The 139,529-nt window shown below is 43.4% G+C and overlaps 12 protein-coding genes and 1 pseudogene across 23 annotated transcripts in view; 6 read left to right on the top strand and 7 right to left on the bottom strand.

Moving 5' to 3' along the window:
* Window positions 1-8,000, top strand: part of LOC123996569 (ephrin type-B receptor 5-like) — a 74,028-nt gene extending 66,028 nt beyond the window's left edge. For 2 of the 3 annotated variants that reach the window (XM_046300015.1, XM_046300012.1), the window contains 11 exons: window positions 44-168; window positions 249-411; window positions 514-628; window positions 880-935; window positions 1,496-1,612; window positions 1,775-2,022; window positions 2,215-2,433; window positions 3,446-3,595; window positions 6,038-6,222; window positions 6,401-6,556; window positions 6,671-8,000. In XM_046300015.1, the coding sequence (XP_046155971.1) occupies window positions 44-168; window positions 249-411; window positions 514-628; window positions 880-935; window positions 1,496-1,612; window positions 1,775-2,022; window positions 2,215-2,433; window positions 3,446-3,595; window positions 6,038-6,222; window positions 6,401-6,556; window positions 6,671-6,776 (1,640 nt within the window). In that variant the 3' untranslated portion in view covers window positions 6,777-8,000. The remainder of the gene's footprint in view (window positions 1-43; window positions 169-248; window positions 412-513; window positions 629-879; window positions 936-1,495; window positions 1,613-1,774; window positions 2,023-2,214; window positions 2,434-3,445; window positions 3,596-6,037; window positions 6,223-6,400; window positions 6,557-6,670) is intronic. The other variant, XM_046300013.1, reaches the window with a different exon arrangement.
* A 10,950-nt stretch (window positions 8,001-18,950) lies between these two features.
* LOC123997520 (transient receptor potential cation channel subfamily V member 6-like) lies at window positions 18,951-29,502 on the top strand. The gene is made up of 16 exons (XM_046301852.1): window positions 18,951-19,082; window positions 21,286-21,446; window positions 24,210-24,430; window positions 24,535-24,675; window positions 24,761-24,859; window positions 24,954-25,129; window positions 25,222-25,374; window positions 25,454-25,533; window positions 27,168-27,303; window positions 27,414-27,500; window positions 27,602-27,678; window positions 27,794-27,959; window positions 28,100-28,166; window positions 28,353-28,621; window positions 28,823-28,929; window positions 29,066-29,502. Exons 2-16 carry the CDS (start codon window positions 21,316-21,318, stop codon window positions 29,331-29,333), a joined length of 2,178 nt encoding a protein of 725 aa, XP_046157808.1. The 5' UTR covers window positions 18,951-19,082; window positions 21,286-21,315; the 3' UTR covers window positions 29,334-29,502.
* Window positions 29,503-35,258: 5,756 nt separating this feature from the next.
* Window positions 35,259-43,274, bottom strand: LOC123998122 (CD209 antigen-like protein E). 2 transcript variants are annotated; one of them, XM_046303055.1, is made up of 8 exons: window positions 42,955-43,274; window positions 42,631-42,732; window positions 41,540-41,617; window positions 37,117-37,221; window positions 36,816-36,944; window positions 36,445-36,596; window positions 36,178-36,275; window positions 35,259-36,048 (listed from the first exon to the last, which is right to left on the bottom strand). In XM_046303055.1, the coding sequence occupies exons 1-8, from the start codon at window positions 43,031-43,033 to the stop codon at window positions 35,922-35,924; spliced, it is 870 nt and encodes a 289-aa protein (XP_046159011.1). In that variant the 5' UTR covers window positions 43,034-43,274; the 3' UTR covers window positions 35,259-35,921. The 2 variants fall into 2 exon arrangements, with proteins under 2 accessions (XP_046159011.1, XP_046159012.1); XM_046303056.1 differs by lacking the exon at window positions 41,540-41,617 and having other exon boundaries at window positions 42,955-43,272.
* Window positions 43,275-43,575: 301 nt separating this feature from the next.
* On the bottom strand, window positions 43,576-48,931 carry LOC123998123 (gamma-aminobutyric acid receptor-associated protein-like 1). The gene is made up of 5 exons (XM_046303057.1): window positions 48,719-48,931; window positions 45,858-45,947; window positions 44,669-44,747; window positions 44,314-44,432; window positions 43,576-44,041 (listed from the first exon to the last, which is right to left on the bottom strand). The coding sequence occupies exons 2-5, from the start codon at window positions 45,945-45,947 to the stop codon at window positions 43,976-43,978; spliced, it is 354 nt and encodes a 117-aa protein (XP_046159013.1). The 5' UTR covers window positions 48,719-48,931; the 3' UTR covers window positions 43,576-43,975.
* A 1,542-nt stretch (window positions 48,932-50,473) lies between these two features.
* Window positions 50,474-62,076, bottom strand: LOC123998121 (biorientation of chromosomes in cell division protein 1-like 1). Of its 2 annotated transcripts, none has more exons than XM_046303053.1 (14): window positions 58,973-62,076; window positions 56,852-56,894; window positions 56,127-56,176; window positions 54,033-54,433; window positions 53,697-53,857; window positions 53,401-53,553; window positions 53,147-53,276; window positions 52,930-53,004; window positions 52,744-52,833; window positions 52,465-52,607; window positions 52,161-52,304; window positions 51,974-52,044; window positions 51,758-51,862; window positions 50,474-51,555 (listed from the first exon to the last, which is right to left on the bottom strand). In XM_046303053.1, the coding sequence occupies exons 1-14, from the start codon at window positions 61,899-61,901 to the stop codon at window positions 51,413-51,415; spliced, it is 4,638 nt and encodes a 1,545-aa protein (XP_046159009.1). In that variant the 5' UTR covers window positions 61,902-62,076; the 3' UTR covers window positions 50,474-51,412. The 2 variants fall into 2 exon arrangements, with proteins under 2 accessions (XP_046159009.1, XP_046159010.1); XM_046303054.1 differs by having other exon boundaries at window positions 59,759-62,075.
* On the bottom strand, window positions 61,922-65,470 carry LOC123997338 (RNA-binding protein 25-like). Its single transcript, XM_046301475.1, has 3 exons — window positions 64,949-65,470; window positions 62,109-63,291; window positions 61,922-61,948 (listed from the first exon to the last, which is right to left on the bottom strand). Exons 2-3 carry the CDS (start codon window positions 63,267-63,269, stop codon window positions 61,922-61,924), a joined length of 1,188 nt encoding a protein of 395 aa, XP_046157431.1. The 5' UTR covers window positions 63,270-63,291; window positions 64,949-65,470.
* A 2,810-nt stretch (window positions 65,471-68,280) lies between these two features.
* On the top strand, window positions 68,281-75,900 carry LOC123998120 (cation-dependent mannose-6-phosphate receptor-like). The gene is made up of 7 exons (XM_046303052.1): window positions 68,281-68,621; window positions 69,934-70,112; window positions 70,477-70,643; window positions 71,443-71,552; window positions 71,736-71,866; window positions 72,262-72,388; window positions 73,502-75,900. Exons 1-7 carry the CDS (start codon window positions 68,616-68,618, stop codon window positions 73,622-73,624), a joined length of 843 nt encoding a protein of 280 aa, XP_046159008.1. The 5' UTR covers window positions 68,281-68,615; the 3' UTR covers window positions 73,625-75,900.
* A 10,283-nt stretch (window positions 75,901-86,183) lies between these two features.
* On the top strand, window positions 86,184-94,749 carry LOC123998119 (polyhomeotic-like protein 1). The gene is made up of 15 exons (XM_046303050.1): window positions 86,184-86,373; window positions 86,982-87,103; window positions 87,508-87,621; window positions 88,422-88,487; window positions 88,615-88,758; window positions 88,844-89,008; window positions 89,141-89,222; window positions 89,358-90,067; window positions 90,256-90,397; window positions 90,618-90,796; window positions 90,938-91,004; window positions 91,342-91,429; window positions 91,584-91,755; window positions 92,857-93,097; window positions 93,512-94,749. The coding sequence occupies exons 2-15, from the start codon at window positions 86,987-86,989 to the stop codon at window positions 93,661-93,663; spliced, it is 2,439 nt and encodes an 812-aa protein (XP_046159006.1). The 5' UTR covers window positions 86,184-86,373; window positions 86,982-86,986; the 3' UTR covers window positions 93,664-94,749.
* Window positions 94,750-99,058: 4,309 nt separating this feature from the next.
* Window positions 99,059-107,928, bottom strand: styk1b (serine/threonine/tyrosine kinase 1b). The gene is made up of 10 exons (XM_046302700.1): window positions 107,533-107,928; window positions 104,374-104,429; window positions 103,975-104,160; window positions 103,321-103,689; window positions 102,579-102,760; window positions 102,375-102,455; window positions 101,265-101,473; window positions 101,133-101,173; window positions 100,863-100,959; window positions 99,059-99,564 (listed from the first exon to the last, which is right to left on the bottom strand). The coding sequence occupies exons 2-10, from the start codon at window positions 104,426-104,428 to the stop codon at window positions 99,372-99,374; spliced, it is 1,413 nt and encodes a 470-aa protein (XP_046158656.1). The 5' UTR covers window position 104,429; window positions 107,533-107,928; the 3' UTR covers window positions 99,059-99,371.
* A 255-nt stretch (window positions 107,929-108,183) lies between these two features.
* On the bottom strand, window positions 108,184-111,635 carry LOC123996575 (glutathione S-transferase kappa 1-like). 6 transcript variants are annotated; one of them, XM_046300025.1, is made up of 9 exons: window positions 111,261-111,635; window positions 111,092-111,142; window positions 110,703-110,774; window positions 110,331-110,395; window positions 110,043-110,171; window positions 109,723-109,868; window positions 109,353-109,469; window positions 109,084-109,177; window positions 108,184-108,280 (listed from the first exon to the last, which is right to left on the bottom strand). In XM_046300025.1, the coding sequence occupies exons 3-9, from the start codon at window positions 110,738-110,740 to the stop codon at window positions 108,237-108,239; spliced, it is 633 nt and encodes a 210-aa protein (XP_046155981.1). In that variant the 5' UTR covers window positions 110,741-110,774; window positions 111,092-111,142; window positions 111,261-111,635; the 3' UTR covers window positions 108,184-108,236. The 6 variants fall into 6 exon arrangements, with proteins under 6 accessions (XP_046155981.1, XP_046155980.1, XP_046155978.1 ...); XM_046300024.1 differs by having other exon boundaries at window positions 111,118-111,142; XM_046300022.1 differs by having other exon boundaries at window positions 110,331-110,412; window positions 111,261-111,633.
* A 7,891-nt stretch (window positions 111,636-119,526) lies between these two features.
* Window positions 119,527-125,537, bottom strand: LOC123997337 (rap1 GTPase-activating protein 2-like). The gene is made up of 19 exons (XM_046301474.1): window positions 125,152-125,537; window positions 124,971-125,003; window positions 124,712-124,805; window positions 124,234-124,269; window positions 124,073-124,120; window positions 123,615-123,812; window positions 123,395-123,492; window positions 123,221-123,299; window positions 123,064-123,117; window positions 122,801-122,884; window positions 122,603-122,703; window positions 122,298-122,427; window positions 122,062-122,196; window positions 121,840-121,911; window positions 121,668-121,754; window positions 120,201-120,356; window positions 120,025-120,111; window positions 119,891-119,916; window positions 119,527-119,782 (listed from the first exon to the last, which is right to left on the bottom strand). The coding sequence occupies exons 1-19, from the start codon at window positions 125,220-125,222 to the stop codon at window positions 119,683-119,685; spliced, it is 1,689 nt and encodes a 562-aa protein (XP_046157430.1). The 5' UTR covers window positions 125,223-125,537; the 3' UTR covers window positions 119,527-119,682.
* Window positions 125,538-128,567: 3,030 nt separating this feature from the next.
* On the top strand, window positions 128,568-131,036 carry LOC123997336 (annotated as a pseudogene).
* A 4,720-nt stretch (window positions 131,037-135,756) lies between these two features.
* The window catches only part of LOC123998118 (caspase-2-like), a 10,511-nt gene continuing 6,738 nt past the window's right edge, over window positions 135,757-139,529 (top strand). Inside the window, exons 1-3 of one of the 3 annotated variants that reach the window (XM_046303049.1) lie at window positions 135,757-135,822; window positions 136,548-136,701; window positions 137,007-137,168. In XM_046303049.1, the coding sequence (XP_046159005.1) occupies window positions 136,549-136,701; window positions 137,007-137,168 (315 nt within the window). In that variant the 5' untranslated portion in view covers window positions 135,757-135,822; window position 136,548. Of the gene's footprint in view, window positions 135,823-136,005; window positions 136,026-136,544; window positions 136,702-137,006; window positions 137,169-139,529 lie in introns of those variants that run through there. The other 2 variants (XM_046303048.1, XM_046303047.1) reach the window with 2 other exon arrangements.

The raw sequence follows: 139,529 nt of genomic DNA, 5'->3' as shown, positions 1-139,529 counted from the left end.
CAAAACTCATACATCTCTCTCACCGTCTCTCTCTCTCTCCCAGTACCCTCTCCGGTCCCTAGCCTGCACCAGTTGAGTCGAGCCCCAGACTCCATCACCCTGTCCTGGCCACAGCCTGACAGACCCAATGGAGACATACTGGAGTACCAGCTCAGATACTACGACAAGGTACAGGCTACACACATGCATGTAGACACAAGTACATACACCCAGAGACTGAGCCACCCCCCCCCCTCTCTCTCTCCCAGGGTTCAGATGAGGACAGTGCAGTGAGTGTGTTCAGTGAGACCAACACAGTGACCGTCAACTCTCTGGCTCCTGGCTCCATCTACGCCTTCCAGATCAGGGCCCGTAACGAGAGGGGCTATGGCCCCTACAGTCATACTATCTACTTCACTACATTGGCTCTGGGTAACTCACACACAAATGCACGCACCACACACACACTCACATACACACACAGTCAAACACACCCTCTAAATCGCTCTCTGCTTCTCACTTTTTCTTTCTCAGAGGGGAGTTCTAAGCAGATCCAGAATCGGCTCCCTCTATTGGTTGGTTCTGTGATGGGCGGAGCAGCCTTCCTCCTGGTCGTTGTGGCGATAGTGGTCGTTTTTGTGTTCCGCAGGTGAGTGGGTCCTTAAATCCCATTCACACATACATGATCATGTCACACACACACACACACACACACACACACACACACACACACACACACACACACACACACACACACACACACACACACACACACACACACACACACACACACACACACACACACACACACACACACACACACACACACACACACGCGCACACACACACACACACACACAGTGCAATGTTCTGAAACACTGGTTTGTTGTCTTTACTCAGTAAGAGGAGGGAGAGCCCCTACAGTGACAGACTCCAGAGGTACATCAGCCACAAAGGTGAGTCAGGGTGTATGATGGCTATTATTACCATTCTGTCTGTCATATTCTCAGCTGCACATACAGTATATGCTACTTCTATGGTGTAGTTGACATGTTGGTGCAGAGGATGCCTCTGCACTGTGTTATAGAGGAGAATGGAAGTAGTGACCGTGTCTAATGCCCATTACCATCATAACCCCAAGGGCTTGTGGGAGAAAGAGGGGGAGAGGGGAGGGAAAGACAGAGAAGAAGAGAGAGTGACAGCATGAGACATCTGTAGAGAGACAGAGAGAAAAAGACGTGGGCAATGGAAGGGAGAGGGATAAGGAGGGAGAAAGATGAGAAGAGGAAGAAATACATGTTCTGCTTGTACAAACACAGTATGTTTTTATTGAGGGTGTCATTATCCCTCTGGGCTCAGTGTTCTGCCATCACACAGCATGTCACGCAGCATGGCTTGACCCAAACATGTCCAAGTCTAGGGCCAAATACTGTACATCAACACACTTCACAGGCCCTATTTTGTAGTTGTACTGGTTCACTACAGCCATCCCTGCTCTGTGTGTTCCTTCTGTCAGGGGGGGTGAAGTACTACGTAGACCCTTCCACCTATGAGGACCCCAGTGAGGCGGTCAAGGAGTTTGCCCGTGAGATCGACCCCTCTCACCTTAAGATAGAAGAAGTGATTGGTGCAGGTAGGAGTCCTGGTTTGATCCATGCTTACAGGGATAGTTCTGTAAAAAAGCTTGTCAGGTGTTTTCATAGCTAATAAATTGGGCCAGGAGTCAAGCTGGGTCCAAACTAAACTCATAATATCTCTCTCTCTCTCTCTCCCACCCTTCCCCCACCCCCTCCAGCCCAGTTTGGGGAGGTGTCTCGGGGGCGCTACCGGCCCCTGGGTCGTAGGGAGGTGCTGGTGGCGGTGAAGACGCTACGCTGGGGCGTGACAGACAGAGAGAAGGCAGTGTTTATGACGGAGGCGGGGGTGCTGGGACAGTTTGACCACCCCAACGTGCTGAAGCTGGAGGGGGTGGTCACCCACAACCCACCAGAGAGGATCATCACTGAGTTCATGGAGAATGGACCACTAGATGCCTTCCTCAGGGTGAGAGCTACAACAGCTACACCATGTTAGACAAAGAACTACAACTCCCATCTACACAACGTTAGACTACATTGTACTCCCATGTACACAATAACTAACTCCTCAGGGTGAGACTGAGAAAACACTACATTATATTACAATAACTGACAATAATCTATCTCTCTCTATCTCTCCATCTCTCTCACTCCCCAGGAGAATGAGGACCAGTTCAGTGTTCTCCAGCTGGTAGGGATGGTGAGGGGTGTTGGGGCTGGGATGAGGTACCTCTCTGAGAGGAACTTTGTCCACCGGGACCTGGCTGCCAGGAACGTGCTGGTCAACTCTAACCTGGTGTGTAAGGTGTCTGACTTTGGGCTGTCGCGCCTCATGAGGGGTCTGGACCATAACATGCCCACCTACACTGCCTCACTGGTACATGCTGCTGGGAAATTTTAATTTTCCTGTTGATATGCTTCTGTGTTTGTTTAATGATGATTAGTCTTGTATTTCCACTCTAAAAGACTACTTGTGTTAATAGAAGATCACAACATTCACAGTCCTCAACCACTCATCCCTCTCTCTCCTCTCTCAACCACTCATCCCCATCGCTCTCCTCTCTCAACCACTCATCCCCATCACTCTCCTCTCTCAACCACTCATCCCCATTGCTCTCCTCTCTCAACCACTCATCCCCATCGCTCTCCTCTCTCAACCACTCATCTCTCTCTCTCCTCTCTCAACCACTCATCTCTCTCTCTCCTCTCTCAACCACTCATCTCTCTCTCTCCTCTCTCAACCACTCATCTCTCTCTCTCCTCTCTCAACCACTCATCTCTCTCTCTCCTCTCTCAACCACTCATCCCCATCGCTCTCCTCTCTCAACCACTCATCTCTCTCTCTCCTCTCTCAACCACTCATCCCCATCGCTCTCCTCTCTCAACCACTCATCTCTCTCTCTCCTCTCTCAACCACTCATCCCCATCGCTCTCCTCTCTCAACCACTCATCCCCATTGCTCTCCTCTCTCAACCACTCATCCCCATCGCTCTCCTCTCTCAACCACTCATCCCCATTGCTCTCCTCTCTCAACCACTCATCCCCATCGCTCTCCTCTCTCAACCACACATCCCCATCGCTCTCCTCTCTCAACCACTCATCCCCATCGCTCTCCTCTCTCAACCACTCATCCCCATCGCTCTCCTCTCTCAACCACTCATCCCCATCACTCTCCTCTCTCAACCACTCATCCCCATTGCTCTCCTCTCTCAACCACTCATCCCCATTGCTCTCCTCTCTCAACCACTCATCCCCATCGCTCTCCTCTCTCAACCACTCATCCCCATTGCTCTCCTCTCTCAACCACTCATCCCCATCGCTCTGCTCTCTCAACCACTCATCCCCATCGCTCTCCTCTCTCAACCACTCATCCCTCTCTCTCCTCTCAGGGCAGTAAGATTCCTGTCAGGTGGACAGCCCCGGAGGCCTTCCAGCATCGCAAGTTCAGCTCAGCTAGTGATGTCTGGAGCTTCGGAGTGCTCATGTGGGAAGTGATGTCATATGGCGAGCGGCCATACTGGGACATGAGCAATCAGGAAGTGAGTTGTGGGAGGGTTAAGCGAGAGCCAAACAGAGACTAAACACACTGACAGCTGAACAGAATGGTTAATCATCTCTAAGTCCCTCTGTACTGATGGGACCTCTCTATATAGGGCAGCTTGTTAACATCCAGATGGTTACTAATACCCTTCCTCCTTCTTTCTTTCTCTCTCTCTCTCTCTCTCTCTCTCTCTCTCTCTCTCTCTCTCTCTCTCTCTCTCTCTCTCTCTCTCTCTCTCTCCCTCTCTCCTCCCCTCTCTCTGCCCCCTCTCTCTCCCTCTCTCTCTGCCTCTCTCTCTCTCTCTCTCTCTCTCTCTCCCTCCCTCTCTCTCCCCCTCTGTCTGCCTCTCTCTCCCCCTCTCTCTCCCCCTCTCTCTCTCTCTCCCCTCTCTCTCTCTCTCTCTCTCTTTGCTCTTCCTCCCTTCACCACTCTCTCTCCCTTTGCCTCTCTCCCTCTCCCTGCCCCTGTTCCTCTTCTCCCCTCCCGTACCTTCTCTCTCTCCATTTGCCTCTCTCCCTCTCCCTGCCCCTGTTCCTCTTCTCCCCTCCCCTACCTTCTCTCTCTCCATTTGCCTCTCTCCCTCTCCCTGCCCCTGTTCCTCTTCTCCCCTCCCTTATCTTCTCTCTCTCCCTTTGCCTCTCTCCCTCTCCCTGCCCCTGTTCCTCTTCTCCCCTCCCCTACCTTCTCTCTCTCCATTTGCCTCTCTCCCTCTCCCTGCCCCTGTTCCTCTTCTCCCCTCCCCTACCTTCTCTCTCTCCATTTGCCTCTCTCCCTCTCCCTGCCCCTGTTCCTCTTCTCCCCTCCCCTACCTTCTCTCTCTCCCTTTGCCTCTCTCCCTCTCCCTGCCCCTGTTCCTCTTATCCCCTCCCCTACCTTCTCTCTCTCCATTTGCCTCTCTCCCTCTCCCTGCCCCTGTTCCTCTTCTCCCCTCCCCTACCTTCTCTCTCTCCATCCATTTGCCTCTCTCCCTCTCCCTGCCCCTGTTCCTCTTCTCCCCTCCCGTACCTTCTCTCTCTCCCTTTGCCTCTCTCCCTCTCCCTGCCCCTGTTCCTCTTCTCCCCTCCCCTACCTTCTCTCTCTCCATTTGCCTCTCTCCCTGCCCCTGTTCCTCTTCTCCCCTCCCCTACCTTCTCTCTCTCCATTTGCCTCTCTCCCTCTCCCTGCCCCTGTTCCTCTTCACCCCTCCCCTACCTTCTCTCTCTCCATTTGCCTCTCTCCCTCTCCCTGCCCCTGTTCCTCTTCACCCCTCCCCTACCTTCTCTCTCTCCATTTGCCTCTCTCCCTCTCCCTGCCCCTGTACCTCTTCTCCCCTCCCCTACCTTCTCTCTCTCCCTTTGCCTCTCTCCCTCTCTCTCTCCCTGCCCCTGTTCCTCTTCTCCCCTCCCCTACCTTCTCTCTCTCCATTTGCCTCTCTCCCTCTCCCTGCCCCTGTACCTCTTCTCCCCTCCCCTACCTTCTCTCTCTCCCCTTTGCCTCTCTCCCTCTCTCTCTCCCTGCCCCTGTTCCTCTTCTCCCTCCCCTACCTTCTCTCTCTCCCTTTGCCTCTCTCCCTCTCCCTGCCCCTGTTCCTCTTCTCCCCTCCCCTACCTCCTCTCTCTCCATTTGCCTCTCTCCCTCTCCCTGCCCCTGTTCCTCTTCTCCCCCCCCTACCTTCTCTCTCTCCCTTTGCCTCTCTCCCTCTCCCTGCCCCTGTTCCTCTTCTCCCCTCCCCTACCTTCTCTCTCTCCATTTGCCTCTCTCCCTCTCCCTGCCCCTGTACCTCTTCTCCCTCCCCTACCTTCTCTCTCTCCCTTTGCCTCTCTCCCTCTCTCTCTCCCTGCCCCTGTTCCTCTTCTCCCCTCCCCTACCTTCTCTCTCTCCATTTGCCTCTCTCCCTCTCCCTCTCCCTGCCCCTGTACCTCTTCTCCCCTCCCCTACCTTCTCTCTCTCCCTTTGCCTCTCTCCCTCTCTCTCTCCTCCCTGCCCCTGTTCCTCTTCTCCCCTCCCCTACCTTCTCTCTCTCCCTTTGCCTCTCTCCCTCTCTCTCTCCCTGCCCCTGTTCCTCTTCTCCCCTCCCCTACCTTCTCTCTCTCCCTTTGCCTCTCTCCCTCTCTCTCTCCCCTGCCCCTGTACCTCTTCTCCCCTCCCCTACCTTCTCTCTCTCCCTTTGCCTCTCTCCCTCTCTCTCTCCCTGCCCCTGTTCCTCTTCTCCCCTCCCCTACCTTCTCTCTCTCCCTTTGCCTCTCTCCCTCTCTCTCTCCCTGCCCCTGTTCCTCTTCTCCCCTCCCCTACCTTCTCTCTCTCCCTTTGCCTCTCTCCCTCTCTCTCTCCCTGCCCCTGTTCCTCTTCTCCCCTCCCCTACCTTCTCTCTCTCCCTTTGCCTCTCTCCCTCTCTCTCTCCCTGCCCCTGTACCTCTTCTCCCCTCCCCTACCTTCTCTCTCTTCCCTCCCTATAATACAGGTAATGAAGGCGGTAGCAGACCAGTACCGTCTCCCAGCCCCCCATAACTGTCCTCCAGCGCTCCACTCCCTGATGCTGCAGTGTTGGCAGGCTGAGAGGGGCGACCGGCTAGGCTTCGACTCCCTCCTCTCCTCCCTGGACAGGCTCATACGACACCCTGCCTCCCTCAAGGCAGAGCATCCCCGGTGAGACTACACTTCCCATCTGCATTTTCTTCCATATTTTACACAGCAGATGTAATGGATCACATTCACAAACAGTGATCTTAGGAGAGCACGTATTATGTTATCAGGTAAATGTATTGAATCATTGCTATGTTAGGCCAATCATTTTCGATCTTGATCTTTCCCTCTCCAACTCAAGCTCCACCCAGCCACTGCTAAGCCCCACCCCCACAGACCTGTCGTCGGTGGCGACGGTCAGTGAGTGGCTGACAGCGTTGAGGATGGACAGGTATAAGGACCAGTTTGAGAGGGCACATCTGGACACACTGGACCGAGTCAGCAGGCTAACCATGGAGTGAGTCCTGGGCTTCCATTTCAATATCAATAAAGTTATTTTCATAAAATGCTAATCATGCTTTTATAAGCAATGGATACTTTTCTGAACACTTTCCTTCTCTCCTTCCCTCAGGGATGTGCAGAACCTGGGGGTGAACCTGTTGGGACACCAGAGGAAGATCACCAATGCAGCCCAGCAGCTCAAAACTCACCTCACCCAGGGTCAGGTGGAGGTCTAGAACCCACCTATCACCTGAGAGCTTCACAGGAAGTAACAGAGAGGTGCACTATTGGAACTGTAGTTCAAGGCAATGTAAGATCTGGGAGGAGAGTTGCTGAGGAGGAACAGGAAGATTTGAAGGGGAAAAGTCTTAAAAAATGTGTTTTATTTCACTTGTTTGCTGTTGTTACCAACTCTCTCTTTGCCAGTCTCTACTTCTCTCTTCCTCATCTCTTTCTATCACTCCTCCCACGTTGTCTCACTACTGTCCCTCCCTCTTTCACTCGTGTCACCACCCTCAATAAATCTCCCGTCACAAGCAATTGCATAGACAATCAAAACTGATTTTACTGATTAATGTTGACATCATGAACACTGTTCATGATTATTTGTTAAGCTACATCACATCATCTGTACTGAAATCAGAAAATGGCAACCCTTGTTGACTAAACATTAGACAATGGTTTTTCCCATCAGTCACTAGCCTGGTCACTTTTATGGGGATTATTCCATTAGACTCAAGAAATGGGGTTGTAGTTTACGTCGTGACAGAATGGAGTCACCCACCATTGAGCAGCACCCCCCTCTGTGTATATTTCACAGTTCACACTCCTTTTTTATAGATGGGTCACTGGGTCATTTGAGCATTGTGAATGTGAAATGGTTTAACTGGACTATGTGTGATCTGATTGCCCATCGAAGTAAGGAAGGCGATGTTATGCTTCGTGGGAATTCTGGGTCTGTTTGTGTTAATGTTCATGTGTGTATGTTGTATGAGGAGCGTGTGTGTGTGCGTGCGTGAAGAAATCCCCATCAACTGAGGAGGGTCACCATTCTGTGTCGCTCCTCCTTGAACTATCCGCCGTCCGGCTAGCAAAATCACACCGTTTTCCTTTAACAATAAATCCATAGCACTTAGAGTACAATAAAACATATCAACATTTGTAACATGACAGTTTAATTCACACAGTAACATTCATTTCATCCATCTTCACACCTCCAATGGTGTCCACACTACCAGGGTTCTGGGGGAACGTCCCTCCCTGGAGAAAGCCTCAGATAAGGTGTGTTCGACCCCTTTGACAACCCACAGATTGTCAGCCTTCAAACAGTGTCATAAATCAGGATTGTGTGTGTGTGTGTGTGTCTGTGTATGCACTTAAGTAAGTGTGTTTATTTTTGTGTTCACCACTATTCCACTATTGTGCAAATTTGTAAAATAAAGAATATGATTTTATTTAAATCACTGCATTAAGCCTGTTATGTGTCTTGTGCATAAAAATGGTTTAATCACCAGGGGACAGTAGCAATTTTAGCATGTAAATCTTGGTGATGCAAACTCGAAAACAAATTGCCAGCAAAGCCACGACACAACACTATGCAATAAATGAATTGCACTATAAGGGTGAAAACAGTGCCCACAAACTATTGGGGCTCTGTTTCTTTTCAGCACCATGCAGGGAATCCTTACGACTGCTACACCTGGCTATCAGAGGAGCCTTGTCTGGCAGCGAAACAGTTCATTCAGCCACATTCACTGCCTTTTTTTAAAACATAGCTGTTATGGTTGACTTGCTTAAACAAATGTGGTTTCTACTGACAATTGAGATGTAGAAACTATGGCATAAGAGAGTGGTGAGCGGATAAGGGGCTATCCGTAATTTTGATTAAGACGTTAATGAGCAAGCTAAGACGGACGTAGTCAATATAACTATTTGTTTAGCACTTTTAAAATGTACAGCGACAGAATTCAGAACATGGGCCATTCTTACAGTATTCTCCCTGTACACCAAGTCAGAACCGTAGGATAAATAAATGGGGCATATAAGCAGACAATGAAAGCTCTTACAATATTTGATGAAGACATTTCTCTAAAACAGGCTATAAGCTACATGTGCACCACCAAGTCAGAACAGTAGGTTAAGTTATGAGTGTAAAAGCGACCCCATTATTAGGGTGAGTCACATGGGCTACAAAGCATTACATGGGCTTGCTCCTACCTATCTCTCTGATTTGGTCCTGCCGTACATACCTACACGTACGCTACGGTCACAAGACACAGGCCTCCTAATTGTCCCTAGAATTTCTAAGCAAACAGCTGGAGGCAGGGCTTTCTCCTATAGAGCTCCATTCTTATGGAACAGTCTGCCTACCCATGTCAGAGACGCAAACTCGGTCTCAACCTTTAAGTCTTTACTGAAGACTCATCTCTTCAGTGGGTCATATGATTGAGTGTAGTCTGGCCCAGGAGTGGGAAGGTGAACGGAAAGGCTCTGGAGCAACGAACCTCCCTTGCTGTCTCTGCCTGGCCGGTTCCCCTCTTTCCACTGGGATTCTCTGCCTCTAACCCTATTACAGGGGCTGGGTCACTGGCTTACTGGGGCTCTCTCATGCCGTCCCTGGAAGGGGTGCGTCACCTGAGTGGGTTGATTCACTGATGTGGTCATCCTGTCTGGGTTGGCGCCCCCTCTTGGGTTGTGCCATGGCGGAGATCTTTGTGGGCTATACTCAGCCTTGTCTCAGGATGGTAAGTTGGTGGTTGAAGATATCCATCTAGTGGTGTGGGGGCTGTGCTTTGGCAAAGTGGGTGGGGTTATATCCTTCCTGTTTGGCCCTGTCCGGGGGTGTCCTCAGATGGGGCCACAGTGTCTCCTGACCCCTCCTGTCTCAGCCTCCAGTATTTATGCTGCAGTAGTTTATGTGTCGGGGGGCTAGGGTCAGTTTGTTATATCTGGAGTACTTCTCCTGTCCTATTCGGTGTCCTGTGTGAATCTAAGTGTGCATTCTCTAATTCTCTCCTTCTCTCCTTCTCTCTTTCTTTCTCTCTCTCGGAGGACCTGAGCCCTAGGACCATGCCCCAGGACTACCTGACATGATGACTCATTGCTGTCCCCAGTCTACCTGACCGTGCTGCTGCTCCAGTTTCAACTGTTCTGTCTTATTATTATTTATGAACATTTGAACATCTTGGCCATGTTCTGTTATAATCTCCACCTGGCACAGCCAGAAGAGGACTGGCCACCCCACATAGCCTGGTTCCTCTCTATGTTTCTTCCTAGGTTTTGGCCTTTCTATGGAGTTTTTCCTAGCCACCGTGCTTCTACACCTGCATTGCTTGCTGTTTGGGGTTTTAGGCTGGATTTCTGTACAGCACTTTGAGATATCAGCTGATGTACGAAGGGCTATATAAATAAATTTGATTTGATTTGGCTACTAACAACTCACTACACAACATACACTTAGTATTACTTTCTTAGCTACAGTATACACATCTCCCTGGCATATTACATCAGATATGCAGCAGCATACATTTCTGGACTCTGTTGTGCTGTGCTCACTTGAATAGGAAGGTGGCATGGCGATCCTTCTTGTGGGCAAATTCTTTCATGAAGCTTTGTCATCAAAGTCCGGCATTCTTTGGATTTACGGTGATTTTTGGGAATTCGGAAAAAAACAAGATCGAATCATGACGTCAGTGATCTTCAGGTCGGAGCACTAGAAAGAGGCCAGAGTTCCCAACTTGGAATTCCTAGTTAGATGACTGCTCCAAATGTATTTTTTTGAGTTCCCAGTTGTGTTGAACTCACGGAAGTGTGATATTTTCCAGTTCCGAGGTCCCAGTTGTTTTGAACGTGGCAGAAGTCATGCTGGATTGACAGAAATGGTATCCCTGAGCTCATCTGACTCTGGAGAAGTAGATAAAGAAAGACTTCGGTTATACATTGCACTTACAGCTGAAATCCTAACTCTAAACCGTAAACCTATTTGACATAAAACAGAAAAGTATCCACACTATAACCTTTCCATCAAACAGAATGAACTTCATGTTCCTCCATGTCTGATAGGAATAGACAGATCAGCACATTTCACCTGAATCTGTTGGAGATCTGTTGACTTCAGCATTAGAGAGAGGACAAGACACCTGTCTCCCGGATCTGGTGGCATCAGATATGTTCTGACCTGAGGGCCTCTTACACAACCACCATGTCCATTTCACCTGATCATCAAATTAAGATCCAATATCTGAATATAAATTACTAAACTAGAGACTTAAAGTAAAAAAGAAAAACTCCTCTCAGTCTCAACCCCTTGTTCTTGTTCTGCAAAATATTCCCAAGGTTATCATGTGTAGGGGAGACCAGAGTTGGTTGTCGCACTTCTTACTCTCATGTCTATTTCTCAGCACCAGTATATCTTACAAGACTCTTTTCAATATTAGGATAAAGACTAAGATCTTGGATTAAAATGAGGAAAGTTTTTACTCTTTTTAACTCCAACATGGAGTTATAAATCATCAAACACACTGTCCACTTGTGACAACCAGCCCAATCGCTGGGTTAGTTGTCATCAATGTTCACTAGTAACTTATTCCTTTTGTATCAGGAAATGAAGAAAAATAACAAACAGCCTTAGAAATAGCTAAGCCTTTCTTTAATAGAACAAAATACAGCATTTTATGCCTTGAGAATAACATGTTTTGTACATTTGTGTATGTATGCGTGCATGTGTGTGTATGCATGTATGTGTATGTATGTGTGTATGTGCGTGTGTGGGTGCGTGACAGGAAAGATATGTGTGTCAGAGAGAGGCAACACTCAACTGTAGCTCAGTTGGTAGAGCATGGCGCTTGTAACGCCAGGGTAGTGGGTTCGATCCCCGCGACCACCCATACGTAGAATGTATGCACACATGACTGTAAGTCGCTTTGGATAAAAGCGTCTGCTAAATGGCATATATTACTAATGCTAGTTAAGATATTACTTACCACATGGCTTGACCTAGGAACTCAGAAATTGGTTTGAAACATAGCTCTCACTTTTCTCTGTTCAACAAACATAATTATTTATGGATACTCCCATAATTTAAACATTTACAAAGAAAATAACAATATATATTACTTTTTTACTTTCATCTATGAAAAACACATACATTCCCCTCACCTCAATGTTTTGTCGTGCTGACATGAATTGGCATGACATGACCAACCCCTGGTCTCCCCTACTGAGCCAGTCCGAAACCACACACACACACACACACACACACACACACACACACACACACACACACACACACACACACACACACACACACACACACACACACACACACACAACACACTGCAATGGAACCTTGTTATTGTGCCTAAATAAAGACATTCTGACAATTGAAACCACTGGTCTATATGGCAGCTCTCCGGTGTCTCGCTGTAAATATCTATTATCTAGACAACACAAGATGACTGGCTCAGTCAGAACCATTACCCAGGCCTGTCTGATATAAACCCTTCATTGAAACCCTTTAACACGCTGTGGGTAACCAACATGTTACTCATGACCTGTACATGGTACACACAAACACCTGAATACACACACCAAACCATGGCATTTGGAAAGTGTTTTGGGTGTCTGGGTTGTTATGTATAATAGATGGTCATCAAATATGTGGACATAAAAATACTGTATGACATTCAGTTTAGAATATGTGCTTTACTGTATAAGAGGTTTGGATGGTAAGAAACCAAATGTACCATCTTTTTTAGCAGACAATGTCACGAAAACGATGTGCACGCTTCACATGGGGCAGAAGTCTGTGTCTTGTTGTGATTCTGGATGGCCAGATAGCTAGCAAAAATGACAAATTGAAATGTTTATACCGTAACATTAGATATTTTAACATCAAAGTTAAGAAACTGCTTGTCTCAACCTTGAATCCGTGTCATTTTGATTATGCTGTCGTATTATACTTAGATAACTGTTTACCCATAGCTTTTTCGCCGGTTAGCTGACGTTAGCTGTCTGGCTAGCGAGAGAAGGTCATCTCGATCTAATTCGCTAGTCTTAGATATTCTAAATGTATTATTGTTGGCCCGCCTATGTCCTTACAATTTACCGCAGACTAGCTGGGGAGACAACCCTACCAAACGGTGCAAAGTAGCCAATCCTATGGCGAGATTGACACCTACTTGGTGTAATCTCCAGGTTAGCATAAATATTCAAATGCAGAAGAATATTATAGCTGTTATATGGACGGATAGAGCTCACGAGTCCTCAGTACAGCTCAAAACACCCGTCATTCATGTTTTGAGCCCCACATTTTTAGCAAAAAATAAATACAAATAAATGTTTTATTTTGGGGGGCTTGCCTGTTTTGCATGTTATTTTGGCATTAATGTGTCACATATTTTATTTTTGATTGTATTTCACCTTTATTTAACCAGGTAGGCCAGTTGAGAACAAGTTCTCATTTACAACTGCGATCTGGCCAAGATAAAGCAAAGCAGTGCGACAAAAACAACAGAGTTAGTTTGCAAATAATGTGAAAAATTATATATATATCATTGAGTTAATAAAGCTGCATACAAACATGGTCTATTTTTTGTTTTCTTGAGTAAGACAGCTCCAAAATCCAAGTGTTTCAGCCTGGCTCAGTGCTCTCTGTGGTGGTGGGGCAAGCCATCAGAAAATACGGAATGTTGCGCCGTGATTGGCTCAGTGTTCTGTCACTCATGAGGACACTACGTCACCGCGAAGTCTTAAGGGTAGACTTAGAAAATTCTAGCTTCTTGGGTGCTGCCATTGAGTTACATTAGAAGTGCCCATCCAAGAAGGCTCAAGGTCATTGGCTACCGGTAAGATGACGTCAAATCACGTTATATGTACAGTAGCTTTGATTGGACTGATCATGTCAACATCATACTTTCGAAATCTTAGCTAGAAGTTATCATCATGAATCAAGTCGACAATCTACTGGCTAATCCTTTTTATAGGAAGAGAAATAATGAAGAGGAATTATAGATAAAACGTATCGGTGCTCATCGGCCATTGGGCATAAACATTACACAACAAGTTGGAAATCTCAAATTCAACAATGAATGGTTTGGAAGGAATCAGTGACAGTGGCTGTGTGGTCCCAAATCTGAGCTTAAAGGGCTCTTTTCCAAGTTTAAAATGATTATCATTCAACATCGGCCATGCTGTCAATGAAGCATGATTTGTGCCGGGCACAAAACAACTGTTAACTCGGAACTGCAAAAAACTTGACTTCAGTGAGTTCAAGACATCTGGGAAGTCAGGAATAAACGAGCTCTGACTGGGAAAATACGTTTTGAACGGTCATCCAACTCGGAATTGTAAGTTCGGCCTCTTTCTAGAGCTACAACCTGAAGATCAATGACGTCATCATAATTCAACCTTGTTTTTTTGAAGCTCCCAGTTGTTTTGAAAGCACCATAAATCCAGAGAATGGCAGACCTTGATGACAAAATTTGCCCACGAAGGACCACCGCGCCCCCTTCCTGTTCAAGTGAGCACAGCACACCAAGGTGAGTACATAAATTATGTAATATGCCAGGGAGATATGTATACTGTAGCTATGAAAGTAATACTAATTGTATGTTGTGTAGTGAGCTGTTAGTAGCTCATGTGCCTCACTCTAACAATTTGGTCGATTTACCCCTCTTAATTTTGCCTGCTGTTCTGACTTGGTGGTGCACCTGTAGCCTATAAAATGTTTTATAGAAATATATTCATCGAATTTGAAAGAGCTTTCATTGTCTGCTTATATGCCCCATTTATTTATCCTACGGTTCTGACTTGGTGTACAGGGAGAACACAATAAGAACGGCCCATGTTCTGAATTCTGTCGCTGTACATTTCAAACGTGCTAAACAAATAGTTATATTGACTACGTCCATTCTAGCTCGCTCATTAATCTCTTAATAGAAATGACAGATTGCCTCTTATCTGCTTGTTGTCCTCTTATGCCATAGTTTGTACATCTCAATTGTCATTAGAAACCACATTTGTTTAAGCCAGTCAGCCATATCAGCTATGTTTTTTAAAGGCAGTAAATGAGGCTGAATGAACCATTTCGCTGCCAGACAAGGCTCCTCTGATAGCCAGGTGTAGCGGTGGTAAGATGTTGGGACTGCTGTTGGGACAGCTTTTGTGGGCACCGTTTGTCACCGTTATAGTGCAATTAATGTATTGTTTAGTGTTGTGTTGTGTAGTGACTTTTCTGGCATGCATCCCACTTTACAGTTGTTTTATCCCACCAAAATGTACATGCTAAAATAGCCACTGCAATAGCTCAAGCCATGCAACTCTTGCTGTGTTTGTCCCATTCTATTCAATCAGCGTGACTCTTCTACATTGTAACCAGTAGTGGAAAAAGTACCCAATTGTCATACTTGAGTAAAAGTCTAAATACCTTTATAGAAAATTACTCAAGTAAAAGTTAAAGTCACCTAGTAAAATAGTACTTGAGAAAAAGTCTACAAGTATTTTGTTTTAAATATACTTAAGTATCAAAAGTTAAAGTATAAATCACTTCAAATTTCTTATATTAAGCAAACCAGGCAGCATCATTTAAAAACTAAATTAAATTACAGATAGCTAGGGGCATACTCCAATACTCAGACATCATTTACAAACTAAATTAAATTACGGATAGCTAGGGGCATACTCCAACACTCAGACATCATTTACAAACTAAATTAAATTACGGATAGCTAGGGGCATACTCCAACACTCAATCATTTACAAACTAAATTAAATTACGGATAGCTAGGGGCATACTCTAACACTCAGACATCATTTACAAACTAAATTAAATTACGGATAGCTAGGGGCATACTCCAACACTCAGACATAATTTACAAACTAAATTAAATTACGGATAGCTAGGGGCATACTCCAACACTCAGACATCATTTAAAAACTAAATTAAATTACGGATAGCTAGGGGCATACTCCAACACTCAGACATCATTTAAAAACAAAATTAAATTACGGATTGCTAGGGGCATACTCCAACACTCAGACATCATTTACAAACAAAGCATGTGTTTTTAGTGAGTCCGCCAGATCAGAGGCAGGGATGTTCTCTTGAAATAAATTATGTCCTGCTAAGCATTAAAAATGTAACAAGTATTTTGGGTGTCAGGGAAAATTTATGGAGTAAAAAGTACATTATTTTCTTTAGGAATGTGGTTAAGTAAAAGTAAAAGTAGTCAAAAATATAAATAGTTAAGTAAAGTAAAGACACCCCCAAGAATGACTTAAGTAGTACTTTAAAGTATTTTTACTTAACACCACTGATTGTAACAGTGTTTTCTCGATTATTCACTACTTGTTCTCATTTCTATAATACATCAAATGCTCTCGGACCTCAGATAAGGTTGTTTCACTCTACAGTATATTTATGTTTTCTCGATTCTGTCATGTTCCTGGTTCCCTGTGGTTCATTTGTGGTGAGTTCCATCCTGTGACCTATGTTTGGCTGATCTGGGGGGGTTTGTATTTATTTTTTTACCCACCTACACTCCCCCACAGTTGGGGGCTAAACATTTTTTTCTTATTAAAATGTCTCTTTATCATTCAAAGTATTTTAGAATAAAAAATATATTTTGGGGGGCATGTAGGCATGTTTTATTTTATTTGTTTATTTTTTATTTAACTTTTATTTAACTAGGCAAGTCAGTTAAGAACAAATGTAAAACCATTGACAGCCATTAAATTTGAGATTCTTCAAAGTAGCCACCCAAAGTCCTTGGCGTTAGTAGCCTATAATCAGTTGGAATCCCAGGTCTGCATCTTACATCATGGTTCCCTGTTTTCAAAAACTGAATCTGCTTTATTTAGGATGCTTAAGACAGAAGCGTATACTATCTTAAACAAAACAAATGATTTGAACAACAGCACAGAAAGTGTGGTTTCTAATAAAACTATTTTCTAATTAATGTGCCTACAACAGGATTCAACCTCATATCCTCACATCCATGAATGTTCCATAGTTCCCTACTCTACTTGATAAGCTACCGATCAGGTGAACATTTTGGTACAAAATCCTAACTATATTTGCAAGTACGGTGTCCAGAAGAGGTCAGTGTTTGAAAGCAGCTTGGAATCAACAAAAGAGCCCAAACCACGGAGAAATCAGTGGGATCTCGCATTTCTACAACACACGGGTTGAAAAAATACGTGACCAAACAAAGCTTCGGGTGTCTTTGATAAAGTACTTCTGATAAAGTGATACAAGCATCGGTACACCGCTTTGAAGGTAGCTGCTTAGCGATTTTGATGCATTCCTCAGAGCTCCGGTTTTAAAGGTAACATCACTACTTACCAGTGCCACCCATGACTGTGTTTGCTAGTGACCGAGACGTGCCTGTTGCATTCAATCATTTTCAGTTTTGTGGCCTTCACCAAGTGAGATTCTAAGTGAATATGTTGTCATTGTTAAAGAAAATAGATGACCTATTTCATAAGGCCTTATTTTGAGGGCCTAGTTTTACCCTAATACAGTGGCCTGAAACTCACATTATGCTGTCTTGCAAAGTGATGTGTAATTCCTATTGAAATCCAGCCAGAGTGGGGATATACAACAATTGGAATAGTTTAGTCACCCCCAACCTGCATTCAGAATGACTGACAGAGCTAGAGTTGGGAAGACTAAGATATGAGACTACCTTAAACATCTAAACTGGGACAACCCTTTCAGTAACGGGTGCAATAAGTCCAAGTAACAGATTGGAATAGTTTAGTCACCCACAACCTGCATTCAGAATGACTGACAGTGCTAGGGTTGGGAAGACTAAGATATGAGACTGCCTTAAACATCTAAACTGGGACAACCCTTTCAGTAACGGGTGCAATAAGTCCAAGTAACAGATTGGAATAGTTTAGTCACCCACAACCTGCATTCAGAATGACTGACAGTGCTAGAGTTGGGAAGACTAAGATATGAGACTACCTTAAACATCTAAACTGGGACAACCCTTTCAGTAACGGGTGCAATAAGTCCAAGTAACAGATTGGAATAGTTTAGTCACCCACAACCTGCATTCAGAATGACTGACAGTGCTAGGGTTGGGAAGACTAAGATATGAGACTACCTTAAACATCTAAACTGGGACAACCCTTTCAGTAACGGGTGCAATAAGTCCAAGTAACAGATTGGAATAGTTTAGAAAAATGTATATTATTTATATTTCAGTAGCATAAGATGAATTCATCAATCAATGTACATAAAAAACATACATTTTGAAAAAAGCTATTAAATAGAGCATGCTGGAAAATATGATAATGACAGGCGTGGTTATATTTCTGGTTATTAACACCAACACTGGGGTTATTTTACGCCACTGAGTGTTAATGTAACTCTCTACAGTGTTAATGTAACTCTCTACAGTGTGAATGTAACTCTCTACAGTGTTAATGTAACTCTCTACAGTGTTAATGTAACTCTCTACAGTGTGAATGTAACTCTCTACAGTGTGAATGTAACTCTCTACAGTGTGAATGTAACTCTCTACAGTGTTAATGTAACTCTCTACAGTGTTAATGTAACTTTTGAATCAACCCTGGAAATGTTACGCTGAAAAATCAACACTAGTTAACACTGGCCAATTTGCTGTGTGCTATGAAAGGGACACATCTGCAGGTTTCCATACAATTCAAGAACCTTTTAGAATTCCGAAGAACTGTAGATGCCATGTCCAGAACCCCACACTTAACTCAAAGGTTCTTTATCGGGCAAGAGTTCTCTAAGGAACCTTAAGAGCTAAAGAAGAACCATTTAAGAACATTTATTTGTTTCAGTGTAGATTGAACTAGATCACAGCCAGTCAAAAGTAGTTTCTATAGACCTGACAGGTAAGGTGTCTATAGGATCGTACAGCGGAATCAGCAGATACTTGTCCAGGTAGACAAGCTCACCTCAATATGAGCTTTTTGATTACACACCAGCATTAAGACAATTGAAAGGTAGACGACTTTCGAACCAGTTATCTGAACGGTTCACTGAGAATAAAGACCAAAAAGTGTTGACTGTCATGATGTTGACATTTTTACATGGGGGCTATGCAGGGGCTGAAAATGAGCCATGGGGGAGACCTATGGACCGTGGACCAGTGTCAGGACATCTGCCAGGTAAACTGAGTGTGACGGTCAAGCGCAAGGCCAGAGCGTTCAAGATGTTTTAGCAAAATGTCAAGCAGCCTTAGTATACTGCAGAAAATGATTCCAATAAAAATATGGATCTTCCCAAAAGATAATGCTCAAGTTATGACTACTACTCCTTTCCACCATTTGGCCCCTCCCTCCCTCCTCCTCCTCCCTCCCTCCTCCTCCTCCCTCCTTCCTCTCTCCTCTCTCTGACATCCATCCTCCTCTTGACCTCCTCCCCTCCTCTTGACCTCCTCTCCATATATATAGATCCCCACCTGAGAATCCTTCTCTTTCTCAAGTCAGCTTGATGTTGCATGTTCCCTTAGTACCTGACGGTCAATAAGGAGTAAAGGACTAACTGTTTTCTTCTGTAAAAGGTAAGTGAGTCACTCCACCAATTCGGTGCCTTTTGAGAAGTATAACTTGATTTTAAAAAAGTGATTTCACAAAATGTTAACATTGTCATAATATTTTTTTTTGCCATCTCAAGTGGTAAAATAAAATAAAAAATACTATAATAAGTGCCAAATAAAGTAACATAGTTGACAAAGTAACAGGGTTGATGATTTCATCTTAAATCAGCCATGAATCAATTCCCTTGTGACAGTCAGAAGTGAAGCTTGTTGTTTGCATCAGGGAGTGGCAATTGAATACAAGCTTCACAATAAAAGTGTAATTGTTAAAACATTTCTAGCCTGTCTACCTAGGGGTAATAGTGTTGGCGTGTTGAGCTTGACCCACTTAGTTTTCCACCACAACACAACATAAAATAGCCAAAAAGAGTAGAACCAGCTCACCTGCTTTTATACTATGATTTGACTATTAGATGTGAAATGTTTCTTCTTCAGAAAAAAAAACATTTTAAAAGGAACAGTTTACAATTTTGAATTGAGAGTTCAGTTCACACGTCAGGGTGGACCTTAAAATGAGGGACAGACATGAAAGAAATAAGCATTTTCAAAAATGTCTTTGGCGAAAACTTAAGAGAAATGTTTGGGTTAAGTGGGTAGCAATCTTCCTAGAAGTCACATAGGGGCACAGAGGGACATGTCAAAATACGGAATTTGGGCACTTTAGCAATACTTTATTCATATAAAAAAACAGATTTATTGAATTCTCCATGTGGTATGTATTAAAGCGATAAAAGAAGGAGAGAATGGCCTTTCTAAGGCTGTGTCCCAGATGGCACCCTATTCCCTGTTAAAGAGCACCACTTTAGACCAGGGGCCATAGGGCTCTGGTCAGGAGTCGTGTACTATATAGACTACGGGGTGACATTTGGGACACAATCTTGGATACGTGAGCGGTTGTTTTCTCGAAGTGTATCAGTTCATTTTGTGTATTGCTCAGTTGGTAGTACAGCTCAGTTGGTAGTACAGCTCAGTTGGTAGTACAGCTCAGTTGGTAGTACAGCTCAGTTGGTAGTACAGCTCAGTTGGTAGTACAGCTCAGTTGGTAGTACAGCTCAATTGGTAGTACAGCTCAGTTGGTAGTACAGCTCAGTTGGTAGTACAGCTCAGTTGGTAGTACAGCTCAATTGGTAGTACAGCTCAGTTGGTAGTACAGCTCAGTTGGTAGTACAGCTCAATTGGTAGTACAGCTCAGTTGGTAGTACAGCTCAGTTGGTAGTACAGCTCAGTTGGTAGTACAGCTCAGTTGGTAGTACAGCTCAGTTGGTAGTACAGCTCAGTTGGTAGTACAGCTCAGTTGGTAGTACAGCTCAGTTAGTAGTACAGCTCAGTTGGTAGTACAGCTCAGTTGGTAGTACAGCTCAGTTGGTAGTACAGCTCAGTTGGTAGTACAGCTCAATTGGTAGTACAGCTCAATTGGTAGTACAGCTCAGTTGGTAGTACAGCTCAATTGGTAGTACAGCTCAATTGGTAGTACAGCTCAATTGGTAGTACAGCTCAGTTGGTAGTACAGATCAATTGGTAGTACAGCTCAATTGGTAGTACAGCTCAATTGGTAGTACAGCTCAGTTGGTAGTACAGCTCAATTGGTAGTACATGGTACTTGCGATGTCAGGGTTGTTGTGGGTTTGATTCCCATGGGGGGAATTCAGTACAAAATGTATGCATTGACTACTTTAATTCACTCTGGATAAGAGAGTCTGCTAAAACAAATAAAACGTAACAAATGTTTTTTAAATGTCAAAGGCACTACATTTAATATAACAGGGTCTTAAAATGCAATATTGGTGCACAATTTCTACTTGAAATATTGAAGGGATGCAAAAGGCTCTTTTTGTGGAACAATAAGTGTTAACCTTTTACGTTTTACAGAACTGTTTAGAATAGGATAGAATAGAGAAAAACAATGTTATTGTGGACATCTTCCTTTGCCTGGATTAATGGGGAAATATGGACCTCTGTTTCAGGTTCACCTCTGGTCTGTGGAATGGTGCAAACCTGAGTGATCTGTCAGTTAGTTTGCTGACAGCTCACACATTCTAGATTTGATTTGAGTCCCTAGTACATAAGGAGAAGGATGTATTTCTTTATGCGTTAAGTCTGGTGGTTGAACATCTCTGTTTCTGACAATAAATTTCTCTCACACACATGCACGTCTCTCTCCTCCCAGCCATTTCAAATAGACTCACCATCTGAGAGGATGGCCCCGCCCTTGGCAAGATCTGCTCCAAGTGAGCTCAACCATTGGTGGAGACAGTTTAGGTTCCGCCTCCAGAACAGGAAGGGGTGGAAAGAGATGCTGGATGAAACTTTTTTGCTGCAGAACAAAAGGTGAGTATCCTGTTGGTGAAAAATAACAGTGACTGTCCGGTATTGGTTGATATTATATTATTACAAGTGGGAAACTCTGAAAATATGAATTGTAGCCTGGAAGCAACGAGTTGTTTGTGTTCAAAAGCTTTGAACTCACTTAGAACGCTGATTGGCTAAACCCAAATTGGCTAAACCCAAATCGACAATCTGGGAGGTATTCCCTTCATATTAAAAATGACAGCCATAGGAATCAATGGTGGGATGAAAATTTATTTTTTCTGGATGGTTTGTCCACGGGTTTTGCCTGCCATATCAGTTCTGTTATACTCACAGCCATTATTGTAACAGTTTTAGAAACTTTAGAGTGTTTTCTATCCAAATCGACCAATTATATGCATATCCTAGCTTCTGGGCCTGAGTAACAGGCAGTTTACTTTGGCCATGCTTGTCATCCAGACATCAAAATACTGCCCCTAGTTCAAAGAGGTTATTAATCATTTGTATTTTTTTAAATTATGTTTTGTTGTTGTACTTAACTGCCAAAAATACTGCTATCGGGGTCATTTCCTTAGTAGGCCACTTGGCAAATCAATGTTGTTTCTACTTAATTTCAACCCAAGAAATCTATCTATGTGATCTATTTTGAATCAACATGGAAAACTTATTGGATTTGGAAAAATTAATCAACATAAGAGCATTTTGTCTTGGCTGAGATCCCGCTATTGGGATCGATATGACAACAGTCAGTGAAAGTGCAGGGCGCGAAATTCAAAACAACAGAACTCCCATAATTAAAATTCCTCAAACATAGAAGTATTTCACACCATTTTAAAGATACACTTCTTGTTAATCCCACCACAGTGTCCGATTTCAAATAGGCTTTATGGCAAAAGCACCACAAACGATTATGTTAGGTCAGAGCCAAGTCACAGAAAAACACAGCCATTTTTCCAGCCAAAGAGAGGAGTCACAAAAATCAGAAATAGAGATAAAATGAATCACTAACCTTTGATGATCTTCATCAGATGACACTCATAGGTCTTCATGTTACACAATACATGTATGTGTCACGCCCTGACCTTAGAGAGACGTTTTATTTGTCTATTTGGTTAGGTCAGGATGTGATGTGGGGTGGGCATTCTATGTCTTGTTTTCTATGTTTCTTCATTTCTATGTTTTGGCTGGGTATGGTTCTCAATTAGGGACAGCTGTCTATCGTTGTCTCTGATTTGGAATCATACTTAGGTAGCCCTTTTTCCCTCCTTTCAGTGTGGGTAGTTGACTTGTGTTAGTGGCACTTAGCCCTCGTAAGCTTCACGGTTGTTTATTTTGTTTTGTTGGCATCATTCCATAATAAAGGAAAATGTACGCTCACCACGCTGCACTTTGGTCCACTTCTTCCTCCACCGACGACTGCCGTGACAGTATGTTTTGTTCGATAAAGTTCATATTTATATAAAAAAATCTCAGTATACATTGACGCGTTATGTTCAGTAGTTCCAAAAACATCCGGTGATTTTGCAGAGAGCCACATCAATTTACTGAAATACTCATAATAAATGTTGATGAAAATACAAGTGTTATGCATGGAACTTTAGATACACTTCTCCTTAATGCAACCGCTGTGTCAGATTTCAAAAAGGCTTTACGGAAAAAGCAAACCATGCAATAATCTGAGTATGACGCTCAGAGACCAAACAAGCCAAAAAGATATCCGCCATATTGTGCAGTCAACAGAAGTCATAAATAACATTCTAAATATTCACTTACCTTTGATCTTCATCAGAATGCGCTCCCAGGAATCCCAGTTCCACAATAAATGTTTGTTTTGTTCAATAATGTCCATCATTTATGTCCAAATAGCTACTTTTGTTAGCGCGTTTTGTAAACAAATCCAAACTCACAAAGCGCGTTCACTAGGAATGTCAAAAAGCTACGTTACAGTCCGTAGAAACATGTTTTTAACAAATCTTCAATAATGTTCCAACCGGAGAATTCCTTTGTCTGCAGAAAAGCAATGGAACGCGAGCTACCTCTCACGTGAACGAGTGTCACGAGCTTGTGGCACACTGCCAGACCGCTGACTCAAAGAGCCCTTATGAGCCCCTCCTTTACAGTAGAAGCATCAAACAAGGTTCTGAAGACTGATGACATCTAGTGGAAGCCTTGGGAAGTGCAACATGACCAATATCCCACTATATCTTCAATAGGGAATGAGTTGAAAAACGACCAACCTCAGATTTCCCACTTCCTGGTTGGATTTTTTTCTCAGGTTTTTGCCTGCCATATGAGTTATGTTATACTAACAGACATAATTAAAACAGTTTTAGAAACTTCAGAGTGTTTTCTATCCAAATGTACTAATAATATGCATATCTTAGCTTCTGGGACTGAGTAGCAGGCAGTTTACTCTGGGCACCTCTGGGTACCTTATTCATCCAAGCTACTCAATACTGCCCCCAGCCATAAGAAGTAAACCTAAATCCAATGACAAGGCCACATTTTTTTTGTTAATTTCCTGTTGAATTCACAATAGCTGACAACTCAACCAAATGTAAATCAAAGTTAGACTTTGAACTGATGTCTGTGCCCAGTGGAATGTGACATCAGAGCTCAGCATGTGGGAGAAGTCTGCGCTCAGAAATGATAAAGTTTCCCACTAGTAATTACCAGCTGGAGGAGCATTCAAGTGAATTTTTCCCAGTCATATGCTGATAATTACAATATGTTATGAATGCAGCATTTGAATTTGAACTTGCAAACACACTATCTCTCCCATAGGACAAATGGCGTCCCTCTCTTTTTTGCCGCCAAAGAGAACAGTGCAGGTTGCATTAAGAAACTTCTGGACAGTTTGTCCACTAACATCTTTGAGAGAGGAGCTCTGGGGGAGACAGCGCTGCATGTGGCAGTTCTGAATGATAACATGGAAGCTGCTTTAGCTCTGATGGACGGAGCACCTGAACTCATCAATGAGCCCATGACCTCTGACCTCTTCTTTGGTACATAAACTCTCACACACAAATACACTATAATATCATAAAACTCACACAGATATTTAATCACACAATCATATATTCTCTCTCTCTTACTCGCTCTCAATCAGGCATGACACCTCTCCACATTGCCGTGGTGAATCAGAACTTTAACCTGGTCCGCAGTCTGATTGGTAAAGGGGCGGATGTGGCCACGCCCAGAGTCACAGGCCTGTACTTCAGGAAGAGAAGAGGAGGGCTGCTTTACTATGGTAAGATGATTGTTTGTGGTCTGTAAGGAGTAGAAAAATGCATTTTGGGAAATGTGGTTATTTGATTCCGTTTGCTTTACTTTAGGTGAGCACATCCTGGCATTTGCGGCCTGTGTGGGGAATCAGGACATAATTTCCATGGTGATCAACGCAGGAGCCAGCACCAGGGCCCAGGACTCCATTGGTATGAAACATTCCTCTTTCTTCTCCTCGTCCTGCCCCTCTCCTCTCTCTTCTCCCTTTTTCAGCAGTTTAATATCTCCTTCTCTCCCCCCTAGGTAACACAGTGCTCCACATCCTGGTCCTGCAGCCCAATAAGACTATAGCATGCTTGGTGTTGGATCTGCTGTTGGCACGTGACGTTGAGCTGGACCAGGCTGTGCCACTGGACATGGTGCCCAACTACCATGGCTTAACACCCTTCAAACTGGCTGCCAAGGAGGGCAACCTTGTGGTGAGGATGGATAGAGGGATAGAACGAAGGGGACAGTGGGAGACATGGGAACAGTAAAAAATACAAAATAAAACTAAATCTGCCCCTCCCAGGCCTTCCAGCACCTGGTCAACCGGAGGCGAATCAACCAGTGGAACCTGGGACCCTTGACCTCTAACCTCTATGACCTCACAGAGATCGATTCCTTGGTCGCCGACGACGACTGCTCTGTGCTTGAGCTCATCGTGGGCAGCCAGAGGAGAGAGGTACAGTACATTACAAAACACAAACATGATACATTGTAATTTACAGTACAGGGAAACTGATGATGATCTCCTACTTCAGGCAAGGAGGATACTGGAAGTGACTCCTGTTAGGCAATTGGTCAGTCTCAAGTGGAACCTCTATGGAAAACACTACTTTAGGTAACAACACATACAATGAGGGAAAAAACGTATTTGATCCCCTGCTGATTTTGTACGTTTGCCCACTGACAAAGAAATGATCCGTCTATAGTTTAATGGTAGGTTTATTTGAACAGTGAGAGACAGAATATCAACAAAAATATCCAGAAAAACGCATGTCAAAAATGTTATAAATTAATTTGCATTTTAAGGAGGGAAAAAAGTATTTGACCCCCTCTCAATCAGAAAGATTTCTGGCTCCCAGGTGTCTTTTATAAGGTAACGAGCTGGGATTAGGAGCACACTCTTACAGGGAGTGCTCCTAATATTTGTTTGTTACCTGTATAAAAGACACCTGTCCACAGAAGCAATCAATCAGATTTCAAACACTGGATGTCAGGGACAAGATTGTAGACCTACACAAGGCTGTGATGGGCTACAACACCATCGCCAAGCAGCTTGGTGAGAAAGTGACAACAGTGGTGTGATTATTCGTAAATGGAAGAAACACAAAAGAACTGTCTATCTCCCTCGGCCTGGGGCTCCACGCAAGATCTCACCTCGTGGAGTTGCAATGATCATGAGAACGGTGAGGAATCAGCCCAGAACTACACGGGAGGATCTTGTCAATGATCCCAAGGCAGCCGGGACCATAGTCATCAAGAAAACAATTGGTAACACACTACACCGTGAAGGACTGAAATCCTGCAGCGCCCGCAAGGTCCCCCTGCTCAAGAAAGCACATATAAACGCCCGTCTGAAGTTTGCCAATGAACATCTGAATGATTCAAAGGACAACTGGGTGAAAGTGTTGTGGTCAGATGAGACCAAAATGGAGCTCTTTGGCATCAACTCAACTTGCCATGTTTGGAGGAGGAGGAATGCTGCCTATGACCCCAAGAACACCATCCCCACCGTCAAACATGGAGGTGGAAACATTATTTTCTGCTAAGGGGACAGGACAACTTCACCGCATCAAAGGGCCATGTACCATCAAATCTTGGGGGAAAACCTCCTTCCCTCAGCCAGGGTGTTCAAAATGGGTCGTGGATGGGTATTCCAGCATGACAATGACCCAAAACACAAGGCCAAGGCAAAAAAGGAGTGGCTCAAGAAGAAGCACATTAAGGTCCTGGAGTGGCCTAGCCAGTCTCCAGACCATAATCCCGTAGAAAAGGGGAGCTGAAGGTTCGAGTTGCCAAACGTCAGCCTCGAAACCTTAATGACTTGGAGAAGATCAGCAAAGAGGAGTGGGACAAAATCCCTCCTGAGATGTGTGCAAACCTGGTGGCCAACTACAAGAAACGTCTGACCTCTGTGATTGCCAACAAGGGTTTTGCCACCAAGTACTAAGTCATGTTTTGCAGAGGGGTCAAATACTTATTTCCCTCATTAAAATGCAAATCAATTTATAATATTTTTGACATGCGTTTTTTGGGATTTGTTTGTTGATATTCTGTCTCTCACTGTTCAAATAAACCTACCATTAAAATTATAGACTGATCGTTTCTTTGTCAGTGGGCAAACATACAAAATCAGCAGGGGATCAAATACTTTTCCCCTCACTGTACAGTGATCATGTTCTGATGTTGTGTTGGAGATGCTGCCATTTGTTTATATCTAATGTTGTGATGTTATTATTGTGTTGTGTACAGGTTGTTGCTGCTGCTGTACCTCCTGTACATTGGGACCTTCACACTGTGTTGTGTGTATCGCCCCCTAAAGGACGCTCCAGAGAATTACACTGTATCTAACATGGACAAAACCATCCGCGTGCAGAAAACTCTGAAGGTGGGGGAGACATGAAGGCATCTTCATATGACAGCCTGTGTGCAAACCTCAATCAGAGGTGTTCATATGAACCCTTTGTGATCCACGTGCCCTGTTCTCTGTCCCTGTAGGAGAGTTATGTGACCTATGGGGACAACTTGCGTCTGGCAGGAGAGATGATCAGTGTCCTGGGGGCCCTGGTTATTCTGCTACTGGAGGTAAAACATACATCACCCAATAGTTGTCACTTATATTTACACTGTAGATTAGATCACATTATTGGCTGTCAATATAATCTGTTTTATTCCCAATCCCTAAGATCCCAGATATGCTGAGAGTGGGGGCCAAGCATTACTTTGGACAAACGGCCCTGGGGGGGCCCTTCCATGTCATTCTGTAAGTCAACCTTGGTGCCTATGTAGTATTTATTACCTACCTGGTGATGTTGTTGTGTTTTGTCATGTCTATGTAGCATTTATAACCTGTGTAACAACCTATGTTTCCTCCCCAGTATTGCCTATGCGTTCCTGGTGGTGCTGCTGTGTGTGTTCAGGGTCAGTGGGGTGCAGGGGGAAACAGTTGTCATGGCTGTGTGTCTGGTGCTGGGCTGGAGCAATGTCATGTTCTTCGCCCGAGGCTTTCAGATGCTGGGGCCTTACGTCATCATGATACAAAAGGTATGTAAGGGAAGCAGACACACACACGTGAATGCACACACACACACAAGCATTAGCATGACGTTACTGTAGAATATATGGTTTTGCTGTTTTGATTCCCATATTAAACTGTTGTGGTGTTTTGTCTCATTTCCTCCTAGATTATATTTGGAGACCTGACCAAGTTCATGTGGCTGAGCTTCATCGTGCTCATAGGGTTTTCTACCTGTAAGTACATTCTGTAAAAGAGAAACTCAAAAACATTATTAATAGTACAAATGTATTAAACCAAATATAATTCCTATTTTTATTTGCCGGTTATTCTTCCTCCCTCCCTCCCTCGCTCCCTCCCTCGCTCCCTCCCTCGCTCCCTCCCTCGCTCCCTCGCTCCCTCCCTCCCTCCCTCCCTCCCAGCTCTGTGGATGGTGTATATGACTCAGGACCCAGACTCTCTACCTGCGTACCGCTCCTTCCCCATCACGCTGTTCTCCCAGTTTGAGCTGAGTGTGGGTCTGATAGACCTGCCAGTGGACCACACCATCACAACGCCCCCTATTGTCCATGTGCTGCACTGCACCTTCTCTGTGGTCTCCTACATATTGCTGCTCAACCTGCTCACAGCCATGATGAGTGATACACAATGGAGAGTTGCCCAGGAGAGGGACGAGCTCTGGAGGACACAGGTGTGCCACACACACACACATTTTGACACACACACATGCACACACACACTCAGGCACACACACATAGTCTCTCCTACATCAAATAAAATGTGTACATACTCCATAAAAATAGCTTAAAACCATGATGAAAGTGTATACAGCATCCCAATCAGTGCCATTCTAATGATCCTTACATCTTTTGTCCCTGCTCACTGTGTGTAGGTGGTGGCCACTACCCTGATGTTGGAGAGGAGGTTGCCCCGCTGCCTGTGGCCCCGGCTGGGGGTGTGTGGACTGCTCTATGGCCTGGGGGAGCGTTGGTACCTCCGGTAAGACAACAACACGTCATCTAACTGGCCTATTACTGTACTCTCTGTCTTAGGTGTGGTGGTGTTAACAGTGTTTCCCCATCCCGTCATATACAGGCTTTGTATTATAATGGCTATCTTAATGTCTCCATTGCAGAGTTGAGGATCGCAACGACCCACTAGTGCAAAAGATGCGTCGCTACGTGCAAGCCTTCTCTAAGGATGAGGACCAGAGCAAGGAGCGGGAGGAGATGGAGAACACTGACATGTCAAAAGGACCTGGAAGCCCTCTGATCAGACCCAAACACAGGGTTGGGATAGATGGCAACAGGAAGTCCCTGGCACGCTGGCAGATGATTCGCCACAGCGCTCTGGGTTTAGATGTGGAACAGGAAGAGCCTGAGGATGACCAGGAAGTAAGATAGATCTGAGGTTTAAGACAACAAAACAGATCGTTATGTTGTTATTATATAGTATACGAGGGACACACACACATTTTGAAACACACTCAGAAACACACATATTGTCTCTCCTACAGTGCCTTGCGAAAGTATTCGGCCCCCTTGAACTTTGCGACCTTTTGCCACATTTCAGGCTTCAAACATAAAGATATAAAACTGTATTTTTTTGTGAAGAATCAACAACAAGTGGGACACAATCATGAAGTGGAAGGACATTTATTGGATATTTCAAACTTTTTTTACAAATCAAAAACTGAAAAATTGGGCGTGCAAAATGATTCAGCCCCTTTACTTTCAGTGCAGCAAACTCTCTCCAGATGTTCAGTGAGGATCTCTGAATGATCCGATGTTGACCTAAATGACTAATGATGATAAATACAATCCACCTGTGTGTAATCAAGTCTCCGTATAAATGCACCTGCACTGTGATAGTCTCAGAGGTCCGTTCAAAGCGCAGAGAGCATCATGAAGAACAAGGAACACACCAGGCAGGTCCGAGATACTGTTGTGAAGAAGTTTAAAGACGGATTTGGATACAAAAAGATTTCCCAAGCTTTAAACATCCCAAGGAGCACTGTGCAAGCGATAATATTGAAATGGAAGGAGTATCAGACCACTGCAAATCTACCTAGACTTGGCCGTCCCTCTAAACTTTCAGCTCATACAAGGAGAAGACTGATCATAGATGCAGCCAAGAGGCCCATGATCACTCTGGATGAACTGCAGAGATCTACAGCTGAGGTGGGAGACTGTCCATAGGACAACAATCAGTCATATATTGCACAAATCTGGCTTTTATGGAAGAGTGGCAAGAAGAAAGCCATTTCTTAAAGATATCCATAAAAAGTGTAATTTAAAGTTTGCCACAAGCCACCTGGGAGACACACCAAACATCTGGTCAGATGAAACCAAAATTGAACTTTTTGGCAACAATGCAAAACTTTATGTTTGGCGTAAAAGCAACACAGCTCATCACCCTGAACACACCATCCCCACTGTCAAACATGGTGGTGGCAGCACCATGCTTTTCTTCAGCAGGGACAGGGAAGATGGTTAAAATTGATGGGAAGATGGATGGAACCAAATACAGGACCATTCTGGAGGAAAACCTGATGGAGTCTGCAAAAGACCTGAGACTAGGACGGAGATTTGTCTTCCAACAAGACAATGATCCAAAACATAAAGCAAAATCTACAATGGAATGGTTAAAAAATAAACATATCCAGGTGTTAGAATGGCCAAGTCAAAGTCCAGACCTGAATCCAATCGAGAATCTGTGGAAAGAACTGAAAACTGCTGTTCACAAATGCTCTCCATCCACCCTCACTGAGCTCGAGCTGTTTTGCAAAACTGATAGAGACATACCCCTAGCGACTTACAGCTGTAATCGCAGCAAAAGGTGGCGCTACAAAGTATTAACTTAAGGGGGCTGAATAATTTTGCACGCCCAATTTTTCAGTTTTTGATTTGTTAAAAAAGTTTGAAATATCCAATAAATGTCCTTCCACTTCATGATTGTGTCCCACTTGTTGTTGATTCTTCACAAAAAAATACAGTTTTATACCTTTATGTTTGAAGCCTGAAATGTGTCAAAAGGTTGCAATGTTCAAGGGGGCCGAATACTTTCGCAAGGCACTGTACATACCTGAAAACCATGATGAAAGTGTATACAGCATCCTAATCAATGCCCCTCCCCCCATATTCTCCATGGTAAGTGGTTCCTTCCTAGGTGAACTACTGAGCAAAGATATGTGTGAAGACAGTATCATGAGTGAAGGAGGAGAGAGTGTCAAGTGACACACAGCGTTTCATCTGATTTTAGCTGCCGGTGATGGGCAGGACTGTTTGTAAATTAATTTGATCAAGCTATGTTGATTCCTTCTTGATGAATAAATAAAGCAAGAAGTAAAGAAGTGCACCTTCAGAGGGGTTGCTGATGACACTGACGAAGGCTGAAACGTTTGTCTATCTACCCACCCCTTGAATGAAATAAATACTAAAAATGTACCTCGAATCTCTTTTTTGAGTGCGGACCAGCTAAACAATTTAGGAATTCTATTACATTTTGCTACCGGCACCTGTTCTGAGTGCAGTGGTCACAATAAGTTTCTCTGTCATATTAGCCACCTTGCAATTTAATAAAGTTTATTTTAGCTTGCCAGCTAGATCATCGTAACTAGCTACCTTGTCATTTCAGGCTATCAATTAAGTTAGAAATGCTTGTCTAACTGACTTAGCAGGCATGCCAGCTGGCAAGGTTGCTAGACTTTATATAATACAAAAATTGCTTTAATTCTTGTCTTATGATAGAATACACACCACATGGCCAAAATTATATGGCACCCCTTCAAATGAGTGGATTCATCGATTTTCAGCCACACTCTTTGCTGACAGATTTATAAAAATCGAGCACACAGCCATACAATCTCCATAGACACAAATTGGCAGTAGAAGGGACCGTACTTGAAAGCTCAGTGACATTCAAAGTGGCACCGTCAGAGGATGCCATCTTTTCCATCAAATGTCTGCCCTGCAAGAGCTGCCAGGTCAATTGCAAGTGGAGTTTTTGTGAAGTGGGAACATCTAGGGGCAACAATGGCTCACGTGTCACCATCTGACAGTGAATCACGTGTCACCATCTGACAGTCCGACGGACGAATCTGGGTTTAGCGGTTGCCAGGAGAACTCTACTTGCTCAAAAGCAAAGTGCCAACTGTAAAGTTTGGTGGAGGAGGAATAATGGTCTGGGGCTGTTTTTCATGGTTCGGGCTAGGCCCCTTAGTTCCAGTGAAGGGAAATCTTAACGCTACAGCATACAATGACATTCTAGATGATTCTGTGCTTCCAACTTTGTAGCAACAGTTTGGGGAAGGCCCTTTCCTGTTTCAGCATGACAATGCCCCGTGCACAAAGTGAGGTTCATACAGAAATGGTTTGTTGAGATCAGTGTGGAAGAACTTGACTGACCTGCACAGAACCCTGACCTCAACACCATCGAACACCTTTGGGATGAATTGGAACGCCGACTGTGAGCCAGGCCTAATTGCCCAACAACAGTGCACGACCTCACTAAAGCTCTTGTGGCTGAATGGAAGTCCCTGCAGCAATGTTCCAACGGTCAGTGGAAAACCTTCCCAGACGAATGGAGACTAGCTTGTTTGATTGCCTTGCGAAGGGAATAGTTACACTGTTTGTATTCTTTCATGTTTCCAGTCACCTTGCCCTGATTAAAAGCAGTGGTTTGCTCTTTCAGTTTCACGTGAATGCTGCCATCAACCACGGTTTCTGGTTGGGGAAGGTTTTAATTGATGCTGTGGGTACAACATCACCGATGCACTTGCTAATAATCTCGCTTTCCGAATCAGCGCATTCATCAATGTTATTGTCCAACACTATGCGGAACATATCCCAGTCCACGTGATCGAAGCAATCTTGAAGCGTGGAATCCGATTGTTCGGACCAGCGTTGAACAGACCTGAGCACGGGCGCTTCCTGTTTTAGTTTCTGTCTATAGGCTGGGAGCAACAAAATGGAGTCGTGGTCAGATTTTCCAAAAGGAGGGCGGGGAAGGGCTTTATATGCTTCGCGGAAGTTAGAATAACAATGATCTGGGGTTTTGCCAGCCCGGGTCGCGCATTCGATATGTTGATAAAATTTAGGGAGCCTTGTTTTCAGATTAGCCTTGTTAAAATCCCCAGCTACATAAATGCAGCCTCGGGATATGTGGTTTCCAGTTTACATAGAGTCAAATGAAGTTCTTTCAGGGCCGTCGATGTGTCTGATTGGGGCGGGATATATACGACTGGGATTATGATCGAAGAGAATTCTCTTGGTAGATAATGCGGTCGGCATTTGATTGTAAGGAATTCTAGGTCAGGTGAACAAAAGGACTTGAGTTCCTGTATGTTGTTATGATCACACCACGTCTCGTAATCATAAGCGTTTCGTTAAGCATACACCACCCCCGCCCTTGTTCTTACCAGAGAGGTGGTTGTTTCTGTCGGCGTGATGCGTGAAGACGCCGGGTGGCTGTACCGACTCTGATGATGTATCCCAAGTGAGCCATGTTTCCGTGAAACCCTTGCTCAGATTTCGTTTACCTTGTTGTCAAAAGACTGGACATTGGCGAGTAGTATGCTAGGGAGCGGTGCACGCTGTGCCCGTCTATGGAGCCTGACCAGAGGACCACTCCATCTGCCCCTTCTGTGGCGCCGTTGTTTTGGGTCGCTGGCTGGGATCCGATCCATTGTTCTGGGTGGTGGTACGAACAGAGGATCCGCTTCGGGAAAGTCGTATTCCTGGTCGTAATGTTGGTGAGTTGACGTTGCTCTTATATCCAATAGTTCCTCCTGACTGTATGTAATAAAACCTCATATTTCCTGGGGTACCAATGTAAGAAATAACACACAAAAAAGCAAAATAGTGCATAGTTTCCTAGGAACGCGAAGCGATGCGGCCATTGTAGTCGGCGCCGGAAGTACTCATGTGGGAACTCCTTCAAGACAGTCGGAAAATCATTCCAAGTGAAGCTGGTTGAGAGAATGCCAATAGTGTGCAAAGCTGTCATCAAGACAAAGGGTGGCTACTCTGAAGAATATAAAATACATTTTGATTTGTTTTAACACTTTTTAGGTCACTACATGATTCCATATCTGTTATCTCATAGTGTTGATGTCTTCACTACTATCATACAATGTAGAAATTTTTCAAAATAAAGAAAAACCCTTGAACGAGTAGATGTGTACAAACTTTTGACTGGTACTATTTACAGTTGAAGTCGGAAGTTTACATACAGTACACTTCGGTTGGAGTCATTAAGACTAATTTTTCAACCACTCCACACATTTCTTGTTAACAAACTATAGTTTTGGCAAGTCGGTTAGGACATCTACTTTGTGCATGACACAAATAATTTTTCCAACAATTGTTTACAGACAGATTATTTCACTTATAATTCACTGTATCACAATTCCAATGGGTCAGAAGTTTACAAACACTAAGTTGACTGTGACGTTAAACAGCTTGGAAAATTCCCTAAAATGATGTCATGTCTTTAGAAGCCATGGGACCACGCTGCCGGCATACCGCTCAGGAAGGAGACGCGTTCTATCTCCTAGAGATGAACGTACTTTGGTACGAAAAGTGCAAATCAATTCCAGAACAACAGCAAAGGACCTGGTGAAGATGCTGGAGGAAACAGGTACAAAAGTATCTATATCCACAGTAAAACGAGTAGTATCACGAGTAGTATTGAAGTATCATCTCAAGACATCAGTCAGAAAGTTAAAGCTTGGTCACAAATGGGTCTTCCAAATGGACAATGACACCAAGCATACTTCCAAAGTTGTGGAAAATGGCTTTAGGACAACAAAGTCAAGGTATTGGAGTGGCCATCACAATGCACTGACCTCAATCCCATAGAAAATTTGTGGGCAGAACTGAAAAAGCGTGTGCGAGCAAGGAGGCCTACAAATGTTTGACCTAAATTAAACAATTTAAAGGCAATGCTACCAAATACTCATTGAATGTATGTAAACTTCTGACCCACTGGGAATGTGATGAAATAAATTAATGCTGAAATAAATCTCTCTCTACTATTTCACATACATAAAATAGTGGTGATCCTCACTGACCTAAGACAGGGAATTTTTACTAGGATTAAATGTCAGGAATTGTGAAAAACTGAGTTTAAATGTATGTAGCTAAAGTGTATGTAAACTTCCGACTTCAGCTGTATATGCAGTATTACATGTCAAAAACAAAATATTTGTACATGGTATGACTGGGTTGAAATGTAGACTAGATTCATTTTAAATGTTCTTGGACCATGTACTTTATCATTCCAAGTAAAGTACATGAACACGTTTTATGAAAGATTTGACGAGACAGTATAATAACAGATTCTTTATTACAGGGACAAGTTATATTAAACTTTTGTTTCTTTCAGGATTGTGAATCAATACTTAAAACATAATGATTGGTTAATGCACATAATCATGTAGGTCATTATCACATTCAAAGGCATTAAGAAAACATATAGAAAACATCTCAGCAAAACAAGCAAATAAGTGCAATATTGCGTGTTAATCTTTAACATTAGTGCAAATTCTAACTGAAACTGTAAGGCCGACTTGATTGTTCTTCACAAGGCATAACTAACTGTAATGTGATTTTATTTACCATCATTGGTTATACCTGGATGTCTAATGAATGAATTATAACATAGACTTAGGTCATACAGTGTATAATCAAGGTTTAAAAGGCTGTTGATAGAGATGTGTAATCATGGGATAAAAGGCTATGGAATAGGACTGAATGATAGAAGTCTAAAGAGAATCCGTATTGTCAGGTTTCTTAGTTGGAATATGGCAGTGGCCACTAAACCCTGCTGACCTACATGGTGTACAACACTTAAATGATTCAGCTAATCAAGGTGATTCATTGACTAGCTAAATCATGTGTCTTACTGCTGGGATGGAACAAAAGCCTGTACATCGTATAGCTCTCCAGGACCAGGGTTGGTGACTGCTGGCAGATGGTGAAGTATGTCCTTTAGCGCCCCCTCTGGCAGATGTAGAAGCTGTACTGGTCACATGATGTGGAGCTCCAGCTTCTCTCAGGAGGATCCCTTCCTGTCAGTAACCCACAATCCCCTTGTCTGTTGGATCCTGACCAGTAACTACCAATGAGAGGAAAGGGAACAACTCAGTACTGTCCATACTAAAACATTACACTTATTTTCATTTCTGTATAACAAAGTCTGTTTGCCATCTTGAAGGCCAATAAACATCATCATCGGTTGTCTCACCTCTGTCCCAGTGCAGTGTTGTTGACCCAAACCCAGTTCCTGGTTCTCTGTCTCAGGCCGATCCAGTACATCAGGTTCCCCTTCTTCGTTAGAAAGGTCTGGGAGAATGCACAGTTTTTATTGGACTATTAGTAACCTTCGTCAATCCAACTGTTATGTATGGTTGTCATACAATCACTGGTGCGTTGCTATCATCATTGTATGGTCACTGGTATACAAAGACGAGAAACAAGAGGTAGAGAGGAGTAACAATTGTAGTAGAACCACCTGCACTGTTCTGTTTGTTATGACAGCCAGATCTGCCCCTCTCTTCTTACACTCGTCCCTGCTCTCGTCCCAGTTCATTCTGTCTCTGGAGAGGAAGTAGCAGGAGCTCTCAAAGTGCAGCCAGCCTTCATCACACATGTGGCAGGCCGGGACTGGAGGAAAGGAGGGAAATTACTCTTCAAGTACAACATGCAGTTCAATTAATACATGTAGGTTCAATTATTATTATTATTAGCATGGTATGAAGTCAAAGAGAAAACATTGTAGTGGTACAATACATCTCAAAGCATTAGATCGATACATCGACAATATGTAGAGCGATATAGTTGAATAGGTTACATTAGACTAACACACCACAGTAGTGGACTCACCCTGGCTCTGTTGTTGGAAGTATTGTGCTTGGCATGTCTGCAGGCTGCACACCTCAGTGGACTGGAACCTCTCCTCTTTAGCCTCAATCCCTTTTTCAGTCCCATGACAGACCTGAGGCTGGGATGGAACTAGAGGATAATGAAGAAAAAAAAGAGAATGGAATCCTATTACACATTTGTTTAGTTATTGTCTTGCATAGAAGGCTATCTAAACCAACATGCTAGATATTCTATCAAATTAAAAACGAGTCTTGCCTGTTTCTAAATCACTATTCTAGAATAGAATGTCTATGATACTCACATTTGACACAGAGGATGATGATGACGAGCAGTAGAACCAGACAGATGACAGACAGTAGTAAACACATTGCGCGGTACAGACCAACGTTCCCCAGGACCTGCAGGTCTAGACAAGGAAAGAATAGTCTTAAGGGACATCCACACCAAAGACGATAGCTATAACGATAACAACATTATACAGTGAGTGTACAAAACATTAGGAACACCTTCCTAATATTGATTTGGACCCCCCTTTTCCCCTTAGAACAGCCTGAATTCATCGAGACGTGGACTCTACTAGGTGTTGAACGCGTTCCACTGGGATGCAACGCTTCCCACAGTTGTGTCAAGTTGGCTGGATGTCCTTTGGGTGCTGGACCTTTCATGATACACACAGGAAATGGTTGAGTGTGAAAAACCCAGCAGCGTTGCAGTTGTTGACACACTCAAACTGGGGCGCCTGGCACCTACTACCATCCCCCGTTGAAAGGCACTTAAATATTTTGTCTTGCTCATTCACCCTCTGAATGGCACACATACACAATTCATATCTCAATTGTCTCAAGGCTTTAAAGCAGACAGACGTTTTTCACTGTTTCGCTGTGGTTTTAGTCATCAATCTAGAAAGAGGTCAATATTTTATTAATGTAGTAATGTTTCCCACCTAGAAAGCTATGACCTTTGGCTTTCACCTGGAATTGTTTATTTATGTCTGAAAAGTAACACTTCAACCCATATGATCTAATACACAATACAAGTATAATACAAATATGATTTATTTATTTTTTTGTGAATGAATAAGCCTTTTTATACTTCAGAAAATGTCCATATATAGTTATAATCGGATGTAGGAATAGCTACCCAAAATATTTCATCTTCTTTATTACATTAATGATAGTCAAAATCTGTTAAATGTGTGAACGTATAAATCAACATTTGGGCCATTTAAACAGCTTGCATCCCTCCTATAGACAAGGGGAGAAGGGCCATGTAAAGGGCTCGATTTTCTCATTCTGAACACATGAAATGTGTCTATCTGCCTCTGACATGAAATGTTTGACTTCCTCACAAACTTGTGAGTGTGTAGGTCGCAATCTTTATCGTAGAGCTATGAAAGTTATATATTTAGATCTGCCTGCTCGAGACAAATTCAGTAATAGCTTTGCCATGTCTGTGCCATGAAGCAGTCAAGACTGTTTTTCTAAGGACCGCCTATTTGACCTAACGTTGCAGTGAAGTGATATAAATGGATGTAATGATGGAGCCAACCACCAGAGGGAAGCAAATACAAGTTTATTCGACAAAGGATGTTGACGTGGTCCTAGGAAACTCTGGATGGCTGTCTTCTGGTAAACATTCATATTTTTAAAGTAATTCCAGTGCCTGATTTGGAAAGAGCAGGTGTTCCTAATGTTGTGTACACTGTGTATAAAAATGAATATATAATGTCAATAACCTCTAAAAAGCCTTGCATTTGAATGCCTGTTTCATTCTGAAATAATAATAATCTAGCCTAGGCCTGATTAGGCTATTATACCATTTTGATCAGTAATGGGTCTTTTCTTGACAGTTCACAAGATTCCGAAAGGCACATTAGCAGGACAGTGAGAGTGTGTATTTTGTCAGGATGTATTGCTATTAACAAATACAGTACCAGTCAAAGGTTTGGACACAACTATTTATTCAAGGTTTTTTCTGTATTTTGTACTATTTTCTACATTGTAGAATAATAGTGAAGACATCAAAATGATGAAATAACATATATGGATGTCACGCCTTGGTCTTAGTATTTTGTGTTTTCTTTATTTATTTGGTCAGGCCAGGGTGTGACATGGGTTATTGTGGTGTGTTTTTTGTCTTGGGGTTTTGTGGGGTGACTAATTAGTCTATGGCTGCCTGAGGCGGTTCTCAATCAGAGTCAGGTGATTTATCGTTGTCTCTGATTGGGAACCATATTTAGTAAGTCGCTCTGGATAAGAGCGTCTGCTAAATGACTGAAATGTTAAATGTTAGGCAGCCATATTCTGTGAGTGTTTTTGTGGGTGATTGTTCCTGTCTCTGTGTTAGTTGTTCACCAGACAGGCTGTATAGGTTTTCACGTTCCGTTTGTTGTTTTGTATATATTTATAGTTATTTCATGTATCGTTCAGTTTCATTAAAGAACATGAGTAACCACCACGCTGCATTTTGGTCCTCTCCTTCGACAGACGAACACCGTTACAATGGAATCATGTAGTAAACAAAAAAAGTGTTTACAAAAAGCCACCCTTTGCCTTAATGACAGCTCTGCACACTTTTGGCATTCTCTCAACCAACTTCATGAGGAATGCTTTTCCAACAGTCTTGAAGGAGTTCCCACATATGCTGAGCACTTGTTGGCTGTTGTTCCTTCACTCTGCGGTCCAACTAATCCCAAATCATCTCAATTGGGTTGAGGCCGGGTTATTGTGGAGATCAGGTCATCTGATGAGGCACTCCATCACTCTCCTTGGTCAAATGCCCTTACACAACGTGGAGGTGTGTTTTGGGTCATTGTCCTGTTGAAAAACAAATGATAGTCCCACTAAGCTCAAATCAGATGGGATATTGCTGAAGAATGCTGTGGTAGCCATGCTGGTTAAGTGTTCCTTGAATTATAAATAAATCACAGACAGTGTCACCAGCAACGCACCCCCACACCATCACACCTCCTCCTCCATACTTCACAGTGGGAACCACACATGCGGAGATCATCAGTTCACCTACTCTGTGTCTCACAAAGACACAGCGGTTGGAACCAAAAATCTCAAATTTGGACTCATCAGACCAAAGGACAGATTTCCAACGGTCTAATGTCCATTGCTCGTGTTTCTTGGCTCAAGCAAGTCTCTTCTTCTAATTGGTGTCCTTTAGTAGTGGTTTCTTTGCTGCAATTTGACCATGAAGGCCTGATTCATGCAGTCTCCTCTGAACAGTTGATGTTGAGATGTGTCTGTTGAACTCTGTGAAGCATTTATTTGGGCTGCAATCTGAGGTGCAATTAACTCTAATGAACTTATCCTCTGCAGCAGAGGTAACTCTGGTCTTCCTTTCCTGTGGCAGTCCTCATGAGAGCCAACTCCATGAGAGCCAACTACCAACTCCATAGGGCTTGCGACAGAACTTAAAGGAACTTTCGAAGTTCTTGAAGTAATGATGGGCTGTTATTTTTCTTTGCTTATTTGAGCTCTTCTTGCCATAATATGGACTTGGTTGTATACAATCCTTACCTTACCTTTTCACAACACAACTGATTGGTTCAAACGCATTCAGAAGGAAAGAAATTCCACAAATTAACTTTTAACAAGGCACACCTGTTAATTGAAATACATTCCAGGTGACTACCTCATGAAGCTGGTTGAGAGAATGCCAAGAGTGTGCAAAGCTGTGGCTACTTTGAAAAATCTCAAATATATTTAGATTTTTTTTAACCTTTTTTTGGTTACTAAATGATTCCATGTGTTATTTCATAGTTGATGTCTTCACTATTATTCTACAATGTAGAAAATAGTACAAATAAAGAAAATCCCTTGAATGAGTAGGTGTGTCCAAACTTTTGACTGGTACTGTACCATCGGAAAATATGGCCTTATGCAGATATGGCTGTTTGTCATGTATCATCATTCTCCCAAGTCGTTCTATATCAGCTGTGGTGAAAAAAGTACTCAATTATCATACTTGAGTAAAAATAAAGATACCTTAATAGAAAATGACTAAACTAAAAGTGAAAGTCACCCAGTAAAATATTACTTGAGTAAAAGTCTAAAAGTATTTGGTTTTAAATATACTTTAGTATCAAAAGTATATGGAATTGCTCAAATATACTTAAGTATAAAAAGTAAAAGTTTTAATAATGTCTAATCGCTTATATTATGCAAATCAGACGGCACCATTTTTATTACATTTTTTATTTACGGATAGCCAGAGGCACACCAACACTCAGACATCAATTTACAAATGAAGCATTTGTGTTTAGGTAGTCCGCCATATCAGAGGCAGTTGGGATGACCAGGGATGTTCCCTTGATAAATGCATGAATTTGACCATTTTCCTGTCAAAATGTAACGAGTACTTTTGGGTGTCAGGGAAAATGTATAAAGTAAAAAAGTACATTATTTTCTTTAGGCAAGTTTACTGTGCCCTCCTCTCGGAGCAGCCTCACGCAACTAGAACCAAGAGCGCGTTTTTGATTGGTTGTTAGGTACTGGGTAAATATTGCTCTGAAAGTGACCCCGTTATCCACACATTTTGTAGTTATAGGTGTAATGTGAACGCTCCTGTTCACTTGAATTAGAACGATTTCAATTGTTTGATATTATAGTTCATTATAGGTATCGTTCTTGGACGGCCCTGGCTTTGTTATATGGCCGGCACCATCAGACATTTTATAAGCAATCACTACGAGCAACAATTGAAATCCCGCTTACCTTTCTCTTGCTGTTCCTTCACTTCAACCGATAACTTTGTGTCTGTATCGTCTGGTAATTTGGCAGTCCCTCCACTTCCTCCAATACGGCAAAATTGTATATACATTACTGTCGTTCCTGACCCACAGACTGCGACTGTAAAGTACTGTGAATGCTAAATGCACTGTGGTTTAAAAAAAAAATCCCTTTCAGTCTCTATAGCAACGTGCCCTTTTCAGATTTATAACTAATTCCTGTGATACAATACTCAGTCTGTCCCAAAATCATTTGGATGCTGCTGCTACTTTCTGTCTCTCTATCTCTGCGTGTCTAGAGACAGCGTTCTGAATAACTGTCTGGAGAGATATCAAGTCCTTGGAGTGATGTCCATTCAGCCTGGCTGTGTTTTTCAACAATAGATTGGGTCTCTGCTTGGAGGTCTGCTATTATCATGTCTCAGCCTTGAAACAGGTCCTTTCTCTCCAGATGGGTTTCGTTATGTTACAAGAAAGATAATATTCTCCCCTAAAACTAGACATTTTCACCACATTATTTCATGTTTCCATGTCAGAAATATAGAAATCCTGTTATATGGACATTTTGGAACATTGACATTCTGTTTTTGTTATAACAACTTCACCTGACCTGTAACATGTGCTATATAAGGGTTGCCAATGAATGACCTCAAAAGTTGCAAACTGCAAGTTGCACACCACACACAACATTAATAGTAGGCTAGACCAAGGAAATGTGTCGGTAATCAAAATTCGGAACTGGGAAAATTACTTTCACTGTCGCACTGACTATTTTTCTCTCTCTCACACACATAGACTGAATGAGTGGTTCTCTATTCCTCTTTTTCCTCTCTTGCGCAAAAGTAGAAATAATGTTTATTATTTTAATAGGACATTTTTAGACATCCATTTATTTAGGATTAGTTCAGACATATGTAATAATAATGTAATAATCTTATAATTATAATATTTGGGGTTTAGGCTGAGTGTCTGTAAATCACTTTGTGACATCTGCTTCTGTAAAAATGGATTAATAAAATATATTTCATTGATTAAATTTGATGAATAATATAATAACAGTGTTGTAGCCACTTGTACCTGGTCTGTCTTTGGCACAGGGCTGGCCAGGAGAAGCTTCAGCATAAATGTCTTCCGATGGACTCTTCAGTTTGGAATAGACTGTAGATTCAGCTTCCTCGACTGATAGACATGCAGACACACAAATAGGTTACGTGGAAGCTTAGGACCAAATTAATCTTCTCAGAACACAACAAAAAATAGCATATAGCCTAAGACGCTTTTTAAAAGGATTGACCCTAATACCGTAATAGAAATGAAAATATGCCGATGTATTCCGAGAAAAGTGGTGCAAATTTACCCCAGTAGCTGAAGTTTGGTGATGAAGATGTTCTCTTTCTTTACCTGAGGTCTCCAGCATTCTCTGACTCTCATCCACTTCCACGACTCTTTCCTTCTCTCGGGGGGGTTCTTGCATCTCCATGATTCTCTCGTTTTCTGTCTGGGTCTAGAACTTTCTATTTCCCTGGAAAGCCTATAAGCCTGTTCAGCCAAAACTCCAGAAAGTTACTTGTGTAGCAAGTCTCCCACACACAAACCAAATATGTCTATTTAAATTATCTCCCTTAGTCTCTATAGCTAATGTCACTTGAATACAACATAAACAATGTACTAAAGTTATCACTCCTTTCAATTACAAGTTACACTTCCTCACTGATTTCTCTTTGGCTCACTCACTCTTTTTTTATTAAGGATGTTTCGTCATTCCCACTCGCCATTACTGAGTGTCAGCAATTTATTTGAATTGTGATTTATGGGAAATGTGATAGACAAAATGAATCACACAGTATATCCAAATGAAACATCTTAGAACTTCTGCAAAAGACAAATGTCTTACATTCACAACCTTTAAAAATAGAGGATGAGATGGGGACAGGTTGTGATATGACAATACACACTCGCACACAGTCTTGCTTGAATAAAACATTATTTTTTTAAATGACATACTGCAGAACTAGCAAACCATGCATTTCAGATTTTATTTTCCACAAAAGTCCATGATATTAATTTACACAAAAAAAATACTATTTGCATTAAATACAGATGGCTGGCTGAGAAAGAAAGATAGAAATTAAAAGAGCTTTCCCCTTAACACTCTTCTTTTATTGAAATATATTTTTCACTCCCCCTATTTCCAATTACCCCATTATTTTTCAAATGTAGAATGCCTTACCATGGTTGAGAGCATACTGACACAGAATATGATCACCCCAAAAATACTGACAAAACTTATACAAACCCTACCCACCAAACTCTCCTCCCCACCGCCATCTCCTAAATACTTAAAGAATAATAGTGCTGAAACATTACAAAGAGTTCTCTCCCATCTCCTGTCTCTCTCTCTCTTTCCTCCTTTTGTCCCATCTCAGGCACCGTAGACGCTCTCGTTACTGTAGGTCATGTATAGGAACAGGTCCTCTTCATGGTGCTCCTGTGAGGGACCGGGAAGGACAGGGACAGGGAGGGAAATAAGGATTTAAAATGGCAAAAGCAGAACTGCTGACAATAACTGAAGTATGTACACTGAATAAAACATGATACTTTAATTCTAATGGTTTACAACATGCTCAAAACCCACGCAACAAAATCTCAATGTAATTGAGTTGTGTCACTGACCGTGAGGAAATGCCTGGCATCTGGATCTCGCGTTAGGGGGTCATGGGGGTAGGATAAAAGGTTGTGTCAGTGTGCGTGTGTGTTTACCTCATAGACGGCGGAGAGAGGAGAACTGGATGGGGGAAGGGAGTTGTTGACGAAAAAGAAGAGAGCCTCCTCAGGTCTCATAGACACACGTTGTCGGATCAGGAAGCACAGTTGACCCACTGAGAGAGAAAAATAGAGAGATGGTCAGACAGGGACTTACAGAACAAAACTAAACACATTACCTAGACTTTCATTTCAAAAGAAGAGGAAGAGTGGCGCTATAGTGTAGAAAATAAGGAAGCAGGAGAGAAGGAAGAGAGGCACGGGGAGAGGGAAGAGGATAAGAACAAGGTAATGAGTTGGAAGAGAGGAAATAATTGTGAGAAAGACAGACATCTCATCTCGTCAGTTTCACCTGTGAGGTCAGAGGGCACAAGGTACTTCTTCTTGTCCAGGTCAGGAGCTCTCGACCTGGTAGCCCTCTCCACAATGATCTGGTTTAGGAGGGAACACAGTACTTGGTCAGTAATTACACACTGCACCGTCATGTCCCATTCAATTGGAGCCAAGAAACTTGGCATGCAAGGCTAACATCCATGTATTGAACCCTATCTGACCTTAATAACACCTTACTAGCTTCCTTTCCTTTAATCCTATGCCAGGATCACTTATCTGCTGATAAAGGGATGGATAGGGTTTTTAGGGCCCGCAACTGGAAAATGCTAGCTGACATTGGCCGGCAACTTGTGTTTCCTCCGGAGATCGCAACCACCACCCTAAGACCTGACATGGTGCTCTGGTCCCGTTCACTCAATAAGGCCTTCATCATTGAGCTCACAGTACCCTGGGAAAACTCAGTAGATGAGGCTTATGAGCGAAAACATCTGCGCTATGCTGATCTAGCTGCCGAAGCACAGCATCATGGCTGGAACACAGAAGTCCGACCAGTGGAGGTGTGCTGCAGAGGTTTTGTGGCAACATCTACAACCAGACTGCTTAGAGACTATTATTTATTATTATTATTATATATAGAACTGGGAATTAAGGGCCAGAGCCAGCGTTCGGCAATCAAAGCTGTATCAGAGGCGGCAGAAGGCAGCAGTCAGTGGCTCTGGATGAAGAGGAAAGACCCCAGCTGGGCCCCGAAGTGAGAGGGCCAGGAGGTATGCGGTCAACAATGATTGACTCAGGGAGGAGGACGCCCCTGCCATGCATAGTCCCATGGGATGTTGGCTATCAACAACAAGGCAACTCCTATGACTAATTGGGAATGGGACGCAAGCGTAGGATTGATCACCCTGTCGCTGGCCGCCTTTGAGGAGGGTGTATAGTGTGAAAGGCCGAAACACCCTAGGAACCAAGGGTACACTACTGACGATGCGCTCCCCAAATTTCACCACGCTCACTGTTCATTAACTCTTGGAAGTGCTTGCACAAAGGATAGTAACATCTCATCCTGTGTTCTTGGAATCTTAGACCCTGAAAATTAATTCACAATCATGAGTGTGATGTCCTTTCAGATCAGTGACCAATGGTCATAAGAGAAAGGAGTTAAGGAAAGGAAGCTATTCAACACTACTGGCATTTATTCTGTTCACACTCACCGGTATCTTGTCAGGATGCTTGGCTCGCACCCTCTCACCCTCTGCCCTCCTCACCTCCAGTGGTACAGAGCGCTGGTACTGACTGTCCATCTACAGAGACACACAGGGATGGGTCAACAGTGGTTAACATTTGATAATGCATCATATATGGATGCACCGTTATCATTGCAACACCACTGTATACAGTGGGGCAAAAAAATATTTAGTCAGCCACCAATTGTGCAAGTTCTCCCACTTAAAAAGACGAGAGAGGCCTGTAATTTTCACCATAGGTACACTTCAACTATGACAGACAAAATGAAGAAAAAAAATCCAGAAAATCACATTGTAGGATTTTTAATGAATTTATTTGCAAATTATGTTGGAAAATAAGTATTTGGTCACCTACAAACAAGCAAGATTTCTGGCTCTCACAGACCTGTAACATCTTCTTTAAGAGGCTCCTCTGTCCTCCACTCGCTACCTGTATTAATAGCACCTGTTTGAACTTGTTATCAGTATAAAAGACACCTGTCCACAACCTCAAACAGTCACACTCCAAACTCCACTATGGCCAAGACCAAAGAGCTGTCAAAGGACACCAGAAACAAAATTGCAGACCTGCACCAGTCTGGGAAGACTGAATCTGCAATAGGTAAGCAGCTTGGTTTGAAGAAATCAACTGTGGGAGCAATTATTAGGAAATGGAAGACATACAAGACCACTGATAATCTCCCTCGATCTGGGGCTCCACGCAAGATCTCACCGCGTGGGGTCAAAAGGATCACAAGAACAGTGAGCAAAAATCCCAGAACCACACGGGGGGACCTAGTGAATGACCTGCAGAGAGCTGGGACCAAAGTAACAAAGCCTACCATCAGTAACACACTACGCCGCCAGGGACTCAAATCCTGCAGTGCCAGACGTGTCCCTCTGCTTAAGCCAGTACATGTCCAGGCCCGTCTGAAGTTTGCTAGAGAGCATTTGGGTGATCCAGAAGAAGATTGGGAGAATGTCATATGGTCAGATGAAACCAAAATATAACTTTTTGGCAAAAATTCAACTTGTCGTGTTTGGAGGACAAAGAATGCTGAGTTGCATCCAAAGAACACCATACCTACTGTGAAGTATGGGGGTGGAAACATCATGCTTTGGGGCTGTTTTTCTGCAAAGGGACCAGGACGACTGACCGTGTAAAGGAACGAATGAATGGGGCCATGAATCGTGAGATTTTGAGTGAAAACCTCCTTCCATCAGCAAGGGCATTGAAGATTAAACGTGTCTGGGTCTTTCAGCATGACAATGATCCCAAACACACCGCCTGGGCAACGAAGGAGTGGCTTCGTAAGAAGCATTTCAAGGTCCTGGAGTTGTCTAGCCAGTCTCCAGATCTCAACCCCATAGAAAATCTTTGGAGGGAGTTGAAAGTCCTTGTTGCCCAGCAACAGCCCCAAAACATCACTGCTCTAGAGGAGATCTGCATGGAGGAATGGGACAAAATACCAGCAACAGTGTGTGAAAACCTTGTGAAGACTTACAGAAAACGTTTGACCTCTGTCATTGCCAACAGAGGGTATATAACAAAGTATTGAGATAAACTTTTGTTATTGACCAAATACTTATTTTCCTCCATAATTTGCAAATAAATTGATTAAAAATCCTACAATGTGATTTTCTGGATTTTCTTTTCTCATTTTGTCTGTCATAGTTGAAGTGTACCTATGATGAAAATTACAGGCCTCTCTCATCTTTTTTAAGTGGGAGAACTTGCACAATTGGTGGCAGACTAAATACTTTTTTGCCCCACTGTATGTATCCTGCTGTTACTTGCAGTTGTGCAAATAATAATGCATGATAAAATATGTTAAGTGATACTCTTCAAACAACCTCTATTCTTATGTGTATAGTTAATTTAAAAGTAAAATATAGCCTAACTAGCTGACTATGTGTGAAGCCTGGAGCCACTTATCAGCTGTACCTTGATATCAAGGTACCAAGACCATGATGACATAATGGATCAGGTACACAAAAACAAACTTGTCAAGGAGAGTCAGATAGGCTACTGTATGCTGTCTTGACAACTCAATCATTTTAAATCATGTATTGCATGTAGAGGGGCCTACAATGTTTAAACGTTTTTTACATTTTAATTTAAACTTTATAAATGTGATATGCATATATAGTCTTATATTTGCACTTGTTGGTCAACTAAATATTGAGATTAGATATGAAAATGTACAACATAGCCTACATTGCGTGAACACACTGTCTTAATATATAATAATATATGCCATTTAGCAGACGCTTTTATCCAAAGCGACTTACAATCATGTGTGCATACATTCTACGTATGGGTGGTCCCGGGGATCGAACCCACTACCCTGGCGTTACAAGCGCCATGCTCTACCAACTGAGCTACAGAAGGACTGCTTTCTAGTGGATACATTAATTAGCTACACAGCTTATTTACAAACATCGTGTGATCGCCAAGGTAACGTTAGCTAAAATGTATTATCTTAATAGCTACAGGTTGAATTCTGCATAGCCCTGTTTATATCACAGCCAACTCCAGTAGCCTACTGTTGTGGTTTTTCAGACAATGGCAAGGTAGCCACGTCATTATTTACAGTTTTGGGCTTGGTCAGCTGAGTAGGCGAAGGGTAACGTCAGCTGCCTCCAGTAGCTAGTTTACGTTGCAAGCGGATGTTATGGCGAATCCTTATCGCTGAATGAAAAACCTATTCACATGACATCCAAAAGAGAGCCAATCCTAGCCAACAAATCGATCAAAGCCAATGAGCTATTTCTGATATTGTGCAAGATTGAGGAATATGTTGCACGATCTCGAAGCGAAGACAATGAATAAACAGCCAGACACTCACCTTCTTTGGAAAAACGTAATAAAAACAAATACAAGTGAAAATTCCACACCGATCTTTCCCGCCGACTCTTCACGTAACCAACGTTTTCATATAATGAGCACGACGAACAATTATTTTGGATTAAATTATTTAAACGAAATATATTCTTAAATAGCCGACTGTTCTAACTAGCTAGCGACTTCTTGCCCCAGAAACAACAACAAATACCGTCACGCCCAATTTGAGTTATTTAGACCAATGAACGTCCTTTGCGCTGACGGACAAAGTTTTTAACCACTGGGGCAGAGTAGAGGGGCGCCGTTTAAGTTTGTTTACAATGCTCCCATTGGAGTAATGGTGCTGTTTCCCGCCCTCCAACTCGGTTTTTGCTTGAATTACGTTTTAGTCAACCAATTAAATTGTTGGAAAACTGGGCCAGGAGCGGTTTCTTCTACGTGCCAGACGTTGCATACGTGCCAGACGTTACATACCATTTGTCCTGTAAAAAGTACGCTTTAAGTCAGGGCTGTAAACATAGTTGTGTTCAGTCTAAGTCCTTTGACCAGGGTCTGCTATTGATTTTAGGCCTAAAGTGTATGGCGTAGCCAAGTTCTCCTGCTGTTCACTATTTGCTATAAAAAACAAAAGTCAGAAAATGAATAAGTATTTCACATAGGCCATTTATTTCCAAAGCATACTTCTCAGTCTCCTCGACACAGACAGAACAGCTTATTTTTATAATTGCACCTATTTTGCCATAAAATGATGTAGTGTAGGCTACATACACAGTCCTGGAAATGTATTGCACTTACAGCCCTTTCAACATTCTTAACAATGTGCATGCAAACTCTCTCTTTATCTCATAGTCTTCTGTATCTCAAAAGGGGATTACGTATCCTCGCCTGGCTACTCAAACTCCTTGTTCCAGTCAAACGCTACGCCATGCCCACAGACATTAGTTTCTTCTACAGATCTGAATACCTCCCTGACGATTTCTAGAAAGCAAACTAACATTGAGTGGCTGCTGCCAACACACTGACTCAACTCCAGCCATTTTAATAATGGGAATTGATGGGAAATGATGTAAAATCACTAGCCACTTTAAACAATGCTACCTAATATAATGTTTACATACCCTACATTATTCATCTCATATGTATACGTATATACTGTACTCTATATCATCTACTGCATCCTTATGTAATACATGTATCACTAGCCACTTTAACTATGCCACTTTGTTTACATACTCATCTCATATGTATATACTGCACTCAATACCATCTACTGTATCTTGCCTATGCCGCTCTGTACCATCACTCATTCATATATCTTATGTACATATTCTTTATCCCCTTACACTTGTGTCTATAAGGTAGTCATTTTGGAATTGTTAGCTAGATTACTTGTTGGTTATTACTGTATTGTCGGAACTAGAAGCACAAGCATTTCGCTACACTCGCACTAACATCTGCTAACCATGTGTATGTGACAAATAAAATTTGATTTGATTTCTAACCGTTCTGATTGGTCCCAGAAACCGATGGGTTGGGCCAGATCCAGAGCACACGTCGGTAAAGGGGCATTTAAAACATTTGTCGTTTGCTTTGATACTCTGATTGGTTAAAGATGATCAAATCACTGATTACTTTGTTTTGTACAACACCCCTCAATTAGACGTCACCACAAACGACTTCAACGATGGCAGTCTTATCCTGAAGTATGTAGTGAACATAGAGCAGAGGAACTATTCAATTTGAGCCGTCAACCAATAAGTACCCACCATAAGACATTTATTAAATCTTTTTAATATACACAAATAATACATTGCCCTGAATATATAGAAACATTTTGTTCAAAGACAATAACCTCTATTGCAAAACACTGCCATGGTGTAACATACCATGTCTTATTTTTGTTGTTGTATTTTTTTACCCCTTTTTCATGATATCCCATTGGTAGTTACAGTCTTCTCCTATCGCTGCAACTCCTGTATGGACTCGGGAGAGGTGAAGGTCGAGAGCCATGCGTCTTCTGAAACCCCCCGACCTGCCACAAGGAGGCATTAGAGCGCGATGGGACAAGGACATCCCGGCCAGCCAAACCCTCCCGTAACCCAGAGGACGCTGGGCCAATTGTGTGCCGCCTCATGGGTTTCCCGGTCGCGGCCGGCTGCAACACAGCCTGGGATCGAACCCAGGTGTATCATGAGGCCTCTAGCACTGCGATGCAGCGTCTTAGACCGCTGCGCCACTCGGGAGGCCCCATGTCTTTAAAGTCCCCAAATAAAGCAGTTATGGAGAAACTGCTGTCCTTCTCCGGGGCCACAGGACCTCAATCCACAATGTTCTTAGATGGCTGATTTCCAATACATCCTGTAACAGTCCATCGACATTCATTGCCAGGGTTCGATTTACAAGGCTACCCTAGACACTCCCAGGCACCTCCAAAAGCCTTTCAATAATTTACGTTGACACTCCTGTAAGTGTTAAAGGTATTAATGTCAGTCCAGTGCCTCTCTCTAAGGCACCCCCATCTCAGGCACCCCCTCTAAAGCCATTCATCCCCTTGCCATTCATCCCCAATAAGCAGGGTGAGGCCGGGAAGGACAACTCCAGTCTGAAACACTATGTTTCATCCACTGTCCAAATCCACAGGTCCCCAGTAACACAGTGACTAGGATTCCACTAGTGCAGTCAGGCAGTGGTTGGCTTGTCATACTGCAGCCGTGGCTGTGGTAATTTTTAGAGCGTCCAGCAGGTTGCGCTGTCGGACCCTGAGGCTGGCTATGGTTTCCAAGTGGGACTCAGGAGTCCATCCTCTGTGTCTGTCTGACAGCCTGGTCCCCTCCACCCAACCTGAGGAATGACAGTTAAAGGTAGAGGGAGAGAGCGAGAGAGGGAAACAGGGAGGGGGAGAGGAAAGAAGGGTGAGAAGGGAAAGAGTTAACAAAAAGCAACTAAAAAAGCAACACATTTGTAGCACTCAAAAACACTGAGGTATGGAGATGTTGTGTATTCCCACACCCAATCAGAAAGTGGGTGGTTCTGTCTTCCTTACCGTCGCTGCTCTGCTGGTGGACGAGAATGACCTCAGCCTTCTCCAGGGACAGCTCATCTGGTTGGTGGGCAACGAAGGCTCGGACGCACTGCATCTGTGTGAAGTCTGAGTGGGAGAGAGGGTCAGAGGTCAAATACAACAGGGCCATGAGGGTCAAGATGTCCCCATTGTCTGGCCATGCTAGGCTGGATGGCAGTATAGCTATTTTCAACCCACCTTGTGCTGTAGAGTAGTCAATAACAGGATGGGGCCTGGAAACAGCTGAGATCCAACGCAGTTTATCACCTCTGAAAGATCACAAGAAAACACACTTTTTACACACACCTGTGGATTAAACTACTCTCATTCTTTGTAACACACACACAGGCACACACTCACACACACACAACCCTCTCTGTCTTACTGTGTGTCGGTGCTAAGTAGCAGGGCTTTCTTGTTAAGGTGGAGGCGGAAAAGGTTCTTCTCTAGAGAGTGCAGTTTGACCCGACAGTTCTCAGCTCGCAGTTCTGACACCGGAGCATGGTCTATCACCGTGAACCTGCCCCCTCTAGAGCGAGGGAGGAGAAGAGGAGAGGAGTGGAGAGTAAATAATGCCTAATGATGAGAACATTGAAAAACTTGTTAATAAAAAGTGATATCAGTCTAGATTTCCAAATGCTTGGTTTGCTTTGGTTGTTGTGTGAGTGCGTTTGTCTTAGGGGACTCACTCTTTGTGCAGCGACAGCAGCAGATAGTCATTGAAGAGGTGAAGGTAGACACTCCTCTCTGTCTCCTTCAGAGAGAAATCCATCATCTCAGTCACCGGTCCCTCTCTCACCAGCCTACGAGACTGACTGACCAGGGGGAGAGTCTACAACACACACACATAGGTTAAACTCGGTTAAAGCTTGCTGCTGTACTTGTATTGCAACTTGTTATTGTGATCAGTTCAACACAGATATGTTCAGCAAAGCAGGGGATCATGGGATATGTAGTTTATTACTCGCCCTGCATTCAAAGTCCACTCTGGCACTGAGAGAGACCAGCGACTCAATGCTCTTCATCTGAGTAATACTGTCATTGCTCTCCTGGATCAACTGAAGGACAGAGGGAGAGAAGAGAGATGGTTAACAGTTATCTCTTGGCTACATCATGTAACAGTGCACCACCAGAAGGAGGGGGGTGTAACATACCCTCTCCAGTAGCTTCATAGCTTTGATGGCCTGGACCTCCTCCTCTGTGCCTTGGGCTGTTCTCTTCACAATGTTCTGAGGCAAAAATACAGAGAGAAAATGGGGAGAATGAGAGAGATTGAGAAGGGGAGAGTGAGACCGAGTCGAAGAGAGGATTATAAGGAGTCGCATACTTAGATTGTGCACTTAAAACATACACACAGTCACACAAACACACCTGCACAAGGAGTTTGATTCGTGTGATCCTCTGGAAGGGGAGGATGAGGAAGGAGCGAAGAGGAAGGCGCTGACACACTGGACTGCGTTCCAACTTCTCCACTACCCGCCTGAACCCTTGGTTCTCATCCCTGCAAGGCAGACAGAGAGAAAGAAGGTGCTGTTTGTAAGTCAACGTAAACACATAAATGTGCAGTAATACAAAGAGTGTCACAAAGAGTCTGTCCAGCAAGTGAACCCTGGGGGAGGACTCACATGAGTCTCTGGTAAGTGGCATCCTGATATGATTGGTTGGTGAGGTAGGGCACGTAGACCTTCTTGAAGCGTTGACAGTGGCGAGCGATGATGTCACACACGGTGAAGTGCATCATATCAGATTCTACCCTCTCTTCCAGCTTCGACAGAAAACTACGAGAACAACAAATACAGAGAAGGACTATGTGCTAAACGTTGACAGAAACAAGATAAAGAGGGGCATAGAGAGGCCCGTGACATTCAGCCTGTGGGTTTGCTAGTTTGAGGAACAAACAAATAAGTCCTAGTCCTCTCACCTGTGGCTGATGGCTCGGACATCAGCCAGCCTGGAGAACAGCCAGCTCCTGTCCTGAGTAGTCAACAGCTCCCCGAGCTGCTTAGACTTGACAAAGTGATCCACCACAATATCCAGACTACGACAGTACGACGCTTCTGAAGTTACAACCTCAAACTGCACCTGACAGGAAGAAGAAAGGAAGAGGAGGGGGGGGGGGATTACAGGCACTGTACCAAATACCCAGAGGACCCATAGATCCAGGCTCTAAAAAAAAATCAACATTAGCTACTAGGCCCCTGGCAAATGTCATCATCGACATCGCTGGTTGAAGGGTCAACTGTTTGTTTTTGTTTACCTCCTGCAGGCGTCTCTGGTCGTTAGTCAGCTCCCCAAACGCAGCACTGTTCCTGACCTCAGGGATCTCCTGCCACAGGCTGGGGGACTGGGTGAGGGAGGTGGAGAGGCGGGGAGAGGAAGGCCTGGCCGATGGGGCCTGGGGCGGCTGTGGTATGGGTAGGAACTTGGCACTGGTGCCACTGGAGGTAGATCCAGAGTGGGACAGAGAGTGGGGGTGGATGACTGGGGGGAGACAGGGTAAGGGCCTGCGTGCCGGAGGGTGCGAGGGGGCCAGAGAGGAGGGTACGGGGGACAGGGGGACAGGGAGCTCCTCGTAGATGGAGAGGGCGTCAGAGCAAGACTGACTGAGGATCTCCCTGTTCTGAGCCGTCTCACTGTACTGCTGGTAGAGCTGGGAATCTGAGAGAGGACGAAGGGAGGAAAGGAGGGAGAGGGAAGAGAGAGAAAGGAGTAGAGGTGGAGGGGAAGCAAATAGAGGTGACGAGAGAGATGAGTAGAGTAAGAGAGAGAGAAGTTAGACAGGGACAGAATGGGAATAGATGAAAAGGTAGAGGTATAGAGAGACATAAAACTGGGTTAGCCAGAGTGTATGTTTTGCAATTTACACTTCTTGGAATGCCATGATGTAGCAGCAACAGTTGGTTTTAATTGGCGTTAAGAGATATGAATACCTGCACAAACCTGCCTGTGGCCCTGGAGCGCACACACACACACACACACCTGCCCCATTTCATACAATTTCACCATGACTCACAGACCTGTAAACCTGCTGCCATGTTGGTATGTTTAAACGATTGGGTCAGAAAGTAGAACTGAAAATGAAATCCTACAGTTTATAGGTTCCGTGGAAGAAATCCTACAACATGTTTGAGCTGGAAAACAATCTGGGAAAATACAGAAAGGGATCAAGCACACACTGTATACATGATTAAGCCATTCACAGGAAGAAGTCTGTCTTGGGACTCATAGTACACTGCTATACAGTCATATCTAGTCTCAGATTCAATCTGTCTGTGGACACGTTTGTTTAACAGTACCTTCACTGGCAGATTATATCTGTCTGTGGAAATATCTTGTTTGATTTTAGTGACTTTTTCATTTCAAATTATAAGGAGCGTAGTCAACCTAGAAATGCATGTGCCTTCACAGATTCCATACCTACATAGCCATAAACACAGGACTAGCTCTCTCTGCTCATTGTAGCATAAAAGGTGCTATTTGAACTAACATTACTATCATATTATTACATATAAAATACATTTCAGAGAAGTGGATGTGTGAAAGTGGTTGTGAGTGCCTCAGGGATGAAGGAGTGAAAAGAGAGGCAGAGCAGTAGAGGCAGAGCAGTAGAGGTAGAGGTAGAGGCAGAGCAATAGAGACAGAGCAGTAGAGGTAGAGCAGTAGAAGCAGAGCAGTAGAGGTAGAGCAGTAGAGGTATAGCAGTAGAGACAGAACAGTAGAGAGAACAGTAGAGGTAGAGCAGTAGAGGTAGAACAGTAGAAGTAGAGCAGTAGAGACAGAACAGTAGAGAGAACAGTAGAGGTAGAGCAGTAGAGGTAGAACAGTAGAAGTAGAGCAGTAGAGGTAGAACAGTAGAGGTAGAACAGTAGAGGTAGAACAGTAGAGGTAGAGCAGTAGAAGTATAGCAGTAGAAGTAGAGCAGTAGAGACAGAACAGTAGAGAGAACAGTAGAGGTAGAACAGTAGCAGGCAGAGCAGTAGAGGTAGAGCAGTAGAGGTAGAGCAGTAGAGGTAGAGCAGTAGAGGTAGAGCAGTAGAAGCAGAGCAGTAGAAGCAGAGCAGTAGAGGTAGAGCAGTAGAAGTAGAGCAGTAGAAGTAGAGCAGTAGAAGTAGAGCAGTAGAGGTAGAGCAGTAGAGGCAGAGCAGTAGACGTAGCGCAGTAGACGTAGCACAGTAGAGGCAGAGCAGTAGAGGCAGAGCAGTAGAGGCAGAGCAGTAGACGTAGCACAGTAGAGGCAGAGCAGTAGAGGCAGAGCAGTAGAGGCAGAGCAGTAGAGGCAGAGCAGTAGAGGCAGAGCAGGAGAGGCAGAGCAGTAGAGGCAGAGCAGTAGAGGCAGAGCAGAGATACTCACTGTAAAATTTGGAGTTCCTCCTATCCATTCTGATGGTATCCATGACATTCCTGGACAGAGGGAGAGACAGAAGTCAGGACAGGGAACCGTCCACACTTCATCTACAGAAGTAGTGTGGTATATTTTGTGACGACCCTCCCACTCTGTCTGCCGTATTCTTTCTCTTTGCTCTTGGTTTCCTTGTTTTCGGCGAGTGGAGCAGAGCGGGTTGTCAGCGACATGGGACACACCTGGGCCCGGGTGTGTCCTGGGATAAATACACCTCTTCCCTATTCATTGAGAAAACTTTCTCCATGCAGACACACTGTTAGATTTTGGTTGTAGCATTTCTTGTGGTTGTTTTGTTTGTTTGCTTTGGCCCCTTTCAACTCCCCTCATCACATTTATGCACGGAACCACTCACTTACACTACTGATTACACACACCATTGTTAATTGTATTTACGTTACCGCAGTTAATAAATGTATTTTTGTTATCCCTAATCTCCACGTTGTCTCCCTTTTTGTTACAGACTTTGAGCCGGTTCGTGAACATTTTAACTCAGGCACTAACTAACAGAGCCTAATGTTAGGGTTAAATGGCAGGCAACAAATCTAACTGTACTTATTGCATGCATGACATGAAAAGACGGACTCTATACATAAAATAAAATATGAGCATGTAATAAAACAGTCACTGTGGTAGCCTAGTGCACTAACATAACATGTGCCCCCTCTTCTACTCACCTCAGGTCCACGTCTCCCCAGTTGACGCTCACCTCCTCCTCATCTGGAAGCAGAACATATTGGTTCCAGTGTCGTCCAGAGAGGTAGAGCAACATAACCCAATAATGTAATGTACTGTGGCTGAGAACAGCTCAGCCCAATATGGCCTACAGAACAGGCAGAGCTGTTTGGGGTTGTTTGCAGAACTCCCCTGGCTGTGCTCAACTCTAGGTGCTGTTCTCTAAACAGAACTACTGAACTGACAACAGAGCTGGGATAGAATGGCTAGAAGAGTCATGGAGGAAGAATGAGTTCTGGTTCCAGACAGTCTAACCCTGCCTATTTATTGCGAGATTCTGGGATTGCCACACTGTCTCCACCTACACTATCCTCCTCCCTTTCCCCCACCCCCTTCCCCCATTTCAGTGACTCAGCTGATGACAGTTTCTTGTAAGTCTCCGCATAAAATCACTTCAATGAACTGATGATGAAATTCACACCAAGATTATAAGGAAATTTAAACAGAATTCCACAGTTGTGGTAAGGTTGGGTTAGTTAGCATCAGAGGTTGGATCTCATTAAGATTTTTGTGAGATCCCACATGAAAAAATACTAGTTTACTATAGAATATTACAATACTTACTATAGAATGTTGTAGTATACTGTAGAATACTATGGTAAATACTACAGTAATGTCCACAAAAACACTCGTTAGCAAAAACACTCCAGTAAATACTACAGTATATTACAATTGGCAAAAACACTACATTAATTACTTTTGTATATACTATAGTATAATTGTAAATACTACAGTATACTACAGTAAATATTCCAGTATTCTGCAAAAACCCTACAGTGAATACTTAAGCAAAAAGGCGAGATGTGGTGTGGTATATGGCTAATATACCATGGCTAAGGACTGTTCTTATGCAGGACGCATTGAGGAGTGCCTGGATACAGTCCTTAGTCGTGGTACATTGGCCATATACCACAAACCCCTGAGGTACCTTATTGCTATTATAAACTGGTTACCAACTTAATTAGAACAGTACAAAGTACTTTTTTGTCATACAAGTGTTAGTCTGTTATACCACGTCTTTCAGACAATCAGCGTTCAGGGCTCGAAACACCTGGTTTATAATATAGTATTTATACCATAGTATACTATAGTATTTCTTCATGTGAGTATCAATAACTAAGAATGAACAGTTGTATAACTGTCTTCAAATGAAAAAGTTTGAACTCTTCGGTCTGGTGTTCTAAAAGGTTTGGTTAGGTTGACAAATCTAGATGATTGAGATGATCATGAAATTAGTTGTGTAATAAGATCATAATTAGGATGTTCTAATGTTAATCTGTGTGAGGTGTTGAGTATTAAGATCATAATTAGGATGTTCTAATGTTAATCTGTCTGAGGTGTTGAGTATTAAGATCATAATTAGGATGTTCTAATGTTAATCTGTGTGAGGTGTTGAGTATTAAGATCATGATTAGGATGTTCTAATGTTAATCTGTGTGAGGTGTTGAGTATTAAGATCATAATTAGGATGTTCTAATGTTAATCTGTGTGAGGTGTTGAGTATTAAGATCATGATTAGGATGTTCTAATGTTAATCTGCGTTAAGTGTTGAGTATTAATATCATGATTAGGATGTTCTAATGTTAATCTGCGTTAGGTGTTGAGTATTAAGATCATGATTAGGATGTTCTAATGTTAATCTGCGTTAGGTGTTGAGTATTAAGATCATGATTAGGATGTTCTAATGTTAATCTGTGTGAGGTGTTGAGTATTAAGATCATGATTAGGATGTTCTAATGTTAATCTGTGTGAGGTGTTGAGTATTAAGATCATAATTAGGATGTTCTAATGTTAATCTGTGTGAGGTGTTGAGTATTAAGATCATGATTAGGATGTTCTAATGTTAATCTGTGTTAGGTGTTGAGTATTAAGATCATGATTAGGATGTTCTAATGTTAATATGTGTTAGGTGTTGAGTATTAAGATCATAATTAGGATGTTCTAATGTTAATCTGTGTGAGGTGTTGAGTATTAAGATCATAATTAGGATGTTCTAATGTTAATCTGTGTGAGGTGCTGCTTTTCTCTTGATTTATTCCTCCTTCTCTTTCTGTCTGTCTCACCTGACACCTGGAATATTCTTGTTCTGCGATCCCTCGCATCTCCTCTTCCTTCTCCTTCCTTGTTTCTTCTTTCTGTTGTCTTGTGGAACCCCCGCCTCCTATACCGAACATCAGTGCCCAAATCTTGGAAGCTACAAGTGCTCTTCATCCCCCCTCCTCCCTTTTTTTTACTATTTTCCTTGCCATTCCTCATCCTCTCATCTTCCCCTCCTACCCTCTTCTCCTCCTCCCTTTCCACTTTCCTCTCCTCAGTTGCCTCTCCCACTTTACCCCTGTCCTCGGTCCCATCTTCTATGCTCCTTTCCTGCTTCCTCTCTACCACACTATTCTCTTCCCCCTCTCCCACAGTCCTCTCTTTCTCCCCTTCTTCCTCTGTCTTTTCCTCTATGGTGGTGATAGGTTGTTCTGAATCAGGGTTGTATATAAGGCTGGGGCAGCTGGTTGGTTTGTACAGGGTGTTGCTCACAGAGAGAAACAGATCTTCCTCTTTCTGGGCATTCACTTCTTTCTCTGCATCCAGTATATGAACCTCGTCCCCAACTTCGACCCCTTTCTCCATCTCACCCTCATCCTCTGTCACCATCTCTACCTGGATATGTATATGACTGTCTGTTTGTCTGTCCGCACACACATTGTTACCCTCCACCTCCTCTCCCTGTGTGTCTGTAGGTGTGTCACCATGAGTATTGTGTAGGGTCAGGGCAGCATGCATGTCTATGGGTTTGCCATCACCAAGCATAGTTGTGAAAGCCTCAGCATGCACGTCTGTTAGTTTCTCCCCTGTACCTCTCTCATCCTCCAGCTTCCCTGGCTCTGCCTCCAGTTCAGCCAGCCTCTCCTCCACCGACTTCCTCCCACGCTTCTTCCTCTTCTGAACCGTGGCGTAGACGGGTGAGGCTCCTCCCCCCTCTAGCGTCTCATCCTTTTCTTCCTCTAGCTCCTCTTCTACCCTCTCGGTCCCTCTCGTAGTCTGGCTGACCTCTTGACCTCCCTGTGACTCTGGCTGGGGGTTGCCAAGGGCTGGTTCCTCCGAGCTTCCAAGGATCTCGCTCAATACGTTCTTGGCCCACTTCATGTGTGAGGCCTGGGAGTGGCGCTTGGCCTCCTCTTCTGTGCTCCAGGCTCCCCTTATACAGATTTGGATGTCCACAGCTTCCTCTGGGCTCATCACTACAGGGTTATTCTGGTCAGAGGTGGCTTGGTCAACTACAGGGATCCCATGGTGGTGGTACTCTCCACTGGGATGTGAAGATGGACCGATCTGTGGTTCTATCCTCCTCCTGTCTGTTGGGTCCCTCTCTCTTGTTTCTGTGTACTCTTCATGTCTTTCTCTCCACTCTTTGAGGAGTTTTTCGGTCTCAGAGTTCCTCCTTCGCTCTATCTCAGCGTATGGGTTCTCCTCCATGACCTTCAGTCGTTCTCCGCTCTCTCGTTCTAGGGTGGTGTGACTGACGTCCACTATGGAGCTCTCTTCTGTGTCTGTTCTCTTCCCCTTTGGGACCTGGATCTCATCCCTCACTATTTTTCTCTCATCCTCTGCCCCTTGGTCTCCATCTCTAGAAGGGTTCTCATGAGGGAGGTGTGTGATGTCACCACTGTCCCTATGACCATATCCAGGATTTTGATTGGTCCGCTCTGATTCCATGTCACCCAGGACTGCTGTCTGATTGGGTTTTGACCTGGGCAGTGTTTGTCCAATCACACAGAATACATAGGTGGGTTGCTTCTTCCCGTTTCCGTCATTCACCTCTCCCACCACTGCATCATCTTTTTGCCCTGTCCTCTCTTCTGCTCTTTCTCTCTCTCTTTCATGTCTTCTCCCTCCACCTCTCTTCACCTCTCCCTCGCTCCCCTGAAAGCTAACAGGTTGCCTGGTAACATGATTAGTGAACCCAACTTCCACGAATTCCTTGCAGTCCTCAAACTCCTCTTCTCCACCACTGGACACAGTGATAAAGCCGTCCTCAGAGGAAGGGATTCTATCCCTCTCTCCTTCCCACTCTGCATATCTATCACTTCTTCCTTCTTCCTCTCTGTCACCCTCTGTGTTATCTGTCACATTCTCTCTCTCCGTCTCCCTCTGCCAGCGTTCCTCTCTCTCTCCATCGCTGTAAGTCTGGTGTTCCTCTCCTCTGCTATAACTCCTCCAGGCTTCTGTCTCATCGTCTTCATCTACATTTAACCCTCTCTCCAAATACCTCTCCCTCCCTCCCTCCCTCTCAGCTTCTCTCTCTTCGTCTATGGACTTTCTTTGTTCCACCGACCTGTCCTCTTGTCCTTCTCCCTCTGTCTTCCTCTCTTTATCTCTGCCTGTCCTTTGTTCCACGGATCTGTCCTCTTCTTCACTTCTCTCTCTCCATCTGTTAGTGTGCCTATCTCTTTCTCGCTCTATAACATCATCCTCTAAAGAGGAGTCTTTGTTATATCTGACCTTCTGTGGTTCTAACCACATCTTCCTCTGCTCAGGGCGCTTTGGTATCGTCTCTTCCTTTCCTTCTTCTCTCCCCCTCACTCTATCTGGTCTCTCTCTTTCACTACACTCTCTCTGCCCCCTGTCCACATCTCCCTCTGACTCCTTCTCTTCATGACTTTCTCTTCCTCTTCTCCATTTTCTTTCCCTCTCTGTGTCACTACTCCATTCTCCACTGCTCTGGACTCGTGGTGGCACCCTTGGGGCTGTCTCGCTCAGCGAACGACTAGCTCCATCTGCTTCTCCCTCCCTTTTGAGATCTGTCTCACTCGGCGATCGGCTAGCTCCATCTGCTCCTCCCTCCCTTTTGAGATCTGTCTCGCTCAGCGAATGACTACCTCCGTCTGCTCCTCCCTCCCTTTTGGGATCTGTCTCTCTGTCCCTCTTCTCCCTGCACCTCCTCTCTTCATCCTCCCCCTTGTAATATCTCTCCCTCTTTCTGAATCTCTCTCCATCCATCCGCTTCCCTCGCTCTCCTGTTACATTGGGCTGTGTTTTTTCCCCATCTTTTTCCGGATCCCTCCTTTCCCTTGGTCCGTTCTCTTGCCTGCCCCCTTCTCTCACCCCATCACTCTCTCTCTCCACTTCCCTCACTTTTCTCCTGTCCCTCTCTCTGTATCTGTCCCTCTCTTCATCAATGTCCCTGCCCCTGCCCCCGTCCCTCACTCTCTGTCTATAAGCATCTTTACTTCCATCCCTCTCTCTGTACATCTCCCCCCCTCTCCATTTCTGTCTCTCTTTCTCCCTCACTCTATCCCATGCTGCGTTCCCCTCAGTGTCCCCCTCACTTTTACTGTGCAGATGTTTCAGTTCTCTTCTGTTGTCATCTCTCACTCTCTCTTTCCTCTTCTCTCCATCACTGTCTCCCTCACTCCTGGTGTCCCTCTGTCCCTCGGTATTTCCTTCCCTCCTTCCATCCCTGCCCTCTCTATCTGAATAGTTCTGTGAATCTCCCTCTCTTCCTCTAACTTCCCTTTCTCCCTGCCAGAGTTTTGGCCTCTCTCGCTCTCCATCCATATACCTCTCTCTTTTGCTCCATAGGCCATTGCCCTTTGAGTCCCTCGCTCTTCTCCTCTCTCTGAAATCTGGCTCCGCTTCCCTCGCTCTCTCCCTCTGTCTCACTGTCTTATCCTCCATGGGCTTTCCTCCATTCTTCTCTCTGTCCTCCTGTGCCCTGATTCTCTCCTTCTCCCTCTCCCTCTCTCTGTGGCTTTGGAAGTCCCTCTCTGCATCTCGATACCGCTGTATCTTTGCTGCTGTCTCTCGTTCTCTCTCCCAGTCGTCCATCTCTGTTCCCTTCGGTCTCTCCAATTGTCTCATTCCTTCTTTCCCCACATCTTCCTCCACAAATGCACTCATTCTTCTGTCTCTCTCTTCGCTATGTTTTATAATTGTAGGAAACGTGTCTCCTTTCCTTCTCTCCTTTTCTCTGTCTCTGTGGTTCCTGATCTCTAGATTTGAAGTAGGTCTTCCATTGGCACGTCTCTCTCCCGCTCCCCCCCTTTCTCTCTCTCTCCATTCCCTTTCCTCCTCCCTCCCTCTGGATATGGGGGAACAGTCCTTCTCTCTGTTCCTCTCTCTTGGTCCGGGTTCCATCTCTTTTATTTTATTTCTTGTCTTGTCCTTAAATCTCTCCATTTCTCTTTCTCTCCTCCATTCCTCCTCTCGGATCCTCTCCCTCTCTCTGTCTGTCCGGACCACAGTTCCAGGTCGGGGACTTGTTTCACGGCAGATCTGGCTGATTGGCTGAGGGTTCAAGTAGGAAGCGCTTTGATTGGATGGATCAGATGTGTCAAAGGGAGTCAGACTGGGGCGTTTGGTCCCCATGGTAACATACTTTTTTCAGAACCTGAAAGATGGTAATATTCTCTCATTAATTTATAATTCATCACAATCTGGACATTCTGCAAGGATACTGCCACAACCAATATAGTCACTTGAAGTAGCAACACTTTCAATCACGAAATGGAGATAAAATAATATTCAGATCAATGAAAATGGAAGGGTAACAACAGCATTACATGCTGACCAGACCGGACAAGTCTCGTGCGCGAGTAACGCAAAATACATTTAGAGATCCATGTTTTTCAATTATTGCACCCACACTGCTCACGCGCGCCAACGAGCGTCTGCGATGCTAAAATAGAACTCCTTTCTATTTCTGACGCAGATCAGGCTGAAAGTCCTGCCTCTCCCATCTCCTCATTGGTTATACCCACGTGGGTGATTGAAAGACAAACTGTTTTGCCGGTTGTTGTGGTAATACTATGAAAGTGTAGATGGATCCCCATATAAGTTCAAAGATGAAAAATCCTGGGAGGAGGAGAGATGACTAGAAACGATTCGGCTGGCCGTTTTATGTGTGGATTAATTGTCGGAGTAGAGGACCTTGTGCATTTTAGGTAAAATAACACCTCAATGTTTATATCCCAGGACAAATTAGCTAGCAACAGCAAGCTAGCTAAATAGGACAAATTAGCTAGCAAGTGCAAGCTAACTAGCTAAATTGCCATACATGTTTAATGCTTTTCGACCTGTCCCCAAATTAAGTTAGCTTGCACTTGTTTGATATTTTAACCTGCGTGTCGTGATCGCGTTTGGTGTAGGGGGACAAAATAAATGTATGCACGATAGCGCACGTCGCAACAGGTTTTGGTTCCGTGTTAGGCCTATTGTGGCCTCTGAACACTGAAGCTGAATAGTGGCCTAGTGTCTTTACCAGCCCTGACCAATGCTTCACTATTCATTCATTCAAATTGGAAGTAGAAAAAAAAATAATTACAAAAAGGTGAAAACACTGTAACTATAATACAACACAAGTCCAATGTGTTATAACTGTGGGTGTTATGATAAGAATCACAGGCAACAATGTGTTTATGCGATCAGTTTGAGACCACAGCATCACATCACCTTTAGTCAGACAACACTTAATAGCCAACCCTGTAATTCAATACACTTGAACTCAATGGGTTCTACTGCTAACTGCTTGAGTTAATTTAAAGAGAAAATCTACTCAAAAACTATATTTTCCCTTTAAGCTTGGAGCGCCAAGTATCTATACAACAACAGAGCCAACAGCAAAGTGTTGTAGATAATGACAGTTACAGCCCCGCAGATTGTGACACCTGGGAACACTGATTTACTGAACGCAGCACAGTTCACGTCTGCATAGCAAAGTCCACATAACATCTCTCAGCACACGTCTGCATAGCACAGTCCACATAACATCTCTCAGCACACGTCTGCATAGCACAGTCCACATAACATCTCTCAGCACACGTCTGCATAGCACAGTCCACATAACAACGCTCAGCACACGTCTGCATAGCACAGTCCACATAACATCGCTCAGCACACCAACTAACCCTAAAACAGGACTCTTACACACAATGAAAATACATGTAACACATAAACCACTAGACAAATTAGCCATGAATCAATGTTAGAACTGTAGAATGACTGGTAGATCAGCAGAGAAACACCGTAAAGAGATCTAAGGGACTCACCTGAGTTTAGTACGCTAGAGATGTCCAGTCTCCCTTCTCTCTGCAGCTCTCAGTTAGTTTAGTAGTGTGAACGAACAAGGATTGCACAACACAAGCTATCCTTCTTCTCCAGATCTGATGGGGGGGGGTTAGTTCTATTTCAACTTTAATCCAATCCTGACCCTCTGTCTCTCTCAGCATCTGTTTTCTTCCCAATCTGTCTGTCAACCTCTCCCCTCTGCTCTTCTCTCGCTCTTGCTGTTTCACCCCTCCTCCTCCTCCTCCTCCCTCCTTCCTTGCTCAAATTCCCAAACAAGTCTGAACAGATTGACACTTATCTTCCCCTTCCTATTTTTCTCTCTGTCTTGTCTTCACAGCCGCTGTTAATGAACAGAAGAATCTGGACAAACTAAATGAAAGCCCGCGGACTTCATCCCACAAATCAATCTGTTCTCCTTCCTCCAACACTGACGTGATCAGTTACTGTTGATCCCGAGATGAAGCTCGCTGACTCACTATCTCTCTCTATCCTGCTCCATTCCTCTCTCAATAAATACAGGAAGTACACCTCCTGGGTGACTCTCCCTTGTCTGTGATTGGTTGATGCAGGATAGTCGGGTGTGTCTGCATAGCACACTTAAGGTAGGTAGGGGTTGTAGATTCTAGAATCATAGAAGGGGGAGGGGAGGCAAAGAGGAGTGAGAACACACTCACACTGCAACTCAACAAACAAACCACCAACACAGCCGACAGCAGGCTTATAAAAACGTCCCTAACATCCCTGGAGAAGTAGTAAATTGGGAAAGGAAAGCTAGTTCTTCAGATCACAGTAACAGGATTGGGCAATGACAGAAAAGGAAGAGGGAATTATATATATGTCAGCTGTACTGTCAGTGCTGCTAGGGCCAGGAGTATACCCAGACCACGTGACTTGATTAGGAAACCTTGGGGCCGGAGTCATTACAAATATCAATGATTTAAGTATGTAAACAGTCTTTTTATTATCCATGAGAAATTACTGGAATCTATAAGATCACTAATCATGTAAATCCATAAGTTAACGTGTCAGATAGATGTATGGTATTGCTCCTTTCCGCTTGTATTTTCTGGGCTGGGGTGAGGGTGGGGTGTCAGAGTGGAGGGAAGCTACACCCCCCCCTGGATGGGAGACAGCAATCAATGGCAATTGAATGATGAAAATATTCATCAAGTCTGTTGCAAAATATTTGTGGAGAAGAAACTGTATTTTCACATCTGTCCGTTCCACCTGTAGATAATCCTATTGTAACCTCATCCCAGGATCAAACATACCTGGAGTGCATGCACTCTGTTTAAACCAATAAATGAAGTGGTGGGCTACCTCTAATCCTTTCACGTAAATGCATGAAGGAGGATGCCAATTAGGTTAGTGACAATCAAGACAGAGAAAACAGGTTTGGACTATATCTCCATCACCACTCCACACAGTGATCAGTGAAGAAACATTGTTGATCCTCAAACATACTTTTGTCTATATCATTGTGAGCTTGATGTAGTTATTTCACTGTCAGCTGAGTTGAGTTTCCTCTGAAGAGTGGGAAGAATGGTCATCATGATGAATTTAGTGACACATTCAGCCATGGTAGACATCCATGAGACTTCCCCCAACATCTCTCCTGTTTTAAACTGTGTGTTTGGTATCAGACCTCTGCTCTGCGTGATGATGCACATGACTGGTCCATTCAGGCCTTGAACATATTATTTATAAAATGCCTGACTTGTAAGTAAATAAAGACGGACAAAATGATTGTATTTTATATTCTATATCAACTATATCATCCTATACACCCCTACACACACACTATTTTTTAAGCTTCTGCTACTCTCTGTTTATTATCTATGCATAGTCACTTGAACTCTACCTACATGTACATATTACCTCGAATAACCGGTGCCCCCGCACATTGACTCTGTACAAATACCCCCGTATATAACCTCGCTACTGTTATTTTACTGCTGCTCTTCAATTATTTGTTACTTTAATTTTTTACTTAGCAATTTTTTACTTAACAGTTATTTATCTTAAAACTGCATTGTTGGTTAAGGGCTTGTAAGTAAGTATTTGTAAGGTGTATGTTCGGCACATTTGACAAATAAAATTTGATTTGAAGCTCTGCATTGCTGAAGCCATTAATGTTGTTTCACAGATTTACACTGGCTAAAGTAATGGGAAAACATGAGACAATGGCGAGGGTTTCAATTCAAAACATCACTTGCTGTGTGATGTTTGTTCGTTCTTGCCACCCTTACCAAGCACTTCCCAACTACAAATTCCCAAATCAGCTGACAGGGTTGTGAAGCCGTTGAAGGAGGGATATGACCACTATTGTGCTGCTTCACAGCAAACGAAATGGAGGAATCCGGGAGAAAGAGAGCGTGTTTGTTTGAAATGGAAAAGCGTTGCGGTAGCTTTGATAAAGAAGAACAGCAAGACAAAACAGCTGCTTCACAAAGCGGGAGGCACTGTTGAGTGCTACATCCAGAGGGGGTTGTGAGATTGTGACAGCCGGTAACTGATGTCTTGAGATGTTGCTTCAATATATCCACATCATTTTCCTTTCCTCATGATGCCATCTATTTTGTGAAGTGCACTAGTCCCTCCTGCAGCAAAGCATCCCCACAACATGATGCTGCCACCCCCGTGCTTCACGGTTGGGATGGTGTTCTTCGGCTTGCAAACCTCCCCCTTTTTCCTCCAAACACAATGATGGTCATTATGGCCAAACAGTTATATTTTTGTTTCATCAGACCAGAGGACATTTCTCGAAAAAGTACGATCTTTGTCCCCATGTGCAGTTGCAAACTGTAGTCTGGCTTTTTTATGGCGGTTTTGGAGCGGTGGCTTCTTTCTTGCTGAGCAGCCTTACAGGTTATGTTGTTATGTTTTACTGTGGCTATAGATACTTTTGTACCTGTTTTGCTCCAGCATCTTCACAAGGTCCTTTGCTGTTGTTCTGGGATTGATTTTCACTTTTCCCACCAAAGTACGTTCATCTCTAGAAGACAGAGCGCATCTCCTTCCTGAACGGTATGACAACTTTGTGGTCCCCTGGTGTTTTATACTTGGTTACTATTGTTTGTACAGATGAACGTGATACCTTGTTCGATTTTTTTTTTTAAATCTCACTATTTAGGAGTGCAAAAGCAATTGAGTTATTGCACACACACTTCACAGAGTAGGTGTTCCCTAACATAAATATGCAGATGTATACTAGAACGCGCCAATAGGAAATCGCTAGCGCGTGCTTGCTCTGCCCTCTACGACTCATTTGATACCATTTGAAACGACAAGCTGTGGTCTATCTTGGTTTAGTTACATCTTTGCTACAGTCACATGCGTTTCCTTGTTTAGTTCCACTTCCGCATCTCACATAAAGTAACGCTAGACGCTGTATAATGATTTTATAGCATAAATCGTTTACTTTAAAGTAAATTTTATAGCGGACTGTTAACGAACATGATTTCGTAATTGTGCGTGATCGAAATTGATTACCAGGTGTTATTCTGTTGCATTTGCAAGACAAAACAGGGGACAGTGTCCAGTTTAGGTAGCTTAGCTTTCTTTTGCTAGCTACTTGATCAGCTAGGTTGTAGCCATTTCAACCTAACCCAACCAACACTTCGGAATAACTGGCTACATCTTTTCGGAATGAAGGTATGTCTAAAAGTTGTTTGTGTTACAGTATCAGCCGCGGCTAGGGATGGATTCAGGATGCGTAACGTTCTAAAACGTTTCAAAAGTTGCATGACAGTTGCTTTGTTAATTACAGCTGTATCGTCTATTTCGCAATGATTTACGGCATCTACCACGGTGTTCAGTTTTTCTTCGACAGTTTTGCCTTGAGCGCTCACGGAACGTTGCAGAAGCCATCCTGAATGTACCTTAAGTCATGGGTGTGCAAGTCAAGATGGCGGGATAGTTTCATTTCCTCCTGCAAACAGAGATGTTATGCCGCATTTAAAACAACTGTAAACTCGATAATCTCAAACTTCTGAGCGTTAGAGACAACTGGGAAGAAACGAGCTCCGGTCGTTATTTTTTTTAAACTGTCCGCCTAATTCTAACTGGGGAACTATAACTAGGGCCTTTTTCAAGAGCTCCGAGTTGTAGATCACTGACGTCATGATTTTACTTGGTATTTTTCCGAGTTCCCAGTTCTCTTGAACGCACCATTTTTGAAATCAGCTTTGCTGCGTCATCTTACTTGTCAGAGTTTATTTGGTCTGACTCGCTGTTGTAGAGTTTTGTCTTGGTAGGCCTACTTGCTCATGAGATGTGTCTCTGTCTTAGGAATCACAGTGACAGTGTACAAAACAATAGGACACCTTCCAAATATTGAGTTGCACCCCCATTCTCAGAACAGCCTCAATTAATTGGGGGCATGGACTCTACAAGATGTCGAAAGCGTTCCACAGGGATGCTGGCCCATGATTACTCCAGTGCTTCCCGCAGTTGTGTCAAGTTGGCTGGATGCCCTTTTGGGTGAAGGACCATTCATGATATTCACAGAACTGTTGAGCGTGGAAAAACCCAGCAACAACCTTGCAGTTGTTGACACATTTAAACCGGTGCGCCTGGGCACCTACTACCATACCCCGTTCAAAGGCACTTAAATCTTTTGTCTTGCCCATTCACTCTCTGATTGGCACAATCCATGTCCTTAAAAATCCTTCATAAACTGGTCTCATCCCCTCCATCTATATTAATTGAAGTGGATTTAACAGGTGACATCAATAAGGGATCATAGCTTTCACCTGGTCAATATGTAATGGAAAGAGCACGTGTTCCTAATGTTTTGTACAATCATTGTAAATATCACAAGGCAGGTGTTTTTTCTCAGTAGTCCTACAGCGTCACTGTGTCAAATGAATTGGTTAGGCAATGAATCAGTCATGCAGTGAAACAGACCAAATAATCCTTACTAAGTATATTATTTAAATCGTGGACCATTATATATTTCCCCCAGGTGTCCATGTCCCCCCCCCACACAGCGACGTCTGTGCGGCTGTTAGTTCTGGCTGTTCAGCTGGTCCTGTTGGTGTGTGGAAGCCAGGCCAGTGACGACACAAAGAGGTGTAAGCTGTTCTCTGAGTCCCCGGCAGAACGGAAGGTCCTCAGTCTTCTAGAACCGCTCACCAACAAGACGTAAGGAATGACCGTTTTAGAAATGGAAGAAACATATAAATATCTGGTATATCCTATTGCTTTACCAGGTGAGGGGTATCAAAGCAGTTGTTTATCAGCCAAAAGTAAGACTCCACACACACTGACGTCCATTGCTTGTGGAGATGAAATTATACTTTTTCAGCTGTCACAGAAATGAGCCTTGCATGATGGTATAAAAGGTTATTGTTCAGCAGTCAGGAGGCCACATTAAGCTTGGAAACTCCCTTAGTTTTCATGTTCCAGAGTGTTAATTTTAGTCTACCTCACTCATGTAACATCACACGTAACACTTATACAAGGTAAAGTTACCTTGGTTTTTTTTTCACGGTTCCCTTGGTTACAGTTTCTCTGTGGAGACGAAAAGCGACAAGGAGAGCTACACATACCAGTTCCAGGTGTGTGGGGATGCGGGGAAAACTGTAGGAGCGGGACTCGTTCAGATCGACCATACCGAGAAAAAACTTGAGACCGTGCTTGGCCTGTACACTGTAACACAGGCCATCGGAGGAAGTAAGAATGTCCAGGTTCTATATCTTCTTCTTTTTTTTGTCATGTGGCGGTCTTATCAGTGTGTTATATTATAGTATCTCTGTAAGTCAGCTCTAGCATGACCAGATATAGTGATGCCCTCTCTCCCCTTCCATCTCTCTCTCGCTATTTCTCTCTCCCCTTTCATCTCTCTCTCGCTATTTCTCTCTCCCCTTCCATCTCTCTCTCTCTCGCTCTTTCTCTCTCCCCTTTCATCTCTCTCTCGCTATTTCTCTCTCCCCTTTCATCTCTCTCTCGCTCTTTCTCTCTCCCCTTTCATCTCTCTCTCTCTCGCTCTTTCTCTCTCCCCTTCCATCTCTCTCTCTCTCGCTCTTTCTCTCTCCCCTTCCATCTCTCTCTCTCTCGCTCTTTCTCTCTCCCCTTCCATCTCTCTCTCTCTCGCTCTTTCTCTCTCCCCTTCCATCTCTCTCTCTCTCGCTCTTTCTCTCTCCCCTTCCATCTCTCTCTCTCTCGCTCTTTCTCTCTCCCCTTCCATCTCTCTCTCTCTCTCGCTCTTTCTCTCTCCCCTTCCATCTCTCTCTCTCTCGCTCTTTCTCTCTCCCCTTCCATCTCTCTCTCTCTCGCTCTTTCTCTCTCCCCTTCCATCTCTCTCTTTCTCTCTCGCTCTTTCTCTCTCCCCTTCCATCTCTCTCTTTCTCTCTCGCTCTTTCTCTCTCCCCTTCCATCTCTCTCTCTTTCTCTCTCCCCTTCCATCTCTCTCTCTTTCTCTCTCCCCTTCCATCTCTCTCTCTCGCTCTCTGCTACCCATCACCCCCTACAGGTGACTGGGTGATGTTGATCTACAGCAACGGCACCAAGTATGATGGCCACTGTTCCAAGGAGATGAGGAAAGCCATCGTCATGATCTCCTGCAACAGAGGAGTGGAAATGGTGAGAGAGGGAAGGGAGGGTTTGGTCCGTATTCTTTAATGTCTGTAGATGACTGTGGTGTGATGATTTGACTTGCCTATCTCCCTCTCTCCCTGTCACACACTGATGCACACCTCTCTACATCCCCTCCTATCGTCTTCCCTCTTGCTTAAACCTTTGTCACTCTCCCCATGTATCTCTTAGGGGAAGCTGGAAGTGGTGTTGGAGGAGAGGGAGAGGGACAGGGACTGTTTCTATCTGTTTGAACTGGACTCCAGTGCGGTCTGTCCCGCTCTGCCATCCCAGCTCAGTGCAGGTTCCATAATACTCATCATGTTAGTACTAAGATTATGCATCCTTCCTGATTACACACATTCCGGTGACTACAGAAATACTCAGACTTATCCCCAACCCGCTGGTTGGAACGCAGGGTAGCAACCAAAGCTCTCCATTTCTCTCTCCAACAAATACCCAATACCCTATGAAATGGACTTGTCATCCGCTCACAACAAACAAAGCTACAAGACCAAGCAAAACAGATCATATTTACATTTATTGGTATTCATTATAATAATGGTCTCTTATTTCCTCAATGCTTAACACCGCAGAACACCAGAATAATTATCACTGTGAATCATTGTGATGTTTGTTCATGTGTCAATTAATGGGATGGGTTTCCAACTGGGGATTTGACACCTTTTTAAAATGTTTATTCATTCCTCTGTCCCAGTGGGTTCGTCCTCTTGTCAGTGTACCTCATTTGTGGATTCCTCTACCAGCGGTTGATTGTCGGGGCCAAAGGGTTGCAGCAGTTCCCCAACTATGTCTTCTGGACGCAGGTTGGCAACCTGGCAGCGGTGAGTGTTTGTAGAAGTCACATCACTGTCTCACGTCAGGCGGCGTCACTACTACGTGAAGCTCGTCCCTCAACCATTCTGTCTTGTAGGACGAGGACCTAATCGGAAAAAAATCTAGATTTTGCTCATCCGCCTAACACTAATGGCTAATTCTGAAAATCGCTCCTCTCTTGGTAGCTATGATGTGCTGGCTACTACGGCATATCCTGCTCGGTCAGCTGAGCAAACTTGCTCCAGCTAGCAGCCTAGTGCAAGGTGTTTGAATGGCCATACATTAGCTAGTTTGTCAGCTTGTTGATGAAGTACTGCAGCAAAGTTCTGGGACTGTTCTCAGAAATCAGCATGTATCTGATTTGGACAGACGGCACTGTGCCTCGCTACTTTGGAACATTTGGCCAACTCGATAATGTCGCAGAGGGCAGTAGAACTCGGCGAGCTAATGACGGCAGAACAGATATCATGAAAACTCATTTGTCCATTAGCTGGAACTTCACTGCACTAGCTAACTAGAGGGAGTATATTCAGCATGGAGTGTGTGAACTGGTGTTGTTAGCATTCCTGCCTTTCATTTCATATGGATTGATTTGAGACTGGTTCAGTAAGCAGACAGCTAGCAAATGTCTGTGCACATTTCGAATTTCATAAATACTGATTCTAGCACCACAAAATACCTAGCTAGAGAATTGGGTAGTGAGAACTTGCTCATGAAAAAACATCAATATTAGCCACAGGTGTATTGTTTTTGGTACGATTAACTCTGACTCTTTTTGAGGATGAAAGGGGGTTTAGTGGACTATGTCAACTTGGTAACGTTTTCAGGCTTCTTTCTAGCTAAGCCATGAGTGTTTGCCAGTTATCAGATAGTTCAGTGCAGATGGCCGTTGTGCTATCTGACGTGAGACCATGGACATCACATATCTCTCTGGTACAATCCCAAACCAAACCCTATCCCCTACGAGTGTTTTAGGTTGGAAGAGGTTATATGGGTTGATTTGGGATTCAGGGTCTATGTTGAAGGCCACAATTATGCATTACTTGAGGGCACCTAGCTGTTCTTTTGAGGGCTGGGATTGGCTAGTCAGTCATAACTCTCACTCTCTCCCTCACCCTCAGGATGGATGTAACGTTGTGTGTAGAACACAGGGCCCCGAAGAGGAACCTCCCACATACAGGGGTGTGTCCACAGAGCCAGAGGAGGAGCCAGAAGAGAGGGATGACCACTTGCTTCCCATGTGATCTGATGTCAGTAGTGGGAGGGATCGTTCCCGTGTGAAGCTTTTGACACTTCGGATAGATATTGCCCTTAGGCACAGATCTAGGATCATCACTTATTCTCTCCAAGTCCGGAGAAACATAAAACTGACCTCTGTTCAGTGTCTAGGCGCAACGTCATCCTAGTTCATTTTGACAGTTTCAGGGATGAGTTTAGAGGTGGGCACACCAGTTTATGGAAGGCTGGAGGATTTGTGACATCCAGGATTCCTAAACACTTAGTTCATTATATTATATGGTAAGTCACCTGCCCTGGTTTGCATGGCCCAGGCGTCATTATTTGGAGGTGGCAACAAAACCTGGATTTTTCCTTTCATGAACTGGAGTGGCCACCTCTGGATGGAGAGTGACGTCTCACAGACTCTGTTACATCTGGTTCATCTGGCACAATACAAGGTGTTGTTACTAGTTAACGCAGCCACAAAGTCTTGAAACCCCACCGATTTCTACAATGTATCTTTTAAACCTAACTAACCTTAAACAAATGGATAACCTGATTTATAACCCTGACCTTTAAATTGAGACCAAAAGCACAATTTTGTTTTCATGATTTTTTACAATGGAGCCAATTTTGACTTTGTGACTGTGTTATCTAGTGGAAACCGTAAGGCCTTTCTACATGACTGACGTGTTACTGCTGACACAATGCAACCATAGGAACAGTTTCTAACACTCCCATCCAGTTTGTTTCAGTAGCTGATGGCTGTGTACTGACTCGTAGGTCACACTTTATTTGAAGGTCTACTTATACATTGCTTAGAATAATTTTTACATAGTAATATCACAGTAAGTGAAAAAGCAGGCTTTTGTTCACGATTTATGTGCTTACAGGTCATTGTAATAAATTGTTTACATTTAAAACAGATATGATTACTATTGTTAAGAAGGAAATAAACACACTATCACTTAGCCTAAAATGTATGAATGGGTAAAAATATTGAATAATGACCTTCAAATTCAGTTGGACTACACTACAGTACAAAGCCATTTCATCCAATGCACTGTGTTTGCTATTTTAGAGTAGGATGTACATTTACTCTGTGTTGCTATTTTAGAGTAGGATGCTGACTGGGCCTTGACCAAAATGTACTTCTGACCCATTCTACCTTTTCCTTAGCTATTTGAAGAGTAGGGTTGGAACCTAATCCATTTGAATTCTGTTCCCATCATTTCACTTCCTATGTTGACAAAATTGAAATGGCATTGACCCCAAACTATGGTACTAAGTAGTAGCTGTGTTCATAACCAAGTGGGAAGGTGGTATTTACCAGTTGTGATGTCGTAAATACCAGTTGGATATGTTTTACGTTCTTTGAATTTGTTGGGAAACGCTGATTGGCTAATGGCCAACAGGTGGCGTCAACTGTAAATTAAAAGTACAGCTTTCATGCTTGTAAACAAATTAGTGGTCAAAAACCATATTAATATATTGTTTTTTATAAATAATGCTTTGTTGCATTTAACAGCCAAAAATTATATTATCGAGGTAATTTTCTTATAGGTGACGTCAGAGGTCACCATGAGGGAGAAGTCGGAGCTCAGGGATGATAGACAAGTTTCCCATGAGTAATTACGAGTTGGAATGGTGTTCAAGTGGGGTTTTCCCAGTCATATGTAGTAAATGCCACCTTCTCACTTGGTTATGAATGCAGCATTAATGATACTGAGGACATTGATGATGATTTTGTAATATAATGCTGTGATTGAACAGGTCCTTCATAAGGCAACAGAAGGCACTTTGTGTTCAATAGTAAAATGGAGGAACTTAAGTAATTATATAATCATGAAAAATACACATGTACTATCTGTGACATGTGGGTGAATTGTTTTTATTTTATTTTTGTTTCTTTGGTGTTTTAAAAACAAAAAAACTTAGCCCATGGCACTCGCTTAGTTCAATCAAGACCTGAAAGATGGCATTAGTTAGACCTGACCCAGAACAACAGGCCCCAATGAGATGTGAAATGGATCAGAACTAAACCAGGTCTGGGTTCAAAAGATTTGGTCAGTTCTGACTTTGGCTTTAGTTTGTGATGCTGTTTGTACTTGCAGAAGAGGGGAAGATTAAATTAGAATTTGCTTAGTTTGTTTTGTGCTTTTGCATCTAATTAAATATGAATTATGTTTTATTACAGTTCTGAATCTGTCATGTATGACAAGTTTTAGTGTGCTGGCGTGTTTGCAGGGACAATTAGCTCCCAACGCAATGTGAAACATAATAAATATATTTTTTAAACGATTGTTCTTTGTATGTACTGATAAAATATGATTTATATTTAAGCAATAAGGCCTGAGGGGGTGTGATATGTCCAATATACCACTGCTAAGGGCTATTCTAATGCACGGCGCAACGCAGAGTGCCTGAATACAGCCCTTAGCTGTGGTATATTGGTCAAATACTGTACCACAAAAACCCCAAGGTGCCTTATTGCTATTATAAACTAGTTACCAATGTAATTAGAACATTAAAAAGTAATTTTTGTCATACCAGTAGTATACGGTCTGATATACCACAGCTTTCCGCCAATCAGCATTCAGGGCTCGAACCACCCCAGTATATAAACATGATCTAGATAATCTTTATTTTTTTCTTTCCAGTTTAATAAGTCATATACTAAACCTAAACATACTACCCAATTAATAATAAAAATCACAGTTTTGAGGTTGAGGAATTTGAGGTTGAGGAGGGCTAAGTAGCAAGCCAACACCACCTCTAGTAGGGCCCTCAGCTTGTCTATCTCAGCCTGGACAGAGGGCTCTATCTGCAGGTGAGTCCCTGGGAGGGTTCCCTCCCTGGTGGTAGTGTCTCACAATCATCACTGCTCTCTTCATCTGAGAACACTTTTCTACCTCCCCCGCCCTATTCAGAATGTACATGTAGGTCTGGACCTGGTAGCTGTACTGGTTACTGTTGGGAATTGTAGTGACCAGTTTCCCGGTAGTGCTTTTGCATTCGATCACAAGCTGTTCACATTTCTTCTTTTCAGCGGCTTTTCCATTTTTTCCGGAATTGCCCGTCTGGATTTGGGCCAGGAAGTCCAACCTTCCGCTGAGGAATCCATACTAAACTTTTGTTGCCTTTGGTGTATGATGCGGTCATGGTTCCACCTGACCCGTCCTTTCCCAGCTCATGAAAGAACTTGAGCATTTCCCACTCCTCTGCTTTATTCTGGAAGAACATACCGAACCTCCAAGGCCCGGGTGACACTCCGTTCCTCCAAAACACTGACTCGTCACAATACTCTTTGCTCTCAATGTCTTTCACATTCACTCTGGTTCCTTTAGTCACTATCGAAGACCCCCCACCTCCAACCTAGCCCAACTCCTGGTGGCAGCACTGGTGTACATCGCCGCTGTTGAGACAGCCATATCATCCATGTACCTATTCCTCAGCCCGTGTTGGTCTTGCTCCCCCTCCAGTGTTTCCTATGCTGTTCTTCATCATTCTCTTGGTCAAAGAAGAGGAGTTTTGTAATTTGAAGGACCTGGCTGTCCCTTTTAACCTCCCGGTAGCCCAGTCGAGGAACGGCTTTGAACTGGATGTTAGTGTTCCAGGTCTGGGATGATGGCCTGGACATCCTGGATTCTGCGCTCCGTGTTAGCCAGCTCAATCATCTGTGGGGTTAGGACACCTTCAGGGAGTCTGACGCTCAGTGATTTCATTATCTGGAGGTAGTCCTGCTGGGTTAGATGTGTCTTCTCCTGGTCTTCCACCAACCACGGTGCTATCCTCTCTGTCCTACCTCATTCTCACCCCCTCCTCCCAATCCATCTCTCCCTCCACCTCTTATACCCAAACCTCCATTACCTCTCCCACCCACCGCTCTGTTCACTCTTTCTATCTTCAGTTCTACTGGTTCTACATCTCCCTGGCCTAGACTGTCTGTATTTGCAGTTATTATATTATTATTATTATTACCTCTCCTTCCTCCTCTCCCTCGTCTCCCTGGACCTCTGTCCCTTACTTTGAGTTCTTCTCCTCCATTTCCTATCCCTTCGACCTTTCCATTCTCTCTTAACATTTCTTTTCCATTTGTGACATTTATAACGGATTTGATTACTAGCTCTGTTCCCCTGCAACCCCCCCCCCCTGTATTTACTCCATGCTGCTCCTACTCTGCCTCCCCCCTTTCCAACACCGGTCTTTGCACCCTTTCCTCCAATGTTTTCCTGACCTAGAGCACATTTATCTGCCCTACTCCCCCTCCTCTTCCCCTTAACTGGAGGTCTTAATTCCTCACCTCATTCCCCACTACCTCCTTTCCCCCTTGTCTGTCGCTCCTTCACTCCTCTGTGTCCCATTTTTCCTCCTCTGCCAAAGCTACGATCTCATGTGGAAGCCTGTCATGTTGGCCAGAGTTACGGTCAGAAACTCTAGCCTCTGTAGTGGATGGAAATGGAAAATAAAAAGAAAGACCCGTTTGGTTTGATGAAGTGACTCACAATCAGACAAACCTCAAAGTAGAGAAGACTGGGATCTGCCAGCCCACTATTTCACAATATCCTCTCTCACTCTTGTCAGTTTATTTTCTCCATGACAGTGTTGTAATCATTGTCATATGCCTAAAAGAGGCAACTCCCAATGTAAAGTGGTGTGGACCTATTGATACAAAAAAATTAATGACATCAAATTTCATCCTTTCTGATAAAAATGCCTCTAAAATCAACAACAATGACTACAAATAAAAGAAACACAAAACATACATCAACCTTTTTCCAGAGCAGTTAAAGATATTGAACGGGCCCCAAAGCAGTTACAAATTCGTAACATATCGCAGAAATTGGAATTTGTAACATCAGATGAATTGCAGGAAAAAAATAATGTTGCAAGATGTAAAATATCATATGAAATGGATGACTTTATTCTCGGGGAACTGTTTTGGCTCGTGAGCTCTACTTTCAAAACTACTGGCTGAAATTATAAAGATTACACATTTCCCTTTTATGTTGTATAAAATAGCAAAGTAGACCTTCTTAATCACTGAAATAGGTAGGCAAAACAATAAACTTTACTTACACACAAGTATAAAAAAAATAGTGATTTTCAAAGGTATTGGAACAGTGATTATTTGTTGTTTTGGCTCTTCACTCCAGCACTTTGGATTTGAAATGATACAATAAAGTGCCGACTGTCAGGCTTTAATTTGAGGGTATTTTCATCCACATTGATGAAACGTTTAGAAATTACCACACTTTTTGTGAGACCTTTTAGGATACCTAAAGTATCGGGACAAATTCACTTGTGTATTAAAGTAGTCAATTTGGTCCTATATTCCTAGCACGCAATGATTACATCAAGCTTGTGACTCTTCAAACTTGTTGGATGCATTTGCTGTTTGTTTTGGTTTGTGTTTTGGTTGTGTTTCTGATCATTTTTTGCCCAATAGAAATTTATGCTAAATAACGTATTGTGTCATTTTGGAGTCACTTATTGTAAATAATAATAGAATATGTCTCTAAACACTTCTACATTAATGTGAATACTACCATGATTATGGATAATCCTGAATGAATCGTGAATAATGAGTAAAAGAGTTAAGACGCACAAGTAGAGTATCAACCCCCCCCAAAAAATGCTAACCTCCCCTCTTATTGTCATGGTGTGAGATGTTAGCATGTCTTGGGGGTATGCTATTTGAGTAACTTTTTTACTCATTATTCACGATTCATTCAAGACTATCTGTAATCTTGGTAGCATCCACATTACTGTATAAGAGAGGATTTTACAGGTGTAAGCAATATGGTGAAACGTATTCAGAGACTATCAGAGGGCAATGTGGAGCTATTGCCATATTACTAACAACTGTCAAATTGTCTTAGAGCTCCACAAGTGCATGGGTTTTAGGGTCTAGGAGTCCATTTTGGATTGGCCTACTGTTTTTATTTTAAAAAATGTATTAACAATAAATCAATACAGGAAGTACATGTGGAAACAAGTGTATATATACACAATATACAGAGGACAATTGGGCTAGGGGCACGGCTAGGGGGTACAATATCACATTACACAAGGACCTTAAGGGACATACAGACACTTATTATTCTAACAGCTTTCTTGTTAGTAAAGTATTTAATTGTCTTAAATTACAGTTCAATGTATTTTTGTATGGTAAGAAAATGTGGTGTTTGTTTGTAAATACATTTGTGAATATGAAATCTGGCCAAAAGAATAATGAAATTAATGACATAAAATGTTTCAGCTTATTTCTATCATAGGTAAAGAATCCAAGCAGTACATCTATCCACATTAGTGTAAGATCTTCATAAATGTGTTCAATAATAAATCTACTGATGTCTTGCCTCAGTTTTCTTACATGAATACAATGCCAAAAAAGATGCAACACTGTTTCTGGGTGGTCATTACAAAAGGAACAATTTGAGTTGATGTTTTCCTTAGACTTCTTCATATAGTGTTTGGCAGGATAATATTTATGAATAATTTTAAAGGAAACTTCCTTCATTTTGTTAACAATTAGGTTTGTGTGTGGCAACATCCAAACTTTTTTCCAACAGATATTATCAATAAATCCATTCCAATAAGGCATGACATAAGGTGTAGATAGATACAACATCCTGCTGAAACAACATCCTGCTGAAACAACATCCTGCTGAAACAACATCCTGCTGAAACAACATCCTGCTGAAACAACATCCTGCTGAAACAACATCCTGCTGAAACAACATCACGCTGAAACAACATCCTGCTGAAACAACATCCTGCTGAAACAACATCCTGCTGAAACAACATCCTGCTGAAACAACATCCTGCTGATACAACATCCTGCTGAAACAAGGTTCGTATCGCTCTGTTGTTGAAGGGACCAAAAGAGAAACACATCTTTCCTACTGATGAGTCAACAGGGTTAATAGAAGGAAGGTTCTGAGGGTCAGATCTTGACATGTTCCTGAATAATAAAGCAACACCTTAGGGAATGGCATCTAAAACAATTGGAAAATCTTTAGGTGTTATAGGGACCTTGTAAAGTGATAAGAATCCTTTATAACTGAGTAAAAGACCCTCTGCATTTACCAGTTGGCTCACCAATAGGATATTAATTCAGAACCAATATTCTAAAAACAAATAACTATTTTTATACAATATATTCTGATTATTCCATATATAATATCTGTGTGGAGAAAAATTATGCTTATAAATTAAGGACCATGACAAGAAAACCTGGCGATGAAAAGCAGAAAGTTTCACTGGAACTTTGCCAATATTAAAATTGCAAACCAACATGAAGTTAAGGCCACCAAAAGTAGAGAAGACATAGAAGTGGGTCTTCTTAGGAATTGTTTTATCCAATTAATCTTAAGAAGTATTATTTAAGGTAGTAAAGTCCAGAAAATTCAGCCCACCATTCTCATAAGTGTTCATTACTACAGTTTTCCTAATGTAATGGGTACGGTTTCTCCACAGAAAGACCAGATGCTTTTCAACTATCTCTTTGCTTATTTTACCGTCATGATATGAAGATAGAATGCCATATGTTAGTCTAGAGATACCTTCAGCCTTGGTTATTAGGACTCTTCCTTTTAAAGATAAGTCCCTCTGTAGAGTCTTAATAGCCTTACAGAAAAAATCCCCAAAGCTAAGTCTCAAGGGAGTGGAAGAGGAACTGATGCTCTACTACAGGGGTGTCAAACTCAAATACCCAGTGGGCCAAAATGTAAAACCTGAACAAAGTCACGGGCCAACATTGAACAAATTAACCTTTTAATATGGACCCAAACAAGTTTTGCTTTAACATTGAATATGGAACAAGCATCGCTTATTACCATACAATATATAACTTAATAGTGGAGAGATGCAAAATCGAATTTCAAATGAAAAAACACATCAATGGCATTCATTTATTAAATAAATAAAATTTGAATAAAAATTGTATGCCTCTTTTCTATTTGCAGCCTTCTGATTTAAATACCAAAATAAACTTTTTCCACTGGCTAATAATTTTACAAATAAAATGATAATAAATCAATCAACCATTCAAGCCCATGCCTTGTAGCAAGAAAAAGTGCATAAAGAAAACGTTAATTATTGCACACTGGTCTAATCTGATGTGCCCAAGCCAGATACCTGGCATCTCTTCTTGGATTGTAGTTCATCAATATCTGGGCTCAAGCTCTGAGCTGAAGAAATCCTCAGTATCGAGTGAAGATGTTCATCAGTCAGACGTCTCCTGTGAGTTGTTTTGGTCATCTTCATCGAGGAGAAAAGTTGCTCGCATAGATAAGTGCTACCGAACATGGAGAGCATCTGAGCAGCTTGGGTGCGGTGCTGAGGCATTGTGTCAGGGATGAACCGTGGAAACTTGACTTCAGCGTGTCGTTGCACTGGAGTTCAATCAGCTCCATTTGGATGTTGGTTGGTGCATTTTCCACATCAACTGCGAAGGGATTACTAAGAAGTTCAAACTTGCATTTCTGGGCATCGAAGTCGGCAAATCGCCGGCGAAACTCAGCGGCGAGAACACTGAGTTTTTCAGCAAACTGTGCGCATGGGAACACGGCGGTAGAGATCTGCGCTTTTATGGATTGGCAGCAGGGAAAATGGCAAGGACTTCCTTGCAGCATCTGATTCTCCCACAGGCACAGTTTAGTTTTGAAGGCCCTCACTGCAGCGTACATGTCTGTGATGATGCGCCCCCGCCCCTGAAGCTGCAGGTTCAGCGCATCGAGATGGCTCGAGATGTCACAGAGAAAGGCCAGCTCACACAGGAACTTTTGCTCCCGGAGCTCTGCTGTATCCTTCCCTTTGGTTTCCAGGAATTGACATATTTCCTCACGCAGCTCGAAACATCTGTTCAGTACTTTTCCTCTGCTTAGCCATCTCACCTCTGTGTGATACGGCACGTCTGCGTATTCCGAACCACACTCCTCCAGAAAAGATTTAAACTGGCGGTGATTTAGACCTTTGGCTCTTATAAAGTTAACTACCTGTGTTACTGTGGTCATAACATGTTCCATCTTTAGGGCTTTGGCACACAGTGCTTCCTGATATATGATGCAGTGGTAAACAGTTAGCTCATCTGCACAGTTCTCTTCCCGCATCTTCTCCCGAACCATGCCCACCAGTCCACTCTTTTTACCGCACATCGCTGGCGCACCATCTGTCGTTAATCCAACGAGTTTATCCCACGGCAGCTTTATTTCAGTTACACATTTGGAAACCTCCTCAAAGATTTCCTTTCCTGTGGTTGTGCCATGCATTGATTTGAATCCTAATAGCTCCTCCGTAACACACAGATTTGAGTCCACTCCACGGATGAAGACTGACAGCTGAGCAGTATCAGATGCGTCGCAGCTCTCATCCACAGCGAGGGAGAAAGCAACAAAATATTTTCCATCAGCTGGTCATACAGATTGGTGGCAAGATCACATGTGCGATCAGCTACTGTGTTCCTGCTCAGGCTCGCGTTTGAAAATGCTTGTTTTTTCTCTGGGCATACGAGGTCACAAACCTTCATCATGCACTTTTTCATGAACTCTCCCTCATTAAAGGGCCGGGCTGATTTTGCGATCTCTGCTGCCACTATATAACTAGCCTTTACAGTAGCCTCGCTTCGTGATGTGGCTTTTTCAAACATATTCTGTTGTGAAACCAAACTTCTTTTCATCTCCTCTACTTTCTGGCTCCTTTGAGTCATGTCCAGGTCCTTGTATTTGTCATGGTGTTTCGTTTCATAGTGTCGTCTAATGTTGTACTCCTTACTTACAGCCACGTTGACTCCACAAACAAGACAAACAGGTTTGTCTTTTACATATGTAAACAGATATTCTGCCTCCCACTTGTCCAGAAAGCTCCTGTTTTCTGCCTTTCTTTTCGCCATTTTTGGGAAGGGTTAGCTCGCTGACAGTTGTAGCGTCTATGTTGCTATGACTACTGTCACAGAGGAGAGAGCGTTTCTGGGTCCTGTCCTGATTGGCGCGCGAAAACAGCAGAGCATTATGGGATTCGTAGTATTAGTGGTGAATGCGCTGTATAATACCGGCGGGCCAGCTCTAGTAGTAATTTGGTATTGTCTCGCGGGCCAAATATAATTACCCCGCGGGCCAAATTTGGCCCACGGGCCAGAGTTTGACACCCATGCTCTACTATGTCAAATCCTTTATAAAAATATAAAAAATAATATGAAGCTGTCCTCGGTTATTAGGTCTGAGTAGTCATGTATGTCTAATACTAGTCTGATTGTAACGTTCGTCGACTTCCTCTGATGAGGAGTAAGAGAGGTCGGACCAATTTGCAGCGTCGTAAGTGTCCATTTCAATAAGACAAACTGAACACTACAAAAATACAAAATAACAAAGTGAAACAAATGAAACGGTCCCGTGTGGTAACAAACACTATCACGGAAAATAATCACCCACAACTCAAAAGTGAAACTAGGCTACCTAAATATGGTTCTCAATCAGGGACAACGATTGACAGCTGCCTCTGATTGAGAACCATACCAGGCCAAACACAGAAATAGCAAATTGTAAAAAAAAAAAATGAACATAGACAACCCACCCAACTCACGCTCTGACCATACTAAAACAAAGACATAATAAAAGAACTAAGGTCAGAACATGACAGTACCCCCCCCCCAAAGGTGCGGACTCCGGCCGCAAAACCTAAACCTATAGGGGAGGGTCTAGGTGGGTGTCTGTCCGCGGTGGCGGCTCTGGCGCGGGACGTGGGCCCCACTCCACCATAGTCCTTCTCCGTCTCTTTACCCGCCTCCGTGGCCTCTTTAACGCGGCGACCCTTACCGCCGACCTCGGACTGGGGACCCAAGCCACAGGTCCAGAATGGATGGGAGATTCCGGCAGCACCGGACAGGTGGGAGACTCCGGCAGTTCCGGCGTGAAGGGCGATTCCGGCAGCGCCGGCGAGCCCAGCAGCTCCTGGCTGACTGATGGCCCCGGCAGCTCCGGACAGACGGGAGACTCCGGCAGCTCCGGACAAACGGGAGAGTCCGGGAGCTCAGAACAGACAGGAGACTCTGGCAGCTCCGGACAGACGGGAGACTCCGGCAGCTCCGGACAGACGGGAGACTCCGGCAGCTCCGGACAGACGGGAGACTCCGGCAGCTCCGGACAGACGGGAGACTCCGGCAGCTCCGGACAGACGGGAGACTCTGGCAGCGCTGGGCAGGAGGAAGACTCTGACAGCGCTGAGCAGGCGGGAGCACCTGTAGGAAGGGGATGGAGAGACAGCCTGGTGCAGGGGGCTGCCACCAGAGGGCTGGTGCGTGGAGGTGGCACCGAATAGACCGGACCGTGAAGGCGCACTGGAGCTCTCGAGCACCGAGCCTGCCCAACCCTACCTGGCTGAATGCTCCCCATAGCCAGGCCAGTGCGGTGAGGTGGAATAGCCCGCACTGGGCTGTGCTGACGAACCGGGGACACCATGGGTAGGGCTGGTGCCATGTACCCCGGCCCGAGGAGACACACTGGAGACCAGCTATGCTGAGCCGGCTTCATGGCACCTGGCTCGATGCCCACTCTAGCCAGCCCGATACGAGGCGCTGCTACGTACCGCACCGGGTTATGCCTGCACACCGGGGACACCGTGCGCCTCACGGCATAACACGGTGCCTGCCCGGTCCCTCTCTCTCCACGGTAAGCACGGGGAGTTGGCGCAGGTCTCCTACCTGACTTCGACACACTCCCTGTGTGCCTCCCCCCAAGAAATGTTTGGGATTGCCTCTCGGGCTTCCAGCCACGCTGCCTCCTCATACCACCGCCTCTCGGCTTTCGCTGCCTCCAGCTCAGCCTTGGGGCGGCGATATTCTCCAGCCTGTGCCCAGGGTCCCTTTCTGTCCAGAAAAGAACTAAGGTCAGAACATGGCACTGATATTGTTAGAAATATGTCTGTTCCTCATAAAACCAGACTGTGTTTCATCAATGATTGCATCCAGGACTTATTTTATTATTTTTGCAAGTGGCAAGCCTAATATCTTATAATCATTATTAAGAAGACAAATTGGATGCCAGTTATTGATGAGCAGCACTTCTTTTTTAGGCTTAGGTATCAGTGTTATTAACCCCTGAGTCATTGTAGGAGGGAGAACATTGTTTTTAATACTCTCTAAAAAAAGACTTCAAATAGGAAGGGAGCTACTTCTGTAATCTGTAATAACACCATCAATGTTTAACTTATGGATAGTGTTATTTGTAGAGTGAAATATCTCAAGTCTAAAGAAATGGGATGAATTCTGTTCTCCCTCCTCAATCCATGTTTTCCTAGATCTAATAAAGGCTCCTTCTGCTTTGAATCTATATATATTATCCAGTTAATTTTGTAACTCAATCAGTTCCATCTTCTCCCCCCTGAGAGGCCTGCTGGGGACCTCTGAGAAAGGGACGTTATCTTAATGATCACCTTTTCCTTCTCAGCTCTTCTGGTTTTAGCAAGATTACTACCACATTTTCTAATGTATTTGGACACCTAAAATTTAAAGAGCTCGCAGTTCTTGCAATAATTGGATTGGCCTACTGTTCTGTCTCTGATGCATCTCAATGACGTAATTTTTGGCGCCGGAAAGGAATGGTAAAGAAAGAGAGGGGGCGGGATTTTTTTCATCTGCCTCACCGTTGTTTGCTTCAAACAATAATCTGAAAAATATCACCAAAGATTCCTTCCAAAAGCAAATTGCGTAAAACGTTTACGGATAAAAGCTGGATTTTATATTAAAAAAGTACAAATAAAGGTCCAGGAGGTTGAGGTAAGAGAGATTTCACAAAGTCTTGCGGTTAACTTATTATCTAGCTCTAGCTAGCTATGCTAACGTTAGCCATATATGCACTGTTGCTGCAATGATCTCGCCTAGTTTTTGTTCTAATTCAACATTGCCAGTCATTGAAAGTAAATTATATAACTAGCTAATATCAAAACGCATTTGGCAGTCCTTAATTTTGAATGTCTATTTTAACGTTTTAAACGTTTGGAAGAGCAACTTTTTGTCCGTCCTTGTTCCCTTCTGGCTGCATCCCTCGGTCATCGATCATGTTGTTGACAGCCAGCCAGCCTCCTACCGCTAATGACAATTTCACCCATTGCATTCGCTAGCTAAAAATAGCAACTGCAAAAACATACAGCAAGATATAGCTTTAGCAGTTATGGCCAGTTAATTTATAGACTAGATTAGAACGTGTTAACTAGGTAGGGGTCTATTGAGGTCAAATGTGTGATACTGAGAATATAGATTTCTAGGTTATACAATTACTTTGCAATTGTTATGGTATATATGTTAATATAAGAAAGAAAAATAATGATTTGACAGTACTGTAAGAAATTAGTGCATGATTTGATTGACATTTGTGTTTTGTGCAGAGAGCATGGATGCAGGTGATGACCAGAACACAGGCTCTACCAATGGGAATGCTCCATCTGCTGGGAACACCCGCCCTCCCCAGATAGCCCACATGTCTCTGTATGAGAGGCAAGCTGTGCAGGTGATTTTATTTTAAAAAGCCTGCTGCATGAATCATTATCTTTGATAACAGGGTGACTGTCTGCACTGAATGTTGAACGACTAGCCTTGCCTAGGAATGGCCAGTCAAGAAGAGCATGTGCATACTGGAGGGTTGCTGGTATAAAATCCTAGATGCAATTGCCTGCAGTTGTGCCCTGGAGCAAGGCACTTAACTCCCCCACAACAACAGCTCCCCGGGCACCCAGTGTCGCAGCCCCCCGCACCTCTCCAGAAAATACCTGTATGTGTGTCTTTCGTAGTGGTTGGGTTAAAAGCGGAAGTCAAATTTCCTTTAGACCTTGTGTGTATTTGAACAATGAAGTGATGTTAATCTTAATGAATATGATGTTGAGGATGATGATGGTGGTGATTTGTACTCTCTAGGCCCTTCAGGCGCTGCAGAGACAGCCGAACGCAGCCCAGTACTTCCAGCAGCTAATGCTGCAGCAGCAAATCAACAGTGCCCAGCAGCTTCACAACCTGGCTGCCGTGCAACAGGTAATAACACAATAATAACGGGTAGCACAACAGCTAATAACACAATGAAAGGTAACAGAACAGGTAATAACACAATAATAACAGGTAATAACACAATAACAGGTAGCACAACAGGTAATAAGACTAATGGGTAACAGCTAATAACACAGTAGCAGGTAATAACAGGTAATAACACTATTATACCATGGCATTGTTGAATACTTGTTTCTGATTGGCTTGAATGACATTCTAGAGCATGCATTATTTCCCTATAACACACTGTAGAATTCAATGGCTGTAGTTCATTCTTGCATGTTCTGTTTGAGCTGCTTTTGAAAGCAAAAGTTGAATTGAAAGCATTGGTATTGTTGAATTCGATGTTCACAGTAGCAAGCTAGGCATGATGTTTTGGTTAGCTAAACTAGCAAGTTTGTTTGTTTACTAAGACAACTGTAGCTATCTAGTAAACTTGCTAGCTACTTCAGTGGATGTTGAACACATTTCTACCGGCAAATTAACACATGTCTAGCAGTAAATGTGTTAAATTATAGCCATGGTATAAAAGGGATAATCAACTTAGGACTTTGTGTTCTCTGGAAAATAATGCAACCCCGTGGAAGGTCAGTTCCACTTCACTAACGCATCGTGGAACACACCTTCCATGTCATTCATTATTTTCCATAGAACGCATCACCCGTCATTAGTTATCCCTTACATAGCAGGTTAGTTATCCCACAATAACACTAAGCAGAGGAATGCACTGCCACAACGTTCAGTTTTTACTTTCTCTTGACCTCTTTCATTTTGTGTTTCTCTCTCAGGCCACCCTCGCTGCTAGTCGCCAGTCCAACTCTCCCAACCACAGTGTCTCCCAAGCAACCACCACTGTAAGTTTCACAGTCAATATTTCAAATAAAACATGGCAAGCGCTGTTATCCTTAATTGCAGTTTCTTAGCTTCTTTCTTTGAGATTCCTGACATATGGCAGCGTCAACATTTTCCCTCTTGTCACAGGTCAATCTGAGCACCACCTCTGGGGGAGGGACCATGACCAATACCCGCCCCCTCGGCCCTGCCACGTCAGTGACATCATCAGCTCTCAGCCAATCAGTGCTGCTGGGTGGGAACTCAGCCGGGCAGGGCCAGATGTACCTGAGAGTGAGTTGAACGAGGAGAATACCTTTTTTGTCAATTGAGAAGGAGCCTCTTTATATTCAATAACCTCTGACCTATGAGCCCACAGGTCAACCGCTCCCTCAGGGCACCCCTCGCAGCCTCCCAGCTCATCTTCATGCCTGGTGGCACAGCAACGGCTGCTGTGGCGACAGTTGCGCAGCAACAGCCTCAGCAACAACAGCAGCAACAGGAAGTCCATCCCACCTCCAATGCCCAATCTGACAATGACCAGGTAGTAACCACTTCCTGTTGTGAGAAGCAATTTGTTTTCAGTCAACATTTGTCTGTAATTAAGATTTTGCACAGATAATATTGTTTCTAATTGTTTGCCTTATTTTCTCTCTCCCTGTACTAACTCTATCAGGTGCAGAACCTGGCTCTCCACTGTATCTCCACTCCCAGAGTGGCCGCAGTGAAGACCGAGTTTCCAGACAGGAGAGACGCAGGTGAAAGGACTTATCTTTGCCTCCAATATGCAGACGCAATTCTTTATCAATTTGTGTGCCACTAAGATGCAAAGAACTGTCTCTCTTATTCCAACTTTAAACATGCTTTAAACTCTCTCTCTCTCCCTCTATCAGCCAACTATTCTTTTAGTCAACAACAACAACAGCATTCTCAGCAGCAACAGCAGCAGTTCTCTCAGAACACCCAGCAGCAACAGCAACATATGGCCAACAAACTGACTAGCTACACTCATCCCACTGCTCTCCCCAGTATAAATGTCAAGACTGGAAACCAGCTGAATATGGCCCCAACCGCTGCCAGCTCAGTTCCTGCCTCCTCCTCCCCCTCTCCCACGCTCCCTCTCTCCCAGCTCCTCATCTCCCCCTCAGGCCTTTGTCAGGCCCGGGCGGTAACCGCAGTTACCCCTGCTGCCACGGTAACGCACATCCTAGTCCCCACCTCCAACATTCCTACTTCCTCCCAGGGCTACCCCATAGGTTCAGTCGCCCCCAAAGCTAACGTCAACACCCAGACCTTGGTGGTGCAGCCACTGCAGCAGTCCAACACTAACTTGGACAAGGTGAGCCACAGCTCTGGCCCTGTGCACATACAGCCCAAAACCTCACAGGGTCACCGCTTACCTGTCCAGCTTCCCCCACGCCACCCTCCACCTATCCTCCCGGCTCCGCCCAACACGGGGGGCCATCACCCACCCCATGTCCCAGTCCAGCTGGTGGGAGCTAGGCAGGGCTCAGTAGGAAACTCCCAGGCTTTGGCACAGGCCCGAAGCTGCTGCCCCCAGGACAACGGCACCGCTATAGCCTCTACTGGAGGGAACACCACGGTAACCTTCTTAGATACTAAAATTGTGTGTGTGTGTGTGTGTGTGTGTGTGTGTGTGTGTGTGTGTGTGTGTGTGTGTGTGTGTGTGTGTGTGTGTGTGTGTGTGTGTGTGTGTGTGTGTGTGTGTGTGTGTGTGTGTGTGTGTGTGTGTGTGTGTTAATCAAAACGTGTCTCTTCCTGTTGCATCAGGCAAAGCCTGCAATTGGCTCATTGAAGAGGAAGTCGGAAACTGATGCAACCAATGAGATGGCAGTCGAACCTTCCCAACTTTTCTGTCCACCAATGAGAGATTCTGCCCCTCCTCTATCTCCCGCCCCCACGTTGGACTCAGGTAAGATGTCTGAAGACATAATGTATGTTATTGTCTAGTTGAATCCTATCTAAGGTTGGCGATCGCTTGATACAAGGATTTAAGGTTAAGTTGTAAAACTTAGATTCATATTTGATAAATTCATGTTTGTTTTTTTAATTAATAGTGTAAAAACTCTGACATTTCACCCACACTCTTTTCTACCCTGGTTCCCTCACTTCCTCTCTCTCCTTTTCTCCAGCTCCTAAAGTGTTGCCAGCCTTCTCCTCTCCCCCCACCCTGTCTCTGCCTCTGCCCCTGTCTCGGGGAGTAGGGGGTCAGGGAGACAGAGCCCCTCTGCCCCAGGCGGTGGTCAAACCTCAGGTCCTCACCCACCTCATAGAGGGTTTTGTCATCCAGGAGGGAGCTGAGCCTTTCCCTGTGAGTTCAGATACCTGGCTAGCACCTAGCTACCTGCTTACCATGGATCAGGAGAGGAGATGTGGTTTTGTTTGCACAGAACTTTGCTTTAGTGCCAGAACATATTCTTCTCTAACACCCAAACCTGACATTGATTGACAGGTGACTGGGCCAGTGAAGGAGCCTCTAGCCATTGGTGTTCAGCAGGCTGACAATGGAGGCCCTGCAGGTTAGTGGGTGGTATATTTTCTACCTTCCTTAAAGAATACACTCCATACCAGCTGACTAATGCACCAGCCTTTATTTTGATTTGATTCTGCCTCTTATCCAGTTGTCTGTGAGAGGTTGCAGTACTATAGCTTGATTCTGTACAGTAGTTGTCATCCCTAGCATAGGAGGCTGGTGGGATGAGCTATAGAGGATGGAATCATTGTAATGTGTTTGACAACGTTCCATTAATTCCATTCCAGCCATTACAATGAGCCCGTCCTCCTATAACTCCTCCCACCAGCCTCCTCTGACCCATAGTCATCTCTGTACTAACAGTCTGACTCTCTCCTCACCAGTGTTGAAGTGCGAGTACTGTGAGAGCTTGGCTCCAGCCAGCCAGTTCAGGGGCTCCAAAAGGTTCTGCTCCAAGACCTGCGCTAAGAGGTACCCTAGCCACCTCACCTGTCTTCTCACTATATCACACACCTCTCTGACCAGAACAGGTCTACACTTTAAAGTCAGCACTGTTGATATCACATTTTTGTCCTGGGTGCAGCCAACACTATTGACTCCTTGTGCTTTGTCCACTCTCCTCCAGATACAATGTGAGCTGCAGTCATCACTTCCAGGTCAGTAGGGGGCGAGCTTCTGCACGGCCGCCTGGTCCTCCCGTTCCCCCAGATAACATCGTCAGACGCAGGGGTCCTCGCAGGAGTAGCTCGGAGATCGCCTGCGCTAAAATAGCCGGCAGACATTTGCCTGTCAAGGAGGTAATGATCCATGAAATAGAAATGTTGTTGTTGTTTACTCTGCTCCTGTTTCAAGTTTGAATGTCACATACACAAGTACAGTGAAAATAGTTTCCAACCAGCTCTAACCAACACTGCAGTAATCAATAACAATGTAATACTAAAACTAAAAAGGTAGAACTGAAACACACCAGATAGAAGAACATGATGAAGTAAGTAAGCATACTATACTGAACACAAATATAAACACAACATGTAAAGTGTTGGTCCCATGTTTCATGAGCTGAAATAAAAGATCCCAGAGACTTTCCATACCCTCAAAAAGCATATTTCTCTCAATTTTTTTGCACACATTTGTTTATATTCCTGTTAGTGAGCATTTCTCCCATGTCAAGATAATCCATCCACCTGACAGGTGTGGCATGTCAAGAAGCTGATTAAACAGCATTATCATTACACAGGTGCACTTTGTGCTGGGGACAATAAAAGGCCACTCTAAAATGTTTTGTTTTGTCACACAACACAATAGACGTCACAAGTTTTGAGGGAGCGTGCAATTGGCATGCTGATTGCAGAAATGTCCACCAGAACTGTTTCCAGATAATTTAATATTTATTTATGTACCATAAACCGCCTCCAACTTTGTTTTAGAGAATTTGGCAGTATGTTGAGTGGTCAGCTGATGTCAACATTGTGAACAGAGTGCCCCATGTTGGGGTTATGGTATGGGCAGGCATAAGCTACGGACAATAAACACAATTGCATTTTATTGATGACAATTTGAATTCACAAAAATACAGTGTTGAGATCCCGAGGACATTGCTTTGTTGTTGTTGCTATCATTGGCCAAAAGATGCTTATCTGTTCTCCCAGTAGGGAATCCATAGATGAGGACCTAATGAAGTTATTTCAGTTGACTGATTTCCTCATATGAACTCTTAACTCAGTAAAATCAATTAAATTGTTGCATGATGTGTTTATAGTTTTCTTCAGTGTGTATGTATAACATACATACATACATTCATTCATTGATTGATTGATTGATTGATTGATTGTAAGTTCCAGTACCATATTTAAACTGCAGGCCTACATGTATGACGCTCTTTCTATGATTGGCTTTAGTGTCGTTCTGAGTCCAGTCGCTCAGAGGATGTGTCCAGCTGTGACGGAGAGGAGGAGGAGGAAGATTCCCCATCACTCTCCCCTAGCTCCTCCCTCTCCTGCCCTAGGCCCGCCCACTGTGTTCCCCATTTGGATGACTCAGCTCAAGGCAGCCTCCCATTGGATGAGGCCAACTTCCTGTCTGGGAGCCCCGCCCATTGGGGTGTGGAGGAGGTCTGCAGGTTCATCTCTTCACTACAAGGTCAGTACTCATTCATTAACAGTCAATGAAGTAAACAATGAATTAAGAGTCTTCATAGTAGGGGAATCTGTAAAAATGGAACCCATGGCCAACTGGTCAATTAGATCAGGGTTTCCCAAACTGGGTCCTGGGGGCACGTTTTGTGTTTTCCCTAGCACTACACAGCTGATTCAAACGTTCAAGCCTGAGATGATGAGTTGCTTATTTGAATCAGCTTCGAAGTGCTTGGGCAAAAACCTAAATGTGCATCCAGGGGGGCCCCAGGACCCAGTTTAGGTAACCCTGATTTAGATCAAAGAAACCAAGAGTTCTGGTTTGTCCATAACCCACACCAAAGTGTATTTTAGGTTGATGTTCATTGCTAGTGAGCAGTCCCTTTTCATAGCGTATTCACTCTCTCTCCTCCCCTCCCAGGTTGTGAGGACCTGGCTGCCCAGTTCCTGTCACAGGAGATTGACGGACAGGCCCTGCTGCTACTCAGAGAAGAACACCTAATCTCCACCATGAACATCAAACTAGGGCCCGCCCTCAAGATCTGTGCCTTCATCAACAGCCTACGAGACTGACGGGGGAGGGAGGAGGAAAAGGGGTTTCAATGAACTTGAAACTGGGACCTACACTAAAGACTTGTATTAGTGACATTCAAGCCTGAGACCAAGACTGAAAGAGAGGGGAAAATGGGGGTTGATTTTTATCATAAACATCAATCATTTTAGAGACTAGATGAAGAGAAGGGGGTTAAATATAGGTAAGAGGGGAAATAATTAGAATATGCTTTGACTTTACTGGACATTGATTGTGCAAGAAATCTGTTATGAGTGAGAGGTGAGCATGAGCATTAGATAGTCTGTCTTTAGAGTTCATGTTTGTGAGGTAAACTGACAAAGCATGGGTGAGTTCATGTGTGTGTGTGTCTGTCAGTAGAAACATATACATACTCATGTGACACTGCAAACGTGGTCACCTACAGTAACCGTGGCTAGCTAGCTAGGACAGTTCAAACGTGGTCACCTACAGTAACCGTGGCTAGCTAGCTAGGACAGTTCAAACGTGGTCACCTACAGTAACCGTGGCTAGCTAGCTAGGACAGTTCAAACGTGGTCACCTACAGTAACCGTGGCTAGCTAGCTAGGACAGTTCAAACGTGGTCACCTACAGTAACCGTGGCTAGCTAGCTAGGACAGTTCAAACGTGGTCACCTACAGTAACCGTGGCTAGCTAGCTAGGACAGTTCAAACGTGGTCACCTACAGTAACCGTGGCTAGCTAGCTAGGACAGTTCAAGTTGCCTTTTTCTACATTTCAACGGTGCTATAACCATAGTGTTATTATTGGAAATGGTCCATTTCACTTTTCTTTTTACAAAGTGGATTTGTAATGTTAATGTAGATGCCAGGCTCTAATCAAGTGTATGAAAGGACATTGAAGAGCTTTAACAAATCATTTTTTTATTTCACCAGATATGACTGTTTTACAGCTTTGATCTTTTGTACTACAATCAAAGTTATTATTTTGGTGTGGAAGTTTTTCATGGAGGGGGATGTAGTGAGTATTAGTAACTGACTGAACTACCTGAATATGGTTATTTGTCCTGAGAGGGGAGATACTCTGTGTATGCAGTACTACCAATAAACACCTGTTACTGGAACTATGCTCTTTAGCTCTGAGTGCTGTTTGTATATGGCTGCTACAGACTGTCAGGGCTCTTTAACTCTGGTCCTGGAGGGCTGAAACACTTCTGTTTTTTGTTTCTACTTGGTAGTTAATTGCACTCACCTGTTGTCCCAGGTCTGAACCAGTCCCTTATTAGGATAGGATGAAAACTAGAAATGTTTCAGCCCTCTGGGACTGATACTACACTGAACAAAAATACAAACACAACATGTAAAATCTTGGTCCCATGTTTCATGAGCTGAAATAAAAGATCCCAGAAATGTTCTGTATGCACAAAAAGCTTATTTCTCTCAAATGTTGTACACAAATTTGTTTATATCCCTGTTAATGAGCATTTCTCCTTTGCCAAGATAATCCATCCACCTGACAGGTGTGGCATATCAAGAAGCTGATTAAACATCACGGTCGTTACCCAGGTTTGCCTTGTGCTGGCAACTCCAAAAGGTGCAGTTCTGTCACACAACAGAAGGCCACAGACATCTCAGCAGGAATGTCCACCAGAGCTGTTAGCAAATAATGTCAATTGCTCTGCCATAAACAGCCTCCAATGTCGCTGTAGGCGAGCAGTTTGCATTGTGAACAGACTGTTCCATGGTGGCGGTGGGGTTATGGTATGAGCATAAACTATGAACAACAAACACAATTGCATTTTATCGATTGGCAATTTGAATGCACAAATATACAGCAATGAGATCCTGAGGCCCATTGTCAGGCCCATTTTTTAAAAGGTATCTGTAACCAATAAATGCATATCTTTATTCCTTGTCAATTAAGATCCATAAATTAGGGCCTAATGAATTTACTTATATTGACTAATTTCCTCATATGAACTGTTTTTGTTCAGTATAATTAGCCTTGACTCGATAGTGGCATTTCAATGACTTGTAGGGTTCTCACTGTGCAATGATACAATCATTCAAGGCCAAACTCCTGTAACACCTGGCTTGTAGAAAAGCATTAAGTAGAAGTAGAACAAAATGACAACAGAGTCATTACATCCATCCTGACCAATTACATTACATCCTGACCAATTCAGATGAGAAAAAGCATCACTGTGAACAGAGTACTGCTGACCAATTCAGATGAGAAAAAGCATCACTGTGAACAGAGTACTGCTGACCAATTCAGATGAGAAAAAGCATCACTGGAACAGAGTACTGCTGACCAATTCAGATGAGAAAAAGCATCACTGGAACAGAGTACTCCTGACCAATTCAGATGAGAAAAAGCATCACTGTGAACAGTTTTAATTGACATTGATAAACTTCTATCTTGATTCACATTGTGGAGAGTGTGCAAATGACGTGACTTCCGATGTGCTCATTTACAGTAGAACATCAACCACTGAACTCTGACCTTCCATATAGCTTGTACCAAATAGCCCACTCATTTATCCCACTCATTTACCATAGAACAAAACATTGTCACAGTTCCGGTCTGCTTAAGGGGTGGCACCATGGCATTAACGGCTGAGTCTGGTCTTCTTAATTTCATTGATTGTTTATGAACCAGAAAAAAAGGAGTGAGTGAGATTTTGCTTCCTCTTCCGGGAGGTTTCATGATCATATGACCTGACCAGAACAAACTGGAGGTGCAACCAGGGTCCTGAGTGTTTCCTGTTCACCTTACGTGGTCAGGAGAATTCAACTCTGGTCCTACTTATGAGACAGGCGTATTTAAAGCTAGAATCATTAGTTGCTACATACATTTTTGGACTTAAAATGATAAATGAAGTGTCACAAAACAACTTATAAACACCTTATAAACCTCTAATGAAGCCTGGTGTCTCCACCCATGTGTTCTTTCAGTCCCTCAAATCACAACAAAAAGAATGAATTCTAGTCATATATTATTACTCCTATTACACAATAATTTTGAAGACAAGATTTGTACACCTTCATAAACAGCAGTGATGGGCAACTCAAGTCCTCGGGAGCCGGAGTGGTGTCACTTTTCCCCATCCCTAGCAAACGCAGGTGATTAAACTTAATGTATTCTAAACTGAAGATCCTGATTGGTTGATTATTAGAGTCAGATACGTTAGCTGGGCTAGGACACACGTGTGGCACCAATCAGGCCCCTGAGGACTGGAGTTGCCCATCCCTGATATACAGTATATACACTACCGTTCAAAAGTTTGGGGTCACTTAGAAATGTCCTTGTTTTTTAAAGAAAAACATTTTTTGTCCATTAAAAAAACATCAAATTGATCAGAAATACAGTGTAGACATTGTTAATATTGTAAATGACTATTGTAGATGGAAACGGCTGATTTCTAGTGGAATATCTACATAGGCGTACATAGGTGTACATAGGCCCATTATCAGCAACCATCACTCCTGTGTTCCAATGGCACGTTGTGGTAGCTGATCCAAGTTTATCCTTTTAAAAGGCTAATTGAACCCTTTTGCAATTATGTTAGCACAGCTGAAAACTGTTGTTCTGATTAAATAAGCAATACAACTGGCTTTCTTTAGACTAGTTGAGTATCGGGAGCATCAGCATTTGTGGGTTTGTTTACAGGCTTAAAATGGCCAGATAAAAAAACTGTCTTCTGAAACTCGTCAGTCTATTCTTGTTCTGAGAAATGAAGGTTATTCCATGCGAGAAATTGCCAAGAAACTGAAGATCTCATACAACGCTGTGAACTGCTCCCTTCACAGAACAGCACATACTGGTTCTAACCAGAATATAAAGAGGAGTGGGAGGCCCCGGTGCAAAAAAATGAGCAAGAGGACAAGTACATTAGAGTGTCTAGTTTGAGAAACAGACGCATCACAAGTCCTCAACTGGCAGCTTCATTAAATAGTACCCGCAAAACACCAGTCTCAACGTCAACAGTGAAGAGGCGACTCCGGGATGCTGGCCTTCTAAACAGAGTTGCAAAGAAAAAGTAATATCTCAGACTAGCCATTAAGATGGGCAAAAGAACACTGGACAGAGGAAGATTGGAAAAAAGTCTAAGTTTGAGGTGGACAAATCTAAGTTTGAGGTGTTCGGATCACAAAGAAGAACATTTGTGAGATGCAGAAAACATGTAAAGATGCTGGAGGAGTGCTTGATGCCATCTGTCAAGCATGGTGGAGGGAATGTGATGGTCTGGGGGTGCTTTGATTGTGGTACAGTAGGAGAGTTTTACAGGGTAAAAGGGATCTTGAAGAAGGAAGACTATCACTCCATTTTGCAACGCCATGCCATACCCTGTGAACGGTGCTTAATTGGAGCCAATTTCCTCCTACAACAGGACAATGACCCAAAGACCCTCCAAACTATGCAATAACTATTTAGGGAAGAAGCAGTCAGCTGGTATTCTGTCGATAATGGAGTGGCCTGCATAGTCACCGGATCTCAACCCTATTGAGCTGTTGTGGGAGCAGCTTGACCGTATGGTACATAAGAAGTGCCCATGAAGCCAATCCAAGTTGTGGGAGGTGCTTCAGGGAGCATAGGGTAAAATCTTTTCAGATTGCCTCAACAAATTGACAACTAGAATGCCAAAGGTCTGCAAGGCTGCAAATGAAGGATTCTTTGACAAAAGCAAAGTTTGAAGGACACAACTACCTGGCCTGATGACTCCTTGCTGTCCCCAGTCCATCTGGCCGTGCTGCTGCTCCAGTTTCAACTGTTCTGCCTGCGGCTATGGAACCCTGACCTGTTCACCGGACCTGCTACCTTGTCCCAGACCTGCTATTATAAACTCTCTAGAGACAGCAGGTGCAGTAGAGATACTCTGAATGATCGGCTATGAAAAGCCAACTGACATTTACTCCTGAGGTGCTGACCTGTTGCAATACAACCACTGTGATTATTATTATCTGACCCTGCTGGTCATCTACAAACATTTGAACATCTTGGCCATGTTCTGTTATAATCTCCACCCGGCACAGCCAGAAGAGGACTGGCCACCCCTCATAGCCTGGTTCCTCTCTAGGTTACTTCCTAGGTTCTGGCCTTTCTAGGGAGTTTTTCCTAGCCACCATGCTTCTACACCTGCATTGCTTTCTGTTTGGGGTTTTAGACTGGATTTCTGTACAGCACTTTGTGACATAAGCTGATGTAAGAAGGGCTTCATAAATACATTTTAAAAATCATAAAAAATGAATTATTATTTATAACCTTGTCAAAGTCTTGACTATAATTCCTATTCATTTTGCAACTCATTTTATGTATGTTTTCATGGAAAACAAGGGGACGTTTCTTCGTGACCCCAAACTTTTGAACAGTAGTGTACATCAGTGGAGCCTGCTGAGGGGAGGACGGCTCATAATAATGACAGGAATGGAGTGGAACAGCTGGAATTGAGTGAATGGAATGGTATCAAACACATGAAGTTGATACCATTCCATTCCCTCCATTCTGGCCATTATTATGAGCCGTCCTCCCCTCAGCAGCCTCTACTGGTATACACGATCAACTACAAACAATCAACGACAAAGTTGACTCAACGATTGTGCCTGTTCAACTATCTTAAGTCTATGGTACAAAGACAAAAAGGGCAGAAGGAAATTAATATCTTTCTGGAATGAATGGAGGTATACATATATAAACATCCACCGTCGTCCCTCGGCACAGTGCATTTCGTTGGACGGCACAGCCGCCACTCAGAAAACAGTGTAACTGTTGGACTCCCCATATCCAGCCTCTTGCAGGTACTGCTCGATGTTGATTGGCTCAGGCACCTTGAGTACTTTGTCGTTGGCACTCTTCTCTCCTGACTGGAGCTTGCGGTCAACCTCAGCCAATGTGGCGCGATCCTGCTCCTTCCATTGGCAGCAGGCCTTGATGATGGAGTACCTGTGAGAAGGGTGGGCGTGGTTAAGAGTGAATAGAGGTATATCTCAGTTATAAAGACAGAGGATAAAGAACATTGTATCTGTCTGTCCCATTATGGCGTCTTTTATGAGTTGGTAAACCAACTGAAAGGGTGCACACTGCCACCTGGAGTGTGTTGTCTGAACAAGTATAAAGCCAAGGTTTGGGATTTACTGCCACCTGGAGTGTGTTGTTTGAACAAGTATAAAGCCAAGGTTTGGGATTTACTGCCACCTGGAGTGTGTTGTTTGAACAAGTATAAAGCCAAGGTTTGGGATTTACTGCCACCTGGAGTGTGTTGTTTGAACAAGTATAACGCCAAGGTTTGGGATTTACTGCCACCTGGAGTGTGTTGTTTGAATAAGTATAAAGCCAAGGTTTGGGATTTACTGCCACCTGCAGTTATGGAATGTTTGCTCACAAGCACAGATGAAAGTAGAATTAATTTCTTCCTGGTACGGGACCTCCTATTAGTGCATGCATAAATCCTTTTATGTGCTTAATCATTACTTACATATAGAATCCCTATTCATTTAATAGGATCTCTGTGGATCTAGTCGTCAAAATGTGTCAATGAACTTTTACAATGTATTACCTTTTATTGTGGCATGAACACAACCTGTCATGATGTTTTCATCTGATTGTCAAACAATCCCTTCAAAGGGCTCCTTTACTAGGCTATCCAGGCACGTGAATCTGTTACACAACACCACAAAGTGTAATGACATAAGGCAAGAACTTATGCTTCCACTGCTGTCTGTTCTCATCTCGGTGTCGGACACTTATCTCTGCCTTGCCAAATGTTTGTGATCTCGTCGAACCACATCACATTTTGGCAATACCACCCATTTCCAAGTCAGTTTCCCTCATTCGTCATGCCTCTGACATTCGTTAATGATAAAAAGAGGTGGAAGAGCCTACATTTTTATTACATTTTGTTTTAAATATTGCAATATGCTCATTGATGTTTTACCGGTACGGTGTACCCCAACTATTTATTTTGTCAGGACGCCGTACCGCCTTTCCCCTGCTCATAAGTATATTTCATTGGCCGATCCCTCCTGATCACCTGGATGGAATTACGTGACCCTTCCTTAACCCATAGGAAGTCCCACCCAGTTGACTACTTCAAAATTGTGAAATTCCTCAATGGTGCTGCCCATACTAAAACAGGCTTTTAGGAACTAGAGTCCTCTATCTATCTCTTTGGTATCAGTCTAAAGAAGCCCCCTCTCCTGGCAATAACGCAGTAATAATAGTGATGTATAATGGATAGTTACAGTGAGTTGGAGCAGTTGGCTGGCTTTCTCAGTGTTTTCCCTCTCTGGTGAAACTGTAGAAGCTCGTTGACGGAGATATCTGAAAACGGAGCATCACCTGAGAGAGGGAGAAAGAGAGAAAGAGGGGAGAGAAGGAAAGGTTAATGACACAAATTAGAGATTGTAGCTCAGAGAAAGAGATTATATCAGAATAAATGAGAGTGGTTGTTATGTGTATCATTGGCCAAAAGGGGCACTCAAAGTCAGAAGAATAGATTTCATGTAACTCACCCAAGGTTGCCATTTCAAACAACAAGATGCCAAACGACCAGCTAGTGAGAGAAAGACAAACATGTATCAGTGTATTTTGCATATCTTGAAAATTGATTGAAATGTCAGCATAGACCAAGTAGGGTAACTCACACGTCACTGCTGTGATTGGCAGGCCTCCTAGCCAATAGCTCGGGGGCCTGCCATTTCTTCATGCCAGGAACTTCAGTCTGAGTAGCTCCCTGGGTATTCCTCGTGTAGACCCCGCCCAGTCCCCACAGCTTGGCCGTCAGCTCCCGGCTAACCAGTACGCTGTGAGCACGGACGTTGCCATGAAGAAGGTCTCGGCTGTGGAGGAACTCCTGATTGGATGACAGGGGATAACGTGAGGTCAAAGGTCAGAGGTTAAAGCTGTGGGACAGTGTCATATCTCAACATTTGTAAATTATTCCCTTTCATTCAATTAGTCTCTAAAGTCCACAGTGACTTCGTCCTCTTGTTTCCTTTCCCTCTTCTGTACAGAATACACAGGACAGGTGCAGTACACTGACATACAGCAAACATACCATGGAATTCAGCTGACCAAATCAATGCAGAAAAAGAAAATACATAAGCACAGGAAGCCACTGTGGAAAATACATAAGCACATGAAGCCACTGTGGAAAATACATAAGCACAGGCACCCACTGTGGAAAATACATAAGCACAGGCACCCACTGTGGAAAATACATAAGCACAGGAACCCACTGTGGAAAAGACATAAGCACAGAAAATCATGGAAAATACATAAGCACAGGAAGCCACTGTGGAAAATACATAAGCACAGGAAGCCACTGTGGAAAATACATAAGCACAGGAAGCCACTGTGGAAAATACATAAGCACAGGAAGCCACTGTGGAAAATACATAAGCACAGGAACCCACTGTGGAAAATACATAAGCACAGGAAGCCACTGTGGAAAATACATAAGCACAGGAAGCCACTGTGGAAAATACATAAGCACAGGAACCCACTGTGGAAAATACATAAGCACAGGAAGCCACTGTGGAAAATACATAAGCACAGGAAGCCACTGTGGAAAATACATAAGCACAGGAAGCCACTGTGGAAAATGTTCATGGTTTGGTTTGAACATGGGGCAGGTTCATGCTTTGATGATGGGGCAGGTTCATGTTTTGTAAATGGGGCAGGTTCATGGTTTAAACATGTTGATTTCTGTGACAGAAACACATTAAGCCAACATATTACCATAGTCTACTCACCAGAGCAGAGGCTACCTGTTTGGCCATGGTAAATATACGTCTCTCTGTGATCTCACATGGAGGTTCCCCGCCCACACCATCCTTACATAACACACAAAGAGAATCAATTTATACCGCAAAACATCCTTATCACAAACAGCTCCTAATTTTACTATAAATAATGGGCTAGTAGAGACAATGTCTCATCGGTAATGTGGTTCCTACCTGTCTGCACCGCCACAGGAAGCTGAGCAGATCTCTGTTCTCTAGCTCCTCAACAACGGTAACTAGGGGCACACGCAGAGAGACCACGCCCAGGAGCTCCGGCAGGAAGGGGTGTGGCCCCAGCTGGGACAAGAAGGAAGCAAAGCCCAGGAAGTTGTGCCTCTCTGTGGCGCTCGCAGAGTCTGAGGGATAGGAGGAGGAGAGGAAGATGAAATTGCCTGCCAACATGCTGTGCGAAAACGGCCTTCCCAAGCCTTTGATAAACAACTGCTATGGCTGAACATATTTTGTCTTTATCTCAAAGCCTTGAAGCAGATTTGCTGTACCAGTTGGTAATTACATTTCTGAAAGGGAGGTCAGAGAAACAGGTTGTAGAGAGACCAGTTTTACAAAGTAAACAGTTGCTGCAATTATGGTGGTGATTGTCTAACAATCCACAAGCACGAGCCACACCTATTGAAACTAGGGAAGAAACTGCCTAATGACGCTGTGCCCCCATTCAATGGCTCTTTACAGTGGCTGTTTCCTCACTTCTTGACCAGGCTGGAAAATATTGAAGTAACATGCTTTGACCACAAATTCTACCTTACACTAATGTCAACCCTAACTTTAACCCTTACCCTAACCCTAAAGTAGTTCTGACTATATCACCACTTTGGTATGCTAATACACTGCTTATAAACCATTATTAAATAGCTTGTTTCAGTAGTAGCTGTTTTTCATCTCCTCCCACTCCTCTCACCGTTGAGCACTCGGAGCACAGCGTTCCTGTTGTCCATGCGGGCCCTGTAGAGAGAGACAGCCTTGTCAGAGCGCAGGGAGAAGGCTGCGGGCAGCGAGGCCACTAGGTTGAAGGACTCTGGCAGCCTCTGGCGAGGCAGCTCCCTGGGCTGGACCATAGGGGTGAAGGAAGTTGTGAAGGACTGGGGTGGGGGGCTGGACGGGGAGGATGGGGTAAAGGTCTTGGGTGGGGGGATAGGGGGGAGAGAGGGAGTCCTCACAGAGGAGAGACAGTTTGAGGAGGGGTGGGAGTGAGTTGGGGAGAAGGTAGAGTAGGAGGGGGCATCGAGAGAAATAGTCTCATGTTCCAGGGGGTTGATACCCAGGGGAGCTGTGGAGTGGGAGGGGAGGATGAATAGAGAGAGGACAGAGAGGGAAGAGAGAGGAAGAGGTTATTACCTGACGTTTAGAAGTAGATAGCTACATTATAATAACAGGCTTGATTCTGTTCATTACTAGCCTGTGCAAATAGAATAAGCGCCTATGTTGTTGACATAGACAGAAACATACACACTCATTACCTCGAATTACCTACAGTGTTTCACTATGAAAACAGTCTTTCAAAGTCACATCCTTGAGCACAAATACACATACACACATACACACACACACTCACCATCAATGCCGTGCAGTTGTCTTCTGGAGCGCTGTGATCTGGACGTGGCCACAGTGTTCTGTGGTCGGATGCGGTCCACCTTCTCAGGACAGTACCGTAGCAGAATGATGAAGACCAGCACGACCAGGAAGCTAGCCAATAGGAGGATGGGCACGATGATCACTTCTTGCTCGTACACACTGATATCTGAGGAACAGATGTGAGCATTAAGACAACGAAGAGAGATAACTGTGTGTGTGTGTGTGTGTGTGTGTGTGTGTGTGTGTGTGTGTGTGTGTGTGTGTGTGTGTGTGTGTGTGTGTGTGTGTGTGTGTGTGTGTGTGTGTGTGTGTGTGTGTGTGTGTGTGTGTGTGTGTGTGTGTGTGTGTGTGTGTGTGTGTGTGTGTGTGTAACACTTACTACAGATGGTGTCTCCTGGTTGACAGCGGGAGTCTGCTTCTGACATTGAAGACATTCTAACAACAAAGCAAGGCAAAGTGGGTAAAACATGAGGCCTTGTAGGTTACAACATTGTACAGTACCAGTCAAAAGTTTGGACACCTACTCATTCAAGGGTTTGTCTTTATTTGACTATTTTCTACATTGTAGAATAATAGTGAAGACATCAAAATTATGAAAGAACACAAAAAAGTGTTAAACAAATCAAAATATATTTTATATTTGAGATTCTTCAATGTAGCCACCCTTTGCCTTGATGACAGCTTTGCACACCCTTGGCATTCTCTCAACCAGCTTCAAGAACAACAGTCCATCATCACTTTAAGACATGAAGGTCAGTCAATCCAGAAAAGATCAAGAACTTTGAAAGTTTCTTCAAGCTCACTGGTCACCATAGCAGCACCCACCCGTAGCACGCGCTCCAGCAGGTATATCTCACTGGTCACCCCCCGCCAATTCTTCCTTTGGCCGCATCTCCTTCCAGTTCTCTGCTGCCAATGACTGGAACGAACTGCAAAAATCTCTGAAGCTGGAGACTCTTACCTCCCTCACTAGCTTTAAGCATCAGCTGTCAGAGCAGCTCACAGATCACTGCACCTGTACATAGCTCATCTGTAAATAGCCCATCCAATCTACCTCATCTCCATACTGTATTTATTTATTTATCTTGCTCCTTTGTACCCCAGTATCTCAACTTGCACATTCATCTTCTGCACGTCTTAACATTCCAGTGTTTAATTGCCATATTGTAATTACTTTGCCACCAGGGCCTATTTATTGCCTTACCTCTCTTATCCTACCACATTTGCACATGCTGTATATAGATTTTCAACTGTATTATTGATTGTATGTTTGTTTATTTCATGTGTAACTCTGTGTTGTTATATGTGTCAAACTGCTTTGCTTTATCTTGGCCAGGTCAAAGTTGCAAATGAGAACATGTTCTCAACTAGCCTATCTGGTTAAATAAAGGTGAATTTTTTTATTTTTAAGTGCAGTCGCAAAAACCATCTTGCGTTATGAGGAAACTGTCTCTCATGAGGACCGCCACAGGAAAGGAAGACCCAGAGTTACCTCTGCTGCAGAGGACAAGTTCAATAGAGTTAACTGCACCTCAGATTGCAGCCCAAATAAATGCTTCACAAAGTTCAAGTAACAGACACATCTCAACATCAACTATTCAGAGGAGACTGCGTGAATCAGGCCTTCATGGTTGAATTTCTGCAAAGAAACCACTACTAAAGGACACCAAAAAGAAGAAGAGACTTGCTTGGGCCAAGAAACGCGAGCAATGGACATTAGACCAGTGGAAAATCAGTTCTTTGAGATATTTGGTTCTAACCTCTGTGTTTCTGTGAGAAGCAGAGTAGGTGAACTGATTATCTACGCATGTGTGGTTCCCACCATGAAGCATGGAGGAGGAGATGTGATGGTGCTTTGCTGATGACACTGTCAGTGATTTATTTAGAATACAAGGCACACTTAACCAGCATGGCTACCACAGCATTCTGCAGCAATACATCATCCCATCTGGTTTGCACTTAGAGGGACTATCATTTGTTTTTCAACAGGACAATGACCCAACACACCTCCAGGCTGTGTAAGGGCTATTTAACCAAGAAAGAGAGTGATGGAGTGCTGCATCAGAAATCCTAGCCTCCACAATCACCCGACCTCAACCCAATTGAGATGGTTTGGGATGAGTTGGACCGCAGAGTGAAGGAAAAGCAGCCAACAAGTGCTCAGCATGTGGGAACCCCTTCAAAACTGTTGGAAAAACATTCCTCATGAAGCGGGTTGAGAGAATGCCTAGCGTGTGCAAAGCTATCATCAAGGCAAAGGGAGGCTACTTAGAAGAATCTCAAATATAAAATATATTTTGATTTGTTTAACAGTTTTTTGGTTACTACATGATTCCATATGTGTTATTTCATAGTTTGGTGTCTTCACTTTTATTCTATAAAGTAGAAAATAGTACAAATAAATTCAAAACCTTGAATGAGTAGGTGTGTCCAAACGTTTGACTGGTACTGTATGTCAAGAGATGATATTCAATCAGGTTAAAAACAAGGTTTCAGTGGCAGACAGTTCAGTGCCTGGGAGAGGAATATTCACCTAACACATCCTCTGTTTATTTTTTTCCCATGATGAAAGGTCACACTTACACACATAACCCGCTTAAACATTAAAACACAAGAACGGATGAATCACATGAATGATGAAGAACATCATCCTCACATGATGGCCAGTAATAGTGAGTTTCAAATCCTTTGTTTATAGTGGACTAACTAGATGAGATCCTGTGATGTGAATTAAGATTGAGATTATGATCACTTTATTCGTCAGGTGTACACAAAGTCCAACTGAAATTGGACTTCTGTTTTATCCCAACCACTCCCCCGAAAGACACACGAGACAGATGTTTCCCCTTGCAGGAACCTAGCAAGTACCCTCAGGAATTCTCACAATCAATCTGAGGTGTGCCTAGACTCTAATACAACTTGTGATTATCATAGACACACACCCAGTCACCTCCAATTTATTCAGAAATTGTACTAACTTAAAGGAAACCAATTGTACTAACTTTAAGGAAACCAATTGTACTAACTTAAAGGAATCAAATTGTCTCTTTGTCCTGTCAAGTCTCTCTATTCTGCTCTCTCAAGCTTCCCTCCCCGTTTCACTCTCACATACACAGCTCATTGTAGCTGTGAATGCAAAATTATATGCCCAAGCTTCACAAAAGGGCACAACCTCATATGAAGCATCACGTTGCAGGACCAATGCACATCTGTACACCTATGTGGCACAGCATCTGGGGCTTCTGCCTGGTTTGGCATTAACACATTACTACCGTTTTACTGCAGGCCAACTATGAAAATGTGTCTCCCAGTTACACAAGGAAACTAAATCTCCCGAACCACCTGTGTGTCAGTGCAGTGATTACTTAACTTGTCCGGCTGCATTTTTCCAACCAAGTAAAGCACAATGACACACACTCAGAGGAACACGCACAATCGCTCTCTATCGCGTAAATACAGTAATGGAACCAAGATCTAGTTCAGACAAATTATAAAACAATCACATAGACAAAGTAAACACACAGTGTAGTCATCTTACCTCTCTCCCTCTGTGTGTGTGTGTGCCTCAGACCTTAAGAAAGAAACCTTAACAATCCAGTGATATAATCATTGGCCCTTTCCGTCACAGAAAGCAACACATTTCATACATTTTCCCTGTTCTGTCAGTGTGTGTAGTCCAGGGTTAGTGTCGTGGTTTCTCTCCCATTCTCTCTCCTCTCAGGGGGTTTGTCAGGCTCACGGTTGTGCGGCTCTGTGTTTGTGTAAGTCACACGTTCAGTGTCGTCTCAACCCCGCCCTCATCACCTGCACTACCACCATCTTTCTCTCCCACCGTTTCTCGCTCCATTTCCTCCCTCATCCAGGGAGTCTATCATAATATTAAACCAGTTTAGAGGACTTCTCTCTGTAGAAGTTATTTCCCTCCTTATTCTGTCTTGACCTGTCAAACTCTCGTTGTGTTTGCTAGCCCTTTGTCAACTATCTTTTGTCTGGGGAAACAGGTCCTTCCACTTCTTTCTGTCCTCTTCCTTTTGTGTCGCATATCTGGCATCTAATCTTCCTAAAGCCTTGCTTGTCCTTACATGTAAATGTCAGGTTTCTTTGTGGCAGTAAAAGTGATTAGTGAAAAGACAGTCATCTATTTCAAAGAATACATTTCAGGCAGATTTAGAAAAAAGACCATTTCAAATCATATCTATAGTATTTATTAATCTTAATGAATTCCCAGTTTCATGTTTCAGGTCACAGTTTGGCAGCAGCAGGCTGGGGTCCCATCCACTTCTCTCCTAGAAGACAGAAGGATACAATTGGATAAGGTCTGTGCTGAGGTGAATCTTGATGGGCTCAAAGAGATGATAGTAATGATATAGGAACCAAAATTCAAAACAATAGAATCTACCATATTTAGCAACCAGGACGAAATAATGATATTGACTGTCTTGTGTGTTTACATACCGTTTGGTAGCTAAATCTATCAAAAGACTGTGAGGTGCATGCCATAAAACGTGCACAATGACATGTGCCGTATTACAATAAGACGTACAGTATTGATTGCAGTATTAAAATGTATGCACTCACTACTGTAAGTCACTCTGGATAAGAGAGTCTGCTAAATGACGTAAAATGCGAAATTACTGTAAGTATATAGCCTACAGTAATTGTTATCTTAAAGGTTGACTTTGGACACAAAACGGTCAAACTCTGCCACTTTCTCAATTTGGGGTGTGACTTTGGTGGTTCGTCGATGTGTCATTCTGGTCATGCGCACCCCGCGACCGACGTAGCTAGTTCGTTAGCTAAGCTAGCCAGTAACTCCTCCAGTATGTTTTGACCTAATATCACAGGATTCGTTTTTGGACAGACGCTATAGAGATCGGTAAGAAATGGCACTTCTGTAGCTAAATATTGTATTCATCCGAATTGTATTTGTTTTTAAGCATTACATGCCCTGGTATAATGGTTCATTGATAAGTCATATTGGTTAAAGTCAATTCTATAATATGCTATTTGTGAATATTCTGATGCAGCCAAAGTGGGAGTTTATGCAGGAACATGACATCTTATGATGCCAGGGGAAGTGTGGGCTCACCTATGCAGTGGGCAATGAGCTCAAACCGGTCAGAGCCAAAGAACACCTCCGCCTTTCCATTCACATGACACACAGCCAGAGGAAAACCAAAGGCCTGAGGTAGAGAGTACAGAGACAAGGTGAGATAGCAAAAGAAGTGAATGTACTGATGCTGATGTCCACTCCCACACTGACGGCTGCTATTATCATTAACAGCCCATCTAAACCATCTACATGTATGGGGTGGGGTTGGTTGGGAGGGAACAGGGAGAGGAGGGGGAGACACTGACCCTATGGTCCAGTGCTTCCTGGGTGGATCTCTTCAGCTTGTCTTTGATTTCCTTAGAGGTGGACAGTTTCAGCAGCTCTTCCACCTCACAGGCTGAGAGCCCCGCCTTCATGGCTGCCTGGAAAAAAAACATGAATTACATTAAAAACAAACAACCTGCAATGTTCAACTCCGTCACGCCACCATCTAACCAGACCCAATCTCAAAATGCTCTAGGAGGATTATGCCCTCCACTAGTGCAATTACATTAGTGTTGGGAGATAGCACTTATTTAACAGATATTATATGAAAGGCACATGTGACTAACACTAGACAGATGAATGGAGAGAAGCCTTGAACTCAAGCTACAGCGACTGAGTACTTCCTGGTACCTCAGAGAGTGATGCAGGCTGGGTAATGTCTTTGTCTTGGCTCCAGATCCTCATCCACAGCTCCCGTGACACCTGCTCTACCTGCTTATCTCCTCCCACCTTCCTCTCCTGTACCGCCGCCACAAAGCGCATGGCAGACAGCGAGCCTGGGACAGACAAATACAGTGGGGCAAAAAAGTATTTAGTCAGCCACCAATTGTGCAAGTTCTCCCACTTAAAAAGATGAGAGAGGCCTGTAATTTTCATCATAGGTACTCTTCAACTATGACAGACAAAATGAGAAAAAAATATCCAGAAAAATCACATTGTAAGATTTTCACCTTTTTCAAACATGGCCTCAAAGGGGTCAGCAGGGGGACTGATGGGGACCTGGAAGTACTGGGCTAGACGGTGCAGGTCTGTGGTCATATACAGGAACTTGTTTGGGACCAGACCTGGGGGCTTATTACCTGGAATACAGGATAAAAGTACAGACTTTACGTCACAATGCAGATGACTTATCATAATGACTTAATGGCTGACTGACAACATGTGCAATGTAAACATAACAATCCATCCATAGCCTATTGTGAAGCCTGGTTTGTGTAATGTTGATCTTAGCTACTTACCTGATCCTTGCATGATGCCACCCAAGAACGCAGGACGTAGTTTAAGGTCAATGTTCCAAACATTTCTGTAACGGCACATGACCTAAAGATCGGATACATGCATGCACAATGATCAGTCAATGCATATAACTCTACGTCTGAAATTTAAAAATGTACAATCTAAAGCTGAGCTGCCCATCCCTCTTCCTGGAGATCTAGTGTCCTGTAGGTTTTCAGTCCAACTCTAATTTAGCATACCCGATTCAGCTATTTTAAGATCTTGTTGAGCAGCTAATTGGTAGAATCAAGTGTGTTAAATTGGGGTTGGACTGAAAACCAACAGGATAGTAGATCTCCAGGAAGAGGGTTGGGCCCTGATGTAAAGACACTAACCTCAAAGCCAAGCCATGAGTAGGGAGAGACCACGTCATAAAACAGTTCAATCACTTTCCTAGAACTTGCCATCTGAAGGATTTTTTTTTTTGTATTATTGCAACAATAATAACAATATTACACATCAATACAGGGACAATGAAATACTAGAACACCAGGCAAACCCCCCCGAAAAAAAGTATAATTCAGGACATCATTAATGTGTGGATACAGTAACATCCGTGTAACATTGTTATCGCACTGCAAGTAAAAACGTTCCTGTAGCCAAACGATGTAGCTAGTTGTAAACATTCGTGTAACATTGTTATTGCAAGTAAAAACATTTCTGTAGCCACAAACACTTAGTTATAACGTTATTTTGTGGGGTAAATTAAAACGTTCTATCTTACGTCATTGTTAATTATGTGCACGTTACCTTTGACCACCAGCTAGATGTTCGTCTGTCAAAGAAAAAACAGTCAAAGTTCAACCATTGAAAACATTCAAATGCACTTTGAACTCTGAATGTTTTCAAGTTTAGAAATGAGTACATATGCACCAAAAGATCATTCAAATTACCCGTGCAAAAGTCAACAACTTTGTTCTTTCGTTGTGTATTTCAAGGATACATGTAAACTAACAATAAAGACACTAATTTGGAGCCGCTTTAGTTAACGCGAATATAATTAGCTGCAGTCTAGCGCGCAGTGCTTCTGGGTCATTGGTAGATGGGATACATTGTGTTCAATTACGTTTAATAAAGTAGTTTTACTTTCTAAATTAGTTTTACTAGCTAATCCTAATCCTTTTCCTAACCTTAACCTAATTATCATAACCTGCTACGTTAATTATCATAGCCTGCTGCGAAAAAGTAAATTATAGTAAATTGTGACATAAACTGTACTCCGTCTAGTCAAAACCGTGTTTGTTTACTTTATACATTCTTCTTCAAATTTTATTGGCGAATCGCAACCAACTGATATGTGCATACACTGCCACCTACTGCCCTGGAGTGTGATACTGGTCACGACCTACCGTACCTGTACCACTAGACATTCTTCTACCGCTTTGCTCGTTTTGGTACAAAAACACTGCCCTAGTTTGCAGCCATCCACTAAAAATATAAAGTGCAACATGTAAAGTGCTGGTCCTATGTTTCATGAGCTGAAATAAAAGATCTCAGAAATGTTTCATACTAAAAAAAGCTTATTTCTCTAAACTGTTGTGCACAAATTAGTTTACATCTGTGTTAGTAGTGAACATTTGATCCTTTGTCAAGATAATCCATCCACTTATCTCAGTTGCTAGCTGTGCCACTAGAGATCCTGGTTCGAGTCCAGGCTCTGTCGCAGCCGTCCGTGACTGGGAGACCCATGGGGCGGCGCACAATTGGCCCAGCATCATTCGGGTTAGAGGGGGTTTGGCCGGCTGGGATGTACTTGTCCCATCGCGCTCTAGCGACTCCTATGGCGGGCCGGGCGCATGCAGGCTGACACGGTTGCCAGGTGCACGGTGTTTCCTCCATCACATTGGTGTGGCTGGCTCAGGGTTAAGTGGGCATTGTTTCAAGAAGCACTGCGACTTGGTTGGGTCGTGTTTCGGAGGACGTATGGCTCTCGACCTTCGCCTCTCACAGGAGTTGCAACGATGCGACAAGACTGGAGCTAACAATTGGATACCACGAAATTGGGGAGAAGACAGTATTTCTGTCTGAAACACTCATTCTGATTGACTGGGCCTGGCCTTCCAGTTGTTGGGCCTGGCTCCCAAGTGGGTGGGCCTATATCCTCCCAAGCCCACCCATGGCTGCGCCCCTGCCCAGTAATGAAATCCACAGATTAAGATTTATTTCAATTCTCTGACTTCCTTATTATTTTTCTTAAAACTAAATTGTTGGTTAAGGGCTTGTAAGTAAGCATTTCACGATAAGGTGCACTCAACGATCGCTGCAACTGTACATAGTCTATCGGTAAATAGCCCACCCAACTTTACCTACCTCATCCCCATACTGTTTATGTTTATTTACTTTTCTGCTCTTTTGCACACCAATATCTCTACCTGTACATGACCATCTGATCATTTATCACTCCAGTGTTAATCTGCAAAATTGTAATTATTCGCCTACCTCCTCATGCCTTTTGCACACAATGTATATAGACTCTTTTTTTCTACTGTGTTATTGACCATGTGTAACTCTGTGTTGTCTGTTCACACTGCTATGCTTTATCTTGGCCAGGTCGCAGTTGCAAATGAGAACTTGTTCTCAACTAGCCTACCTGGATTAATAAAGGTGAAAAAAAACGCATGTGACAAATACATTTTGATTTGATGTTATGTACTAAAGTCGATTTCATCCACACTTGCGTTAGTCCCCACACGTGGTGATTGGCATTTATGCTGTGACAATGAAAAGGCAGAAGATAGACCTACAGTAGGTTTTAGCAGGGACGTTGGGTAGGATGACCTGATTTGTAACTATGAAAATCATTTTGTCAAACAGATTGCGAACCCAAAAGAGTATATTTAATTCTAGAGGGGATACAAAGAAATATAAAATAGTTTGGGTAGAGTGTAGGGGCAGTTTTATGTAATATTTTCTTCAGGAGATTTTATTAGCTATTTACTTTATTTAGTCTGATTAGTGGAACAATTCTCATTCTTAACAATGGGCTAAAATATAGGGTAATTACTGTGCTTGTCAGCAAGAACACTACTCTCACCCCCCACACGTATTTTAGTATTCCACTTCTTTCCAGTTTTGCCAGCGAAATCTCATATCTGAAATCTGATATGCCTACTTGTGTCTTTGAAAATGAATTATATGAGGCTATGTATTTTTGCCAGTCATGGACAATTTTGAATAAGTCATACATTGCATTGGATATTAAATGCTCCAGGAATCAAATATCATTTTTAACATTTTAGTATTGTGCACATGCTAGGCAGAGATGGTAGGTGGACTCACAACTCATAAACACATCACATAATGTCTATGTAGAGTAAAAAGACGGCAAGGATCTTCAACTAGTTGTCATAAATCACCTGAATATTGATCTTCAACTAGTTGTCATAAATCACCTGAATATTGATCTTCAACTAGTTGTCATAAACCACCTGAATATTGATCTTCAACTAGTTGTCATAAACCACCTGAATACTGATCTTCAACTAGTTGTCATAAACCACCTGAATATTGATCTTCAACTAGTTGTCATAAACCACCTGAATATTGATCTTCAACTAGTTGTCATAAACCACCTGAATATTGATCTTCAACTAGTTGTCATAAACCACCTGAATATTGATCTTCAACTAGTTGTCATAAATCACCTGAATATTGATCTTCAACTAGTTGTCATAAACCACCTGAATATTGATCTTCAACTAGTTGTCATAAACCACCTGAATATTGATCTTCAACTAGCTGTCATAAACCACCTGAATATTGATCTTCAACTAGTTGTCATAAACCACCTGAATATTGATCTTCAACTAGTTGTCATAAATCACCTGAATATTGATCTTCAACTAGTTGTCATAAACCACCTGAATATTGATCTTCAACTAGTTGTCATAAACCACCTGAATATTGATCTTCAACTAGCTGTCATAAACCACCTGAATATTGATCTTCAACTAGTTGTCATAAATCACCTGAATATTGATCTTCAACTAGTTGTCATAAACCACCTGAATATTGATCTTCAACTAGTTGTCATAAACCACCTGAATATTGATCTTCAACTAGCTGTCATAAACCACCTGAATATTGATCTTCAACTAGTTGTCATAAATCACCTGAATATTGATCTTCAACTAGTTGTCATAAATCACCTGAATATTGATCTTCAACTAGTTGTCATAAACCACCTGAATATTGATCTTCAACTAGTTGTCATAAACCACCTGAATATTGATCTTCAACTAGTTGTCATAAACCACCTGAATATTGATCTTCAACTAGTTGTCATAAACCACCTGAATATTGATCTTCAACTAGCTGTCATAAACCACCTGAATATTGATCTTCATTAGATTTTTCTTGAAGGTTGGGTCATCTTGAAAAATGCGGTGTTACAACAAGAACATTTTCAAACACCCAGCACTTGGTGAACAAAGATCTGGGTGGCCAACCCTCCTGGAGAGGATTTTCTTCCATCCCTATTTTAACGAGATAGATCCCAAATGACAAAATATGAAATGTTTGTGTCCTTACCTTCAAAGCAGTCTTTGGACAAGCAGACTCCAATCTATGATTTGGTTACCCACTACCATCAACCATTGATATGAACATTTCCTGTGCAGAGCCTTGTTGTAGTGCTAACACTTCCTGGCACATGTCTCATAACTTTCCACCTGAGAACAGGGATCAATCCCGGCTTCCAACCTTCTCACAGTTTATAACACTTGCATGTCTCCCTATCTCATTTCATTACTGTCTGAAAAAAGTGTCAAACCACCTAAAAAAAAACATTTAAAAACATATTAGCATACTTTACATATCATACCCAAAAGTAACAAAGTAGTGAAATTTGGAGTGTTAATTTAATGTACAAAGCATCCTGAATAGACCTAATTGTACACCTTGGTAATAGGCGTAAGCCATGTACAAATACATAGAATTTCAGGAAATTCGCTTTAAAACAGTAAACTCCTAGTCCTCCGTCTATGGATTGGCCAGGGGGCAATGACATTCACATAGCAAATCTCACTCCAAACTTTCTTCAAAAGTTGGTAGCCCTGAATTATTGCAATGCTCTGAAATAGTAAAATAGTAATAATTATTGCATGGCTTCATTATCATACATTTACTACAATGATGTACACATATTAACAGTGAAAATATTCTACAATAATATATTTGTATTACCTGTTATGAAAGTATACATTTTGACATCTTATTTTATAGTTTGTACAGTGCATTCGGAAAGTATTCAGACCCCTTGACTTTTTCAACATTTTATTACATTACAGCCCTATTCTAAAATGTACGAAATATTTTTTTCCCTCATCAATCTAAGCACAATACCCCATGACGATAAAGTGAAAACAGGTTTTTAGAAATACCTTATTTACATATTCAGACCCTTCGCTATGAGAATTGAGCTCAAATGTATCCTGTTTCCATTGATCATCCTTAATGTTTTTTACAGCTTGATTGGAGTCCACCTGTGGTAAATTCAATTGATTGGACATGATTTGCAAAGGCAAGACAAATATAAGGTCCCACAGTTGAAAGTGCATGTCAGAGCAAAAACCAAGCCGTGAAGTCAAAGGAATTGTCCGTATAGCTCCGAGACAGGATTGTGTCGAGGCACAGATCTGGGGAAGGGTACCAAAACATTTCTGCAGCATTGAAGGTCCCTGAAGAACACAATGACCTCCATAATTCTTAAATGGAAGAAGTTTGGAACCACTAAGACTCTTCCTAGAGCTGGCTGCCTGGCCAAACTGAGCAATCAGTGAAGAAGGGCTTTGGTCATGGAGATGACCAAGAAACCGATGGTCACTGACAGACCTCCAGAGCCTCTGTGGAGATGGGAGAACCTTCCAGAAGGACAACCGTCTCTACAGCACTCCACTAATCAGGCCCTTGTGGTAGAGTGACCAGACGGAAGCAACTCCTCAATAAAAACCACATGACAGCCCGCTTGGAGTTTGCCAAAAGGCACATAAAGGATTCTCAGACCATGACAAAACAAGATTCTCTGGTCTGATGAAACCAATATTGAACCATTTGGCCTGAATGCCAAGTGTCACATTGTAATATAATATTGTAATATATGCCATTTAGCAGACGCTTTTATCCAAAGAGACTTACAGTCATGTGTGCATACATTCTACGTCATCATCTGGAGGCCAAAACTGAGCTGAAGGACCACACATCTGGAGGAAACTGGGTGAAGCATGTTGGTGCCAGCATCATGCTGTGGGGATGGTTTTTGGTGGCAGGGACTAGGAGACTAGTCAGGATCGAGGCAAAGATGAACGGAGCAAAGTACAGAGAGATCCTTGATGAAAACCTGCTCCAGAGCGCTCAGGATTTGGGTGAAAGGACACCTTCCAACAGGACAAAGACCCTAAGCACACAGCCAAGACAATGTGGGAGTGTCTTCGGGACAAGTCTCTGAATGTCCTTGAGATGCCCAGCCAAAGTCCGGACTTGAACCCGATCGAACATCTCTGGAGAGACCCGAAAATAGCTGTGCAGTGACTGGTCAAGAACTACAGGAAACGTATGATCTCTGTAATTGCAAACAAAGGTTTCTATACCAAATATTACGTTCTGCTTTTCTGATGTATCAAATACTTATGTCATGTAATAAAATGCAAATTAATTACTTAAAAATCATACAATGTGATTTTCTGGATTTTTGTTTTAGATTCCGTCTCTCACAGTTGAAGTGTACCTATGATAAAAATGACAGACCTCTACATGCTTTGTAAGTAGGAAAACCTGCAAAATCGGCAGTGTATCAAATACTTGTTTTCCCCACTGTATGTGTATATGGATATATATATTTACTCCAAAAAATATATGGGGAATTGGAAATAATGCAGACAATTACATTGATGGAAGCAACAATCTTTCTGCAATATTAAGCAGATCCACCCCTTAGAAAAAAATAATAATAATAAATAAAAAAATATATAAAATAAAATAAGTGTCTCCACTGACATTTTCAACTTCTCCCTGTCCGAGTCTGTAATACCAACATATTTTAAGCAGACCACCATAATGCCTGTGCCCAAGAACACTAAGGTAACCTGCCTAAATGACTACCGACCCGTAGCACTAACATCTGTAGCAATGAAGTGCTTTGAAAGGCTGGTCATGGCTCACATCAACACCATTATCCCAGAAACCCTAGACCCGCATACCGCACCAACAGATCCACAGATGATGCAATCTCTATTGCACTCCACACTGCCCTTTCCCACCTGGACAAAAGGAACACCTATGTGAGAATGTTATTCATTGACTACAGCTCAGCGTTCAACACCATGGTGCCCTGAAAGCTCATCAATAAGCTAAGGACCCTGGGACTAAACACCTCCCTCTGCCTAAGGACCCTGGGACTAAACACCTCCCTCTGCCTAAGGACCCTGGGACTAAACACCTCCCTCTGCCTAAGGACCCTGGGACTAAACACCTCCCTCTGCCTAAGGACCCTGGGACTAAACACCTCCCTCTGCCTAAGGACCCTGGGACTAAACACCTCCCTCTGCCTAAGGACCCTGGGACTAAACACCTCCCTCTGCCTAAGGACCCTGGGACTAAACACCTCCCTCTGCCTAAGGACCCTGGGACTAAACACCTCCCTCTGCCTAAGGACCCTGGGACTAAACACCTCCCTCTGCAACTGGATCCTGGACTTCCTGACGGGCAGCCCCAGGTGGTAAGTGTAGGTAACAAAACAACACATCCGCCACGCTGATCTTCAACGCAGGGGCCCCTCGGGGGTGCGTGCTCAGTCCACTCCTGTACTCCCTGTTCACTCATGACTGCACGGGCCAATCACAACTCCAACACCATCATTAAGTTTGTCGATGACACAACAGTGGTAGGCCTGATCACCGACAACGACGAGACAGCCTATAGGGAGGAGGTCAGAGCCTTGGTCGTGTGGTGCCAGGACAACAACCTCTCCCTCAACATGATCAAGACAAAGGAAATGATTGTCAACTACAGGAAAAAGAGGACCGAGCACGCCCCCATTCTCATCGACGGGGCTGCAGTGGAACAGGCTGAGAGCTTCAAGTTCCTTGGTGTCCACATCAACAACAAACTAACATGGTCCAAGCACACCAAGACAATCGTGAAGAGGGAACGACAAAAACTATTCCCCCTCAGGAGACTGAAAAGGTTTGGCATAGGTCCTCGGATCCTCAAAAGGTTCTACAGCTGATCAATCGAGAGCATGGTTGCATCACAGCCTGGTGTGGCAACTGCTCGGGCTCCGACTGCAAGGCACTACAGAGGGTAGTGCTAACGGCCCAGTATATCACTGGGGCCAAGCTTCCTGCCATTCAGGACCTCTATACCAGGCGGTGTCAGAGGAAGACCCTAAAAATTGTCAAAGACTCCATCCACCCTAGTCATAGACTGTTCTCTCTGCTACAGCATGGCAAGCGGTACCGGAGCACCAAGTCTATGTCCAAGAGGCTTCTAAACAGCTTCTACCCCCAAGCCATAAGACTCCTGAACACCTAATGAAATACCCAGACTATTTGCATTGCCCCCCCTTTTTACACCACTGATACTCTCTGTTGTTATCATCTATGCATAGTCACTTTAATAACTCTACCTTCATGTTCATGTACATTACCTCAACTAACCGGTGCCCCGCACATTGACCCTGTACCCCTGTATATAGTCTCGCTATTGTTATTTTACTGCTGCTCTTTTATTTCTTATTCTTATCAATATTATTGTAAACTGCATTTGTTGGTTAGTGGCTCCTAAGTAAGTATTTCACTGTAAGGTCTACACCCGTTCGGCGCATGTGACTAATACGATCTGATTTGATTTGATTTAAAGGTGCTTCAACAAAGTACTGAGTGAAGGGTCTGATCTTTCAGTGTTTTATTTGTTATAAAATTGCAAAAAATGTCTAAAAACCTGTTTTTGCTTTGTAACTATGGGCTATTGTGTGTAGATTGATGAGGATTTTTTTTTCATCAATTTTAGAATAATTTTTTAATATTTTTTTATTTTACCTTTATTTTACTAGGCAAGTCAGTTAAGAACAAATTCTTATTTTCAATGACGGCCTAGGAACAGTGGGTTAACTGCCTGTTCAAGGGCAGAACAACAGATTTTGTACCTTGTCAGCTCGGGGATTTGAACTTGCAACCTTTCGGTTACTAGTCCAATGCTCTAACCACTAGGCTACCCTGCCGCTGGAAAAAGTCAAGGGGTCTGAATACTTTCCGAATGCACTGTACATACAAAGTATCCACTCGGTTATTACTCAAATATACACATAATTTTGTTTGTCTACATATTCTCCTGGGGACTGGAGTAGTCTTTGACCTCTGTGGAGCCCAGGTTGTCTATGGGCGGAAAGCTGGGTTCAGGGGGCTTGTAGGCCAACTCACTGAAAGACAAAAAAACAACATCGGTCTCTCTGTCTGTCAGTCAGTCCGTCCGTCCATCTGTCTGTCAGTCCATCTGTCTGATTTGTCCGTTCTCTGTAGTGTCTTACCTCTCTCCATCTCTCTCTGTAGCAGCCTGGAGAGGGAGACAAAAACCAACAGGAGTGGTCAGTATTTCCCACAAATATATCAATAAGATATTCAGTGAAAAAAGAGAAGTGCTTCCATCTTCAGCATGGGTTACCTTGGGCTTCTGTGGGAGCGGCACCCCGCCCATCTTTCTAGGTCCCCCAAGAGTGTCAAAAGAATTACTGCGCACCCTAATGGCTCTCTGCAACAAAGACAGGAAATATGGATGCCAAGTCCAAAACCCATCCTTTCCCCATACTGGAGTGAAAAGTCAAGGATTTCTGACTTCACCTTAAAGTTTTTGATGAAACCGCCACTCCCCTCAGTTACACCCCTCATCCCCTCAGAAGTCGAGAGGGTGGACACAGGCGAATCTCCCATCATGCACTGGGAGCGGGTGGACAGTTCCGCCTGCAGACCCTCCAGGAGGGACGAACGAGTGCGCAGCTTGAAAAGATAGGATGAGAGGAGAGAGGGAGGCAGAGACAGAGGAGAGAAGGAGGCATCATATAGGAGTTAAGTAAGAGATGGGGAGCAGAAGAGAGGAATTAGAACCTTTTGTGACTATGGGGCAGTATTTTCATTTTTGGAAAAATAACGTTCCCGTAGTTAACGGGATATTTTGTCAGTACAAGATGCTAGAATATGCATATAATTGACAGCTTAGGATAGAAAACACTCTAAAGTTTCCAAAACTGTAAAAATATTTTCTGTGAGTATAACAGAACTGATATTGCAGGCGAAAGCCTGAGAAAATTCCAATCCGGAAGTGACTCATCTTTTGAAAGCTCTGCGTTCCAATGCGTCCCTATTGAGCAGTGAATGGGCTATCAACCAAATTACTTTTTCTCTGTATTCCCCAAGGTGTATTCCCCATTGTGACATAGTTTTACGCATTTATGTTGAAGAATACCCGTAAGCGACTACATTTCGCAACTGGTCACCTGATGGCTCCCAGAGTGATTCTCGTGTAAAATACAGAGGTAGCCATTATTCCAATCGGTCCTACTGAAAAACCAATTGTCCCAGTGGATATATTATCGAATAGATATTTGGAAAACACCTTGAAGATTGATTATAAACAATGTTTGCCATGTTTCTGTTGATATTATGGAGCTAATTTGGAATATTGTTTCCGTTTTTCGTGACTGCATTTTCCGGGCGATTTCTCAGCCAAACGTGAAGAACAAACAGAGCTATTTCACCTACAAAAAATAATATTTTTGGAACAAAGGAACATTGGCTATCTAACTAGGAGTCTCGTGAGTGAAAACATCCGAAGCTCATCAAAGGTAAACAATTTAATTTGATTGCTTTTCTGATTTCCGTGACCAAGTTACCTGCTGCTAGCTGGACAAAATGCTATGCTAGGCTATCGATAAACTTACACAAATGCTTGTCTAGCTTTGGCTGTAAAGCATATTTAGAAAATCTGAGATGACAGGGTGATTAACACAAGGCTATGCTGTGTCTCAATATATTTCACTTGTGATTTTCATGAATAGGAATATTTTCTAGGAATATTTATGTCCGTTGCGTTATGCTAATTATTGTCAGTCGATGATTACGCTCCCGCACCCTGGATGGGGAGTCACTAGAGGCTATTAGAGAAGAGGAAATACTTGTTTCTTTTGTTTCTGTTCCACATAAAAGATACCAGATTTGCATCTAGAAAAAGTCTTTGGATATGTGCATGTAATGCCTCAAGAATGATTGTATACATTTATAACGGTGTTAGAGTTGTTCTTCTGTGGTTACCTCCAGTCTACTGAACCTCTCAGCCTTATAACAGGAGATCTCTGCATTGATAAGCTTGGTCAGAAGGAACTCTCTCAACAGGGAGCTCTGGAAGATAGGCCAACAGAGACACACTGAGAATGCATCATGGTTTTTTACCTTGTCACCAAGTTCAGATGTGAATTCTGCTCACCTCTGTGAATATAGGAGGATCAGGGAGGGAGGGACCAAAGGGAGGTACATCCTCTCTTGCTGTGACTGACACCTGCAAACAGACCACTTCCAGGTTTGAAAAAGGCTTTTCATTCCAATAAAAATACCTACAGTGATAAGAGATCAATGTGTCTCTCCTTTTGTTTTATCTTCTTACCTGGAACACCCCTCCCCCTCCTGCCTCCTCCCCCTCGTCCCCCACTCTCTTCCTCACCCTCCTGACCACTAGGAAACAGTGCAGGAAGTGTGAGCCGATGACATCAGACAGAAAAGGGGTGTGGCCCTCCTGGTAAACAACAGCAACGATGTCGTTGCCTATGTGTCTCTTCCTCTGTAGCTGTAAGGAGTAATGAACAGAGGGTAAGAGGGAGCCACTGGAGCTGGTTTGAAGTGATTGACTGTGGGTGAGGATGATTAGGTGTCGTTATTCAGGCTAACCTGTTGTGTATCGCCCTCTGTGAAGGGCAATTTGGTGGACACATGGAACATGATCTCTCTGCTGTGGAAGGAAGTGAAGACCGCATCACTTCCTGTCTGGCCGTGACACACGTCCAAACCTCCTCGGAACCTGGAAGAGAGGGAGGGAGAGAGAGAATGTGGGAGAGAAAGAGGGAAGAGGCAGTCGGGGAGAGGGAGTGACAGTAAGCTGCTGGTATCTTCTTATTCATCTCCTCCTGTTACAATGTCATATTTCTGTAATTTCTCCATAAGGCCATGTCAAAATGTCGGTTACTGTACATTACCCAGTGAACCCTTGAAGTGTGACTGTATCTCCCAAAATAGAGAGGAATTCTTGAAACTCTTCACTTTCCTCATTGTTACAGAGTATGTCCTCCTCTGTCAACTGTCAAATATAGAGAGAAAATATGAGAGGTAATGTACAGTAGACTAGTGCTACTAGGTAATGCTTCCAAGCTTCTGCCTGCATTCCAGTTATTTACCTGTCCCTCTCTCTGATACAAGACACCAAACTTGAAATTCAGAGACACTCTGTGTTCATCAAATGCTGTTATAAGATCTGGTGCCTGAAAGACAGAGAGGGGAAGAGAGAAAGAAAGAAGCAAAGAGAGGGAGAGAGAGATAGAGAGATAAAGGGGAAGAAGAGAGCACACACTTTTGTCAAAATGGTCTCATTTGAAGAGTACATTCTGTGTAACATGAAGGCCTAAAGCATTTGGGAATGTGTACAGTGAAAAAGAAGTACCTTAAGGTAACTGACCACATCAAATCTGGACACAGTCACACTGTCGCATAGCATCTGAAGAGGACATGGTCAGTTTGGGTTTTTGTCAATGATGGTAAATGCACAGTAAAGGTTCATCTAAAATACACACGTCTGTTGGAGAGACTAGTAATGGTACCTTGGCCAGCTCCACAGCAGACGGGATGTTTGGGAACAGAGACACAGAGAAAACCCCATGCATAGAGCATTCCCTCATCCTGGAAAGGAAAGACAGACGTAATAACTGTTGCTCATGGAATTCACCAGTGTTTCATTACATTAATTGAATAATTTCCATTCTTTCAGATATAACCTCAGTATTACTCTCAGCCTCTTCTCTTCTTCCACCAAACATACAGAGAGAAGGAGGGGTCCCAGGGAGGGGTCCACTGCTGTGAACGAGTGATGATACTGACATAGGAGAGAAAGTCACACAGCTACTATGTATGTATTTCATCATCTTGGATCATAGTCCATCTCTACCATCAAATGGAACAGAATAAGAGTAGTCCTATGGGCGGTACTCTACTAACTCGTGAGCGGAAGAACTGCTGGTAGTATGTGGCCTCGCTGTCTCTCTCCATGATGTCATAGGTCTCTGGGTCTAGTCCATAATGAGAGGATGTCGGACTGGTCTCAGCAAACTTCTGTAGCGGGGGGTCTATCCAGTAACCACCCAGCTTTGGAGGCAGGATCAGAGGAAGGTCACGACCTATCTTCAAAAGCTGAGACTTTCAAAAGGGTGAGATGAGAATTAAAAAGTCTGGTGTATCAAATTAAATGTAGATCTAGCAGTAGCTGTAGGATGATGGTTGCATCAGCATACCTAATAATGAGTTTTATGTATGCTGGTATGAGTGTTACAACTATTGTGACGTCAGTGTTTTAGGGAACAAAAATGTCTGTATCGTTGATAATATTGAAAGGTCAATGTCAACACACACACACGTGTGCACACAGATCTTGACATTATATTAGGAGAAAGACTCACCCTCAAAGGCAGAGGGAATTCACAGCGCTGTTCATCTAGCCTGCTGCTCTGATGAAGGAGAGTGAAGGTAACAGTGGCTGACTGATTGACTAACTGGAAAGAGAACTGATGTACACACAGAGACTACACAAAACAGAGAGGGAATGGTGCTGTACACTCACCTGCAACTTCTCAATGATCTCAAACAGCTCTGTCACCTTACATGGAAAACACAGACAGACAGACAGACAGACAGACAGACAGACAGACAGACAGACAGACAGACAGACAGACAGACAGACAGACAGACAGACAGACAGACAGACAGACAGACAGACAGACAGACAGACAGACAGACAGACAGACAGACAGACAGACAGACAGACAGACAGACAGACAGACAGACAGACAGACAGACAGACAGACAGACAGACAGACAGACAGACAGACAGACAGACAGACAGACAGACAGACAGACAGACAGACAGACAGACAGACAGACAGAAAGGAGGTTCAGCGAGAAACAGGAACAGAAAGAGAAACAACATTAGACAAACACAGATGCAGGGAAATGCAAGGAGACTAAATTAGTGACGTTGTGATCAACAAATGCAAAAAGGATATGATGAAAGACACATTATCACAATGAAGTCCTTTTACCTTCTGGTTGCTGCCAGCAGAAAGGAACGGTTGGGTCTCGCTGGTAGGGGAGTCCAAAATATCCAGAATGCTGTGTTCTAAAGGCTCTGGTCTGCTGCAACAGGTGGAATGACAGAGCAAAGCAATGCAACCCATCACTTTTCCTATTCGTCAACTGCAAGTGTATCAAGCTTTAAATCCAGTGTAAAATGACCAGCGAGAAATAAACTACATCTAATGTGGATAAAGGTAAATAAAGGTATTTTTAAGTTTTTCTCACCTAGTCTCATGTTCACATATGAACTTGTCCACACTGTGAATGGGGAAAGTGGTAACTCCTTAGACAATGTGCCGCATGACATTAAGGACTACTTCTATGAACTATTTCAAGATTTTATTCAGATTCTGACACTAGAACCAAAGCATTTTAATTCGTTGTCAATACTTTGACTGCTACTCACCCTCCATATGCCCCAAAAGTGAAACTTCTCTTTCTGGAGAAGAACTTCTCATTTCTGCTGTCTCTCTCCATCGTTCGGTGTGGGTGTTAGTGCTTGTGAGTGCCAGTGTGCTAGCTATAGTCAATCAGGGATGAATTAAATCTCTCTCTCTCCTCTGCCCCCTGCCTCTCACTCATTTAATCTCTCTACTTCCTTCCCTCTATCCTGCTGTCAGCCAGACGAGCAATATTAACCCCATCTTGGCCGCAGGGACACGCACTGATGGATAACAAACCCCCATGACCCTGCCCTGACATGCAGTACATGTATGGACACAGAGACAGAGGAGTCGCTGGGTATCGATCACCATGCTCTAAGAAACACAGATAGTGGTCTCACTGACTGGGTGTGTGTAGGAATGGTACATAAATAAATGCATGAGAGATTGGACCTGTTACCCTTTGAGTCTGTAGAACCATCAATTATTGACAGCACATACTGAGAGAGGTGCAAGGCAGCGGGAGAGGAGAGGAGAGAGGAGGGGAATGGGGAGGGGTGGTAGTGGAGGGGGAGGGGAGAGGAGAGAGGAGGGGAATGGGGAGGGGTGGTAGTGGAGGGGGAGAGGAGAGGAGAGAGGAGGGGAATGGGGAGGGGTGGTAGTGGAGGGGAGAGGAGAGGAGAGAGGAGGGGGGAATGGGGAGGGGTGGTAGTGGAGGGGGAGAGGAGAGGAGAGAGGAGGGGAATGGAGAGGGGTGGTAGTGGAGGGGGAGAGGAGAGGAGAGGAGAGAGGAGGGGAATGGGGAGGGGTGGGAGTGGAGGAGGAGGGGTGGTAGTGGAGGGGGAGGGTGTTGAGGCACACTGCTAAAGGGGGAATACAAAAGAGGAAGGGAGGTTAGAAATACTGTATCTATGAACACAACATTAAGCTTCATTTGTGCAGTAAGGTTCATTATGTTGTGGCATTGGTAGTATTTAAATAAATCTTTGTTATCAAGGAAGATTTTTCATATCAATCAAAAGACCCTTTTCTGTGATTGCAAACATTTCCGCGGGGGGGGGGGGGAGGGGGGGTGATGCCATATTGGGAATTCTCATAGACGGCCAGCTAAGAAAGCCTCCATTTACATGTTGCTTATGAGTAGATTTATAATAATAATAATAATAATTAGGTGGGTGCTTACATTTGTCCTATTTCACACATGTACAAGTGTGTATTATATACACGTTTGAAAGTTCTGGAATCAATCCCCTTTCCCAGATAGTGAATTCGAGAAGTAGGGACAGGTGCAAGACAACGTTGACAGGAGACAAACGGAATTACTAGTCAACTTACGGATTAATAGGAAGGATTCGGACATACCTTGCTCAATCCTGGATGAGAACCCAACGGCAAAGAACGGTGCGCTCAAACGTTGGAAAAAAGAAATACTCACTGGTGGTAACCCAGACTACTCTGAAGGAGATAACCCGGTAAGACGAAGTGTCTGAGCTGTTCTGCCCAAGACGCAGGGTTTCTGAAAGAAAGGCTGCGTAGTATGCGACCAATCGTCTGATTGGCATTTGTTTTTTGCATATCCCTCTCCCCCTGAGACAACCTCGGAGAGTGGGGTCACAGCCAGGGATCAGCAATTATTGACTGCGACCCTGGAGCAATTAGGGTTAAGTACCTTGCTCAGGGGCACATTGACAGATTTGTCACTTAGCCGACTCGGGATTAGAAACCAGCAACCTTTCGTTTACTGGCCCAATGCTCAACTACCTGCTGCCCAATTTCACATTACTTAGGGATTATGATTGGATTTTCACATTCTAGCTAACAACTGCTACATCCAAAATAGCTTTTTTTAAAGATCACAAACAAATACAATATTTGCGACTATTCAAGCAATAATCAAAACCAGCAAAATGTCAATCAAAATTCCCTGAACTGTCATTGGCTATAATCCAAAACTTCTATCAGTCCCACACTGCAGAGGTGCGGAAGTTGGTTGTTAGTAGGGTACATTGTTAACCTCTGATGTAAAGTCCCTTATTTAGGAGACTAGTAGTCCCACACTGCAGTTACAGCTAGTACATACCTCGACCAATTAACAATGGCTCGGTGAGGCTGATGACATAAGAAGGGATAACGATTGTTATGTCATTCGGGACGCAGAGTACGACTGAACAAAAGAACCCCGCCCCGGCGGAGAAGAAGAAGGCAGGTATCAAGACACAGACAAATAATTCCTCGGCCTTACTCCTGTCAAATGGTCCCCGGTTCCATCTGAGAAGGGACAAAAAATGATATTCAGGGAGGACAGAAGAAACGGAGGATGGCAGACATAAACACTTCACATGACAAAAACGTTCCAGGATAGGATAGAATTACTAGACCAATTAATAGAAGGATTACTGGTTCCGAATGACCTACATTTTTGTGTACAGAACGTTCTGTGAACAGTGCAACGTCAATTTCTTTAAACTCAGCAAAACAGCTGAGTCTCCCAACTCGGTTGAAGCTCTCCGCTGAGATGCAGGGTTTGAAATCTTACACCTCATTTGCATAGGGAGTGACATGTCACATTTTTTGTCCTATCCAGACAAAGGATCTCTGGCTGTGACCATAGGAGCCCCACTTACTATAGAGCCGGGCTCTCCAATCAATGAAACTCAAGATTCTCAAATGGAGATAACGTTTGTTGTATTAAGTTTTAGCTATGTTGGATGAACAGATTACTATATTCTATATGAAAACCCTTCAGTTGGCATGCTGAATGATATTTCCCCAGTTTGACTGATAAACAAAATGTACCAGGAACATATTATACATGTAATTGTATTCATGAACATTGAAGAGTAGAAGTCTGAATTTGCTCAATCTAGTTCTGTTTATCCACCACAAATATTGATTTGAACCAAAATTCACAACTGGTTCCATAATGGTGACATTCTTATTGATTTCAAGAAGCTGCTTCTTCGAGATCAAACACAACGCATGGTAACCTTGCAGAATCATCCGTATCAGTGAGCTGTTGTGAAGCTCATCTAAGAATTGACCTTACAAAAAAAATGCCATATTTGCATTTTCACATATGAAATAGCTGTTTTCACATGTTGAGCTGACATTTTCACGTGAAACCATATGTTCACATGTATTACATTTTAAGATCACATGTTAACACCACCTTTTCACATAAAATGTGTTCAACTCACATGTGAATTGCAGTTTCACATGTGAATAATAAAAGTAATGAGGAATGCTAACTTTTTTTTTACCAGTACTGAGTCGATGTGCAGGGGAACGAGTTAATTGACGTAGATATGTACAGGAATAAAGTGATGTATAGTAAACAGTAGGCCAACGTCAATGAATGAGCGCTGAGAGCTGTCAAAAGGAGAATACTCCTTCAGGTCATAGACAGCTTGGTTAACCAACTGGGCATAGAGTGGCAAAGATGCACCAGATAAGGCAGGAGTTAAGAACAGTTCAATGAGGCGAGTGAAGTAGAAAGACCAGCCTTGTCAGAACTACGGAACATCCTCAGGGCCTTTCAGAGAGCTGAGTGGCATAGAAGGCACAGGAAAAAGAGGGCAAGGAAGCAGGCTGCCTTTTAGCAAATCTCTTTGGATTCACCGAACAGCTGCTAGGTCAGACGCACAGTGGTCACCTTACCTGCTCCCAAGATGAGATCAACAACCATCTCTGCAGCACGTACAGCAACGCAATCAGAGAGAAAGATCTGGAGCAATGCAAGGCTTTGATAAATCTACCAGTACCAACTACAGAGTTAAACAAGAAGGAGCCCTGCTGGAAGGATGCACATGAGGTTGTCAAGAGGACAAGAGCATCCTGAAGGTGACCTGGAGGAGGGGCTAAGTCTCTCAACAGTGGAGATGTGCAGAAGGAGTATGGATTCTGAAGGTGGAGAACTCGAAGAACATCAACCATTTCAGAACCATCTCGCTGCTCAGTGTTAAAGGAAATATATTATTCAGCATTGGGGCCAGCCTTCTGACAGACGACATCCTGAAGAACTCCTACATCAGTCCGGAAAGAAGGGATCCTGGAGGTGCCAGGATGACTGGAGCACACAGGTGTGGTCAAGCAGATAATCAGGGAAGCCCGGGAGAACAGAAGATACCTTGTACTGTGGCTAGACCTCACAAATGCCAAAGGCTTCATACCCTACATCCCAGACAAGATCAGGGATCTCATACTGAATTACTACAACAGTTTCCGTTTGAGTGTCACCTTTGCGTCCACAATATTGGAATGGCACAGACCTGGGAATGGAATCATCACAGGCTGCACCATTTCAGTGATCCTGTTCGCCCTTGCCATGTCAGCGGAGGTGGAATGTTGAGGCCTGCTGACCAAGTCTGGCATGCGACAACAGAGTCTTCATGGACGACCTGACTGTGACAACAACATCCATCCTAGGGAGTAGATGGATTCTGCAGGGGTTGGGGAAGCTTGCCACTTGAACTTCAAGTTTGACAGGAGCCTGGGGGATACAGCATCCATCAAGACATCCAACCAGGAGCTGGAAGTGCGGTTGGCTACAGTGGACATGTCAGGTTTACCTGGCAAGACCTGGATATATCAACATGGTGTCCTCCCACGGATCCTCTGACCCCTCCTGGTTTACAAGGTCCTGATTTCTACAGTTAAGTGCTTTGAAGGAAGGTTCAGTAGCTACCTCTGCAAATGGCTGGGATTATCTTGAAGCCTGAGCAGCATTGCCCTGTACAGTCACAAGAACAAACTGAAGCTACCCATCAGCAGCCTGAATGAGGAATTCATGGTGACTCATACAAGGGAGGTGCTGCAATACAGGGATTCAAGCAACCCGAAAGTATCCTAGGCAGGTATAGAGGTGAGGACAGGAAGGAAGTGGAGGGCTCAGGATGCAGTAGAGCATGCTGAGTCACGGCTATGGCACAGTGTGCTGGTGGGTAAGGTGACTCTGGGAAGAGCTGAACTTGGTAGCATTGCAACACCACACTATGACCAGGCACAGGGGAAAGACAGGCGGAAGCTGGTTGCGATGGAAGTGTGAGCAACAGTCGAGGAGGAGGGAGCCAGCAGGATGGTAGGAATGCGGCAATAAGGCAACAAGATGGGAGAAAATGGTGGAAAGCACATGGTCCGAGCTTTGGAAGGCCGAGCCCTATCGCATCAAGTTCTACGATGTCCTGAAAAAGAAAAGGAGAGCCGCAGACTCTAGGAGCTCAGATGCAATAATTCAATAAACAGTCCAGCTGTCTTCATCAGGGTAGGGTATAATCTGCAATTTCCTACCAAGCCCATCTAACCTGTTCTGCTGTGACAGGGTCGATTCACAATCATGCTCTCTGCCTAAAGAGAGGAGGACATCCATCCTCAACTGCTGCTCAAAAGCCCCAGGCGAGGGTCACTACCGCTGGTGCCACAACCTGGTGTTTAAAGCCTTTGTGGAAATCATCTTCAGTGGGATCAGCCACTGCAAGCGCCTCGGACAAGCTAAGTAGGGAAAAGCCAACACCAGCTACCAGAACATCCACAGGTCTTTTCGCAACAGCTCAAGACTGGGAGCTGAAAGTCAACCTGGGAAAACAGTTCAAGTTCCCTGACATCATCACAGCAAGAACACTGAGGCCAGAGGTGCTGCTTTCTGAAACATTCAAGCAGGTCATCTTAATGGAGCTCATTGTCCCTTGGGAGGACCGCATTGAGGAGGCAAATGAAAGAAAATAGGCCGAAGTATGAGGACCTGGTGGAGCAGTACCAAAGAGCAAGTTCTGAGTCTGTCGAAGTGGGATGCAGAAGGTTCGTAGGTCAATCCTTCTACAGGGCATTATGACTACTAGGCACCACAGGGAGGAAGGCCATCAAGACAGTGGAAGCAATGCTTTGGCTGTTAATTGTTCATTATCCATGTTAACCATGTTACATTTCAGAAATGTCAACTTCAATGGGGTAGGGACGTCACAAGGATTTTGGATAGCACAGAGCTGTGCTAGTGTGCAGGTGTTATCTGCTCTGATAAACCGAATCTAAAAAGAGGGCAATAAACACAGGTTTTGCAAACAGGTTTTGCCTAGATGGTTAGTTTGTCAGAAAGGATTTTTCATAGCAGGTTAGGAGAACTTACCCCGTAGGCTCAGATAATAAATGTAGCAGGTTTGGAGAATTAGGTTAGATTTGGGAAAAAGGTTAGGGTTAGCTAAAATGAAAAAATAATCAACTTTTGACATCAATTTGATAAACTGTATCCCATCTAGCAATGACCATGCGAAAGTGAGTAGTTTATGTTGAAAACAACGGGCATCCATCTTGGACATTGTCTCTAGTAAATTTATAAGCTAAGTGCACTCTGCTCCTAAAATAAATACTAATTTTACCCTCTTCATGTAAAAATTAAAAACTGCCATTGGGTAAAGTATAAGCCTAGACCTGAAAATATATTCACTATATACAAAATGTATTAGCTAAAACTATTATAACTATTGTAGTTTGTAGTTCATGACTAATTTTTTTGTCTATAATTGTCGGTTATACGGCTGGCTATATGTTTATTGTGCCAGCCCTACTTGTGCAGATATTTAATAACAAATAGGCAATACCAGTTGCTTCTATGATTTTCCAAAAGTTATGTCACTGTTTTAGAAGTATATTACCAAAGTGATCTATTGTACAGTACATCAGGACTAAACCTTGCATTGGGTAGGTTATCCTTTGGAACCAGGGTTGATAATAATTTACTTATCCTGGAAGCAGTCTATGGAAAAGGTATGACAGCAATCCATGATTTGGTTTAGTTTCCCTGGCAGTTTGCACATGCAAACGTTAGCATTTGTGGCACAAATTCCATACAAGTCATGTATGCAATGTTCCCTCACATTTTTCCGGCACTGAGCAAATTTAAGGTCTGCAGTGCACAAACTTGAAAGTTGTGAAAAGTCAGTGCAACTTCGAGCATGCGTTTACTGTGAACACAGAGGCTGTACCCACTTTAAGTTACAGTCTAAACAGTGGCCATGTCGGCTACTGTGGCTATTTGATCATAATGTAGGCCTACCAGAGTGGGCTACTTAATTTATTTGATTTATTTCACCTTTATTTAACCAGGTAGGCAAGTTGAGAACAAGTTCTCATTTACAAGATAAAGCCAAGCAGTTTGACACATACAACAACACAGAGTTACACATGGAGTAAAACAAACATACAGTCAATAATACAGTAGAAAAATAAGTCTATATATGATGTGAGCAAATGAGGTGAGATAAAGGAGGTAAAGGCAAAAAAAGGCCATGGTGGCGAAGTAAATACAATATAGCAAGTAAAACACTGGAATGGTAGATTTGCAGTGGAAGAATGTGCAAAGTAGAAATAAAAATAATGGGGTGCAAAGGAGCAAAATAAAGAAATAAAGACAGTAGGGAAAGAGGTAGTTTGGGCTAAATTATAGATGTGCTATGTACAGGTGCAGTCATCTGTGAGCTGCTCTGACAGCTGCTGCTTAAAGCTAGTGAGGGAGATAAGTGTTTCCAGTTTCAGAGATTTTTGTAGTTCTTTCCAGTCGTTGGCAGCAGAGAACTGGAAGGAGAGGCGGCCAAAGGAAGAATTGGTTTTGGGGGTGACCAGAGAGGTATACCTGCTGGAGCGCGTGCTACAGGTGGTGATGCTATGGTGACCAGCGAGCTGAGATAAGGGGGATTTTACCTAGCAGGGTCTTGTAGATGACCAGGAGCCAGTGGGTTTGGCGACGAGTATGAAGCTAGGGCCAGCCAACGAGAGAGTACAGTTCACAGTGGGTAGTATATGGGGCTTTGGTGACAAAACGGATGGCACTGTGATAGACTGCATCCAATTTATTGAGTAGGGTATTGGAGGCTATTTTGTAAATGACATCGCCGAAGTCGAGGATTGGTAGGATGGTCAGTTTTACAAGGGTATGTTTGGCAGCATGAGTGAAGGATGAGTGAAGGATGATTTGTTGCGAAATAGGAAGCCAATTCTAGATTTAACTTTGGATTGGAGAGGTTTGATGTGAGTCTGGAAGGAGAGTTTACAGTCTAACCAGACACCTAGGTATTTGTAGTTGTCCACATATTCTAAGTCAGAACCGTCCAGAGTAGTGATGCTGGACGGGCGGGCAGGTGGAGGCAGCGATCGGTTGAAAAGCATGCATTTAGTTTTACTTGTATTTAAGAGCAGTTGGAGGCTACGGAAGGAGAGTTGTATGGCATTGAACATATTGTATAACATTTTTACATAGAAATAGCTGTTCTGCCGTTAAGCCCACAGCAGCAGCCAATGAGTGGTGTTCAATGTCGGCCTACATTCCATGAGACTTTTGAGAAAAAAAACATGCAGGGCTTGACATTAACCTGTTTATCCACTTGTACTTCAGACAAGGTGACTGAAAATGTTGCTGTGTTGTTTGATGCAAGAAACCACTTTACAAAATAAAATGTATTATTATTCCCATACCACTATTACAGAGAATCAGATAAATTATGCTACCCTCTTCCTATTGGCTACTTAGCTTATTCAACCCTGTCCCAAAACACAACACTGCCCCTTCAAGACAAAAAAAGCTCATTACCTGACTCGCTTTTCAAAGATGCCAAGAAATGTACACGTTTGTCCTCTTGTAGGAAGCAATCACTCCCCTATTGCTGTCAACAAATAAATATAACCGGGCTAAAAACTCATTAACTAGCAAAGGATATGAACAAAATATGCACACGTGGCTCTCACTTTGATCTCAAAACAAGCACATCTACTCATGACCGCTCATGCTATAAACACAGTCCAGTTCAAAGTAAATGGCACAGATCCATATACATTGCCTTGGGGTCTGAAAACTGTCCTATTACTTTTTCCACATTTTGCAACGTTACAGCCTTGTTCTAAAATTGATTACATTTTCCCTCATCAATCTACACACAATACCCCATAATGACGAAGCATAAAAACAGGTTTTTAGACATATCACATTTACATAAATATTCAGACCCTTTAGTCAGTACTTTGTTGAAGCACCTTAGGCAGTAATTATAGCCTCAAGTCTTATTGGTATGATGCTTCAAGCTTGGCACGCCTGTATTTGGGGAGTTTCTCCCATTCTTCTCTGCAGATCCTCTCAGAGCTCCAAGTCCAGGCTCTGGCTGGGCCATTTAAGGACAGTCAGAGACTTGCCCCGAAGCCACTCCTGGCTGTGTGCTTAAGGTAGTTGTTGCTCTGTTCATCTTTCCCTCGATCCTGACTAGTCTCCCAGTCCCTGCCACTGAAAAACATCCCCACAGCATTATGCTGCCACCACAGTGCTTCACCGTAGGGATGGTGCCAGGTTTACTCCAGATATGATACTCGGCATTCAGTCCAAAGAGTTCAATCTTGGTTTCATCAGACCAGAGAATCTTGTTTCTCATAGTCAGAGTCCTTCGGGTGCCTTTTGGCAAACTCCAAGCAGGCTGTCATGTGCCTTACTGAGGAGTGGCTTTCATCTGGCCACTACCATAAAGGCCTGATTGGTGGAGTGCTGCAGAGATGGCTGTCCTTCTGGAAGGGTCTCCCATCTCCACAGAGGAACTCCGGAACTCTGTCAGAGTGACCCTCAGGTTCTTGGTTACCTCCCTGAACAAGGACCTTCTCTCCCGATTGCTCAGTTTGATCCGGGCAGCCAGATCTAGGAAGAGTCTTGGTGGTTCCAAACGTCTTCAGTTTAAGAATGATGGAGGCCACTGTGTTCGTTGGGACCTTCAATGCTGCAGATTTTTTGTTGTTGTACCCTTCCCCATGTCTGTGCCTCAACAATCCTGTCTCAGAGCTCAGCAGACAATTCCTTTGACTTCATGGCTTGGTTTTTGTTCTGACATGCACTGTCAACTGTGGGACTTTATATAGACAGGTGTGCGGCTTTCTAAATCATGTCCAATCAATTGAATTTACCACAGATGGACTTCAATCAAATTGTAGAAACATCTCAAGGATGATCAATTGAAACAGTATACACCTGAGCTCAATTTCGAGTTTCATAGCAAAGGGCCTGTATACTTATGTAAATAAAATGTGCAAAAATGTTGAAAAACCTGTTTCCACTTTGTCATTGTGAGGTATTGTGTGTAGATCAATGAGGAAAACATGTATTTAATCCATTTTTAGAAGAAAGCTGCAACGTAACAAAATGTGGAAAATGTCTGAATACTTTCTAAATGCACTGTATGTTCATACTGAATCTATAAATTCAACATATTAGGCTCCATTTGTGCAATAAGGTCAATTATGTCGTGGCATTTTAAGAATCATTTTTTCACATCAATCAACAGCAGTTTGGCAAATATGGATTTCTCACAATCAAAAAATTCCTTGTGGACAGATGTGAGCTGTTTCCAGTTCATTCCTGAATCCCACTCCCTTATTTCCTACAAAGGACATGCCATCCTCTCTACTTCATCTAAAAATTAGGTAGCTGTTTATGTCAGTCTTCCATGATATTCTTACCAATTGGTTGATTATTTACTGTAACAACCGATTCAAATTCAAAATTAATTTGCTTAATGTTTCCACCCACGCCCTGGGATAGCTGACTCGTATTCGACCAGGAAAACGTCAATCCAAATCCTCCGAACTGTCATTGGCTATAATCCAACACAATGAATTTAGACCACTCCCGCTACCATTTTCACACATTGCAGAGGCGCGGAAGTTGGTTTACTAGGGTAAGTTATGTTGTTAATTTGTGCGAAATCATTTCAAATACAGTTAGCTAAATTTGCTATCTAGTTTTAGGACATATGGGTTGGGAGCAGATGAACGCATTGAAGGTGTTCTGAATGTTTGAAATCCACCCCAAAAAATAACATCCCAACGTTAGCATGCCGATGTAATGTTAACTTAGCTATTTGCAGTTGCATATCTAAAGGTACATTGTTTTGAAAAATGCAACGAAACTGATTGACACTTGCTTACATTTTGAACAAATTTCTTAGCATAGCTACCTGTTTTTATGCAATAGCTTACAAGTTAGTATTGTTCGGACGTCAAGGTGATGTCAACTTTTCCTTCACACATTAATTATTAGCTAGCTAACGCGTTAGCTGGAGACAGCTGGCTAACGTTACCTGACAGCCTTTGTAAGTATCTGCTGCTGAGTGTTAATAGATATAGGAGATATAACTACCAATTATTTTTTCGTATTCATCCAGACAGCTACTATAGCTAGCTAGTATAATGTTAGTTCTTACAGAAAGACACATTCAGCATCCTTTCCACTCCGACTTAGAAAACAAGGTAAATTGAGCTATTATAATAACTAGATACAATTCCAATGAGTAACGTTAACACGTTGTTGAGAAGCTAGGCCTATATACCGCGCCACGGTTTTGCAAGAAGAATGGAAGTTGACAGTAAACGCTTAATTTTCTTGTGTGTTGTCTCGTAGCAGAATGTTGGGGGAATGCGGTATGCTGGAACGAGACAGAAGGGGGCTTCGGAAATACGCTGTGACTCTCTGCAAAGAGATGGTGGTGGACGAGCTGTTGATTCAGTCGCTGCAGACAGACGACATTCTCACCGACAGCATGGCAGAAAGCATCCTGGTATGTTGTGTTCAATTGTGTAGCTCGATACTACTACCAGGTCAGGTGACTTATGACCCTTATCAACTTCCAAAAAATGTATGCATTCATTGCCCAAATGTCTTATTGTTGATGTATGTCATTAACTTCAATCACGTAACCAAATGTGAATGTTAGTGTGGATCAGGGTTTCCCATACTTGGTCCTTGAAACTCCTGCTTGCCCCCTGTGGGGGCAGGACCCAGTTTAGTTTCCCTGGTGTAGATTAACATGTATTCCACTTTCTATTTTTTCTTTCTAATCTGTTGATATCCGTTGTTCCCCAGGCGGAGCTGACCTCCCACAAGCGGAGCTGGCGTCTGCTGTCCCTGCTCCCCAAGCGTGGTCCCAGAGCCTTCAGCAGCTTCTGCTCAGCACTGAGAGACACAGAGCAGCAGCACCTATGTGCCCTGCTCACAGAGTCACCAGAGAGGGATGGAGAGAGACAGGTGAGTGGGCACTGAGAGCCACACCACAACCAGCACAACAATCAGATGTTGATCCTGACAGATGAGCAGAAGGACAAAGCGGGAAAGGGGAGAGGGTAGACATGGAGAGAGAGAGGGGTGAGTGCCACAACCAACCTAAGCCTGAAACTGTGCCCCTTACTCAGTGTCCCCAGACAGCTAGGGTGAAAGACAGGGCTGAGGGGGTGAGTTCCACAACCAACCTAAGCCTCAAACTGTGCCCCTTACTCAGTGTCCCCAGACAGCTAGGGTGAAAGACAGGGCTGAGGGGGTGAGTTCCACAAAATACCCAATCCAAGCTTCAGACCACTATTCCCCATTCACAAAGACCCCAGTCAAAGACAGTGAGGAAGAGGGGGATGAATAGAAAGAGGTGAGCGCTACCCAACACCTAGCCCAAGCTACATACTAACTTAGAATATTTTCCTGGTATTTTACAAATGTTCCATCCCAAGAATAAAACAACTTTTCTCATGGGTAACCCTGTGTTTCCCGCCAAAACTGGAAGTGTCATTCAAAAGCATTATAAAGCATATAAATATGTAATGAAGATTCAAACCTAATGCGTCCGATACATTTTATGAGCCCTACATCAATTATGTCGCTCTTGCTGCTGGTGATTCTCTGATCCACCTCTACATAGATTCTGTATACTTCTGGCCCTTCTTTGGACACGGTGTTAACTAACCTCCAGACGAGCTTCAATGCCATACAACTCTCCTTCCGTTGCCTCCAACTGCTCTTAAATGCAAGTAAAATTAAATGCATGTTCTTCAACCGATCGCTGCCCGCCCATCCAGCGTCACTACTCTGGACGGTTCTGACTTAGAATATGTGGACAACTACAAATACCTAGGTGTCTGGTTGGACTGTAAACTCCTTCCAGACTCATATTAAGAATCTCCAATCCAAAATTAATTCTACAATCGGCTTCCTATTCCGCAACAAAGCATCCTTCACTCATGCTGCCAAACATATCCTCATAAAACTGACCATCTTACTGATTCTTGACTTCGGTGATATCATTTACAAAATTGCCTCCCAACACTCTTAACAAATTGGATGCAGTCTTTCACAGTGCTATCTGTTTTGTCACCAAAGCCCCATATACTATCCACCACTGCGATCTGTACGCTCTTGTTGGCTGGCCCTTGCTTCATACTCATCGCCAAACCCACTGGCTCCAGGTCATCTACAAGTCTCTGCTAGGTAAAGCCCCGCCTTACCTCAACTCACTGGTCACCATAGCAGCACCCACACATAGCACGCGCTTCAGACGGTATATCTCATTAGACACCCCCAAAGCCAATTCCTCCTTTGGCCACCTTTCCTTCCAGTTCTCTGCTGCCAATGATTGGACTGAACTGCAAAAATCACTGAAGCTGGAGACTCATATCTCCCTCACTAACTTTAAGCACCAGCTGTCAGAGCAGCTTATAGATCACTGCACCTGTACATAGCCCATCTGTAATATAGCCCATCCAACTACCTCATCCCCATACTGTATTTATTTATCTTGCTCCATTGCACCCCAGTATCTTCTCTACTTGCACATTTGTCTTCTGCACATCAGACAGTGTTTAATTGGTATATTGTAATTACTTTGCCACCATGGCCTGTTTACTGCCTTATCTTACCTCATTTGCAAATCAAAATGTATTTGTCACGTGTGCCAAATACAACAGGGGAAATGCTTACTTAAAATGCACACTCTGAATATAGATTTTTTTGGTACTGTATTATTGACTGTATGTTTGTTTACTCCATGTCTAACTCGGTGTTGTTGTATGTGTCAAACTGCATTGCTTTATTCTTGGCCAGGTTGTAGTTGTAAATGAAAACTTGTTCTCAACTGGCCTACCTGGTTAAATAAAGGTGAAATAAAAAAATATATGGCTAGAATTAGATGCAGAAGGCTTCCCTTCATGAAGATTGAATGGTTATGGGTCTGAATAAATAATTGCTATAGCCTTCCGCCATCGCACGCATTCACTGTTCTTTCAAAGTACCCGTGAGCCAGGGTTGGGTTCGATCCCCGTGACCACCCATACGTAGAATGTATGCACACATGACTGTAAGTCGCTTTGGATAAAAGCGTCTGCTAAATGGCATTTATTATTATTATTATTATTAGTTCTGTTGGCTCCTGTATATAACATTCAGCAAAACATATATTGCATTAATTAGCTAAATATAAGGCTGAAGGTAATACATTATTAGCCTTATATTTAGCTAATTAATGATGGGTTATGCATAATAAGCATCTAACTTATAGCCTCTGTCTCTTACGCAAGTGCCTGTGCACCGCTGGCCTCGCCTTACAAAACGTCCTTAGCTCTGAAT

This window comes from Oncorhynchus gorbuscha, linkage group LG15 (assembly GCF_021184085.1).
Source record: "Oncorhynchus gorbuscha isolate QuinsamMale2020 ecotype Even-year linkage group LG15, OgorEven_v1.0, whole genome shotgun sequence".
NCBI classification, from domain to species: domain Eukaryota; kingdom Metazoa; phylum Chordata; class Actinopteri; order Salmoniformes; family Salmonidae; genus Oncorhynchus; species Oncorhynchus gorbuscha.
Note: the sequence above shows the minus strand (reverse complement) of the source record. Positions and strands in the feature narration are given on the sequence as shown.

What these genes read in the sequence shown, in the direction of transcription:
- LOC123998121 (XM_046303053.1), bottom strand. Translation starts at nt 61,901, where the DNA reads ATGGATGGAGAGAGATTCAGAAAGAGGGAGAGATATTACAAGGGGGAG. An exon ending in GAGTGGACTTTGAATGCAGG is followed by an intron (nt 52,608 to 52,743) that starts GCGAGTAATAAA and finishes TGTGTGTTGTAG; the next exon opens with ACTCTCCCCCTGGTCAGTCA. An exon ending in CTGCTGTCGCTGCACAAAGA is followed by an intron (nt 52,305 to 52,464) that starts GTGAGTCCCCTA and finishes CCCTCGCTCTAG; the next exon opens with AGGGGGCAGGTTCACGGTGA.
- LOC123998120 (XM_046303052.1), top strand. An exon ending in AACACAGGCCATCGGAGGAA is followed by an intron (nt 70,644 to 71,442) that starts GTAAGAATGTCC and finishes CACCCCCTACAG; the next exon opens with GTGACTGGGTGATGTTGATC. An exon ending in AGGTTGGCAACCTGGCAGCG is followed by an intron (nt 72,389 to 73,501) that starts GTGAGTGTTTGT and finishes CCTCACCCTCAG; the next exon opens with GATGGATGTAACGTTGTGTG.
- styk1b (XM_046302700.1), bottom strand. Translation starts at nt 104,428, where the DNA reads ATGTCTTCAATGTCAGAAGCAGACTCCCGCTGTCAACCAGGAGACACC. An exon ending in GCCAATCACAGCAGTGACGT is followed by an intron (nt 101,174 to 101,264) that starts GTGAGTTACCCT and finishes TTCTCTCACTAG; the next exon opens with CTGGTCGTTTGGCATCTTGT. An exon ending in GTTTGAAATGGCAACCTTGG is followed by an intron (nt 100,960 to 101,132) that starts GTGAGTTACATG and finishes TCCCTCTCTCAG; the next exon opens with GTGATGCTCCGTTTTCAGAT.
- LOC123997520 (XM_046301852.1), top strand. Translation starts at nt 21,316, where the DNA reads ATGGCCCCGCCCTTGGCAAGATCTGCTCCAAGTGAGCTCAACCATTGG. An exon ending in AGGAGGGCTGCTTTACTATG is followed by an intron (nt 24,676 to 24,760) that starts GTAAGATGATTG and finishes GCTTTACTTTAG; the next exon opens with GTGAGCACATCCTGGCATTT. An exon ending in TGGGCAGCCAGAGGAGAGAG is followed by an intron (nt 25,375 to 25,453) that starts GTACAGTACATT and finishes CTCCTACTTCAG; the next exon opens with GCAAGGAGGATACTGGAAGT.
- LOC123998119 (XM_046303050.1), top strand. Translation starts at nt 86,987, where the DNA reads ATGGATGCAGGTGATGACCAGAACACAGGCTCTACCAATGGGAATGCT. An exon ending in CCCAATCTGACAATGACCAG is followed by an intron (nt 89,009 to 89,140) that starts GTAGTAACCACT and finishes TAACTCTATCAG; the next exon opens with GTGCAGAACCTGGCTCTCCA. An exon ending in GTTCATCTCTTCACTACAAG is followed by an intron (nt 93,098 to 93,511) that starts GTCAGTACTCAT and finishes CTCCCCTCCCAG; the next exon opens with GTTGTGAGGACCTGGCTGCC.
- LOC123997338 (XM_046301475.1), bottom strand. Translation starts at nt 63,269, where the DNA reads ATGGGGACCAAACGCCCCAGTCTGACTCCCTTTGACACATCTGATCCA. An exon ending in AAGATGCTTATAGACAGAGA is followed by an intron (nt 61,949 to 62,108) that starts GTGAGGGACGGG and finishes ATCCGGAAAAAG; the next exon opens with ATGGGGAAAAAACACAGCCC.
- LOC123998122 (XM_046303055.1), bottom strand. Translation starts at nt 43,033, where the DNA reads ATGGAGATGCAAGAACCCCCCCGAGAGAAGGAAAGAGTCGTGGAAGTG. An exon ending in GAGAATGCTGGAGACCTCAG is followed by an intron (nt 42,733 to 42,954) that starts GTAAAGAAAGAG and finishes CATGTCTATCAG; the next exon opens with TCGAGGAAGCTGAATCTACA. An exon ending in CATCATCCTCTGTGTCAAAT is followed by an intron (nt 36,945 to 37,116) that starts GTGAGTATCATA and finishes ATTATCCTCTAG; the next exon opens with TTCCATCCCAGCCTCAGGTC.
- LOC123996575 (XM_046300022.1), bottom strand. Translation starts at nt 110,774, where the DNA reads ATGGCAAGTTCTAGGAAAGTGATTGAACTGTTTTATGACGTGGTCTCT. An exon ending in TGAGGCCATGTTTGAAAAAG is followed by an intron (nt 109,869 to 110,042) that starts GTGAAAATCTTA and finishes TGTCTGTCCCAG; the next exon opens with GCTCGCTGTCTGCCATGCGC. An exon ending in AGGAAGCACTGGACCATAGG is followed by an intron (nt 109,178 to 109,352) that starts GTCAGTGTCTCC and finishes TCTCTACCTCAG; the next exon opens with GCCTTTGGTTTTCCTCTGGC.
- LOC123998123 (XM_046303057.1), bottom strand. Translation starts at nt 45,947, where the DNA reads ATGGACAGTCAGTACCAGCGCTCTGTACCACTGGAGGTGAGGAGGGCA. An exon ending in AGCATCCTGACAAGATACCG is followed by an intron (nt 44,748 to 45,857) that starts GTGAGTGTGAAC and finishes CTCCTAAACCAG; the next exon opens with ATCATTGTGGAGAGGGCTAC. An exon ending in TGTGCCCTCTGACCTCACAG is followed by an intron (nt 44,433 to 44,668) that starts GTGAAACTGACG and finishes TTTCTCTCTCAG; the next exon opens with TGGGTCAACTGTGCTTCCTG.
- LOC123997337 (XM_046301474.1), bottom strand. Translation starts at nt 125,222, where the DNA reads ATGGAGAGAGACAGCAGAAATGAGAAGTTCTTCTCCAGAAAGAGAAGT. An exon ending in ACTTTTGGGGCATATGGAGG is followed by an intron (nt 125,004 to 125,151) that starts GTGAGTAGCAGT and finishes CCCCATTCACAG; the next exon opens with TGTGGACAAGTTCATATGTG. An exon ending in GTTTCATCAAAAACTTTAAG is followed by an intron (nt 120,112 to 120,200) that starts GTGAAGTCAGAA and finishes TCTTTGTTGCAG; the next exon opens with AGAGCCATTAGGGTGCGCAG.